Consider the following 144,179-nt stretch of genomic DNA (forward strand, 5'->3'; position numbering starts at 1 on the left):
ATGAAATAAATGAAAATGATCTACACAAAATAAACCTCGGCAGAGTATGTGATGTAGGTATGTATGTGTGTATGTATGTATGTATGTATGTATGTGGTATGTGTGTATGTATGTATGTATGTGTGTGTGTATGGTATGTATGTAAGGGAGAAGAAAAAATCCTCCATATTAGAGAAATAAACTTTGGTAGAGCGAAATAGAAAAGATGAAATAAATCTTGAGAAAGTGAAATGGCCAGCAAAGAGAGAGAGAGAGAGAGAGAGAGAGAGAGAGAGAGAGAGAGAGAGACGAAATAATAAAAAAACAGACATAACGAAGGACATGGAAGAAATTAGACTGTAGTGATCTTCTCTATAACGAAATAGAAGACCTAAATTAACCTCGATAAAATGGATATGGGAGGAGACGAAATAAACCAGGGTTGTGTTATCTGGTGGGCCAATAGTGTGTGTGTGGGGTGCGTGAGATCAACGACCCGGCCTCCACCTTGAGTTTGTTTGGTCGCTGGGGGTAACTTAAGTATTGCGTCCCTGTGTCGTAAATCTCCTGGAGGAGGTATTGGTGATAAGAGCCTCGACATTTTTTTTCCTCTGGTTGCAAGGTCGCGTCCCCCCCTCCCCTCCCTGCCTCTCCCCCTGCCCATCTTCCTGCCTCTCCCACCCCCTGCCTCTCTCCCTCCTGCCTCTCTCCCCCTGCCCCTCTTCCCCCCTGCCCATCCCTCCCTGCCTCTCCCCCCTCTGCCCTGTCCCTCCTGCCTCTCCCCCTGCCTCTCTCCCCCTGCCTCCCCCCCCTGCCTCCCCCCCCCTGCCTCCCCCTGCCTTGCTCAACACCCTCACACAAAAACAGAGACCAGAAAGAAGGAAGGATGGAAGGATAGAAGGATGGAAGGAAGGTTAAGAAAATCATTTTAAGTTGATCAATATCCAGTGTGTTATACAATCCCGTTCACTCCCCGCGCTGATAGTGACGTGGGTAATGATGAGAAATATCCTGCCCACCTCTCGCTCTCACTCACTCACTCACTCACTCTCTCTCATTCTCAAGCCTTCCTCCACCAACAACTCCTAGACCCACGTAAAAGGCAATTCTAAAAATAAACAAAACATTAATTAGAATGAAAAGTAAAGTCAGCAAACTCACGCACCTTAAAATAGCTTCTTTCAGGAGGAGCCATTGTATTCGGATTGAGAAAAAAGTGAAACTCTAGAAACAACTCTGAAAATTGGCAACCTTTCAGATAGGCGCGGAGAGCACGCTAGCCAATCAGTACTGTCCTTACATCCACTGTTGCCATCTAGGGGGCTGGGAGGGAGGAAGGGGGGAACGCCACGGGTGAGGGAGGGGTGAAGGAGGGATGAGGTGGTGGAGAGGAAGAGGGAGGGAGGGAGGGAGGGTGGATCGGGGCCTAAACTCCCCTCTACAATTTCCGTTTTTGGTCCAGTTCTCTTGTTCATTTTGTTTTTAAATCTCTCGGGTAGCGTTAGACGACGTTCCTCGCTTTCTGTGTTACAACATAACAACGCTTCAATTTACTTAACTTGATACTGGTATAAATATTCCCCACCACACAATGTAAAGATTAACAACAGTTATTATTGATAAACATCCTCCACTGGTTGTTGACTTTATAACCAATAGCTGACGAATAACAAGTTGTAGTTATTTGTCGACTTAAATAATCCACAAATGAGGAATAACAACACTTGTAATTACTAAAAAGCTCACTGGTTGTCGAATTAATAACCCACAACTGCTTCAAAGACCCAGCCACCTCACTTTACTGCCGTTAAATCCATTAAAGACAAAGTCATACTCGACAAAAAATCGAGTTGAAGTTAACGAAGAGAAACTGTGGATTGGCTTGTTCATCCCCACAATGAAGAGTCGGAGGGTCGATGCCGCTGAGTAAGCTAACTGCTCTGAGAACCTCTTAGTAGACCTAGGGCGAGCCAGGCCACGCGGAGGGGAGCGTTACTGGAGGGCACCGCGACCTTACTACTGTAGAAGGGGGCACCATGACCTGACTACTGTAGAAGGGGGCACCACGACCTTACTACTGTAGAAGGGGGTACCATGACCTTACTACTGTAGAAGGGGGCACCACGACCTGACTACTGTAGAAGGGGGCACCACGACCTGACTACTGTAGAAGGGGGCACCATGACCCTACTACTGTAGAAGGGGGCACCATGACCTGACTACTGTAGAAGGGGCACCACGACCTGACTACTGTAGAAGGGGGGCACCACGACCTGAAAGAAAGCTACTGTAGAGGGGCACCACGACCTTACTACTGTGAAGGGGCACCATGACCTTACTACTGTAGAGGGCACCACGACCTTACTACAGTAGAGGGGCACCACGACCTGACTACTGTAGAAAGGTCACCACGACCTTACTACTGTGAAGGGCACCTGACCTTACTACTGTAGAAGGGGGCACCACGACCTTACTACTGAAGGGGGCACCATGACCCCTTACTACTGTGAGAAGGGGCACCACGACGACTACTGTAGAAGAAGTACGACCTTACTACTGCAGAAGGGGGCACCGACCTTACTACTGTAGAAGGGCACCACGACCTTACTACTGTAGAAGAGGCACCACGACCTGACTTCTGTAGAAGGGCACCACGACCTTACTCAATGAAGAGGAGTTACTCATGCGGCAAAGAATGAGAGTTACTCAAATTGAAGGAATGGCAGGGAGGGGGTCAGGGCAAGGGAGGGAGTCAGGGCAGGGAGGGGTCAGGGCAGAGAGGTCAGGGGAGAAAGGGTCGGGTCCGGGAGGGAGGGAGTGATGGAAGGGGAGGGTGAAGGGGTGAAGTAGGGAAGGGAGAGAGGGTGAGGGAGGGTGGGTGAGGGAGGTAGAGGGGAAAGGAGATGAGGGAAGGTCAGGGAAGACTAGAATTTACTTAATGGTTGAGGAGATGACGATAACCTGATGGAAGGTGAGGAGAGGAAGACCGAGGAGGAGGAGGAGAAGAGGAAGACCGAGGAGGAGGAGGAGAAGAGGAAGACCGAGGAGGAGGAGAAGAGGAAGACCGAGGAGGAGGAAGAGGGAAGACCGAGGAGGGAGGAGAAGAAGAGGCCGAGGAGGGGAGGAGGAGGAGAGAAAGAGGAAGACCGAGGAGGAGGGAGAAGAGGAAGGCCGAGGAGGGAGGAGGGGGAAGGGAAGGAGAAGAGGAAGACCGAGGAGGAGGAGAAGAGGAAGACCGAGGAGGAGGAGAAGAGGAAGACCGAGGAGAAGAGGAAGAGGAAGACCGAGGAGTTGGAGGAGAGAAAGTGGAAAAAAGAACGAGGAAGAAGATAGAAAGGAGAACAGATAATAACGAGAGAGAAACATAAATAAAGAGAGAATGATGATGGGATACGTACAAGAATAAGACGAAGAGAGAGAGAGAGAGAGAGAGAGAGAGATAAAAGTGTAAATGCGATGAAAATGAGGAGGAAAGAAAACAGGTATGAGGAAGAAGGATAATACACGATAGAAAGGAAGAAGGAATGAAGGAGGAGGAGGTAGAGGGAGAAGGATTGCGTCATTGCTATCGATCATCAGCAAAATCTGGCCAACTCGAAGGGGTGGTTACGTCCATTAGTCGCAGGCTGGAAATAATTGCACCAGGGTTTTGTGAACAAATAGTTTAGTTGCAAAAGCTTCTACCCATTGTTGAAGGAGGCTGATGGTGAGGAGAGAGGAGGTGGGGGGAGGGAGGGTTGGCCAGTGCCGGAAGTGTGTGAAGGAGAGAGAGAGAATATATGGAAGGAGAGGAAGTGGGGAGGAGAAAGAGTGGGTGGTGAAAGGAGACAAGGAGGAGGAGGAGGAGGAGTTAAGAGAATGAGAGAAGGAAGAGAGGGGGTGGAGGGAAGGTGATGAGGGAGTGGTAGGGGAGTGGGGAGTGGGGGGAGGCAGGAAAGGGATGTGTGTGTGGTGATGGGAGGAGGTGGGGGGGCGTGGCGTGGGAGACCCAGAGTAGCGCCAGTGAAGGAAGAGTCACTAGTGGGGCGTGGGTGGCACTACCTTATGGGGGGGGTGGCATTGACTGTGGGGGTGGCATTGACTGTAAGGGTGGCATTGACTGTAAGGGGTGGCATTGACTGTAAGGGGTGGCATTGACTGTAAGGGGTGGCATTGACTGTAGGGGGTGGCATTGACTGTAGAGTGGCATTGACTGTAGAGTGGCATTGACTGGTAGAGGTGGCACTGATCATTACATCTCTGGTCTGTTCTGTGTGTGTGTGTGTGTGTGTGTGTGTGTGTGTGTGTGTGTGTGTGTGTGTGTGTGTGTGTGCCACTATCTATGTCACTGAGAGAACTGAATAACTCGTAGACAGGTTGGCCGACTTTGATGAAACTTGGTATTAAGAGTTGAATGTTTATAGGGGAGAGAAGGTCATACGTAGAGGTCACAGTTCAAGGTCATCAGAGCAAGTCAAGCCAAGGATCTGGTCCCCAGGTAGTCCCTCGTAATGAACGCCACCCCAGCCGCCATGGACACTACTGACGCCGACGCATCACAGAACACTAAAGATATGTCGTCCGTAAATATTGTCTGAGTTAACGAGCCTCTCTCCACCCCCACCACACCCTTGCCTGACCATATCCCTCCACCCCTGCCTGACCATATCCCTCCACCCCTGCCTGACCATATCCCTCCTCCTAGTGACAGTCGCGGCTCTAGACAGTATTAGGGACCTCCCACATTAAGACTGTAGAGGTAATTCTCCCTATAGACTTATTCTTCCTTCACTACAGGTAACTTATTAACACAACTGGTGGCCACTCTTACCCGACCATCATCACAACACAAGCACGAACACCGCTGCTTCCCTGTTGGCCGCTGTAATGGTTCTGTGCTCTGCCTTACACGGGATGCAAAGGAGGAAGCTTTAGGCTTGATGAAATGACTTTGTTGATGTTTTTATGATAATAATAATAATAAATAATAAATATAATAATAATAATAATGTACAGTAGCTAAAACAACTATCTGTGCATACTTTGTGGGAAACAATATGAGACCATGGATGATAAATTTTGGTATATGAAGGCCGTCACTAGTCACACATAAAATTTCGGAGCATATCGACCCCCACACCTGCACAGATAGTTGTTTTAGCTACTGTACACACCTTTCTATTCGTCAAGACCAGACAACTCATGAACGTAAATAACTATAATATTAATACGAGCCACAATGATACTTGCTACTATCATCTTAGGAAGTCGATAAGTCTGGGACAGAGCCCCAAGAAAAAAATAAATAAAAGATAGGGTGGGTGGGACGCCTGGCTCGAGTGTAGTTCAGTTTCTCCCTATTTTTCTGACTTTTCTTCCCGTTAGTTGTGTATTTTAAGCCGATTTTCTTGAAAAACTTTGCCAGGGGGGATACAGCTACTCCAAATACTTTTAGCTCCGTCAGACAGCTCTATGGTTGTCGTTCCTGGCCAGCTCACCCTGCTATTTCGACTCCTCCTCGCTCTTGTCATCCACACACTCGTTCACCTCAATCACTCATTAACACAGCTTCACGCATAGTTTTTTTTATGATTATTTATTATTTAAGATTCTATTAAAATTTTCAATCTTTTGTATTTAAGTTTCTATTCTAGTTTATATCTATAGTTTTTTACAATTTCTTTATTTTTATTCCTATTCCAAGTTTATTCAATTATGATCAGATTCTCGTTTCAATTTTAATCTTTCTTATCTATTATTTTCATTTCCCATTTTTATTTTTATTCTATTTTATATATTATTATTTAGATATTTCTCAAGATTTTTACCTTATATATTATATAAGTAACTGTTTATTTTTTATTTTATTTAATATTAATCTTGTGTTCGTGTGTCAGTCGTGAAGGTCAACAAATCTTCAAATTATTGTTGTTTAGTTTTTCCTTTCACTTCTTTCTGGCGGTGAACAATACACATCTGACTCCCTTATATTAACTTTATCCACAACACACACACACACACACACACACACACACACACACACACACACACTACTACACACACACTACTACACACACACACTACTACTACTACTACTTTGCTGTCACTCGGAATCGAGTATGACGATCATCCAGCTATGATACAATGATATGAGTTATTAAGGATGTCACCTTCATTGGTGAGTTTTGAGGTGACTAAAGAGGCCGATACGGGACCCGCAGCATCGTCCACATTCGTTGCACACGTGGAGGGATACATCTACTGTGGGAGGGGCGGTGGCAGCGTCTTTCCGACGTTGGCGCTTGTCTGCCTCAGTTTGAAGTCGGGCTAACTCGAAAGTATTGACATCTTCTCGTGTGGTGCTTCTCCAAGCGTTACGATGTGGAGTAATTAACTCCCAGGTGAGGGGGTCGATTTGGCATCTTTTCAGGTTTGTCTTAAGACTATCCTTATACCTTTTCAGTTGCCCGCCAGCGTTACGTTTACTATTCGTTAGGTGACTGTAAAATAGCTGCTTTGGCAGTCTACTGTCGTCCATGCAGGTAACATGGCCAGTCCAACGTAGCCTCGATGCTCCTACAGTAGGTGTCAGCAAGAATACTGGCATTTGTTCTCTTGTCTTCCCAGCGAACTCGGAGGATGGAATGTAGACTACGTTGGTGAAAGTTTCCAAGTGCCTTGAGGTGCCTCCTGTATGTGACTCATGTCTCACTGCCATGTAGTAGGGTGGGGAGGACCACTGCTCGATATACGTGCAGCTTTGTGGATAATTTCAGCTCCCTACAGCTGAAGACACGATTTCGGAGTCCGCCCAAAGCTTGAGATGCACATCTGATCCGATGATGAATCTCTTCCTCGATGTCCGCGGTGGTGGACATGTGGGAGCCGAGATACTGAAAGTGGTCAACATTAGAGAGGGTAGTACCGTTAAGCTGGATGGATGGTGGTGTGGCTGAACCAGGGGCAGGTTGAAAGAGAATCTGAGTCTTACGTACATTCACCTCAAGGCCGAAATGTGAATACGCGTCTACATAGGTGTTCAGTATCTCCTGTAGGTCGTGTTCAGTGTGAGCAACAAGGGTGAGGTCGTCTGCATACTGAAGCTCAGTAATGGAAGCTGCTGACACTTTTGTTCTTGCCTGGAGTCGTCTTATATTGAAAAGACCCTTCACCCGGTACTCGATGTTCACCCCATTGGCTAAATTGGCACTGGCACGAGTAAGGAAGGCAGCCAAGGAGATGGAAAATAGAGTTGGTGCCAGTACACACCCTTGTTTAACCCCTGTTTGGATGGGGAAGAACTCTGACTGGGTGCCGTTGTGCAGGACACTGCCGTTCATGGCATCGTGGAGTTGCCTCACAATGGCGATGAATTTTGGTGGGCAGCCAAAACGACTGAGGGTCCACCAGAGGGCTTCTCTGTTGACCGTGTTGAAGGCCTTGGTTAGGTCGATTAAAGCCATGTAAAGGTCACGACGCTGTTCTCTGCACTTTTCCTGTATCTGGCGGGCAGCAAAGATCATGTCAGTGGTGCCATGTGATGGTCTAAAACCACATTGAGATTCTGGAAGGAAGTTTTCCGCCTCGGGAAGAAGTCTGTTTAGGAGGACTCGGGCGATAATCTTGCCTGCTACGGAGAGCAGCAAAATCCCACGGTAGTTGCCACAGTCTGACCGGTCTCCCTTGTTTTTATAAATATTGACTATGGCGGCGTCTTTAAGAGCTTGGGGCATTTCCTCCTTTTTCCATATATTCTCCAGGAGAGAGTGAAGATGGCTGGTAAGCAGAGGTCCCCCTGATTTATACACATTGGCTGGATTCCATCAGGCCCTGAGGCTTTGTTATTTTTCATCTGTTTGATGGCTGTAGCTACCTCATCCAGGGATGGAGGATAGCTGAGGTGGGTCAGTTCTGGATGCTGAGGGACCTGCTGGGTAGTCAGGACATCCACATAGGTGTTTCGGTTGAGCAATGAGTGGTAGTGCTCTTTCCAGCGCTGAAGGAGGCCTTCGTCGTCTTTAATTATGTGGTTACCGTCAGATGAGCGAAGGGGGGCTGCACCACGAGTGACTGGCCCATAAATGTTTTAGTAGAAATGATAAATTCACGCGTCTTGTGCTGATCTGCAAGTTTTTGTGGTTCACATGCTTTCTTTTTAAGCCAGTCGTTCTTTAGATTGCGAAGTTCCCGCTGGGCTGCCTCTTTCTTCTTGCGGAAGGTATCAGCTTTGGTCCGAGACTGAGGGTTGTTCTGCCAGTCAGTAAACGTAGCACGTTTATCATCGATGAGTACTTTGATTGCCGGGTCATTTTCATCAAACCAGTCCTGATGTATTTTTTTGGTCTGGCCGAGGGTCTCTCTGCAGGTCTTTGTCATAACAATATTAAGAGTATCCCATTCGGAACTAGGATTCACGTTGTTTGCTGTTGGGTTGTTTATAAGCCCATGTTCGAGCTGCTCTCTGAAAGCATGTGCTACCGCTGGATCCTCCAGACGTTTAGTATTAAAACCTTTTCTGGAGGCTAGCTGCTTTCGCCATTTTGGGGAAACTTGAAGTGAGAGCTTGGATCTGACAAGTCGATGATCAGTATCACAGTGGTCTACACATACACACAACTTCACTAGTCAGGCAATAGTAATCCACCTGTCTGTATGTCTCTTTATTTTTCTATAGTTTATTTCCCTCTCTCTCATCTACCATCCTAGTGAGCGAGTGCATAAGTGAGTGAGTGAGTGAGTGAATGAACGAGTGGATAAGTGAGGCAGCATCAACTAATGTAACAGCTAAGGTCAACAAGACATGGAGGTAGGGGGGAGAGGTAGAGGATGGGTGAGGGATGGAGGGAAGGAGGGAGGGAGGGAAGGAGAGGTAGAGGGAGGGAGGAAGTGAGAGATAGATGGAGGGAGGGACGGAGGTGGTATGGTACTCTCTCTGGGCGGGCCATTAAGAATTAGCCTGGCTGATGCTGCAATATACCTGAGTAAACAAGATTCTTCGTCAAGCTTCTAGGCTACTAGTGATCCTATTGAAAGTCGCTAGAGCTGCTTAAAGGGGCCTCGTTGGGTCCTGCACCGTGCCGGGAATGGGAATCATTCCGGATTCTTAAGACGGATTGGGGAATGATTCGGTAAGTCTTGTACAGAGAGAAGAGAAAAAACAATTCAGGATTCTCAGTGACTTCTATGTTCGCTTGTTTGTTTTTTAGGATTAATTTGCCTCATTTAAGATAGTATGCCTTCATAACTAAACACTTTACCCTGACTCTATGCGTTGTTTTTATCATATCTTTTGGTCATCAAAGGAAAAAATAATATTATATACAGATCTAGGAAGCTATGGGACTAATATTGTTACTTAGAAATGGCATCGAAATTACTGTACACTAAAGGTTTACTGTAGATGAGTTCTGTTATGTTACGATGTAGAGAGATAAAAATAATAATGTTTTGCGTGTTTATGAGGATCTTGACTCTGAATCCGGTTCCTTTAAGGCTTATACATCAGATATTTAGTTGAGTGTCTAATGGGCCCCCAGTCCTATTAGGTCTCAGTCCAATTGAGCCCTAAGCTTATTCATTAAATTTGTGTTCGTTATGGATTGGGGCCTCTTTTGATTGGGTCCCAGTTTCAATGGTTAAATTAGGGGGGGGGGTGTTGGGGCCTGATAGGGCTGGGGTTGTAGACCAACTAATACACTTTTCACTGGGGATAAGTAAAGGCTTCTAGCTAATGTACAAGTTCTTTGCATTGTCGACGTTGATTCTCACCGACATCTGTTGTGTCTTAACTTGTATGAACGAGTCAGTTTGTTCTCACATCTGCATAAAGGAAAGACTTATCGTTGAAATCGGTGAGGTACTTTGGGTGCCTGAAGTGAACCGCGTCCCTATGAGATAACGCTCCGGGTCATGGGGGGAGGGGGGGTTACTATTTATCAATACCGTACAGTAAGTAAGCTCTCTAATTAACGGAATGATTGATTCAGGGAGTCCCGCTATATGGAGGTTTTCCCGTTAAGTAGAAAGTAAGATTTGCTTATTGGAAAGTACATCTTTCTTCACGATATACCTCTCGCCCCAGGGCAGCCCCAGGGCAGCCCCAGGACAGCCCCAGGACAGCCCCAGGACACCCCGGATGAGGAAGTGAAGGCGGCCGAGTACAGTAGCGGCCAGGGTCTCTCTATGTACTGTATCCACACTGTCCATAACGGTCCGTCAACCCTAAGGGACCCACTTTAAGATTCAGTGAACTGGAAATGGGTTTTAGATGCTTTCCTGACTGACTGACCGACCGACACACACACGAACTGAGGCCGACGCTCCAGGCCCGATCACGCCACGGTCACTGGTCACTACAGCGGTTGCCTTGTGTATTAACAGATCATGATGGGTTAGTGCCAGAGGTTCACGCTGACTGGTGATGTAGTAGACTGTAATGGTGGGAGTGAGAGACGGGGAGAGGTGTTAGTGAGAGACGCGGAGAGATGTTAGTGAGAGACGGGGAGAGGTGTTAGTGAGAGACGGGGGGAGGTGTTAGTGAGAGACGTGGGGAGGTGTTAGTGTGAGACGGGGGAGGTGTTAGTGAGAGACGGTGGGAGGTTAGTGAGAGACGGGGGAGGTGTTAGTGAGAGACGGGGAGGTGTTAGTGAGAGACGGGGGAGGTGTTAGTGAGAGGCGGGGGGGAGGTGTTAGTGAGAGACGGGGAGGTGTTAGTGAGAGGCGGGGGAGGGGTTAGTGAGAGACGGGAGGTGTTAGTGAGAGACGGGGAGGTGTTAGTGAGAGGCGGGGGAGGTGTTAGTGAGAGACGGGGAGAGGTGTTAGTGAGAGACGGGGAGGTGTTAGTGAGAGACGGGGAGGTGTTAGTGAGAGACGGTGGAGGTGTTAGTGAGAGACGGGGAGGTGTTAGTGAGAGGCGGTTTACCTTCTTGTTTACATCTGAGAGTCGTAGAGCTCTAATAATTGTTCTTCACTCTTGTATGTTGTGTCTATAGTGATTTAGTGTGTTATAGTACATGCACTCTCTCGTTCACTCTAAATTCGTTGTTTCTGTCTCACCTAACCCCAAAGTGTTCCACCACGTTCCCCTCTACAACACGACGCTGAGATACCCCTCCAGTACACCCCTCCAGTACACCGCTCCAGTACACCGCTCCAGTACACCCCTCCAGTACACCGCTCCAGTACACCCCTCCAGTACACCCCTCCAGTACACCCCTCCAGTACACCGCTCCAGTACACCCCTCCAGTACACCGCTCCAGTACACCCCTCTGGTAGCTCCGTAAACCAACCAGGTCTCCTACATCAGTTTAACCATCGAATTGTTGGTTAATTTTAATGGCATGGTTGTATATTGTATGTGTGAGAGTTAGTGATTATTTTATTAGAGTTTACATTCCCCTTTATCTAATCTGTTTATTGTCTGGATTTTTTTTTTACGAATTACTCTTATGTTTTTAGTTAATTCCTGTAGAAGACATAGGTAACAGGTTATGTATTTAGGTATGTACAGAAACACAAACTGAGGTGCTCACGTCATCATAGGCGGAGGTGATCTCAGTGCAGGGGAAGACTGAAGGGAGAGAGAGAGAGAGAGAGAGAGAGAGAGAGAGAGAGAGAGAGAGAGAGAGAGAGAGAGAGAGATCATTTCCTCCCCTTCCTCTCCTCCTGGTGAAGGTGACTGGGGGAGGGGATGAAGGCAAAATACGGAGAGATGGGGAGAGAGTCCAGACCCATTACGCCCCTCCTCCTCCTCCTCCGAGTGGGTAGGGTAAGAGGGGAGGAGAGGGGAGGGATATCCATCACTTCCTCACCTTCATCTCTTCAGTTCCAGATTTGCCCCACGCAGGCGCAAGGGGCTAGTTTATTGGGCACCTCCTGACATCCCGGGTAAGGCGAAGTGCCAAAAGCATTACAGCGTCCAATAGGAGAACATACGGAGTTCATGCTTAACTTCCTTCACCCCTTCCTAGTTAAGGTGATTGAAGGAGATAAGAAGCAAAGGGAAGAGGTAGGTGGAGGTGAGACCCAACACCCCTCTCTCCCTTCCCTCCCCGTGGATAAGGTAACTGATGACACTATCTCCGTGGAAGACATCGTAAAAATAATATTCCTTATTCACTGGTGCCATCAATATCTGCTGACGTGAGCAAAAGGTTCGGCGGAGCGCTTAGACCTAGGGTGATCCCTCTCAAGTGCCGGGGACACCACCACCAACCTCCTCCGCCCCCGCTGCATTGATTCTCGCCCGCCGCACATGTACCGCTTGGGGGAGGGAGGGAGGTAAGGGGTGTGTGAGGGAGGGGGTAAGGGTGCAGGAGGGAGGGAGGTAAGGTGTGTGGAGGGAGGGAGGGGAGGTAAGGGGTGTGTGAGGGAGGAGGGAGGTAAGGGGTGTGAGGGAGGGAGGAGGTAAGGGGTGAGGGAGGGTGGGAGGGGTGTGAGGGAGGAGGGAGGTAAGGGGTGGGAGGAGGGTGGGAGGTAAGGGGTGTGTGAGGGGAGGGAGGGAGGTAAGGGGTGTGTGAGGGAGGGAGGGAGGTAAGGGGTGTGTGAGGGAGGGAGAGAGGTAGTATGTATGGGAGGGAAGGAGAGAGAGAGAGAGAGGTGGGATGAAGGAGGCGTGGAGGAGAGTTTGCACTGGTGGGGAGGGGAAGGCGGGGTAGGGGTGGGGGGTGGGGAGGAGGGGAGGGTGGGGTACGGTGGGAGTGGGAGGGGGAGGAGGGTATATATATAGCAGGAGAGGAGAGAAGTGGGAGGTGTGTTCAGAGAGAGGGAGGGGAAGGCGAGGGTAGGGGTGGGGGTGGGGAGGAGGGGTTGTATCATTCATCTGTCATCTGCATTACTAAACTCAATTTAATATGCAGTTTTTATCACATAAAATATATCTAAAGTTAAGGGATTTATATATTTTTCTTCTCGTAAACTTTGGAATCTTAACTAAAGTCGATTAATTCCAATTGGTGTCATTTTTTTTAATGAAGTTCAAACGAAAAAGAATTAATCTAATAATTAAAGTATCAGTTTTTTGTTTAAATATTGGAATAGGTAAACTTCTTCACACAGTGCTCACTACAGCATGAGTCTTCACACTCAGAGAGAAACAATGACCTTAAACCTCATTTGTGTCGCTGGTCTCCTGTGTTGCTGGTCTCCTGTGTTGCTGGTCTCCTGTGTTGCTGGTCTCCTGTGTTGCTGGTCTCCTGTGTTGCTGGTGTCCTGTGTTGCTGGTGTCCTGTGTTGCTGGTCTCCTGTGTTGCTGGTGTCCTGTGTTGCTGGTGTCCTGTACGTCTGTCTTGGCGGTGGTAAATACTCAGTTATCGTGTGTCTAGGTTAATCTACTTCGGGGTATTAGTCGTGAATACCAAGACCCGACGCTGTAACTTTCCAAAAGGTGAGAACGAGAGAGAGAGAGAGAGAGAGAGAGAGAGAGAGAGAGAGAGAGAGAGAGAGAGAGAGAGAGAGAAATTGTCTGTACACTGTATATACAATAATTCATATTCATCGATAAAGTAACCCTTGAATAGATTACAACTTCTGTTTTAATTTTCGCTCCGGTAAAATTGGAAGAATTGTCCCTCAAGCAAGAGGTGGAGAGATTCAAGTACCGCGTCTCACTGCCGCCACCGCCGACGTCACACACATTCATCTAGATCTTCACTATGCTTTTTACAGCTCTCTCTCTCTCTCTCTCTCTCTCTCTCTCCTTTTAAGTCATTTCCCGGGACGTTCATCAGAAACCTTCCTCTCCCCAAGAACTCTTTCAAGACAATTTATCCAGGTATTTTCTCAAGGTATTATTTTGTTGGTTTATGAAGACCCTCAAGTGCTCTAAGACCCTCTTCTGGGAGTTCCTCAAGGAGCCTCCGGGAGTTTTGTTTTTTCTCTTTTTTCAAGACCTTCCAGCTAATCTTTCAACAAGTGTCATAATGCTTTACAAACAGTATTTTTGTGGGTTGATTTATTCTATTAACACCTATCAGATGTTTCTCAATACATCTGTGTCTTTTTGAGGAAGTGATGTGTTTTCTTCCTACACTTCAGGGTCTCTCACGTGGTACATAAGATACTCCCAGAGATTCCTTTTCCTCCAAACTATTTTTATAGCTGTTTTTTGTCCATCTTTAACCAATGCAACATCTTTACCTACACCTACTTCTTCTACCATGTACCAAATTACTTTTTTACGGTTACTGTTGAAGACTGCTGTTGGGGTTTTTGTGAGACTGTCAACCCAAGTCATCCTGGAATCAAACCTTAAACCAACACTCCCGCTCGCTGTTCACCCACTACAGTACGTCGTCTCGCGGAGCTTCCACCTAGGGCGTTTGTTCATTCTCAGGGAAAGTCATTAAGTGTTTTTACAGAGTCGGTCACATTTCTAGTTTCTCCTTACCCGTTCTCTTGTCATTTTCTGGCCCCCTTTTTCCCCCTCATCCACTGTCGGATTGTTACTCTTTTAAGGATAGTTCCTAGTTTTCTCCTCCGTCCAGATGTTTTGTGGTGGATCGAAGCTAAGTATTCCTCACTGGTCTGTGGTTGTATTGAGTCTCACACCACTGTATACTCTTCTCAGTGGTGTGATGACTACACACCTTTACCTGTGTCTTAAGACTGTGTTCAGTGTCATTAGTCAGTTTACTTATTCAGTGTTACAAGTAAGTGATCAACATCTTCCAGGAGACACGAGGCAGTTGACACTCCTGTACGGCTTAAAGTTTTCCATTAAACTTGGTATATTGTTTAGGACCAGGAAACACGTAATTCTGTTCTTGCTGTCTGTCCTATTTATCAGTCACAGTCCAGTATCACTCAGTTGAACTTCGGGGCAAACTGACTCTCATCATATTTCACACATTTATTCTCTGTAGCCTCAAGACAGCGAGCCTTCTTCCACATCAGGATTTTTTTATCCCATGGCCGCATGCCACCGTAACTTAGCTCTCGATGCTGCACATAGGAGGAACGAGAACGACAAGATAAGGGCATACGGGGAGAGAATTCAGAACGTTGATCAAGGCAGCTTCACTCCTCTGGTGTTCACAACCTTTGGTGGGATGGGACCAAGTGCAAGATGCTTCTACACCAGACTCGCGGAGGTGCTATCCGAACAGAAGCAGCAGCCCAGAAGTTATGTTACAGCCTGGATGAGATTTCGACTGCCCTCTCTCCTTAAGTCTGCTTTGCTCTGCCTCAGGAGAACGAGAGCATCGGCCCCAAAGCCGACAACAGTTGCAGATGTTTACTATGAGGCAACAGTCACCGAATGCCGCCTTAGATCTGCGGCTCAACTAACTCAACACCGCTAGGATAGCTACTTATGTATTAGGATATTTAATTTTAATAAAATGGCGGCGAAAGTGTGACTATTTGGGGAGGCTGGAGGCCACGTATAGAAAAAAAAGTAGCAGTAGTAGTAGTAGTAATAATAATAGTAACAATAGTAGAAGTAGTAGTAGTAGTTTAATTATAAGTTACTGTTAATATGTCTTCTTATCATGTTGTCTTTATTCTACCACTGATATTCCCAACACAAGTTACATTAACACAAATCTGTTAGTTTTACCCCATAAGGGTGACGGTGGACAACATACATTCATCATTCTCTCACATTCTCTCACATTCCCTCACATTCTCTCACCATTCTCTCAACATTCTCTCACATTCTCTCACCATTCCCTCACATTCTCTCACCATTCCCTCACATTCTCTCACCATTCCCTCACATTCTCTCATCGCCCTTCACATTCAACCTCTAGTTCATGGTTCAAGATTATATTTTTCATCAACTGAATGTATGTGGTCGTGTATGATAATGTATGATAGTGTATGATAATGTATGATAGTGTATGATAATGTATGATAGTGTATGATAATGTATGATAGTGTATGATAATGTATGATAATGTATGATAATGTATGATAGTGTATGATAATGTATGATAGTGTATGATAATGTATGATAATGTATGATAGTGTATGATAATGTATGATAATGTATGATAATGTATGATAGTGTATGATAATGTATGATTTTGTTTTGGAAGACTGGGTAAATTCCCCGACTTTCCTCTTGCCCTAGGTAAGTGTCGCTCTAGTTGCGTGTGTGTGTGTGTGTGTGTGTGTGTGTGTGTGTGTACATGAATCACAAACAGTATATAAGGAAATGAATAATACAGTAAATAAGTGAATGAGTATGAATGAATAAACACGTGAATGGACCATGAATATATTACTGTAAAAAATTAATAAAACAAAACCAAATGAATAAAGAATAAGTACTCGAATAAACATGAAAATATCAATAATACTAAAACAACAGCTCTCGGTCTCTTCTTGACACCCCCTCCTCCTCTCACCTCCCCACCCTCTCTACCTCCCATCACCATCCTCACCATCCCATCACCATCCTCACCTCCTCACCTCCCTCACCCTCACCCCCCTCACCCTCCCTCACCACATCCCTTACCTCCTCACCCTCCCATCACTATCCTCACCCTCCCATCACCATCCTCACCCTCCCTCACCTCCCCTCATTCTCCCTCACCCTCCCTCACCAACCACATTGTTATTTACTGTTGGTCTACCGCGACTGGTGGTCATTATAAGCTTGCATGTGTAACAATTAGCATCACCAGTCGAGGAATTTCACCAGGATGCAACAATGTGAATAGCCCAGTAGAACCGTGCTGGTGAAGGTGTGCTGGTGGTCTGGTTTATATATTGATGTGTTGTGGTGATCAGCTGATACCTCCTCGATCAGCTGTTATTGTGTAACACCAGTCCTAAGCTTAACCTCCTTTTACCCCCACCTCTCCCCCTTCCCCCTTCCCCCTCCCCCCTTCCCCTCACCCCCCTACCAGCCACGGCAGGACGGGAGACTCAACCGCTGCTGACATGACAGTTTCTTTTGTTTTCAAGAATCGTTTTTGTCCTACACGTCAGATAATGGTACTCAGGAAGGGAACATACGTAACGTGTGTAAGGAGTTACTTGACTCTGCTCTAGAAGTAACACTGCCCCAGAAGAAAGTGACTCTAGTTCATTTCCGTAACATGATTGGTCAGCACTAAATTATTGTCATTTACTTAAGCGGCTTGTGGTTGTTTAGTTTATGGTGAGGACCCGAGGAGGTGGAGCACTGGGGGTCATGGCGGGGTGTACACTTACTGGTGACAATAAGTGTATGAGTCAGTGCTGTAGGGCCCAGGTCACAGGGAGTCCTCATCCTACTAGGCCCGACAACCTAACCTAACCTAACCTAACCAATCTAACCATTAGGATCGGTGCCCATTAGGAGGTGTCTATGGTGGTTGGTGTCTCCTTAGGACCAGAGGTAAGGTTTGGTGCTTTTAGGACTGGGGCCCATTTGACCCCTTGAGCTAAACCTGCTTCGTTCTTTTAATATACTATACTGTTCATGATACTGTTAGCGTCGTCTGTATCTCTCGACGTACAGTATATACAGCAAGTCAAGCAGTGTTCATATCTGACATACATAGTTATCATGGAAACTCTCAGACCTTCTATAGTTTCGGGGCCAAGAAGAGTTCACAGACTCACATTAGACGCAGGTATCGTCCAGCGTGAGTATGATCCTCGGCCGGCCACAGTATAATGAGTACCGCGTGTTAGTGGTACCTACAAAGGCTTTACCATCACCATTGATTATTCACTTTGATAGTGTGTTGAGTTTGGTGGTCAGGTAGTACACGCTTAGCCGCCAGATATTTAGTTTACAAGTTGTATTATCGCTTGTGGCCAGTGAACGAAAGTGCTTTGCTGCCGCGGGTGCCAGAAATACCGACAGGGCGTGTACGTGTCATGATGCCGTACGTAGCCGGATATACCAGCAGCGGGTGTACGTGTCGTGATGCCGTGCGTGGCGTGGAGGGACACGTCAGAGGTGAGCGGCTCATAAACCAGGAGACATATATGGGAAGACAGCCACAAGTGCACCCCGTGTCTCCCGTACCTTACCCCGCCCACCTGACCAACATCACCCACCTAGGCCTCTCACCACTATGTTCCGGGTTCGCTTCTTGATCGGGTCGAAGGTGAGAAGGGTGACATGTAGTCCATCTATCGTGGGTCTTCTTCTGTAGTAGTACTGGACCCTAGTGGTGATGGCCCTAACTGGACCCAAGTGGTGATGGCCCTAACTGGACCCTAGTGGGATGGCCCTCTCTGGACCCGAGTGGGATGGCCCTCTCTGGACCCTAGTGGGATGGCCCTCTCTGGACTCTAGTGGGATGGCCCTCTCTGGACCCTAGTGATATGGCCCTCTCTGGACCGCAAGAAGGACAAAACAGCCATAATTGAGAGATGTTTAATACAAATTCTTCTTATCGCGTTCCTCCTCCTCCTCCTCCTCTTCCTCCTTCTCCTCCTCCTCCTCCTCCTCCTCCTCCTCCTCCTTCTCCTCCTTCTCCTCCTCCTCCCCCTCCTCCTCTTCCTCCTCCTCACCCCTCTTCTCCTCCTCCTCTTTTTTAGTTTGTTATTCCTCTTCCGTAAACCAAAAACCATCAGATGTGTAGAGCGGGAAGGATGGTGCCCGGTACAGGGTCCTCGGCTGACATATGTAAAACAAACAGTAGTCAAATTAATTCATCAGGCGGCCGCGAGTTGATCTACATAACCACAACCAAATGTCAACTGGTATTCATGTTTTTGGTCACTACTGTATTATTGAGGATCACTGCTGTAGTTGATTACTGTACCGTGAATTACAGTTGGTGAAGCGACTCTACCATCACCATCGTTTACATAATTTCTGATTTTTACTATTTTACAGATATTTATGGAATTGACACTCAATCAATAAATATAAAGAGTATTTTTTAACTGTGTGTCTACCCAACAGTAATTGGGAACCTGAATGTTAATCGATTTGCGGGTCGTCTTCCGGGGTAATAGTTAGCCAGTGCAGTTGTCCGGTCTTCTCGGACTATTCCTTGACACTGGATCATGCAGCTCGTTACAAGTTTAATAATCACTGTGTTTATTTGTTGTACTGTTTTGCATCATTAAAATTCGAACGAAAGAAATAAGAGAAAAGTTAAATCTCAGTGAATTATATAAAGGCACAAACATTAATGTCTGACAACGATCATGTCAACAGGTGAAGGGATGACACGCTGTTGTTATTGTTGTTGGCAGGATGGAATGAATGTTGGCAAATCCAATATCTCGCTCAGGGAGGGTGCAGGCAGGAGGAGGAGGAGGAGGAGGAGGGTGAGGGGAACAGGGGGAGGAGGGGAACAGGGGGAAGAGGAGGAGGGGAACAAGGGGAAGAGGTGGGGTAAGGGGATGAAAATAAATACACACACTAGTGATTTATTTCTTGTGGTAAAATAAATGTCTAGACGAAGAAATAAACTTGTGTAAAAGTTTTAAATTATCCCGAATATATTGCTGTAGATGGGACGACTATAATTGTAATCTCTATCGAATACTTAAACTATTACTAGGCTATTAATCAAATATGACGTCTATTACAGATATATATTATTTCAATATTTAAATCGACCATTACTATCACATTATTATCACGTGTTTTGGAGAGGTTATACACTGTTACAGGTGTCACAGTGATTAATTAGAGTAGTGGTCATACCTTGGCTTTCTTGGTGATGTAGTACAGTGACAAGCTGATGTAAGAGTTACTAACAGTCTGTAGTAAATGTATTAGTTTTAACCTGTCTCTTCCCTAAGTCATTATAACTTGTATGTCACCAGTACAGAGAAAGCGGCCTACAGTATATATCAAGCTTAGCTATACAGTCCATCGGGCCAAAACACTATACGGTATGATAAATAATCCATCTTTTTTTTTACGAGATTTGAATTACTTTTAAGATCCGTGAACCAAAGCTCTGCATATCACACAACACTTCCATTTATTCCGTAATAAACTTTAGGTATTAGAAAAAAGGGAATTGTAAACTTACATAGAACTTCTCCTTAAAGACAGTGGACCAAGGTTAACATCCAATACAAACTTGACCACCAAAACACATCACTTGTTAAAAAGGTCACCAGATGACGCTTTAAAAAGTCATGAGAGTTAGAGCGGGTCTGTGACTTTGATCTCCTGCAGTTTAGCCCTTCCTCAATCACTCCCTCCTTCCTTCAATCACTCCCTCAACCCCTCCCCCCCTCCTTCCCTCAACCCCTCCCTCCCTCCTTCCCTTCCTACCTCCCTCCCTCCCTCCGTCAATCCCTCCCTCCCTCCCTCCTCAATCCTCCCCCTCCTTCCCCTCCTCTCCCTCCTCCTTCCCCCCCTCTTCCCTCCCTCCTCCTCAATCCCCCTCCCTCCCTCCTCCCTCCTCCTCCCTCCCTGACCCCGGACATTTTTATTTATACTTGAGAAATATTGTTTTTTTTATGACCTGTAACGTTATCAACAGGATCCTTGTTGTGTTACAGGTCAAATGGGTCACCAGGCATGATGTTTAACCTAACCTGACCTAACCTTGGGGCCCATTAGTATTAGCAATGATTAAGACTGAGCCCCAATTGGTATTTTCTTAGGTTAGTTTAGGGTCTGTTATAACTGGGGCCCCATTTGACCTGTCACAGCACATCACACGAGCACGGGAGTGATGAGAGTAGCTCAACAGATTAATGTATTCCTTTGTCAATTTTAAAACATACCAGAGGACAGCGATCATGTGAAAAGATTCGTAGTGAGAGACGTCCACCTGTGAAGTTTATTCTTTGGAAAGACTTTTATCACTTACGGGCTTAAATGTCCCGACGCATTTTAAACTTGATCAGAGAATATTGGAACAGTAGAGAGACAATCTAAACCTAAATGTAAGGTAGATTTTGTTGGAGTTAAAACCCAAACTTTATAAAATTTCACGTAAAAGAAACATTGAGACTTTCCCCTGTGTGTTAACGACTGTGATGTGTGGACGATGGGCTGACAGGTGATCATATACTAACAAACATTAGCGAGTCCTGTCACATACACTAAACCAGCAACGTCTTAGATTTCATTGGATATCATTCCTTTTGTTTTTTTAATTACAGGTAACGATAGTATAAACTTTGCTATTATTTACCTTTTTAATTATACAAATAATCTTTCCTTATCGTTATTCTCTCCTAAAGATAACTTAATGTTTATTTTTTTATCAGGGGGTCAGTAAACACGTCTTGGTATGTGTCTTCAGGTGACCTCATTAGGTTTTCGCCTGTTTGATAGATTTTGTGTTTTTTCATTATTTTTCTCTTGGTGTTGAAGTTTTGACATTTAGTGGCCAATGGGGAAAGTACTTTGTGTGTGTGTGTGTGTGTGTGTGCGTGTGTGCGTGTGTGTGTGTGTGTGTAAGTAAGTAAAAGACATGTCTAGTATCAGGGGTGGTGTAAATGTCAGGGGAGTATCATTGGGAAGTATTACTGGAGGGGAGGGGGTGGTGTCAGGGGAGATATGTAGAGGGAGAGATATCAGGGGAAATATCTGAGGAGTATTCTTGGAAGCACATGAGAGAGAGAGAGAGAGAGAGAGAGAGAGAGAGTATCCCATTGGAGGAAGGGGAGGGTGGGATGGTGAGGGAATGAGGAGTATTTCTTCCACTAGAGAGGAGGAAGAAGAAGAAGAAGAAGAAGAAGAAGAAGAAGAGTAGTAGGAAGAGGAGGAGGAGGAGGCGGCGAAGTACACAGTATTGAACCGAAGAGGCCCTGACTAACCTAACCTAACCTAACCTAACCTAACCTAACCTACTACATTAATAGCTGAGTAATGGACACATTTTATGCTCTGACAACCTCCGTCCTGGATGACTGCTAATACATAACTCATCACGACCTTACATGCAAATACAACTGATGCAACGCTGACATTCTTCCCTCCTCTACCCTCACCCTCCCTATCCCCCCTCCTCCCCTCCCCCCCGGACCTGAAAAATATAACAGGTTGTTTCAATAATATATGTTGGCCCTTAGATCAAATGAGTCAGATTGATGAGTGTATATATGGTAGGAAATGGAGTTGGTGACGGTGTGTGGTGAGGGCGTTACATTAATGAGGTCGGTGTGTGGTGAGGGCGTTACATTAATGAGGTCTTTCTGGTGTGGTTGGTGATGGGTGGTGGTGTGGTGGTGATGATTGTGGTTAACGACGGTGTTGGTAGTTATGGTAATATTAGTTAGTGAATTGCAGGGTGGTAGTGGTTTCCAATGGTGGTAAGATTGTGATCTCATTTATTCTTATCATTAATTCAGTACCTCGTAAAAACCTTTCGATCAAGTGGCAGCAACGGGGGTGTGATACGTGAGGTAGAAGAGATAGGGGATAGACTCAAAATTACAGCACAAATACTCAAAATTACAGCACAAATACTCAAAATTACAACACAAATACTCAAAATTACAACACAAATACTCAAAATTACAGCACAAATACTCAAAATTACAGCACAAATACTCAAAATTACAGCACAAATACTCAAAATTACAACACAAATACTCAAAATTACAACACAAATACTCAAAATTACAGCACAAATACTCAAAATTACAACACAAATACTCAAAAATACAGCACAATACTTAAAAATACAGCACAATACTCAAAATTATATAAGGTGCTCATAATACCACTACCAAACAACATTTAAACTCAGTAAGACAGTGTTGGGTAGTGACCGCAGCAGGACATAAGAAGAGAGAACTACAGCTTTGTTTTCCCGTCAGGAGGAACAAGTGACATGAGAGGGTGGTAGGGTGAGGGTGTCGTGGTGAGGGTGGTGTGGTGAAGGTGGCAGGGTGAGGGTGGCAGCGTGTTGACATCCACTCCTCCACCATACATAGACACTAGGGGGCTGCCCACACCTTGTCATAGTGGTGAGGGTAAGGTGAATATGGGTTATAGTACACTACCTCTTCTTCACCCGTACAAGGACTTTATGGGGTCAGCTCTCGTGTGTGTGTGTGTGTGTGTGTGTGTGTGTGTGTGTGTGTGTGTGTGTGTGTTGAGACTCTGTATATTATGTCCTGTTACGTTATTTAGCTGATGTTATTTTGATATCGAGCGCACTAGTTTGTCGTTACAGAGGGCCTGGAAACCTGTTGAAGATACTGTAGGCTAGAAAGTTATGATCTATTTGGCAGCCCAGCATGGCCATGTTGATCATCTGAATTCATTGTCGACAACCACTAATGATGCAATGTTTTCTTAATGGTGTCCGGGATGAGTTGGTGTCCGGGATGAGTTGGTGAAAATATTCCATAAAAGTTAAGGGCCAGAAATGTCATCCAATACCAGTTTGTAGTAATGTATCGCAGACACCAGCTCCGCCCACCAAATTATTCTGTGTGCCAGAGATTGGATGCATTGAGAACCAATTTAAAACTGTGAGTGTATATACCAAGGCAGCCGCTACTGACTCACGCTCAGAGACCAGGTTGGTGTTTGACGCTAAAAAATGGCCAAGTGTGCTACTCTAACAGTAATGGTGGAAGTAAATTATTGAAAGGTTTGATTTACTAAGGGAGAGAGAGAGACTGCTACACCTACATACTGTACGTGGTTGGCTGTGCCGCGTTACTCTGCCCTTGAGAATTGGAAGTTAAAATTTTCAACGAAGATTAATTCAATAGTCATCTATGTGTAGACCGAGATGGAGGAACACGGTATACTGCCACCCCTCGACCTTTGTCTTCCTGGGGTGACTCCCTCAGTCATTGGCAGTTGTATATTTCACCACTGAACCTCCACCCATGTCAGGGCGCCTCACTCACCCCTTTGTCTTGAGTATTGTTGAGCTGCACATTGGATTACTGTCTCTGGGAGGACTGGTGACGGACCCCCTAACACCTGGAGGTCATTACCTGGGATGGTATTGGGTAGAATAGCAAATCTTCCTTGAGTTATTTTAAAATGGTTATTAATTATTAAAGTTTTAATTTTCATTTAAAACAACTTAATTTCTTAATAATTTTAGCGAAACTCAAAGACATAAAATTAATGATTCTCGCTCAGCTAATGTATTTACCTATTAAGTTTCAGTAAAGATCAAAAGCATAATTATTTTTAATGAATTAGTATTTGTAAATAAAAAATAAAACTTCTCATAATCATCAGTTTAATATTTGTCAAATAATAATACTAAGCAGGAGTCATTGTTATTATCAAATACTTAGCAAGAACTTCTGTGAGTAATTCTTATTAGTTGTTGTGTATGGACCAACTTGAGTACGTGTTTAAAGACCTTAGTAGTAATTAGTACTCAGGTGGGTTGGTGGGGGAGTGAGATGGTGGTGGGCGAGGTTAGTGGGTGCAGAGGTGGGACACATTACAGGCAAGAGACAGCGCCTGCGTCTTGTAGGGTTCTCACACGGTGCAGCCCTCTGATTGAAGGTACATTTTGTAAAAGATCAAGTCCGAAGGTTTCATATTATCACCGTCGTCCCATTAATTATAAACACCATCGGTTAAATGCAAGGTATCATATATTAGTGTGTGTGTGTGTGTGTGTGTTAAGAGTATAGGTTTTTATGTAAAGGCTTTGGTCGAGTGAATACCTGATCGTGTTATTAACTTGAAGGTGTCTGGTGTATGAAAAGTAATTATTTTGACGTTGCAATGATTTAACCTATTATTATTATTATTATTATTATTATTATTATTATTATTATTATTATTATTATTATTATTATTATCATCGTCATCGTCTGGTATACTGTATGGAAGAAACATCAACACATTTTAATAACGAAGATTCGAGTTGGTAAAGAGGCACTCAAGAGTCGGTATCGAGGTCTTGAGTCAGTCGAGTAGGTCGTGCGGAGATCTTGTTGTTAAAGTCGTCGTTATGGTCATTAGTAAACGACCCTGTGGAGTTGATAATATTAAAAGATGCATTATTGAGTCGTTATCTAATTAAGAAAACGATAAAGATATGTTGATAGACTTCTAAAATTCCTAAAACCAAAATAATATATTGGTGTTTGTACCACTTAGTTACTGTTGAGGTATTTTAATTTTTATTTCAGCTAATTTTCCTCACTGTTTTATACCAGTTGTCCTCAGTTGGCGGCTAGTGATGTACGTACTAACAGAGGAAACACGACGCCCCCCCAAAAAGACCTGGGCTTAACATACGGATGACAAACTCGTATGCGGCACCTGGGATTAGACTTTTTTTCTCTATTTGACGCGGAAATGAAAATGCCGTAGTGAGATTGATCTTTCCCGGCATTGGTAATTAAAGAGAATATGCTGAAGGTTAATCCACTGTTATTCACTGCAGTGTTGAGGTAATCAAGATGAATTGTTCATTTGTTTAATCACGACCTCAAGACGACACAACTTCACCACAACACTTCCTGGTTTCCTCCTCCTGACCCGAGGTGTTCAGGCAGCTCAACTTAATCCCGGTATCAGGAACGGCAACCAAATCCGAAATGGTGTATTAATATTGGAGTGTTTACTTAGATTAATCCTTTGAGTCTTGAAGGGTTAAATAAGCGATCTTAAAGGGTTAAACCAACATCCTCAAAGGGTTGAGGTGGTCTTAATGATAATAGTAATAATAATAATAATAATAATAGTGATGATAATAATAATGATTATCACAACTCAATTGTTTCACTGTAGCGTTATTATTAGATGCCCTGGAAGCTTTAAATATTTATCTGCCTGATCTTCAAAAAAATAATAACAAATTCTCATGAAAAAAGTGACCCTCCTGCCACACATGACATGATGCAGTATGTGTTTGGCGCCATAGTGTAGTACGTGTGTGGCGCCATAGTGTAGTATACGTGTGTGGCGCCATAGTGTAGTACGTGTGTGGCGCCATAGTGTAGTACGTGTGTGGCGCCATAGTGTAGTACGTGTGTGGCGCCATAGTGTAGTACGTGTGTGGCGCCATAGTGTAGTACGTGTGTGGCGCCATAGTGTAGTACGTGTGTGGCGCCATAGTGTAGTACGTGTGTGGCGCCATAGTGTAGTACGTGTGTGACGCCATAGTGTAGTACGTGTGTGGCGCCATAGTGTAGTACGTGTGTGGCGCCATAGTGTAGTACGTGTGTGGCGCCATAGTGTAGTACGTGTGTGGCGCCATAACACTTTACCTGGTATAGAGGTGTACGTCAGGCTGGCCCTCTCATCCACCCTAACTTACCTGAAACAACAGGAAAATAATTATTAGAAAACACTGTATAATTTAGTTAATGGTTTGTATACGTTTATTTTGTCTTCTATTTCACCATCTGAATTGAATTGAAACAGTTTATTTAGCCAGTAAAACCCAGATACAGAGTGGATAATAATAACAATATTAACATGGCTGAGCCAGTGAGAACCTGAGCTCTCTTGTAGGCACCTGATATATACTGTACATATATCTCAAGGAAGTATTATGTAACATTTAGTATCATCTGGAATAGTACAATAGCATGGTGGTAATAAGAACATGTTACCATGGTTACTACTTCAATGTTTATTTATTTTATTTATTTATTATTATTTTGTATAGCTTTTTATTTATATATACATAAACTACAGTGGAATTAAAAAACCTAAGTATAATGGGGGAGCAGTACAACCTGGGTTGTACAGTAATAAGGTTGAACAAGAGGACAGAGCTGTCAGGATTATGTCTAGTTGGCAAATATGTTTATTGCAATGGTAATTTCTTATCTATTTACGTGATAATTTCCGATAAAACGGTTTTGATGGTACAGTAACAGCAGCTGCTGTATATATAGTAGGTGTTGCAAGAAATATTAATACTTAAACAATAGATATTTAAGAGATGATTTAAAGGAAGGGAGCGTAGTCTTTGCTGGGATGGGTGGGGGTAAGTTGTTCCACACCTTCACACCCTGATATTTTATGGAGGTCTGGGACTGAGGGGAGCGCATGGGGGGCGGTCTTAGTAGCTCTGGGTGCCTAAAGTTGTATCTCTGATTATTTCAGAACTGGAAATAATTATTGTCAAGCAAGTGATTGATAGATTTGTAAACAAAGAGGGCACAGCAGTAGGTGTTAATATCTTCGAATTTTATCATTTTCAATATAGCAAATTTTTCGTTTGTGTAATCTGTTTATTTCAAGTAGGTCATTGTCCGTACAACTCTCTTTTGTGCAGTAACCAGAGATAGTGTTTTTGAAGAGCCAGAGGCCCCCCCCCCCCATAGTCTGTGACAGTGTATCAGGTGTTGGTAAACAAGATCATGATAGATTTCTCTCATTGCTGTGAGAGTGAGTGACTGTCGAGTGTGATACATGATACCGCACTGTTTATTGACTTTACTGTGAATGACTTGTATGTGGTTTCTCTAGTTAAGTTTCTCATCAACAATAACTCCGAGGAATTTAGTATTTTGTTCGCGTTTGAGGACTGTATTACCAAGGTACAGGGGGTCCAAGTCTGGGGGTAAGTTTTTCCTTCTGTGAAAGATCGTGTAGTGGGTTTTCTCAAGGTTTAAGGTCAGTTTATTACGTATTACCCAGGTCCTAACTTTAGTCAATTCAGTGTTCATAGTTCTCATCAAGGAATGGAGGTCTGAGTTGCTGGCATAGAGATTACTATCGTCTGCAAATAAGTTGTATTTTATGAGTGTGCTGGCGTGGACTATGTCGCTTATGTACAACAAAAACAGTACTGGACCGAGAATGGAACCTTGGGGGACGTCCATACAAGATTGGCGAGGAGTCAGATTGGTGATTATTATAGCAGACATACTGCATCCTGTTGGACAGATATGAGGTAAACCAATTGTGGGACAGGCCCCTAACGCCGTAATGTTCAAGCTTTGAAAGGAGGATGGTATGGTCGACAGTATCGAAGGCTTTAGAGAGGTCCAAGAATATACCGACTGTGAACTGACTGTCATCAAAGGAATTTAAGATGTCATTAGTAAAGGATAGCAGAGCACTCTCAGTCGACCTTCTAGCTCTAAATCCAAACTGGGAGTCTGTAAAGATGTTATTGGCATTGCAGAAGGAATTTAGTCTATTACATGCTAGCTTTTCCAGTATCTTACTCAAGGCTGGGAGGACTGATATGGAGCGGTAATTCTTGAAGAGACCTTTGTCCCCAGATTTTTTATATGCTGGGTGAACTTTAGCAATTTTCAGTTTATCCGGAAAGACACCACTAGTGAAGGAGGAGTTACAAATGTGGAGGAGAACAGGTAGTAATAAGTGGGCTACTTTCTTAATGATGCTCATTGGTATATTGTCTTCGCCTGCTGCTGCATCTTTGGACATTTTTATGATGGCCAGTAATTCATCTGATGTGACAGGGTATAAGAACAGCTCATTATGCTGTCTGTTTTGCAGGTAGGCTCTAAATTCCTCATGGTGATCAGGGATGCTCTCTGCAAGATTTTGCCAACATTAATAAAATGTTCATTGAAGTGGTCGGCAATGGGGAGGGTTCCTTAACAACTGAATTATTTATCATAAAAGCTGAGTGGGGGGCCGAAGGCTGAGTGTTCCTGTTCTGAATAGAATTTATGACATTCCAGGTTTTCTTATTGTCGCCTGATGCTGACTGGAGCTTATTTGTATAATAGCTACGTCTGGCATTTCTAGTTGCTTGAGTTACTCTATTTCTGATACTTCGGTCAGCATTACCGAAAGTTATGGGTCTTTTTGCAAATTTCCTTTGGAGTTTGTGTTTTGTATTATCATTACCTTAATTTCGCTTGTGATATAGAGTTTGGAAATGGATACAGTTTTCACTGACTTAGTCTTGAGCGGGAAGCATTTATCAAAGCAAGCATTGAAGATGCAAGAGAAGTTGGAGCAGCTCACGTTAGGGTTGTCGGAGGCATAGACAAGATCCCAGTTAGCATTCATTAGGTTGTTTTCAAAAAGGAGCATGTTGTCGGTGCAGTAGTCTCTGTATTGGATTGAGACTCTACTAGACCTTTCAGGTCTTGTGGCTGTTTTATACATGGCAAAAACTGGTAAGTGATCTGAGATTTGTTATAAATAATTCCACTTGCAAGATTGTTAGGAGTGTTGTTAGTCCATATATGATCTATCACAGGTGGTAGTTACTCTAGTGGGTTTGGTTATAGTGTTGAAGAAGAGCTTAGAATGACTGGTAGCAAGAAGGTCTAATACTGAGGTGTCGGTTTCTGATTTTAATTGATCAAGGTTGAAATCTCCTGTAATGTAGCAAAGTTTTCTCTCTCAACTTATGATAGAGATAAGCTCCGAAAATTTATCAAGAAAATTCCTTACACTAGTGTGGGGTCTTCTGTAGATTACTATTAGGATATTTCGTGTGTCGTTACGTAATTCAGTGAAAACACTCTCCATGTACTCCTCCTGAACCTTTAAATCATCTCTTACAGAAGTGTTATACTTGATATCAACATATAGGGCGACACCACCACTGTGTCGTGACGTGTTGACGCAGTGTCTATTATGATTAGGAATGTTATACAAATGGTCAATATCGTTAGTGAGTTTGGTCTCACAGAACCCAAGTACATAAAATTTGTGGGCAATAGAAGATAAACACTGATCTAAAAAGGTGTCTAGATGAAGGGGAATACTGCTGATGTTATGGCTAATCAAGGAGAAGGAATGAGGTAGTAGGAGACTAGAACTAAACTCGGGAGAGTCAGGAAAGTAATAGTTACAGTAAGGTTGGTGTAACCCAGTGAGTTTTGTAGAAAGGCGTCAGGATTGATATGAGGGAGTATTGTCGACACCATGGGTAAAGGGGGTGTAACACATACGATCTAGCACATCTAAGGGAATGACACTAGCATCATCATTCTGGGGACATTGATACTGATTAAGGAACAGTAAAAACTCAGGGTCACTGAGGTGTGAAAAAGGGAGATCTATGAAAATTATAATGTGGGGGGTAACGTACTCACAAGTGTGTATGTAGTATAATTTATGTAGTGTATGTGTGTATGTAGTTTGTGTGTATATAGTTTATGTGTGTATGTTAATGGTCATGGTGGTCCAGTGTTTGATCGAGTAATAATTGTTGATTAGGATGTTAATCAATGTGTGGGTCGTCCTTAGGAGTAATGGTTAGCCAGTGCAGTTGGTGAGTTGTCCGGTCTTCTCGGACTATTCCTTGGTACTGGTTCATACACCGCCTAAACACACACACACAATAAATAGGAATAATTACCTAAAAGAGATAAGTTCTGTGTTTTTAACTTCTGGCTGGCCAGAGACGATCACGTAGTCTTCATAATAACTAAAAATGAACTGTTTTACGGAAAATCTAATCTAACCTAACAGGCAGAGGTAGACAGGTAGAGGTAGACAGGTAGAGGTAGACAGGTAGAGGTAGACAGGTAGAGGTAGACAGGCAGAGGTAGACAGGTAGAGGTAGACAGGTAGAGGCAGACAGGTAGAGGCAGACAGGTAGAGGTAGACAGGTAGAGGCAGACAGGTAGAGGTAGACAGGTAGAGGCAGACAGGTAGAGGTAGACAGGTAGAGGTAGACAGGTAGAGGTAGACAGACAGAGGTAGACAGGCAGAGGTAGACAGGTAGAGGTAGACAGGTAGAGGTAGACAGGTAGAGGTAGACAGGTAGAGGCAGACAGGTAGAGGTAGACAGGTAGAGGTAGAGCAGGTAGAGGTAGACAGGGAGGTAGACAGGCAGAGTAGACAGGTAGAGGCAGACAGGTAGAGGTAGACAGGTAGAGGCAGACAGGTAGAGGTAGACAGGTGAGAGGCAGACAGGTAGAGGTGAGACAGGTAGAGGTAGACAGGTAGAGGTAGACAGACAGAGGTAGACAGTAGAGGTAGACAGGTAGAGGCAGACAGAGGTGGGACAGGTAGAGGTAGACAGGTAGAGAGACAGACAGTGTAGACAGGTAGAGGCAGACAGGTAGAGGCAGGTGCAGGCAGGCAGGTAGAGGTAGACAGGTAGAGGTAGACAGGTAGAGGTAGACAGGTAGAGGTAGACAGGTATAGGGATAAAAACAGAGCTCCCTGTTCACCTGACTTACTTCAACTCATTTTAAAAACAAAACAAGTAATATTTTCTGTCATCAAACTTGGCCATTTCTCCATATTAATCCTTGCTCTTTGGTTATCATTCATAGTTGATCACATCTTTGTATAAGTGAAGCCAAGGACATAAATCATGTAGTATTAAGTTATGAATGTTGTAGTACTGTGTGTGTGTGTGTGTGTGTGGTGTGTGTGTGTGGTGTGTGGTGTGTGTGTGAGGTGCAGGTGGTGTGCGTGTGGATGGTGGAGGTTTTGTGGCCTGTGTCAGATATGGTAGTGGAGGCAATGGGTCTGTGGTGGGGGCAATGGGTCTGTGGTGGGGCAATGGGTCTGTGGTGGGGGCGCTGTGGTTGGGGGCAATGGGTCTGTGGGGGCAATGGGTCTATGGTGGGAGGCAATGGGTCTGTGGTGGGGGCAATGGGTCTGTGGTGGGAGGCAATGGGTCTGTGGTGGGGGCAATGGGTCTGTGGTGGGGGCAATGGGCCTGTGGTGGAAGCCTATAAGTATAATAATCAATAGCATGTAAGTTTGTCTCAGTCCCAAAACCAGACACACGAACTAATTATCTTTTAAAAGTTCCAATATTTATCTTATTATTTCAGTGTATTTGTTTGTGTGAAGATTATTATTGAAGAAACATAATGAGTTACTGGGATTTAGACACACACACGTACGCACACTATCATAAATATCGTAACATTTCTTATTGTCTTTTTAATCACTGGGTCTCTAATACGAAAACTGATGGCAAAACTGTGTAGAGTTAAGGAAAATTAATTGAGAATCCCACTGTGTAACAAAACCGTTTTCTCTGTTTCTACAAAATTTTCTTTGAGGCTACAGCAGAGTTTGGTTTCAGAAAATGAATGTTATTACTGAGAAAACGGTTATAGATTACATTAGGTTTGAGGGAAGACTCAGATAGTTTACTGATGTTCTCGGTAAAATGTGAAAATTTGATGGTAAATTTCCGGCGGTTTACTTAGTTTTGCTGTGAAACGTATATAAACAGTGTGCATGGAAGACTTAGGCAGCTTTCTCGTCTCTTAGGTGAAATATGTAAATTAGTTTGTTAACAGTGAATTCATGATGTGGTTTGTTTGTTCCGTTGCGTTGTGAGCTGTGGATATTACGGTCTGTTTGAAAAGTTAGTGATGTTTGCGCATTCCTGCTGTGAAAGTTACCCACATGATCACTAGTAACAGCACCTGGACGTGTTTATGCTGTTTGTTTTAGGTAGAAAGATTTAATTTAAATTTTTTGTGTACTGGTTTAGACTGTGGTAGGGAGTGGAACAGTGTGTAACAAGAATATTAAGTGTGTTTTATTTGTACCTTAGCTAAACAATTCAATGTTTGTTATAGTTTTTTGCTGGCGTAAACACACACACCCAAAAAAAATCTTCAACATATGACCAAGGGAGACTTTTTTTTTATGGCTAATCGCCCACCCGGGCACAGGTCATCGACCCACAATTTAATATAAAAGAAAAAGGTTATATTAATGTACACCACGAAGATGCCAGAAAACCATCTTTTTTAAGTGAGACAGATTGTATGAGTGTGGATATACAGAGGGCAGAGCATTCCACAGTTTGGCTGTGTGAGGAAAGAAGGATGTACTTTAACGGGTTATTCTAGTGTGACCGACATCCACAGAGAAACGGTGGGCACCGCGGGCAAGACGAGTGTTACGAGCCCACGGCCTTGTCGGCGGTACACAGGATGCCAAATCCACCGAACATTGCCCGTTAAAGTACCTGTAAAAGAGAGAGAGTGAAGCAACATTGCGGCGAAGAGAAAGGGAAGAAAGATTATCAACTAAAGGAGGAGAGTTAATAAGACGAAATGCCTTTGATTCCACCCTATCTAACAGTTGGACAGAAGAAGAGCCACCCCAGATATGAGAGCAGTACTCTAAGTTAGGACGAATGAATCCCTTATATACTTGAAACAACTGCTCAGGAGTGAAGTAGCTATGACATCTGTACAGCATTCCCAGCTATCGGGAGGCAGCTTTAGCAATGTGAGGATGTGTGGCTTCCATGACATATTAGAGGAAATGGTGAGGCCTAGCATATCTGTTTTAGAATTTGGCAGAATGATTGCGTCCTGAAATGTGATTGGTGGGAGATCATCTAATTTGGAAAGTGTAATAATAATAATAATAATAATAATAATAATAATAATAATAATAATAATAATAATAATAATAATAATAATAATAATAAATTATTATTAATGGTTTATTGAAAGAGCATGGCAGCCAGAAGGCTGAAAATATACAGTTACATAATTGGGAAATGGGTCTATTGAGTGACAAATAATATACAAGTAACATACAAATATGGTATATAATAACTAGGTGGGGAGAAGGTCATACTACAGGGCATTTCAACATAGAGACAGTGCAAAAAGGTAAGATTGACTGGGAGTGAATATACTGGTTGATTACGAGTTGTTCATAGTTTTTGCAATGATTGGGACTGGGCTGTTCTTATAGCAATCAGTAGCTGCTCGTTTGGGCTGGATGCGGTTGTGGTGTCGAACAGCAATTTGCGGACGAGGGATCTCGGATGGAAGTAGGAGCCGGTGTAAGGAGGGTGCAGAAGCTTCACACCAAATTTGCAGATGAGGTCGTGGTGATGGTCAGAGAGAGCCGAGAGGGTCAGTGTGTTGATCGCTTCTTGATATGTGGAGTAGGAAGGGGAGAGAGTAATCTTGCATGCCCTCTTTTGCAGTTTTTCTAAGTATTTACGTTGAGTGACTGAAAAGTGGAAACAGCCCCTCGGAAGCGTACGGCTTGGCGTCGGTCACTAAGGAAGGCTGTAAGCCATGGTATAAGACTTCTTCGAAACTCGAGGTCGATAACTTTGTTGATGATTAAATTGTGATCGACTCGGTCAAATGCCTTGGTGAAGTCATTGAAGGCGACAGCCACAGACGTCTTTCGTTTTACCAGATGGCGGTATATGTAGTCGAGAAAGCTGACAAGACAGTGAGTGGTGGAGGAAGCTTTCATACTGCCATATTGCTGAGGATCTATGGCGCCTACAATATCAGCATAAGCCCAGTCAAACACGAAACTTACACAGATTAAGCTGGGTATTGGGGTGATGGCAATGAGTCGTAGCTCCTTTAAGGATTGTGTGTGTGTGTTAGAAGTGACAAGTTTTACCTGGCGTAAACACACACACACACACACACACACACACACACACACACACACACACACACACACACACACACACACACACACACACACACACACACACACACACACACACACAAAACAAAAACAAACATATTACCAAGGGAGACTATGTGTGTGTGTGTCTTAGTAGGAATTAGAAGTGACAGGTCAAATATGTTTGCAACCCTAAACAGGTCGTCCTAATCAAACCTAACCCAACCATATAAGGCTTGGCGTTCAATACTAATGGGCTTCCATCCTAAGGGACCTGAAATGTAATGGTCTCAGATCCGATAAGAGAGAATTTGGTTGTTGGGCCTCACAATGTAATAGTAGATGTGATGAACTTGCAAATTATATATACTCGTTTGGTATAATTGTTCTTTTATTATATATGTTTATTATAGAATACATCATGGTGGAAAATGATCTACGACGTGGGTGATCTAGTAGCTATGTGGGTGACGTAGTAATCTGTATATAACTTAGATTCCTCAGTAAGTTATTATAGAAACATTTAATACATAGATTTATAATAGAGTATTTCAGGGTCAAAAATACCTATTGTATGGATGAGTCATTTTTGGTGTCGTGTTAGTTGAGCATTACAGGGGGTGGATATACGACCACTGTAAGAAAACACAAGCGAGTGGAGTGAGCGTGTTGTGTTCGCCACCCTTTTGTTTACCGGGCAAATATTTTACACGGCAATTTTGTTGGAGATTAATGGATAATGATAGGTAATTGGTTGATGGTGCATAGATGGATATTGAGAAGTAATCTTTGCCTTACCGATAATTGAGCAATTACCAGGGAGGGAAATTGTGTTGTAGTGAAGGTTTTGTTATTCCTGGGAATTGGGGGGCCTGCATGTCTCCCATATAATGTGGGTCTTTTATAATGTTTTTTAACACTCGTGGCGGGATATAAGGTTTCATGAATATTCACATTAAGATGGAGATTACAGCGCGGGAGAGAGAGAGAGAGAGAGATGGTTGCTTATATACTCTAGGTCGCTTGTGGTGGTGGTAAATTGAATGTCCTACCAGTGTTTTTTTTTGTGTTGAAGATGACGCGACGGTTTGGGGACACACACACACACACTCTCTCTCTCTCTCTCTCTCTCTCTCTCTCTCTCTCTCTCTCTCTCTCTCTCTCTCTCTCGCTTTTAATCTGTTTCGTTCTGAGTCGTACACTGGTGGTGGGAAGTGGCCAAGCATAACACAGTAGCCCGGCTGGTGATCATATCCTAGTCACCATCACATGCAAGTTGTACACCAGATCTAGTACCAATTAACGGGTGATACTATGAATGATTTTATTAATATTCATGGGAGGCGAGGGTGAAAAAGTTATCCCATTGGTATCGAAACAATATAATTTTTTTGTCAGATGGAAAGTGAAAAAAAAACAACAAAACTGACTTGACTGATGGAACTCTCACTTAACTCTGGAGGAGCACAGGGTCACATCTTGGCCTCGTGCCCTACTGCATATAAATGATGTTTGATCGCTCTGGATATTGAAGGTGGGAAACGCGGGGGTAATATTACGCTGTCTGCTGCTCTCACGGCCATTGCTTTAATTTCGCGTTAATTTCCACGAGCCTTCACTGAGTGCCATTCCTGGGGGTCTCAATCGTGCTGTCTGTGTGAGATTATCTTAAACCTTACGAGATAATTACACTGTGGCCATCTTAACTATTTTTATTAGTATTAATTTGAATTAAACAAGATATTTAATTAGTTCACTCAATGATTTTGGCTCTATGGCGATTACTGGGCTCTTACGGTCACCCCCCCCCCTCACCCCCTCACCCCCTCTCACCCCCTCGATTTATATATTGGTTCAGCGAAAATCAATTTAAGAAGAAATTATAATAAAAATAAAAGTTTCATTGTTTGTTTGTCTTCACTTTTCCGCGGATGAAATTAAACTTATATTAACGTGTTTTGACAATCAGTGTGTAAATATAATGTCATTTGACTATTTCCTGCCGCTGTGGGAGCCTGAGTGATCACCACAGCTGGGTGTTGGGGTCACCTGTAGCTGCTCACCTGTGTTCAATAGTCGCCACCAACAAGTGACCAGGGTTGTACTGGGTAGCTGCCCCGGTTGGGTTTTTTATATACAAAATCCGTGTTTTTTGGGATATGTTGCCAAATTAGAATACAAATAACCAATTAGAATCATTAAATATGTTCCAATTTTATCTTATTTCCGTTATCTTTCACTTTCCTGTATTTTTGTTTCATCTAACAAACAGAAATATATAAACAACTGTTTTTCTTAAATTCCTCAAAACTTTTCAAAATAAATTAGCCAGTTTATGTATTTTATAAAATTCTTCATTGGAAACAAAACCAATAAATTATATATTTTCTGTAGACAATTGTATTTATGTCCTCAGCATAAATAACTCTACAAGGACACAGTTCCATCAAAAACAATAAGACTCAAAGTAATATTTTTAAAAGTATTATTTTCTTAAGTTGACGAAAAAAAGAGAAGATAATTATTTTAGTCTGTAAAACTTCCTTATGTGCAATATTCATAGGATCTGACTAGTCATATAACACTGTAGTCTCATCCATATATATCAATAGAACCGGTTGTAATTATTTCCCCACATTGTTATGGAAGCCAAGAGACCAATAATAAACTGTTAACTACGGAATTATTTAACTAATTATTAATATATTATTGGGTGTCTTTAAATCGTCTGGCTAGTCTGGCAACGAGACCACGTCCTATTTACGTCTCATGATCATCACCTGTAAATGAAAAGCTTTTTTATTACTTTAGTTTTATTTACTTTGTTGTGACATTATTGATGGTGGAGTAGAGGAAATAGCTAACCAGTACCTCATAACTGAAACATTTTAGTGATAAAAAACATTACAATGGAACCATGTGTGTGTGTGTGTGTGTGTGTGTGTGTGTGTGTGTGTGTGTGTGTGTGTGTGTGTGTGTGTGTGTGTGTGTGTGTGTGTGTATTTTTTATTGTGTGTGTGTGTGTATTTGTGTGTGTGTGTGTGTGTGTGTGTGTGTGTGTGTATTTGTGTGTGTGTGTGTGTGTGTGTGCGTGTGTATCTGTGTGTGTGTGTGTGTTACATTTTAAGATGTTAAGAGACCATGGGACCTAACCTATGGCAGACTTAGTATTACAAGAACAGACCAGAGGGCAGGAATGTTCCAGCTATAATGATTATTCACACTTTGGTCGCCTTTCATACCCCGGAGCCAGGTTGGATTTTACCTTATTTAATCAATAGACAACAGTAAACATTGTCAAAAAGGAATACAACTTCTAGCAACACTCATGGCTATATTAAAACAATGACAAACGTTCAATTAATAAACCCATTTTGTCCTTTAAAACCGGGTGGGTTATTTGAAAAACCCAACCTAACTATTGTATTGGCTATTATTATTGTGTGTATGTGTAACTAAGCCAACTGTATTATTGGCCCATTTATTATTGACAACCCAACCCAACCCAACCCAACCCAACCCAACCCAACCCAACCTTATTCTAAAGGGTTAGGTGTGGGTTTGGTGCGTCAGAAGGGGTTCCTGTGACCTATGACCCACCAACAACGCCGCCTACCTCTCTTAAAAAACATGTTAACTGCTCCACACGCAACGCACCACTAGTACTGCGTGTCTACTGTAAGATAAGTGTTGTTGGGTACACACGATAGTAGAACTTTATGTACTGTGTCTCATGAGTTAGAGCTTCAACCCTACCGTGACAGGTGACGCCCAGGTAACCTCTTAACAATGAAATTAGGTACTAGATCACATGTGTAGAGTATCAGCTGGATGATGGAACGATGGCCGTGTATACTTAAAGATCTTCCCGCCATCGACCACACCTGTATGTTATGTAGTGAAGCTTAGACGGAGGGGAAAGAACGTTGCTAAATTCTGGTCTTTCACTTAACACGGTGTTTGGTTTCATGTATCTGACGGCTCGGGGTAATCTCTCTCTCTCTCTCTCTCGCTCTCTCGCTCTCTCGTTATTTCGGTCGATGCTAACTGGTAACTCGTAAATTGAACGTTCGTGTTGATTCGTACTGTCAACCTGAAGTGTTCGTTGTAAATTCACTATAACTTCGTATTCTTACTCTCAGTTCGTTATCCCCGTTCGTTCAATTAGTGTTAAAACGAAATTATCATCCATATTAACATCATCATCAATACAGTAGGTGTTTGGGTGTATAGGCCCTAACCAGACCATGTTAGGGTAATTGGGGCTCAGCCTTAATTGGCCCCCAATCTTGAGGGCCCCATCTCCTCTAGGGTTAGGTTTAGCCAAGACCATGTAGGGTTCAGGTCCATATGTTCCTCAGGTCGTGTTGTGTGACAGTAAGTAGTTTTGTCAACACTGAGAACCTTCTCTTCTCCCTCTCCTCACTGTTGTTTCCTCCGTGTGGGTGTGTGTAAGGGCGGCACCCTCTACACCACCCTTCTCACTATCACCACAAACACACCTCTCACCTCCTCCTCCTCCTTTATACATTCCCCACTACTCTTGTGACATATCCCACACTCTCTCTCTCTCTCTCTCTCTCTCTCTCTCTCTCTCTCTCTCTCTCTCTCTCTCTCTCTCTCTCTCTCTCTCTCTCTCCGATATCTTAGTGTTATCAATTTTTCTTCATACATATTTATCAACCAATATATATCTGTTTATTTGGACTTTTGGTCTCTTATCTTGAACATGTTTATAATAATTTTCCTTCCTCTTTGGTTTTAACGTTTATAAAAAGTGAAATTGGGTCCCATAGTCATAACTGCCCATTAGAGACAGTGTAGATACAACATACTATGCCTTTGGTACACGAGGAAGCAGCAGCATGGTCGGTACTGCTGCACTCATTCCTCGAAATAGTAAAACTCAGGTACCCATTTACAGCTGGGTAAACTGGGAGTGCCCGGGGATCGAATCATTGACCCACGAACAGGAGGTGAGCGCTGTATCCACTTAACCACTGCAAATATTTAACTTAGATATATTTATATATTTTTTTTTATAACAATTATCATAACACAGGATCAACTACGAGATTATGTTACGACTTATAGAGAATAAAAACATCAGTAGTGACAGATGACTACCCTCGTGTGTACAGTAGTTGGCATAGTTAAGGGTCAAGATCAGTGGTACTTATACTCAGGTCAAGGTCAGTGGTACTTATACTCAGGTCAAGATCAGTGGTACTTATACTCAGGTCAAGGTCAGTGGTACTTATACTCAGGTCAAGGTCATTGGTACTTATACACAGGAAAGTATTTGTCCCTCATACATGAAAGAATTAACAGATGATATAAATATTTTTTTTTTTAGTTTTGTCACATTTTAGGTTTATGCTGGAGGTGTCATGTCTGGCTCTAAGTCACATAAGAATTGACTACGTTATCCTCTTCCCTACTGATCGGTCTGTTAACCTAACCTAACCTAACCTAACTTAACCTAACACTCGGTACCGTCTTAGTGTCAAAAGATTAATATGAGTGAAAAGACATAATATAAATAGCTAGATAATTATTATTTCTGTTTTTGTTGTTACATCATTATCATTACCGGTATTATCATAATCATCATCATCATCACAAGCTTGAGAGATCTAACATTATTCCTGATACTTTATGATGCTCCTTGTATATTCTTTCTCGTCTGTCTGTCTGTCTGTCTGTCTGTCTTGCCTGTCTGTCTGGCTTCTTTCTCGTCTGTCTGTCTGTCTGTCTGTCTGTCTGTAATCACCGCATTTGTCATAATTTTCTTCACTCTCTACAAACTTCTTTATTGGATTTAGATCGGTCATCTTGACAGTATGCTTTTATCATTGTGCTCAGGGGATTATTATCTATAGTACGGGGATAAATTGGCTGTTTATGTCAGGGGTCACTTGTTTATGTGTAGCTAACGGGGTCATATGGGTCAGTTTGGTGTCTGTCTCAATTAGGTGGGGTGGGGTGGGGTGGCGTGGGGAATGTGGTGCAAGGAAATGAGTGGGGGCAGGCAGAGTGTATGAAGATGAAATTAAGTGCGGTGTGGTGGGGTGGGGTGTGGTGGGGTGCGGTGTGAGGTGGGGTGGGGTGCGGTGCGGTGGGGTGGTGCAGTGCAGTGTGGTGGGGTGCAGATTCTGGTGTGGGGTGGGAGTGAGGTGGGGTGGGGTGGGTGTGGTGTGGGGATGCCAGGGGTGGGGTGGGGTGGTGCAGTGTGAGTGGGGTAGGGTGCAGTGTGAGGTGGGGTGGGAGGTGCGGTGCCGGTGTGTGAGGTGGGGGTGGGGTGCAGTGTGAGGTGGGTGCAGTGCAGTGCAGTGTGGGGTGGGGTGGGGTGCAGCGTGAGGCCGGGTGGGGTGCAGTGTCTCTCTCGCCCTATTCCTCCTCTACCTGATTCTATTTCTCATTACATATGTGCTTTACAGGTGTATCATAATGTATACACCTGCGCCAAACCTTTATTTTGATGCACAGTTGCCATCACACCTGTCCGATGACATACATGGCTGCCACTACACATGTGCGTGACACTTGCATCGTCAACACTGGATGACAACAACAGTACGTCACCGATACCTGCAAAATATGTCACAGTCTCGCATAAACGGGATCTAATTCTAATGGAACCAATCTTACAGGGCCCTTAAATAGCACCCAATCAGATCTTAGCCATTAGGATTGGGGGGCTTAAAGATTGGGGCCACAATCCTAAGGGCTAGGTTTGATTACATTAGGCCAGGTCTTAATGGGGAGGATTGGTAGCCCTTTAGAACTGAAGTTAAGTAGGATTGAGAGCCATTGAATTAATCAACTTCTTTCTCAAATAAACAAAGTCAGTCTGGTCGTCTTCTCAAAGTCACGTACTTTAATTTTTGTATAATAATTTACGAACAGGCTCATTTAAGCTCTACACACTTATTGAATCTGAAACCGTAATGGCTCTTATAAATATGTACTAAGATCCGAACGTAAACTTAACTCGACCCGTTCTCTCCCCCGCACAGTGTAGAGAGAAAAATGTAACCCACGAATCTTTGGGAATCCTGAAGTATCGTAGCTAGGCAGGTGTGATGTGCCAGTTGCTGTTGGTGGTATCGTGGTGTTGATTGTGTGATTATTGTTTATCGTGAAGTTGTTCTACGTAGCAGCTAATCCACTACGAGTATTTCATGAGGTTTGTTTTGACCCAGCAGAGCCAAAACAACACAGTATTGAGGCTATTCTCGACTATCACCTTGGTTTAGTTTTTATATACTTAACAAGATTACTAACGCCTATTATAACGGTGTATTTTAATGGTTGTTTCAGTAATAACAACGGCGCCGACTTCTACATAAGATTACGCTTTTTATGCAGTTTCTTATTTTCTTAAACGCTGTTTTCTTTTACCTGTTACAGGTAGACTACGGACTAAAGAACTATCTCTAAAACAACACAGGTCGGGAATCTCAAGTGTGGTCAATATTACAGACTGTATAATGGTTTATAGTTTGCTATATTAAAGAATTTTGAAAATAAACCTGTTGTTGGAACATAAGCGACCTCTATTGGCACCCACGGCGAAGACTCCTGGCTAATGTCTGGAGCCGAGGTGGGTGCGCGCGCGTCAGCTGATCGGCCCCGCCTGCCTATTGATTGCACACTCCAAAATCAATAACTGAGCCCCTGAAGCTAAGGCCCGTGTGTGTTGTGCTGCCAGGGTGTCGAACCGCGAGTGTAGAGTGTCGGCCACGCTATTAAAGTCTAAGTTAGCTTATAGTGTCACCAGAAGGGTTAGATGGCCCAAGAGAAGAAGTGAGCTGTGGTGGTACATGGTGTGGTAGTGGTAGAGAGTTTGTTGTTGTTGTGGTGTGGGTGTGGGTGGTTGAGGGCCCCCCAACGACTCCTGCTGGTGGTGCTGGTCCTCCGGCTGACCTCACTACCTCACACTGCCACCTGTTCACCTCTACCTTCTCCCGGCCCGCCCGCCCAAACACGCCCTACCAACGCCCATAAACAACGCTTGCGCCATTCTATAGGAAATTGCCAAGTTTGGAAAAGAAAGTGGAAGTGTTTTTAAGGAGCGGATGAGGTAGACGTGGTTCCTTGGCACAGTGCCAGCCCGGGCCAGGTGAGGCAGGTGAAGGCCCGCCACCAGGTGATTGGTGACGTCACTCGGGTAGAAGGGTTACGGCAACCAGGGTCAAGGTCAGTCGCCGAGTGACACAACCTCCAGAATTCTCAGGTCTTGAAGGGTCAGATGGAGAGATATGGGACCACAGTGGAGGGATCAATGCAAGGTTTTATGTATCAGTGATAGTGTTTTGTTTTTTGTCATGAAGCCTCCAGCACCTAAAAAGTCTTAGAAAATCTGGTAGAAATAAATTTTGAAGAGGCCAAATACTGAAAATTGGATAATTAAAATATTATTACAAGTTTATATTTGACCATTGGTGCGCCCCCTTCTGACTGGATCTACGTCGATCTTGAAGTGAAAGTACCGTGAAGAACCCCGTGTGTGAGGTGAAGTGAGGTGCCCTAGTCAGCTGTTACCTGCCCAGGTGGAGGCCCACTGACCCTAAAAGTGCCCTCTCTGACCTGAGCCGCGCCAGGAGTCACCACCAATTTTTGCCCCCGCTCACAAGTGGTGTGGCGGAGCTTGGTGACCTGGCGCTGGCTGACGGAGGCGTGGGCGTGGCGTGTGGTAGTGGGCGTGGCGTGAGGCTGCTGTGGGACGGGGCAGGGAGGGGGCGGGGCGGTAACATGGTGGTCTCCGGCGCCTAGGCTAAGATGCCCCGTGGCGCGCTAGAGCCACTTACCATCCACGACCCTTCTACGCCGTACCCCCGCCACCCAGACCTACCCTCTCAGGTAGGTATTACTCACAACTAACCTTACAGGTGCGTGGCTGTGTGGCTCCACACCGCCACCCCGAGCACTCCCTCCACTGGTGTGGCACCAGCCTGGCGCCACCCAGCCCGAGCTCAGTACAGGCTCAACAATATCCACCAAAGACCAACTTATGTGGCCTTTGGTACTACTCGATACTGTACCTGTTGATGTTTACTTGGCGTTCTGAAGTGCCAACAGACTTGGCCCTGAAGGACTCCCAAGTGCCACTATGATGCACAATAGAGTCCCAAGAGCTGTTTCATGTGCATTTAAGACTACCAAAATGCACATGAGATGGATTCGGGAAGTAGGAGGATTTTTCATTTAATGTGAAGAAGTAACTATCACCATAAGTAAGACTTTCGTTTATTACACCACCAGGGTGAGGTGTGAGGCTTCCCTCTGCCTCACAGGTCAAGTAACAATCGTTCACACAGCGAGAACCTCTGCTCGGGGATCATTATTACAACTGACGCCCACCACAATATTTTTATCGGTGATGAAGACAAACACTAAAATAAGAAAGTGGGATACAACGAATATTGCGTTTTTGTTAACTTCCCGGCGATCAGGATTATTAACACCGTGTAATTTGACCTATAAAGACGATGACTCAAAAAAGGACTCCAAGATGTTCATAATTAACACGGGTTTTGGATTACTTTTTTTCACTCGTATTAATAATCACTTAGAGTAGAGCTATACACACATAGATCCTACCTATATTATTACCGTATTAATGATGATCACCTGATACTGTAACACCTGAGCACCATAATGAAATTCAGTTCCGGATTCTCAGAGATTCACACGTTAAATTTCCCACACCAACTGGATATATCTTAACTGGCTAAATTAAACTAAGGTAAAGACTAATTTAAACTGGCTTTAATATAATAAAGTTTCTACTAATTTCTGAATACGGATCGAAGCTGAGTTACAGTTTCACGTACAGGTGTAAATACAGTTAACCTTACAGTAATTTCTATGGAGTGATGACCTACATATGATAGTATTATTAAAAGACGTACAGTAACGTAATTGTGTTTTGGATGATAGCAATTAATAATAATAATAATATAATAATAGTAATTCGAATTTTTAATAGTGCTATGAATAATAATTTTCAAGATGTTATGAATGAGTTCTTTGTGTTTAGTTGTGTTTGGGTCAGACGAACTCCAAAAGGCTGATCCGTGAAGTCAATTCCTTAGGCAACACCTGTACTTATTACAGGTATGGGGTACAGGTATATCTGTCTACAAGGGTTGATCATGACCTACCACTATGACCTTCAATCATGACCTACCATCATGACCTACAATCATGACCTACAATTCTGACCTACCATCATGACCTACCATCATGACCTACCTTCATGACCTACAATCATGACCTACCTTCATGACCTACAATCATGACCTACCATCATGACCTACAATTCTGATCTACCTTCATGACCTACAATCATGACCTACCTTCATGACCTACAATCATGACCTACCATCATGACCTACCATCATGACCTACCTTCATGACCTACAATCATGACCTACCATCATGACCTACAATCACACCTACAATTCTGATCTACCTTTCATGACTCCACCATCATGACCTACAATCATGACCTACACCTGGACTCCCTTTCATGACCAAGCAATCATGACTCCACAATTCTGACCTACCATCATGACTTACCTTTTTATGACCCATAATCATGACTCCACCATCATGACCTTCAACTGCGACCTACACTTGATCTACCTTCATGACCTACAATCATGACCTACCTTCATGACCTACAATCATGACCTACAATTCTGATCTACCATCATGACCTACAATCATGACCTACAATCATGACCTACAATTCTGACCTACCATCATGATCTACAATCATGACCTACCTTCATGACCTACAATCATGACCTACCTTCATGACCTTCAATCACGACCTACCTTCATGACCTACACTCATGACCTACCTTCATGACCTACAATCATGACCTACCATCATGACCTACAATCATGACCTACAATTCTGACCTACCATCATGACCTACCATCATGACCTACCATCATGACCTACAATCATGACCCACAATCATGACCTACAATTCTGACCTACAATTCTGACCTACCATCACCTACCTACCATCATGACCTACCATCACTGACCATCCATCATGACCTACCATCGACCTACCATCATGACCAACCATCATGACCTACCATCACTGACCATCATGACCTACCATCATGACCTACATGACCTACCATCATGACCTACCATCATGACCTACCATCATGACCTACAATTCTGACCTACAATCATGACCTACAATCTGACCTACCATCTGACCTATCATGACCTACAATCATGACCTACAATTTGACCTACAATTCTGACCTACAATCATGACCCACAATCATGACTACAATTCTGACCTACAATCATGACCTACAATTCTGACCTACCATCATGACCTACCATCAGCCAACCATCATGACCTACCATCATGACCTACCATCGCGATGACCAACCATCATGACCTACCATCATGACCTACCATCATGACGACCTACCATCACCAACATCATGACCTACCATCATGACCTACCACATGGTACCATCACCATCATGACCTACAATCATGACCTACCACCTTGTCTACCTTCATGACCTACCATCACTGACCTACCATCATGACCTACCATCCTACCATCATTCATGACTCCCCATCATGACCTACCATCATGACCTACCATTCATGGCCTACCACCATGTCCTACCTTCATGACCTACCATCATGACCTACCATCATGACCTACCATCATGACCTACCATCATGACCTACCTTCATGACCTACCATCATGACCTACCTTCATGACCTACCATGACACCACCATTGTGAAGGCAGTACCGTCTTGGGAGTCTGTTAAGCTTTCATGTGTGTGTCTGTCTGTCTGTCTGTTTTTTATGTGTGTGTGTGTGTGTGTGTGTGTGTGTGTATGTGTGTGTGTGTGTGTGTGTGTGTGTCCCCATAGTCGAAAACTTTACAAACAGTTTCTCTTCTAGGTCAAAGGTCAAAGGTGAAAAAAAAAACTTTTCTGAGTCTAGTTAATCAGTAGACGTATCTTGACTAAACTCACCTTATCTATGACACACACAAAGAACGTAAGCCAAGTTTATGTCAAGGTCAAAGGTCAACTATTGTTTGTTGTGGGAAATTTCTTATATGATTACTTTTTTGTTTTTATTAATTATTTTTTTCTATTTTTTATCAATTGATTTTAATATTCTTGTTTTGTTTCTATATTTATTCTATATTTTTTATTAATTAATTTTATATTTATTTGTAATATATATACAGTTTATAATTTTTTTTTTCAATGTTTTCCTCCCTTAAATATCTTTGTTTTTTTCTGTTTTTCTTCTTTTCTCTTGTTTTCTTTGTTTCTTACTCATGTGTTGTTGTTTTTGTTTGTTTCTTACTTATATCTTGTTGTTTATGTCTTATCGGGTCCCTAGCTAACTTAACTTAACCATTGTAATTGGGGTTGATTAGTAGTATACTCTAATGTTAATAGGTAGGTTAGCATTAAGGTAGGTTAGATTTGGTTAGGTTTAGGTTTAGGTTTAGGTTTAGGTCAGGTCAGGTCAGGTCATCGATTTGCCAAACCCAAATATCTTCCTCTGGGTTGTGATTGGAGCCCTACTAGGATTAGGCTCTAATCATAAGGGCAAGATCAGATTGGTACTGCATAATATAATCATACTTCGGTTTTGCCATTTCGTGTGTGTGTGTGTGTGTGTGTGTGTGTGTGTGTGTGTGTGTGTGTGTGTGTTCAGGGAGGGGGTGGGACAAGGGGTTGAGGACTGCGTTGGATTATACATTCAAGTGTTGATCTGAGTGCTAGTGTTGGTTTGAGTGTGTGACGTGAATGGAAGGTACCGCTTGAGTGGAGAAAAAGGGGCCAGGGGTTGAATCTATATAGAACTCTGACTGACTGACTGACTGGCTTCTCGTTGAATGGAACCTAACCTGACCTAACTTAACCTGACCTAACCTAACCTGACCTAACCTAACCTGACCTACTGTCTCATGGTTATGTGATACAATAGAGACCTTCCTTGTTTGGCTGTGAGGGAGGTAGTACTGTCACCGTGTTTACCTTCTTGAGGTATTGGTGTTAGGGAGAGCTCACACCATCACATCTATGTCACCTGTCACCACCAACACTAATACTATGCCGTCTACCACCATCACCACGGCCTACCACCATCACCACGATCTACCACCAACACTAATACTATGCCGTCTACCACCATCACCACGGCCTACCACCACGGCCTACCACCACCTCTACTACCAACAACAACCATCATTGGCCTTCAGTTTCCAATAAATGCTCAGTACAGTACAGTAAGGTACAGTACAGTACAGTACAGTACAGTACACATAAAACACAAAAATACATAAGCACTCTTATTCATTTTTCATTCTTAATTTAAATTGTCTATTATGTAAGATATTTTTAAAGGTACACAGCATCTTTTATGAAACTGAGTAAGTATGTATGTATGTATGTATGTATGTATGTATGTATGTATGTATGTATGTATGTATGTTACAGTATGTATGTAGGCCACCGCCCCTCCCGCACTAGATGTAGCCCTCCACACGTGCAACATCTGTGAACGACTCTGCGGGTCCCGTATCGGCCTCTTTAGTCACCTCAAAACTCACCAATAAAGGTGACATCCCTAATAACTCATATCATTGTATCATAGCTGGATGATCGTTATACTTGATTCCCAGTGACAGCAAAGTAGTAGTATGTATGTATGTATGTATGTATGTATGTATGTATGTATGTATGTATGTATGTATGTATGTATGTATGTAGAGGTCAAGTTGAACCTGGTTGGGTTAAGTTAGGTTGGGTTGGGTTGGATTAGATTGGGGTGTGCTAGGTTAGATTGGTTTGATTTATGTCAGATTAGATGGAATTGGGTTAGGTTAGGTTAGGACCCATTCCACCTGTAACTGACTCATTGATGGGTAGGGCGAATACGTGTCCTTCACCCGAGTTTCTAATGATTAAAGTCTAGGGTCTGTCAACACCAGGTATAATACTAACCTAACCTGACACCCTAACCTAACCTGACCTGACCGTCTCTCGTCCAGCAGTAGGGAGTTTCACTGGTATCAGGACTGAAGTTTGGTCAAGGTTCGTGTGTTTTGGGGTCACCAGTTGTCACACACACACCATACACACACACACCCAGCACACACACACACACCTTACCCAGCACACACACACACACCTACCCAGCCACACACACACCCAGCACACACACACACACACTCCAGCACACACACACACACTACCCAGCACACACACACACCCAGCACACACACACACACACCCAGCACACACACACACACACCCACCCAGCACACACACACACACCCAGCACACACACACACACACCCAGCACACACACACACACCCACCACACACACACACCCAGCACACACACACACACCCAGCACACACACACACACACACACACCTCACACACACACACACACACCCAGCAGACCACACACACACACACACACACACACACACACTCCAGCACACACACACACACACCCAGCACACACACACACACCCAGCACACACACACACACACACACACACACACACACACACACACACACACAAAGTTGGTCCTGATTGGTCCTACACAACAACTGCTGGACCACTGATAAGAGTTCAAAAGTTTTATGATAACTTGACAGTCAGACACGGGGCGGGTGGGCGGCTGGGTGGGTGGTTGGTGATATTGAGGGTATTGTTGAGTGCATGTTGACACTCAACGAATATTTGGAGTGAGTATTGACACTTATGGTGTATTAATATGCCAACAGACACTCACGGTGCATACTTAGTGAGTTCTCGTGTTCAGGGTGTGTACTTGGTCTACCTTGGCACCCGGAGTGTATGGTGGCACTCTGCAGTAGGTGTATTACGGTGTGTGCTCACTTCTCGGGTGTATAGATGGTATGTGATGACGTTGACGGTGTATGATTTGCGGGTACTACCACTTAGGTTGAATATTTTATGTATGACAACACCTAGTTTATGCTTAGTATGTGCTAGCAGTCTAGATGTATACTTGGTGTATGTTGGCACTCTAGGTGTATGTTGATACTCTAGGTGTATGTTAGTACTCTAGGTGTATGTTAGTACTCTAGGTGTATGTTGACACACTAGGTGTATGTTGGCACTCTAGGTGTATGTTGGCACTCTAGGTGTATGTTGATACTCTAGGTGTATGTTGGCACTCTAGGTGTATGTTGATACTCTAGGTGTATGTTGGCACTCTAGGTGTATGTTGGTACTGTAGGTGTATGTTGACACACTAGGTGTATGTTGGCACTCTAGGTGTATGTTGGCACTCTAGGTGTATGTTGATACTCTAGGTGTATGTTAGTACTCTAGGTGTATGTTGACACACTAGGTGTATGTTGGCACTCTAGGTGTATGTTGGCACTGTAGGTGTATGTTGACACACTAGGTGTATGTTGGCACTCTAGGTGTATGTTGGCACTAGGTGTATGTTGGCACTCTAGTGTATGTTTGGTGTATGTTGACACTCTAGGTGTGTGTTGTTCTAGATGTATGTTGACACTAGGTGTATGTTGGCACTCTAGGTGTAAGGACACTAGGTGTATGTTGGCACTCTAGGGTGTATGTTGACACTAGGGTGTATGTTACACTCTAGGTGTATGTTGACACTAGGTGTATGTTGGCACTCTAGGTGGGCAAGCAACTTAGTGTATGTTGGTACTTCTAGGTGTATGTTGGCACTTAGGTGTATGTTGACACTAGTGTATGTTGGCACTCTAGGTGTATAAGGGACACTCAGGGTGTATGCTGACACTTACCTGTATGCTTGGTGTATGTTGACACTCTAGGTGTATGTTGGCACTCTCTAGGGTGTATGTTGGCACTCTAGGTGTATGTTTGGTGTATGTTGGACACTAGGTATGCTGGCACTCTAGGGGTGTATGCTGGCACTCTAGGTGTATGTTGGCACTCTAGGTGTATGTTAACATCTAGGTGTATGTTGGCACTCTAGGTGTATGTTGACACACTAGGTGTATGCTGGCACTCTAGGTGTATGTTGGCACTCTAGGTGTATGTTGGCAGCACCTAGGTGGTATGTTGACATCTAGTGTGAGTGTTGGCACTCTAGGTGTATGTTGGCACTTCTAGGTGTATGTTGACACTAGGTGTATGCTGGCACTCTAGGTGTATGTTGGCACTCTAGGTGTATGTTGACACTAGGTGTATGTTGGCACTCTAGGTGTATGTTGGCACTCTAGGTGTATGTTTGGTGTATGTTGACACTAGGTGTATGCTGGCACTCTAGGTGTATGTTGGCACTCTAGGTGTATGTTTGGTGTATGTTGGCACTGTAGGTGTATGCTTGGTGTGTGTTGGCACTGTAGGTGTATGCTTGGTGTGTGTTGGCACTGTAGGTGTATGCTTGGTGTGTCGTGGTGTTAAAGGTGTAAGCTATGTCTTATGGGCAGCTCTTTACCTCACTCTCCCTCCTGAAGTAGTCGACGACGAAGACTACTGTTATATAATCTGTTCTGACGCCTCCTTGACCCACCATGACCCAGTTCACACACACACACGCACTCCCACACACGCACACACACGCAGAGACACACACACACACACACACACACACACACCTTAAGCTGGTAGCCCTGGGACGCTCGATACTGAGGAAGGGAAGTGGTGGTAGAGAGAGCGGGAGGTTGGCAGGTAGGAGGAGGTGAGGGGGGATGGGGTAGGGGTAGAGAAGGAGGAGGAGGAGGACTAGGTATGGCTTTGGAGGAAGAGGGTGAAGAAGAGGAAATAGGGAGGAATGTGAAGGTGGAATGGGAGCTATGTTAGAGAGAGAGAGAGAGAGAGAGGTGAGGGAGAGAGGTGAGGAAGGTGTAGTGGCAGTAGAAGAGTTTTGAGAGAGCCAGACCATAGGTGCAAGCGATACACAAACACTGACCTGACCTGAACTGACTCGACTCACGTATGTATGTATGGTTTCTGTTTGTGTGTTTGTTGTGGATATGAATTTATTTATCCATTGGGTCATGTTGTTGAGGGGGAGGGATTCTGTTTATTGTTAATTATTTGTTTATTTATAATTTATGCTTAAATTGACCCGATTTTGTAACGTTATCCTCCAGCCGTACGTTCGAATTACACTATAGGGTATCTGTACGTTATGGCGATACCGAATATCTGATAAATCAAGGACACGTACAAGGCGTTACCATAATACCAGTCAAATCCGTCCTTAGATTTGTTTGTAAATGTCAATGGCGAGTTAAACATTGTTCATAACCTGACCCTTAGACCTCACGTGTTTCTTATTCTAATGATGGCTTTAATTTTTTTTAATAATTACGTTCCACCATTATTATTATCATCATCATCTTCGTTATATAATTATTTCATGCGTTTTATCTTTTTTTTTATTATCATTATTGACCATCATTATCATCACTACCATCACCATCTGTTATCATCATCATCCATCGTTGTGTTATTCTCGCTCGCCGTCAGCCAGTTGGTTCCCTCAAGAAAATCTGATGAACCATTGGAGGCAACTTAAGGTAGACTTTAATTTCTTGATTCTTTCTGTGTGTGTGTGTGTGTGTGTGTGTGTGTGTGTGTGTGTGTGTGTGTGTGTGTTATCCTTCTAGTCACCCGTGTTGTTTCATCACCTTCTTGCTGCTCTTATTTATGGTGTCGTCATCGTCGTCATAACTCTCATCGGCTCCACCGTTGTGATGTATTTATCTTCTTATCATGAGAATAACATCTTGAAGGATAATGTGTGAATGTGTGTTTGTGTATTTGCTTGTGCGTGTGTGTGTGTGCGTGCATGTGTTTGTATATATGCGTATATTTTTTCTAATTGTGTGTGCATGCGTGTGCATGCTTGCACGCGCCTTTCTTTTATGACGTGATATATATTTATATATATAATGGTGCTTACTACTGCCTCATCTTGCACGCATACACTGATGTTGCTTCCCGGTGTGACATAAAGCTTGTGCTCGACACACTTACACCAGCTCAGTGTGTGCCACTGTGCACTACTCCACACCCGCATCAGATCACTGTTTGGTGTGTGTGAGACTCGAGAGCTGATGGTCGTGTGAGTACTGTACCGAGGTGAAGTCTTCTCCGCTGCTGCTGGGAACATGTACTAATTATTTCAAACTCCACAGTGTGTTACACAACTCTCAACACCCGCAGCACAACACTACGTTCATCTCGTGTGTGTGTGTGTGTACGTGTTTCACAGCCGCATGCACGACTGGCCGTTGATAAGGGTGATATGAGTACACATTGTTGAAACTCCCTAAATTTTCGGACCCAGGGCAAGGAGTCTATTCAAAACTAGTAATGACCAACCCCTAACCTGACTCAGCCCTAACCTACCTTAACCTAATCTCCTCGGGTTTAAAGTGTAAAAATTAAGGATTGGCTCCGGGTCCGGGAATTATAGTTTCGCATCAGTTTGTGGTGAAGAGGTGAACGAACACATAAGAGGTGCCTGGGTGGTTCTCCTGACATACAGTGTGTTAAATATCTTCCCTCGCCCCTCCCTCCCTGCCTGGTTGTCTTACAGGTTACATATTTACATGTGTTTTGATATATATTTACTATATATGTGTATGATGAAAGTTGTACATTGCATTGTTTTATTATATTCTGCATACCGCCCACCTCCCTGGTCCACACACAAGAGTGTCAAATGTGTTGTGTGTGTGTAGGCTATATACCTCTATTACTCCACTACAGGTCATGTGTGTGTGTGTAGGGTTGGGAAGAGTACCCCACATTCACCACAGGTCATGTATATGTGTGTGTGTGTGTGTGTGTGTGTGTGTGTGTGTGTGTGTGTGTGTGTGTGTGTGTGTGTGTGTGTGTGTTAAGAGTACCCCCCACCCCATTACCCACCAGGTCGTGTGTGTGTGTGTGTGTAGGTTAAGAGAATTCCCCCACCTCATTACTCCACCACAGGTCGTGTGTGTGTGTGTGTGTGTGTGTGTGTGTGTGTGTGTTTTTCACCAGTCTGTAATTACAACCTATCCTTCTGTTCACATGTACTGTATGTATGTAGTATGTATGTATGTATGTATGTATGTATGTATGTATGTATGTAGTGTTTGTTTGTATGTATGTATGTATGTATGTATGTGTGTATGTAGTGTTTGTTTGTATGCATGTATGTATGTCTCCACCCTTCGTGGTGTACAAGTATGTATATGACCTGTGTGTATGACCGCCCACCCACCCACGCCCGCGGTTCACGAGCTGCATGTTCTCTCCTCCACTGGCTGTTGTGATCTGGCGTGTAACTGTGGTCTCGCCTGCTACAGGTTGGTGGGGGTCGGGTGCGAGGCAAGAAGAAGCACAAGGTTTCCGATGGCAGCTTCTCTGACTCCTCCACTACCACCAGCTTCATAAGACAGGTAAAAATGCTTCCCCTCACGCTTTGTGCACGATACTGCTGCTGTTAGTCCCTCCTCCCTGCTCATCCCCCTACACCAAAACACTCATCTCTCTCTATCTCGTGTTGATGTACGCTTCGTGTTTCTTCGTTGTTACCTAAATCAAGTTTTTTTTTTCTAATGAGTGTTTATTTTAATGTGTACGGTTTATTTTGGTGTTATTTGCCTGTGGTTTTTTTTTATCATTTGTAATTTTGTCATTTAAATGTATTTTATATTTTCTCTGAATGTCCTTTTTAATATGTGTATGTATTTTCTGAATATCTTGTGTATAATGTATGATGTGATTCTGAATATGTTTTACTGTGTATGTGTGTTCCAGTATTTTTTTTTTACCGTTGTGTGTATTTGTATATTCTTGATAAATGTGGAAGTTTTTCTGCATACATCGTCCTGTAATGTGTGTGTGTATGTTTATATATGTGTATTAAATATTGTACTCCGGTTTGTTCGTCTTGATAACATTACTGTACTTTTTTCTCTTGTAAATTGGTTATAATTTCGAGTGTTGTGTGTGTTACCCCCCATCCAGGTCCAGGCACTCTCTCCTCCTCCTCCCTCCTCCTCCCTACCCTCCCTCGGCGTTGTGCCCAATTTACTAAGAGACTATTGCTTATTAAACTTAAATATTCTGTAGTGAAAAAACAGAAATGGGTGATATCGGAACAGACTTAATCTAACCTTAACTAATTTAACGTAAACTAACTAACTTAACCTAACCAACCCAGCTTTGGTTTAGGTTAGATGAGGTTAATTAGGTTAGGTTAAGTTGGGTTAGGTTGTTCAGTCGCTCAAGAAGGGGAGGAGGTCGATGTGTTTCAGAATGAACACTACGACTCCTGTTGTCTCGGCAGGGTTGTCAAAATCCTTCGTCCGTTGTGTCAAATTGTCTCAATAATATTGTCTAAAGATACTTATTGAGCGACTCTCCTGCGATCTTTTCTACTACAGAATTTCTGGTTAAATAAAAACAAGTTTACGGAGGTGAACAGAATGTGAAGGTACAGTGTTTCTCAAATTCTCATGTACCGTGTTTATAATGACTCTCTCTCAAAAAAAAAAAAAAATTATGTATTATTATTTTTTCATAATTGACTAGTTACTAAATTCCACCCACTGTTAGCGTCTTCAGCAACCATCATGACACACATTAGATGACCAGTTGGTAATGCAGAGAGAGAGAGAGAGAGAGAGAGAGAGAGAGAGAGAGAGAGAGAGAGAGAGAGAGAGAGAGAGCCTCACCAGGTAACTGTCATTATCTTTACTGGTTACTAAATGTGAATAACATCGGGTACTAAAGATGGACGGAGTTTAGTTAATAGGTCAATTGTGGTCAAACCTGTTAAGTGTTTTGTGTACTTGGCTGTGCCCTTCTCGTCTCCTGAACTAACTCCCTGCTCGGGTGTTCTGTCTGCATGTCGATCTTGTGCTTATTACAGCCAATATACTGTACTGTAATCTTAAATAAATTGATAATGTGTTTTAGGTTAAGACTACTGTACTGTATATTAATGTTATGTATAGTTCAGGTGTTATTAAAGGTAACGTGTATATATATATATTGTGTTGTATAGGTATAAAAAACAGTAATGCTTGTTACTGTGATATAGCCGTGTATGGTTTAAGCAATGTACCGTATTGTATGTTTTCTGCTGTGGTTTAAATCATCACAAGGCATCAAGTATTCTATTAATGCTCTCCAGACAATTACTAACCAAAATTAAATAACATGTACAACCACTCAAAAAAACTATCTGTACTCGGTGTGATCGATGAATTTCAGAATGAACACTACGGCTCCTGTTGTCTCGGTAGGGTTGTCAAAATCCTTCGTCCGTTGTGTCAAATTTTTTCAACACAATTTTGTAAAGATAGTTTTTGGGGAATGACTTTATTGTGTATTGGTGAGGGTCTTCACTTGTTTCTTATTGGCTACAAGAGTGTGTTCTCTGTCTGGCTGAAACTCTCCTCCAGATGTGACTTGACTCATTAATATTCACCTATTTCATGATGTGTATGTTGACTACTGTGTTAAACCGTATCTAGAGTAGTGTTTTAATTGTGCTTTAGACATTGGGTTTTTATTATATGGCCATGATTACGATAATGTACTTTTCATGTTCGTATGTGGTTTAGTATAATGTGCAGTCATGTTCACTGTGGTAGAGGTGTACACACGAGCTTCATGGTGTGGTAGAGGTGTACACACGAGCTTCATAGTGTGGTAGAGGTGTACACACGAGCTTCATGGTGTGGTAGAGGTGTACACACAAGCTTCATGGTGTGGTAGAGGTGTACACACGAGCTTCATGGTGTGGTAGAGGTGTACACACAAGCTTCATGGTGTGGTAGAGGTGTACACACGAGCTTCATAGTGTGGTAGAGGTGTACACACGAGATTCATAGTGTGGTAGAGGTGTACACACGAGCTTCATAGTGTGGTAGAGGTGTACACACGAGCTTCATAGTGTGGGTAGAGGTGTACACACAAGCTTCATAGTGTGGTAGAGGTGTACACACGAGCTCTCATAGTGTGGTAGAGGTGTACACACGAGCTTCATAGTGTGGTAGAGGTGTACACACGAGCTTCATGGTGTGTTAGAGGTGTACACACAAGCTTCATGGTGTGTTAGAGGTGTACACACGAGCTTCATTGTGTGGTAGAGGTGTACACACGAGCTTCATAGTGTGGTAGAGGTGTACACACGAGCTTCATAGTGTGGTAGAGGTGTACACACGAGCTTCATAGTGTGGTAGAGGTGTACACACGAGATTCATAGTGTGGTAGAGGTGTACACACGAGCTTCATAGTGTGGTAGAGGTGTACACACGAGCTTCATAGTGTGGTAGAGGTGTACACACGAGATTCATAGTGTGGTAGAGGTGTACACACGAGATTCATAGTGTGTTAGAGGTGTACACACGAGATTCATAGTGTGGTAGAGGTGTACACACGAGCTTCATAGTGTGGTAGAGGTGTACACACGAGCTTCATGGTGTGTTAGAGGTGTACACACAAGCTTCATGGTGTGTTAGAGGTGTACACACGAGCTTCATAGTGTGGTAGAGGTGCACACACGAGCTTCATAGTGTGGTAGAGGTGTACACGCGAGCTTCATGCTCGCCTCGCAAGCGAGCGGACCTGGGTTCGATCCCCGGGCAGGGTGAAACTATGGCCAAGTTTCTTTACGCCATTTGCCTCTGTCTACCCAGCAGTAATTGGGATCCTGGATGTTAAAAAATTTGCGGGTCGTCTTCCGGGGTAATAGTTAGCCAGTGCAGCTGTCCGGTCTTCTCGGACTATTCCTTGACACTGGGTCATGCAACTCGTTAACTCAGGGAGTGGTTGTTGTGTTGGCGACAGCTTCTACACTTGAAACAAATTCACGCCTAGGTGGCCCTTGGGCCGACCGTCCTCATTACACGAGGGGCAACCATTATTAGTATTTATACATATACATATTGATATAGATGTACATATTATGTCTACATAACAACCCTCTTAATATCACTCACATTAACTGATTATGTATACCTGTAGATACACGTACATATACACACATGAATTAACAACTTCATACACTCGCCCATCATACAGGATATACAGTATTATACAGTACATGTAATTGCATGTACACATACAAATTAGATTAATAGTCACAGGTGACATACATACGTACACACATACATGGAGGTGATTGCTATAAAGTAAACCCGTGTGAGTGTAAACCAGTCTGCTTGTGGACGTTTTATCGTTCGTGGTTTTGTGTTTCTGTGTTTGTGTCAGAACAGAAGAAGGGGAAGGGAAGGAAGAAAGAAAACACACAGGCAATCGGGTAGTCGGTCAACCAGGAAATACGTTCATGGAGGTAACGACGCAGCTCACAATATATGATGATCGAGGTTAGTTGTTGTCGGCAGTTGATGAGGCCGAAGAACACGTCGGTATGAGAAGCTACGATGCCATTTTCATCTTCCACCGCCCAGTCTTCTTCATACCTCAACCTAAATGGTGGGCAGCGCTGGCAGCAATAACCAGCCGTCGTCTCTGTTGGGGGCTCTTGGGATGGGTTGGGACGGGATGGAATGGGATAGGATAGGATGGGATAATCGCTAATGGCCTATAGGTATTACACAAGTCATAAAGTCCCCCCACCCCCCCTCTCTCCCCCTACCCCTTCCTCCTCCTCACTGCTTGACTTACCCATTCCCTACCCACGGTTCTTACGGAAAGACATTTACTTATTGCTTATAGCCTGAGGTTATCATTTTCCTTGATTTGCTGTGACGTCTCGGCTGGAAGTAGCACGTTAACATTCTCTACGGACCCGCGGCATTGTATATTTCCCGTGGGATGTGCAATTTTGGGGCTTAACAGTACCGTGGGTCTTAGCGAGGGTGGGATGGCGTGGGGTGGGATGGGTTGGGGGTGGGGTAGACGGGGCCTCATTGAACCTTAAACAAAGTACGCACAGACGCTGAATCCTTATGAGGCCAATGAAGTTAACCTTGGACCAGGGAAGGAAGGGGAGGGCAAAAATATTGATTGAAAATGGGTTACAATGAGACCCAAAACCATTTCTTTTTAAAACCAAGAGTAAAAACATATTATGCTTAATATGTCTACTAAGTCTCCTGGAAGGTGGAGGGGTGAGGGGGAGGCAGGGTGGGGAGGGGAGGCTGGTGGGTGGTGAGGGGAGGTTGGTGGGTGGGGAGGGGAGGCAGGGTGGGAGGGAGGCTGGTGGGTGGTGAGGGGGAGGCAGGTGGTGGGAGGGGAGGGCTGGTGGGTAGAGGGGAGCTGGTGGGTAAGGGGGAGCAGGGTGGTGGTGGGAGGTTAGGGTGGGTGAGGGGGAGGTTGGTGGGCAGAGGGGAGGCAGGGGTAGGGAGGGGAGGGCAGGGTGGTGAGGGGAGGTTGGTGGGTGGGGAGGGGGAGGTTGTGGGTGGTAAGGGAGGCAGGGGTGGTGAGGGGGGAGGTTGGTGGGTAGAGGGGAAGGTTGGTGGTGGTGAGGGGAGGCAGGTGGTGGTGGGAGTACAGGTGGTGAGGGGTGTGGAGGTGGGTGTTATCGTCTTCCCTCTACCTGGATAAAACTGATCAACATTATTGCCGACCTAACCTAACCTAACCTAACCAGTTCTCAGGTAACATCTCCCACGGACCAGTTAACACCTGTTGCTCAAAATGGACCTGAGTAGAGAATCGAACTTAGGGGGGGTAGCAGTGTTGAAGGTGGAGTGGGGGTAGCAGTGTTGGAGGGAGGGGGGCACCAGGTGTTGGAGGGTGGTGGGGGGGCAGGTTGAGGGTGGAGTGGGGGGCACCAGTGCTGAGGGTGGTGGGGGTAGCAGTGTTGGAGGGTGGAATGGGCAGTACCAGTGTTGGAGGGTGGTGTGTGGGGTAGCAGTGTTGGAGGGTGGCGCGGCACTAGATATTGTGTGGTGAAGGAGACCAAAATATTCAATCAGCTGGCACCCTCACCACCCTGATAAACTTTGAACTAATACTCAACTTAGAAGCCTTGATATCAATTAATAGCGTCGTTCGTGTTATGTTAAGCGTTATTCTCCCATCGTTTGATCATAAAAAACGAGAAATCTGGTGGGGTTTTGTTTTTAATGTTATAGGTTATTGTGATGGTGGACTCTGTAGGATAGGAAAGTGAGGGAAATAATGAAGATATTGAGAGAGAGAAAGAGAGAGGCGACCATCAACACTACTTATCTGACCCACCGACCACAACACTCCCTCGTGAATGAACGTCTCAAGCTCCTATAGTCACCCCTTACGCCTGCCTCTACTAACCTTCCTGATATTGTGCTTTGAAATTGAGGAATGTTTACTTATATTTTCCTATACAGTTGTTTAACCCTTTGAGTCCTGGGGGTTAAATCGTCGTTCTCAATGGGTTAAATCATCGTCGTCAAAGGGTTAAGTCATCGTCGTCAAGGGGTTAAATCATCGTCATCAAAGGGTTAAATCGTCACTATTCTTGTGTTTATTCGTCTGGCAACACATCACCGCTGCTCACTTGTTTTTTTTTTTTTTAATATTTCCTCAATACGTTTAATAATGGCGTATTATTAGTATTATCATTATTATTTTTTATTTCACACTCGAATACTCAAACATTTCTCTTGTAATGTCGATGTTTACATTAATTGTATTCACAGCTGTTCAGACCTTTACGCTGATTGGCTGTGGGTAATGGTTGGGAAACATAACAGCTTGGCCATTGGTTAGTTGGGTACCTGGGTAATGACGGCTCCTAATTATACATACCAGGTACTTTTTTGGGTTGATTATTAGCGAAAAATATCTACAGGTCTCATAAGTAGATACAGTTAGTCATGTGTTAACGAGGATATTGAAGGAGATTTGGATTCATAGTAATTCAAATATTAAAGATTTAATTGGGAGTTACTGTGTACTTAAGATTGGGCCCCAGACCTAAGTGGCCCCAATCAGTCCCAATTCTAGTGAGGTCCTGATCTATAGGTTGTCCAGATGTGTCCCCAATCTCATCTGAAGGAACCATGAGAACTGGACCTCTGAAGCACCGCTATAGGGAACTCTGAGGCATTGCTATAGGGAGGTTAAAAGACATGGTTATAGGGACCTCTGAGGCATCACTATAGGGAGGTTAAGAGGTTTAATTATAGGAACCTCTGAAGCACCGCTATAGGAACCTCTGAGTCACCGCTATAGGAACCTCTGAGTCACCGCTATAGGGACCTCTGAGTCACCGCTATAGGGACCTCTGAGTCACCGCTATAGGGACCTCTGAGTCACCGCTATAGGGACCTCTGAGTCACTGCTATAGGGACCTTTGAGTCACTGCTAGGACCTCTGAGTCACTGCTATAGGGACCCTCTGAGTCACTGCTATAGGGACCTCTGCCATAGGGACCTCTGAGTCACCGCTATAGGGACCTCTGAGTCACCGCTATAGGGACCTCTGAGTCACCGCTATAGGGACCTCTGAGTCACTGCTATAGGGACCTTTGAGTCACCGCCGTCAATTGATTGAGATGTGGGTTTTGTTACACCTGCTGATAGTATCTTTGTAATAATTCATGTTAAGGGTAAATAATTATAAAAGTTTGAAATTATAGTTGTGTTTGTATATAAATTATTTTCGTTTTAGTTAATGGGTGAATGAGGAGTAGTTTTGAGCGCCTCCTTCACGGGATGGTTCACTAGTGACGACCATAACGAGCGTCGGCTGAATCACCGACTTAGTAACTTTATACAGTGTTTACATGTGCGGGGCTCAACCGGTGGTGTTGTTTGGTAGCGTGTGGTGGTGGTACACGGTGGAAACCTCGCCGGCAGGCTGTGTCGAGCCTCATACACTGGTAAGAGGCGGGGGCGCCAGGTGATAAAATCTGGCACAGCGATTAGTAAACCAACAGCACCAGGTTATAAAATGTGGCCCACCCCGTCCTACCCCCACCATTATCTGCCGTTTGCTCTCTCCCTCCACTCGTATTGTCTGGATAGTTACACTGTGTACATGCTGTCCAAACACCCCTCCATTAGCTGTCACTTATATACCGCCGGTGGCCTGTTAAGTAGCGTAGAAATACTTGTTTTAGTATTTTGCTTTCAAGTTGGCAGCAACAAGAAGACCTTAGAGACGAGCTTTCCCGCTTGATATAACCTGGGCGTCACCTCTCTCCTGTGCCCCCTCTGTCCCGTTCATGTTGTCTGCATATTTAGTAAGGAAATGTGACATAACTAAAAATTGGAAACTATCTTCTTTAGATAATAATTCTGCATGTGCAACATATTATTCGCATTTGGCAATCTGTGTATTGGTATGGGCGGACAGGATTCATCTGCCAATGTACGATAACCTCAGTGACCGGTAGCCAGTCACACTGTCGGCGCGCGGTGGAGTAAATCTCTTGTGATGGTTGCAGTAAAGTGTGTAAAGATCTTTACCCAAACTAAAAGTGAAGATAAGATAAAGAAAGTTCGCAATACGGAGGTAAAGTAACTATCAGGTATTGAAGTAGACGCAGCGTGTGGCAATAGTGAAGGCTGCTAAAGGGTTAGGTGACCGGCTTAGGCCTCAGACTAAGTTGCCAAAAAACTCCAGATTCCTCCCAAGAATTTATCCCCGATTATTATAGTTATCAATTTACACGTCATGTTATATAGTTCACAGTAGATTGACTTACGGAGGAATGTGGGAGAAAGTCTGGCACTATGAAGGACCTGGCAGAGGTTAAAGACGTGAAAACCCGCGGCGGGAGTTGAGACGACCTGACGACTTAGGCCTCGTACAGGGCAGGGCAGGTTTTCCAGTACGTCAGAGAAGCGCCACTCCCGAGGTCCCTTTTGAACCTGGTCACACACACACACACACACAGCGAGCTATTACCAGTTTCTCTCTCACTACATAATTCCTTTAGACAATGTGTGTGTATTCGGTGGTGCGTGCAACTGTCCACCTTGAGGAGAGTAAGGGAGAGAGAGAGTGAGGGAGGGAGAGTGAGGGAGGTGAGGGAGAGTGGAGGAGGTAAAAGAGAGAGAGAGAGAAAGTGAGGGCTTGAGGTGACTGAGGGCTGGAGGTGAGTGAGGTAGGTGAGGGCTAGAGGTGAGTGAGGTAAGTGAGGGCTAGAGGTGAGTGAGGGATAGAGGAGGAGGTGGAGTGGTGGGAGGAGAGTGAGGGATAGGAGGTGAGTGAGGTAAGGAGGCTAGAGGTGACTGAGGGGATGGAGGTGAGTGAGGTGAGTGAGGGATAGAGGTGAGTGAGGGCTAGAGGTGAGTGAGGGCTAGAGGTGAGTGAGGGATAGAGGTGAGTGAGGTAAGTGAGGGATAGAGGTGAGGGTGGGATAGAGGTGAGGGTGGCGTCATGTCTGTGGGAACAACATAGCCGTGTACGTCCTCCTCGCCGCCAGATAACACAACTATTTCGTCTCTATCGGCATTCACGTTTAGGCGTCTGACAGCCACGACAGTTAGGCAGTGACAGCGACAGCCTGGCTTATGGCTCTCTCTCTCTCTCTCTCTCTCTCTCTCTCTCTCTCTCTCTCGACAAACAGTTAATAGACGAACAGTTAATAATCAGTTAATATAGAGAGTAATAATTAACATAGTTGTATATTAACCTGAGCCGTCCTGGGAAGGTGATGAAGACTCACTCACTCAACTCACTCACTCACTCGACTCACTCAACTCACTCACTCACTCGACTCACTCACTCACTCACCTCACTCACTCAACTCACTCACCTCACTCACTCACTCACTCAACTCACTCGGGAAAGGTGTCCACTAGTTGCTGAACGCTGGAGGGAGGGAAAGGAGGAGGAAAGAGGGAGGGAAGGAAGAGGAAAGAGGGAGGGAAGGAGGAGTGTAGGTGGAGGGAAGGAAGAGGAAAGAGGGAGGGAAGGAAGAGGAAAGAGGGAGGGAGAGAGAAGAGGAGGAAAGAGGAAGGGTTGGGGGAGAGGAGGAGGAAAGATGGAGGGAATGAAGGAGGGAGAAAGGAAGGAAATGGGGAATGAAGGAGGAGAGAGGGAACCATAGAGGGCGTGGGAGGTAGGAGGCGGCAAAGGGACGTTGCGGGAGTACCTGCGGTGGCTAGACGGTCAGCTTCCTGCGGCTTCATGTCAAACAGCCGCAGTCTGGGTACTTGGGGGTCTACACGCTGACTGGGCAAGAGAGAGAGAGAGAGAGAGAGAGAGAGAGAGAGAGAGAGTTACTTTTTCTTTTTTATAATGTCATCTGTGCCAATGAAATGAACAGCTGTGTCTAAGTATTGATGACGGGGGATAATTTATTACACCAAAATACATTGTAATAGAAGACATGCAGGTCTCTCTCTCTCTCTCTCTACGGTTATAACAGCAAACTAAACAGACAACAGTATTAATAAAAATAAGTAAGTTACATTTTTCTATACATTCCAAGATTTTTTTGTGTTTGTGTGTGACGCTCTGAAGTATCTGAACAACATGTGTAGGCACTTAGTGGGATAACTGTTCCATCATCAATCATACGCCGCCACGAAGCCTCCCCTACCCCCCACGCCACTCTCTCCCTCCTTATATTGCCCAGCTACTGCCCTTTACCCCTTTACTACACAACCATACCACTATCTCTGCCCCCCCTGTCTCTCATTATTGCCTTCTCTCCCTTACCCCTTTTCACACAACCATACCACTATCTCTTGCCCCCCCCCTGTCTCTCATTATTGCCCAGCTTCTGCCCTTTACCCTTTACTACACAACCATACCACTATCTCTTGCCCCCTGTCTCTCTCATTATTGCCCAGCTACTGCCTTTACCCCTTTACTACACAACCATACCACTATCTCTTGCCCCCCCTGTCTCTCATTATTGCCCGGCTACTGCCCCTTTACTATCAACCATACCATACCACTACCTCTTGCCCCTCTCCCTCCCCTCCTTATTGCCCAAATTCTACTGCCCTTACCACTACATAACTCCATCTCTTGCCCTCATTATTGTCTACCTACTACCGCCTCTACCACACATTCTTCTTCTTGCCCAGCTACTACCCCCAACCACAATTATTTCCTTCCTCACTGTTCCTACCACACAGCACCTCCCTTACTGCCCCCCAACCACACAATACCCTTGCCCCTTATTGCCCAGCTGCTTTCTCAACCACACAACACCAACCATACACCTTGCCTCTAATTACCCAACTACTACACAAACCACACCACATACACTTCAAAACATCCCACTTCAATACAACCTGGATCACACAGTTTCAATATCTGCCTAAAGACTAATGCTTCAGTCTACAATACGGTCATCCTCAACACCTACGGCTCCTACAGTATCTCACCTTTCCCTACGCCAGGTAATGAAGAACCTCACTATTAATTAAGTAATGATAGTCGATAGTGTGTAGATAGCAGATAGTTCATTCAGGCGTAATAGTACAGTTTCAGAATCAATTTACGAGGGGTTAGGTTATGTTAAAGGTAGGTCTTGTATAGGTTAAGTTAGGGTTAGGTTAGATTAGGTTAAGTTAGGGTAGGTTAGATTAAGCTAAGTTAGAAGTAGGTTAGATTAAGTTAAGGTTAGGTTAGGTTTTTGGTTTGGTTAGGGATAGTGTAGGTTAGGACTGGTTAAGGTTAGGTTAGATTACTAGCTACAGGGAGAGTTAGTTTAGGTTAGGTTAGATAAGGTTAGGTTAGGTTAGGTTAGGTTAGGTTAAGTGTAACAGCTATAGAGAGGGTGAGGTTAGGTTAGGTTAGGGTGGGAGGGATCCGAGACACCTACCAAGGGTCGCCTCACCCAGCCTACACCTTCTGCCCAGCCCACTTTTTTTGCTGTTCATTAGAGACCGGTACACACACCTCCCTCACTCCCTCCCTCCCTCTAAACCCTTGCCTCGCACACCTACACATACCCCTTTGCACACACACACACACACACTCTCACACCTGTTCACACACACACACATATATACCTGTTCTACCACACACACACACACACACACACACACACACACACACACACACACACTGTTGCCCTTGTCTCCAATAAACTCAAGAATAAATTCGGTGTGTGGGTACATGGGCTCCAGTCCTCGTAGATCCCAACCTTAACCTACCCTAACAGTTGTGATTGGGCTCTAGTCCCCTTGAGGCCCAGTCTTAATGGGCCCTGTGATTATAAGTGGAGCCGCGGTGTCACTCGGAGGACGGACGTACGTGTGTGTGTGTGTGTGTGTGTGTGTGTGTGCGTGCAAGGATACCCAGCTAATGTTAAGCAGCAAAAGGAGAATAATTCCAACGATTGTCTTGTCCAGCAGAGAGGGTTCATAGGGACCGTGACGAGAGATAAGTGTGATAGTCAGGGGAGTCATCACTAGAAGCATACTAGCCATAGGGTACAGTCACCTTCACTTGTGCGTTTACAGGTGGGCTCATTATATAAACATTCCACAAATCATTACATTGAGATATTTATTTTAATATTGTTTTACTTTCATTCTACAATGTTTACTATTGCTAGTTTCCTTCTGTCGAATGTAAATAAACACAGGGTTGCCGGCACACTGTACAAAACCTGACGATTCCCTGTAAACGCACTAGTAGGCTCTCCGCACCTCCACACAACACCTCACTCTAATGGAACAAACACTCCATAAAGAGATAAGATACACGTGTTGGTCTGTGTTAGGTAGAGGCTCCAGTTATGGTGCTACGTATTGTCGTTTCAAGTGTCCCTCTGATGCTGTTTGTATATGAGTATTGAGAGATTTATGGGTTATATCAGAGGTTGCAAGTGTGTGTGTGTGTGTGTGTGTGTGTGTGTGTGTGTGCGCGAGATGGATTAGGCCTAAAAATCAATGCTATACCAATTTTGAACTCCTGAACCTAAACAAAAAAATAAGTGTTTTGAGGAGGTAAATATAAAACTAAATATCCGAGTACGTCCCTTATAACCTGTTGACTGTTTGTACATGGTTAGGTATAGGAGTCCAAGGGATGATAGGGTTGTGTCGTCTCCAACAACCGCTCTCCCACATCGAAGATCAGGTCATGGACGTAGAAAAGTCTCTTAGTATTCATGTATAGAAGAAAGTTGATGGTCGGTGAAGATAGTGTAATATCATTGATTTCCCCGCCATGGTATTGTAACGGGTATGTGTTGTGGTGTTGAGTTGTGTTGCTGGACTGTTCTGGTTCTTGAGGTAAATTTGGGTGAAAAGTAGATACGAGTTAAGTGGGGTTTTGAGTCAACTTATAGATCATTGTTTTGTTAGTGTTATTCAATCTTGTTTTCAAACGTAAACAGTGTAGTGTGTGTGTGTGTGTGTGTGTGTGTGTGTGTGTGTTTGTGTGTGTGTGTGTGTGAGTGTGTGTGTGTGTGTGTGTGTGTGTGTGTGTGTGTTTGTGTGTGTGTGTGTTGAGTGGGCTGGTTCGACCGAGGAATATTTGCCTAACTTTAGTGCTTCATAATACACAGTGGCGATAGTTTACTAAGTACAAAAGTTTGAGGCAGACATGGCCTCAGGTAATCACAAGATGGCTGAGGAAGCGAGGAGCAGGTGTCCTGTTAAGTTCGCGACGCCCACTCGGATCAATATTGACACTTGGGCAACACACACCGCGAAAAATACACTGAAAACACTACCATGGTTAATGAGCTCACTCCTATGCAGTGGTTGTGTGTCGATAACCATCTCCAGTGCTGGTGTATGGTCGCGCTGGAGCCAAAAATGAAACGGAATACCTGGTGTTACCCAGACCCTCGTAAAAAATCCGTCATGTACCTTATATGTCGGGCGTGATCTGAAGGCCAGAGACCGTCGGCCGTCCTGACTTTTTGTCCAACCCTTTCTCAGTCGGGCAAGACACTTGGTATTGCCACTCACTCGGCCGCGGCTCTTTTATTTTACACGGGGTTGTTGTATCCGTGGAGGGCTACACTCAAGGCCGGGGTAACACCTGTCATGGCTTCTCTCTATTGTTCTGTAAGGATGTGTGTTTTGTTGTTAGGTAAAGGAGATAAATGATGGATGAGTGAAAACGATAAATGCTAATAGGTAGAAAACGGGCCCCGGGAGCCACACTGACAGTGATGATATCGGCGAGTATTTCTACGCCTACCACCACCCCATCCCTCTGCTGGAGGCTGTCATCTGTCTCTGTATACTGGAGGCCACGCTGTCCTGCTTCTACCTCTTCTGAAGTCCACTCCCTTACTGTACATTATTTTGATCATCTTATTTTAACATGGAGTTATTTTTATCTAGTCTTTAAGTTTATAATAACAAAGTGTCCGTCACGCTCCCACCTTCTGATATATCATATTATTATATTTGTTTCTTGTCGTAAGCTTCGTGTAGTGATGTACTGAGACCACAAGCCACTAATGTGTGCCTTCTGATAACGTTCGTGTTTTTTTTTTATCATAGTTTAATAATATTTGGGATTTAAATCGAACTCAATCTGTTGTATTATGAAAAACTTTATTTCTTAAGACCAAATGGTAATTATTGTCCCTTAAACCACCAGTAACGACACGTTTGAAGGTAAAGAAAATAAAATATATTCACCGCAGTCAGTTATTCAATGTATATGAAAAAAAAAACACTTCTCTTCATGGTTTATTTTAATAAGAATAAATATTTTAGCTGGTGATTTATTTTTTTCCCAAGAATATTAAAGAAGCTCAGATTACTTTACCAATATTATGATAAAAGGAGTAAATACAACTACTGTCTTGTGTTCATATGATCAACAGTTCACGAGTTATGGCTCACTGTTCAACTAATATTTATGTACCGGAGTTATACATAGTGTTTTAGCCCCACACCTGTTAATTATAAGACTCACACCTGTTAATTATAAGACTCACACCTGTTAATTATAAGACTCACACCTGTTAATTATAAGACACACCTGTTTATTATAAGACTCACACCTGTTAATTATAAGACTCACACCTGTTTATTATAAGACTCACACCTGATACTAACTGGAAGAAATATTATCTTGTACTCAGTAGACAAATTACCTTGTACTCAGAGGACATGAATTATCTTAGTACTCAGAGGACATGAATTATCTTAGTACTCAGAGGACACAACGAGAGATGATGTAGCTAGATGAGTCTTTAGGTAATCTTCATTATTATAGTGTACAGGTCGTCACAGTAAGACCATTTTGCTTGATATACTTTTAAAAGTATTTGGATATTTTGTGAAATATCCGCCCCCAAAAACGTGATTTTTTTTTATGAGACAAGACACCAACACACACATTGAAGCTGAGGTAAAAACAACAACTTGTAGATGTTTATTTTGGTTGTGTTAATAGCGATCAGGTCTCCGTTTTGACTTAGAGAGATTACTGGATATGTGGCCGATGAATATGGCTATAGGTAGAAGCCCGCTAGAGATGGGGACGCCGTTAATCCACCATATATAGTTTTTATTATTGTCGTTATGTATATGGAGATGGTGAGCCCTAAGAAATGCTGATATTGACGAGAATTAACACAGGTATTGATAGTAATATGTGGTGGTGGTGGTGATGTGTGAGGGTGTGGGTTAGTGTGTGGGGGTATGGGTCAGTGTGTGGTGGCGGTGTGTGGGGGTATGGGTCAGTGTGTGGTGGTGGTGTGTGGTGGTATGGGTCAGTGTGTGGTGTGGGTCAGTGTGTCTGTCTCCCGGTATAGGCATAATGATGAGGGAGTGATTGCTGCCATATGTCAGTATTGGTGCTCTACCCCCTTCCCTCCCTTCCTCTCTCCTTCCCTCCCCCCATCAGTACGCTCTGCTGATGGTTACTATGGTAATATTATATCTCATACATATATACATAAACACAAGAATTATTCATCTACAGGTGACAAAGCCTCGGCCTTAACAGACACACCCCGCTCGGCTCAGAACACCGTGACACCAAGTAACATGCTCACTGGCGACACGACCACAAGTAGCTCCGTGTCGTCAATGCTCAATATTAATTTTGTGATGTGTGGGTGAGGGAGCAGCGTGGTAGAGGAGCCCCACCTGAATACAAAGCAAATATTTGACTTTATGAGTAGGCCATAATATTTAAGGAGTGGGCTTTGCGCCTGTCCCGGCTCCTTCTCGGTATGTGGAGGTCGCCGCCGCCCTCCGGTCCTTATCCCTGGCTGTGTACAAAGTGGAAGACGTGTCGGCGCGGGGGACACATTTGTAACGTTCTTAAGCTTAAAGTTTAATAACTTCCTTAATTAAATGTAGCACTGTACTGTACCGGCCTAGAGTGTAATAAGACCTTGCCGGATATAATAACGTGGACCTTAACTGAAACTAAATGGTCAGCCGTGAATGATTTAAGTTAGATCGTATTTACAGTTGACTGATTTACTACTTATAAGTTAACTTGTCATTATACTTAACATCATTATTCAATATACAGTGATGTCATATGTCACTGTTGTCATTACCTTTAAGAGGTGCTGTAGCCTTATCTATTTATACAGGAGGGAATCAGATGCACTATCGGGTTTATTGAGTTAATAACTAACATTGCCACATACCTCACGTACAGCTGCTTAGTAATGCGTCTTTATTGAGTAATGAATAAACATGTGCAGAGAAGTCTTCTGGGTACAGCTTACAGTACAGACACTAATGGTGTTTCTTCTGGAGGCGAGAAGCGTGTCACCCTCCTCCCCTCAGTACTCAAAGGCGGCTCATCCAATTCTCAATGACGTGTAATTAGAACCATTTGCAGTATATGTGACTGAAGAATCTGTTTACTTCAGACTTCTCAAGCCAGTCCAAACTTTTAGGTGTAACATAGATGGTCTCTGAAATACACTGATAACTCTGGGCAAGAAACCACATGGCGGATCTTAGACACATTGAAAATCTGTTTTCGAATCAGTGGACGACGGACACGGTTATGATGTGATATACCTCGACTTTAGCAAAGCCTTCGACAGAGTCCCCCCACGAAAGACAAATGCGTAAAGTGGAGGCTCATGGCATTGGAGGTGATGTTCAAAACTGGATTAGGGCGTGGTTACAGGACAGGAAGCAGAGTCAGCATTAATGACACTAAATCTGAATGGGGTAAAATCACTAGTGGAGTACCCCAAGGCTCAGTACTTGGACCATTACTATTTATTATATACATAAACGACAGAGATATCGGCCGGGACAGCAGCAGAAGTTAACGTTGGTTTGGGAATAGAGTAGTGGACGAGTGGAACAAGTTACCGAACTTCATCTTTAACTTGAACACGCTATATACAAGTAGTTTCAAACATAGGTTGGGTGGATATATGAGCGATATGGGTTGGGTGTAAACGGGGCTGCTTAGTATGGGCCAATATGCCCGCTGCAGTTTCCTCCATTGTTATGTTTTTGTGTTCTTGCGTAAACCGGGACCTATTTTTCATGTCACGCGCCACCAACACGAGACGACACAACTTAAAGTTCATCAAGGTGTTATACAGAGGATGGTAGACCATAGAACTATCAGCTGAAGCTGTTGAAGCGAGAGCAGTACTGGCCTTCAAAATAGCTCTGGACAAGATTGGCCACTGGCCTTCTTCCCTCGGCATGGCCACCTCTAGGTGGGGTGGCCATTAGGCAAATTTTAACTGGATATAAATAAACTAAAATACCCTACAGGAAATTTATTTTACCAACGTGACAGCTAAATTGTGTATTGTTCCGCGTACTTACTCCCGATGGGGCGGTGCGGGTAAATGATTCTGTGATATTAGTACACCGGCTGTGTGTGTGAGCAGAGCAGGAAGAGCTCAGTGTTCATACTTGATGTATAATTACATCATGGCAACTCATTAAGCTTCGATGTCATGGGGGTGAAGTAGTCAAGGTCACAACCTTAAAGAAAGGTTCCAGCTGGTGTAAATTAGCAGCTCGCACGAGTGTCAAGTAGTTATGGTGAGGCTACATGTTGGCCCCAGGGAGGCGGTGGACCCTCGGCCGCCAGCTGGAGTGTAGTGAAGTGATGTGGTGGAGGAGCTGAGTCATGAAGCTGTGTACAGTGGTTGACTCCTGCACAGGACGTGGCCGCCACAGTCACAACTCTTGTGTACGGCAGCAACTGTGTCACATATATTATGGTGGATCCTGTCTCGTTAATCGTTTATTGAGAAAAAAGTATTTTATGAGGATTTTTTATTTATTTGAGTGTTTTTGCCATTTTTTAAAGTCTGATGTGAGTATTTTGTACGTGTGAGTATTTTCTTTGTCACCTTTAACTGTCAGCAATAATATGAAAAAGAAAAGACTCTGTCACAGCAGTCGACCAAGTGCTGAAAAATGTCACTGGATATCTGTGAACAATGACGCTGCTCATTCAAGAGTTTTGTGAAATTTTTTATGATGGAATTTTTATCTTGTCTTTATAAACATGCGACAAAAATCACAACAATACAGGTGTTGAATGTTTCGCCGCCACAACACTCGCGTGTTTCCTGTGTGTACAACTAACTGGGTCCTGCAGGCGTAAGAGTTCACACCTCGAGTACAGTCAGCGGCCATATTGTTTGTTATAATACTAATTAACCGTTTTTTAGTTAGTTTATCATTATGGGTTGTGGCTGGTCTAGTAAACGTCTCCGAAATATAGCTGAACACCGCGTTAGAGTCAGTCTCCCTTTGGCTGTTGTGTTCTCTCCTTGATTGTGAAGTGTGTCAGTAGTAATGGCCTCTTAGTTCCTGGGAGGGAAGAGTCTCGGTGCTTCAGGCCTGTGTGTGTGTGTGATGGAATGGGTGTTGACTTTATCCCAAGAGTTGGAGGCAACAATTTATGTCATGTGACGTCGTACTCTGTAAAATGTGTGGTGTCTGGCAAGGTCTAAACATTATTCTTTAGATCTTGGTGTCGGGCAGCTGAGGACAGACCTGGTTGCGTAGAGCACTAAAAGAAAATGAATACAGAAGAGGCAGCAAATGAACATTTGGCGCCTGGTGGTGTGCGGGCGTCGGCTGCTGACTCACCGATTAAGGCATCTCCCGTACATCACCGAGGTGTGAAGGGCTGTAGCCACACTGAGGCCTGACCTGTGGGCTAATACTGGGCAGTAATATATGTGACTAGAGTGAGGACGTGGTTGTCTCAGCCTAGAGGAAGGAAGGAACCGCGGGACTATAACTACACTCCTTCAGTAAGTTGTCAACTCACACCAGGTGCTGCCGTTTTCAAGAGGTATGACCTTCGCCCTTCATCTTCAGACTCTAAAACAGCACCTTGAGGGATTATCCTGGTGACATACGTGCTACATATGAGTACTGTGGCTCTTAGGTGTTGTCCAGTTATGTTGCGGATCACTTGAGTTAATTAGTTGATGCAGATGGCAGTGACCGCCCGCCTCACACGACCCTGCCAACGTTAGTAATAATGATCAGCTCATCACGCAGCTCAGCCTACTCGACAAAACTTGTTGTTCCTTTGTTGGTGTCACGAGTTAGTTCAGTACTGTATACTTTTAACACAGTGTACAGGAAGATGATAGTTAGTTGGACCCTTTAGTTCGCCATCCAACCACCGTAAGACACAATGACCCTGAGGAGTTGTATGTTGTGAGGCACTCGAGCCCTAGACAGTCTCACGCCCACCCTAGACAGTCTCACGCCCACCCTAGACAGTGTCACACCCACCCTAGACAGTGTCACGCCCACCCTAGACAGTGTCACACCCACCCTAGACAGTGTCACACCCACCCTAGACAGTGTCACACCCACCCTAGACAGTGTCACACCCACCCTAGACAGTCTCACGCCCACCCTAGACAGTGTCACACCCACCCTAGACAGTGTCACACCCACCGAAGAACCGTAGACAGTATTTCACCTTAATTATCAGCTCTGAAACTATCAATGTACAGTCCCCTTCACTAGTACGTTTACAGGGCTCATCATGTAAACATTCCACAAATCATTACAATGAGATAATTGTTTTAATATTGTTTTAATTTGACTCCATGTTATGTTTACTATTGCGAGTTTCCTTCTGTCGAATGTAAACAAACACAGGGCTACCACACTGCTCAAAACCTGACGACCCCCTGTAAACGCACTAGTGAAGGAGACTGTGCCACTACTCAAAGAAATTATCTGTGTACTACTGCTCATAAAAGACAGTACTACTTCCTAGTTACCCTGTGCTTGTGTCGAGATGGTTCAGGGCAACGAGGGTTAAACAGTATGGTTGAATTTTGCCATTTAAGGTCCGCCCTGAGGTGAGTCAACCTCTTGATCAGGCACACGACGTGATGACTCATTTAGCCGGGGTATTTGACTCTGTCGGCATTTGAACGGCTTTAAGGTGTTCGTGATCGTATGCGCCGTGTGTTACCTTAAGACAGTGAGGCTTGGCGCAGTAGATATGTAATACGTTTGTTATTGTACAGTTTGGTGGTGCGTGTAGCTGGGAGGGGCAACATGATCCCCACTACATGTTCGGTGACAGTGTTGAGTGATGGTACCTGCCTCACTGACCTTACATAATGCTCGCCTACCTACCTGGGGATAGGTCCGTGTTGTATGTGTGGTCGCTTGTGTATGTGAAGGTAATGCCAGGTATGTCCCTTGTATGGTAATCTCGTGTGAGATGTTATGCAGGGTAGCTATTAATGTTGTCTTCGTCCGGGTTCCTGGAGGATGTACAGTATGTGGCAGAGGCAGCAGCAGTCAGGCAGTCTCTGGTTACTGGAACGTGTGACTGCCTCACTTCTTGCACCGTCCTGGTAACTAGCAGCCTTGGGTATAGTTCAGGCAAGGTTATTTATGGGTATATTACCGTGTGTGTGAAAAGGTGTCGAGACAAGTAATGGTGGACTGTGATTTAACTATTAAAGATGTTATTACCAGAGTGAAGGTGGTTGTAAGAGTAGGCGCCAGGGTCGTGCGTGTCGCCTGGCTGTTCAGGACGGCCGCCTGCTGTAGCGGGTTATCGCCTGGTACTTAAACAATGATGACGCCTTGATAATTAGTTTTCATGGCGCCTCGTTAAGACTAAGCTGATTGTAAAAGAAGATCACAAAAATCAAAAGTGCTGAAAAAAAGCAACGTTGGAGAAGCTTATCATCTGACCAAACACGAGGAGACCTGAAGCTGGGTGTATAATTTTGGGTATGGAACACTTCCTTGTATATTAGGCTATTGACCTCTTAATGTGCAGGTAAAGGTAGCATCTTGATTGTGTATATTTGATCCCAATAATTATAAACCTCCCGGAAACAACATCAACCAGCTGGGGGGAGAAAGTGGCAGATGATGGTGTAATATTCACCTATACAGCCACCGCCGCTACACACCTGCATGGTAACCCAGACCTGGAATCCCACTCTTAATTAAAATCTTATTGAATTATCACCGTCTACTGTGAGCAGGTTTGTTTTTATAGTCAATCCGGGGTCAAGAGCCAGGCTGGTGGAGGCCTACCCGCGGCCCTCGCTCCCCGGCACACACCCGCCTCCTTCTCCACCTCCTTCACCATTTTCCACCTTTATTACTTCTGTGGAATTTTATCACGAGGTTTATTGGGTAGGTGAAGCTTGGCTCAGTACACAGTGTTGCTTCCTAACGTGGTGTACGACAGGTGGGTGGGTGGGTGTTGTGTGAGTCTAGGTGGGTGTTGGATGAGGCCTGGTGGGTGTTAGGTTAGGTTAGGTGATGTTGTGACAGGTGCAGTAGCATTACCTTACCTTTCTCACCAACACCCACTACCACAACTACCACAACATCTACCACAACTGCCAGAACTTTCTCTTGCACTATAATATGTTTGTATACACTCATACACTATACAGTATTCATAGTGTATTGTCAGCTGAGTTATAAAGCGTATTAACGAAGATAAATGTTTACTATTTTATACACCACCCACAGTTGAACAATGGGCTTCCACCCTCACCTTACGCTCTTCCCCTTCCCTGTTCCTGCCTCTTCCCCCACACACCCATCCCCCACGCACCACCCCCACACCACCTGTTCCCTGTCTCTTTCCCCACACACCCATCCCCACGCACCACCCCACCCTCTTCCCTGTTCCTGTCTCTTCCTCCACACACCCACACCACCCCTTCCTTCACCACCATCTACCCTTTAGTTCCCTGAGGGCGGTGGGTGGGTGGGTGGGTGGGTGGTGTATACGTGTGGACGGACAGTAGTGAGGTAATGTCCGTCATGACTCGCCTTATACAGGGAGTCTGCCGTAATGATGCTTGTTTTTGTGTTGCTTTGTCCCGTCTCTCACTGCCGATAAACACCTGATACCAAGTTGGTTTTTTTTTTTGCCCTGTTGGATTGTTAATGTATTTTCTTAGTTACTTAATGAGGCCTTGGTGATTAATTACTTCGGGCTAACTTCGGAAATACCAGGTAACAAAAGTTGTCTTTTTGTCATACCTATATTTTTTTCTCTCTCTCTCTATGACCACGATTAGAGAAATTTAAATTGTGTTCAGTAAATCGTCGTTTTTATTTATTTGTTTGTTTGTTTTTTTAGTTATCGTCTTCGTCAGGTCACAACAACGAGCAACAAACATTGGTACACCAGGAACAACAGGTAATCCTAGCGTACCCACCTGTAACAAGTGCCCAATCTAGGCTAGGGGAAGTGAGATGAGTCAGCAGAGAATTACCAGTCATTACATTTGACTCAAACTGTGTAATGTAATAGTCACTGTGTCAGGGCGTTAGAAGGGCGAGTGTGAACGTAAGAATGAGCACTGAGTGTACGCCAGGGCCCTACTGAGCTAGCATAAACAGATTATCTCTTCATTAACATACGGTGGTTGACCATGAAAACAGGTAAAAAATATCCAAGTATGCCGGGCAAAAAAAACGTTAGGTCTGCCGTGGCCACAGGCAAAAACTCGTCTCTCTCAGCATGGTTGGGTTTTTGTGAGGCACCTGTGCTCTTACCACGGTGTACTGGTGCCCCCTGAGTACACCCCACCACCACCCACTATCATCCTTCACTTGCTTTCTCAGATGGATGGTCAGCGTGCAAGGTTTTTGTCGTCAGTAGGTTACATCCCTCATTGGACCCCCCTCCCCTCTCCTTCAGGTACCCGGGGGAGGGCACACCTGGCTACTGGCTCCTTAATACCCAGTGACTAATCGAAGAGCGTATATACATGATTTATATGTGATACTTGATGATGAGTATAGTTTGAAGGATTACTCTTGAGGTGTGTTCCCTGTGACGCCACATGAGTCGACCAGGTGAAGTTAATTATAAAGGTGTTGCCCGCCCTCCACCGAGACCCTCCTCTCTGTACACCTGTATAACCTTCCCAGACTCCCCCTTCCACCCAGACCTTTCTTCCGATGATGCCCCCATTTAGGCCTCAACAAAACTCAACCTGCCCTTCTCCACCGCCTAGCCATACCCCTTACCTCAAATCCCACCAATCCGAGTGCTCCTCCACCCGTGACGTCACACACTAGCCCCGCCCCCTTTTAGATGCCTGTCATGAATATTAATATAATTAAATTACAATACATTGATCGATGATATGAGGACATATGGTCGTGGCAGGATGAGCTCAAGTGACACCGTGTCGTCCGTGTCGTAAATAGTTTGATTATAGCCACGTGTCCAGGTAGGTGGTTGTGTGTACTTGTGCTGGGTATTACGGGAGGTTTTTTTTTCCCACTGAGATTATGTTGATAGCCGACCACGCCAAGTTGTAGATACACGTTTTTGTCACGCTAAGGTGCCTCCAGCCTCCCACCGCCTCCATAGTAACCAAACCAACGTCAGATTTGTATCGTGTATCCAGAGACAACATTACAGGTATTATATTAACTTTAATGACCATACAGTGATACCTTAGTCTAGTTATGAACACAGGTAGGTCTAATAAGCACTCTGAACCTAACCTAACTTAACCTATACCTAACCTAACCTAACCTAACCTAACCTAACCTAACCTAACCTATACCTAACCTAACCTATACCTAACCTAACCTATACCTAACCTAACCTATACCTAATCTAACCTAACCTAATCATTGTCTTGTTAGGTGGATATTGATCGTTTATATTAAAGTATTTGTGGGTTAATAATGATGTTATATAAAATTATGTATCCCGTTTGAGTTGAGTTCATTCCTATTTCAAATCTACCTTTATGATACCGTCACCACCTGTAGATATACCTGTAGGCTTACCTGTAATTAAACATACTTGTATTTGTGATCTAAAACTGTACAGGTGTTGACATTTTTACCAGTGGATGAACTAGTGTTTATGTCACCCATTAAGTGGTTATATCTAAACTACTGTTACCTTAATTACTACCAATATACCTTAATTACTACACCTACAGTTTAATCACTACAAATGTACCTTAATTACAAACCTGTACCTTAATTACTACACCTGTACCTCAATTACTACACCTGTACCTCAATTACTACACCTGTACCTTAATTACTACACCTGTACCTCAATTACTACACCTGTACCTTAATTACTACACCTGTACCTAATGTTTAAATCTGTACCTGTGATATATTAGAATCTTAGAGTGTAACTGATGGCATTATAGTGTGTATCTAAATCAAGTATTAGAAGGCTTCAAAATCATTTCAAAATCATATGTAGATAGATGCACCACAGCCTATAAGATACAGCCCCGCTACTTACAGGTGTACTGTACCTGTATTTGTCCGTAGACTGATATTATACAGTGTTTCTGAACGTACACATAGACTGTTACTGTATACATGAGTGTTTCTGAACGTACACATAGACTGTTTCTGTATCCATGAGTGTTTCTGAACGTACACATAGACTGTTACTGTATATATGAATGTTTCTGAACGTACACATAGACTGTTACTGTATCCATGAGTGTTTCTGAACGTACACATAGACTGTTACTGTATACATGAATGTTTCTGAACGTACACATAGACTGTTACTGTATCCATGAATGTTTCTGAACGTACACAGAGACTGTTACTGTATTTCTGAACGTACACATAGACTGTTATGACTGTTACTGTATCCATGAATGTTCCCGAACGTTGAATGAGGACCCTGGTTGATATTTCTGAATCGACTGTGTGAGTGAGTGGGAGGTGCCGGCCTGGCCACGCGGTGCTCGAGTGAATAAGTAAACATTCCTTCATGCCGGGTTTTCCAATGTGGGAGTGACAAGCTGATTTGGTCCCCACACCTGCTCTGATGATTTGTGTGTGGGTGTTTGTGTGGGGGTGTTTGTGTGTGGGTGTTTGTGTGTGTGGGTGTTTGTGTGTGGGTGGTGTTTAGTGCGTGTTTATGAATGTGTGTGGGGGGGGGGGTGTAATGGTCAGCATGCTCGCCTCGCAAGCTATCCATGGACAGGGTGAAACTATGGGCAAGTTTCTTTACGCCATTTGCCTCTGTCTACCCAGCAGTAATTGGGAACCTGGATGTTAATCGATTTGCGGATCGTGTTCCGGGGTAATGGTTTGCCAGTGCAGTTGGCGAGTTGTCCGGTCTTCTCGTACTATTCCTTGACACTGGGTCATGAAGCTCGTCAACTTAGGGTGTGGTTTTTGTGTTGGCGACAGTTTCTACACCTGAAACAAATTCACGCTTAGGTGGTCCTTGGGCCGGCCATCCTCGTACACGAGGGGCAACCATTACTGTGTGTTATAAACATATATCTCTCTTATTAGAAATTTCTTTCACCTTGAGCTATAATGGTAAGGACCTGTTACCCTTTTTTGTACACTTTATTTCCCAAGAACGCCAGTACTGACAGAAGGCGAGCGAACGTTCGTCTGGTGTAGCTTTCAAAAGTGTTTATAGAGAGATGGGGAGAAATGTTAGGCGCTGGCGGTGTGGTGACGGGTCAGATGGGCCCTAGTCCTAACCTAACCTTACTTAACCTAACCTAACCTAACCTAACCTTACCTTACCTTACCTAACCTAATCTAACCAACAGAAGAACATAAGAATGGAGGAAACTGCAGCGGGCCTATTGGCCCATACTGGGCAGTCCCGTTTACACCCAACCCCTATTGCTCATATAAGCATCCAACTTATGTTTGAAGCTATTCAGCGTATTCGAGTTAATGATGATATTTGGTAACTTGTTCCATTCATCCACTACTCTGTTTCCAAACCAGTGTTTACCTAATGTCACCTTTGTTTAACCCTGACTTCCATTTATACACCTCTATCATGTTGCCCCTCACTCTACGTCTCTCGAGGGAGTGCAAATTAAGATGCTTTAACCTGTCTCTGTACTCAAGGTTCCTAATGCCTGGGATTAGTCTTGTCATTCTCCTCTGAATTCTTTCCAAGGATTCTATATCCATTCTGTAATACGGTGACCAGAACTGAACTGCGTAATCCAGGTGAGGTCTCACAAGAGCAAGATACAGTTTTAGGATGACCTCGCTAGTCTTGTAACTAACACTCCTTTGTATGAACCCAAGTACTTTATTAGCCTTGTTACGAGCAAAAACACATTGTTTACTTGGCTTAAGATTCCTACTTCTCTTTACTCCTAAATCTCTCTCGCAGTCGGATTCCACAATGGCATCGTTGTTCATCTGGTAACTGGTTTCCCTGTTTACATCTCCTTACCTAACCTAACCTTACCTAACCTTACCTAACCTTACCTAACCTTACCTAACCCAACCTAACCCAGCCACTAGTAACAAAGCCCAGTGTTCACGGGTCTCATGGCTAGTAAGGCTAATTCTAGTGGGCATGAGTCTTGATAATTATGTTAGGTTAGGTCAGGTCAGGTCAGGTCATGGCAGAACTAAAGCCCATGTGACGTGCAGCAGGTGGTGGGTGTAGCGGACGTGTTATATCTTATGTGGGTGACGTGTCGTGGCGGTACTGAGGGGCCCGGATGTAGACACTACAGGGTGGTGAGGTGAGAAATGTGCCCTAGGTGTCGTGCTGGGTAATGACCGTGACTGACTGGCTCTCGGCTCCTATTCTCAAAGGTTCCTACCCTGAAATTTTTTTGTCCCCACCTCAAGTAATGACGTGAGAACACATTTGACGTATTCACTTAACCTACTACACATAAATGATTTCACAAAAGGTTCCTGCAACGATGAACTTTTTCCTTCAGCTGATGATGTGGAAGGTCACTTGATTTAAATCTTGTTAATTGTTTAGTCATAGAGAAATATCAAAAACCTTCCCAAGCTGTTTATATTGTCTTGTCTTCAGGTAAATATGGCGGCTTTCCTTGATTAGTTGGTACTTACCTTTATATAGTGTTGGGTTATTAAGGTATACTAACTACTACTCACCCTCTCCCTCTTCATCCCTTCCCACAAGTTTTTCCCAAGATGACTTTTCCCGAAGACGACTACACTACAGTATTAGACCAGAGGAAGATGATGGTTACCTAGAGGCTCAAACGTAATCATCTCGCTGTGTCTGTTACTGTGTGGCTGTGTTGCTGTGTGGTTGTGTTTACTGTATGGCTGTGTGGTTGTGTTGCTGTGTTGCTGTGTTACTGTGTGGCTGTGTTGCTGTGTGATTGTGTTTACTGTATGGCTGTGTTGCTGTGTCATGTTACTGAGGGTGTGTTTGACCTTCATCCATGTACCACGGCAACAAGACGGCTGCTGTGCTAACTTGGTTCACTGTGACTTAATTTAGCGTAGCGTAACTTGACCGATCTAACCTAACCTAACCTAACCTAACCTATCCTAACGTGTCCAAATTTGATCTAATCTAACCAAGTTTAGTTAGACCGAACCAAATTAATCCTAACACTCCTTGATTGTCTAACCCAACCAAGCCTTAGCCTAACCTAACCTAACCTAACCCAACCAAGCCTTAGCTTAACCTAACCTAACCTAACCTAACCCAACCAAGCCTTAGCCTAACCTAACCTAACCTAACCTAACCCAACCAAGCCTTAGCTTAACCTAACCTAACCTAACCTAACCTAACCAAGCCTTAGCCTAAATTAACCTAACCTAATCTGACTCGATCTATCTCAGTCTATAAACCTAACCTAACTAAATAAACCTAACCTAACCAAACCTAACCTAACCATCCCATAGCCATAGATAGGTTTTACATAGGTGAGGTTTGGCCAATTGTTATCGTTTGAAAAATAAATGATTTTGAGGGTCCAGCTTGCAATCATTAGTAGCTCCTTGCAACACTAGTAGCTCCTTGCAACACTAGTAGCCCCTTGCAACACTAGTAGCCCCTTGCAACACTAGTAGCCCCTGCAACACTAGTAGCTCCTTGCAACACTAGTAGCTCCTTGCAACACTAGTAGCCCCTTGCAACACTAGTAGCCCCTTGCAACACTAGTAGCCCCTGCAACACTAGAGTGCTACTTGACGAGGGAACTGGATTGCTAAGAGGTATCAAAATTATGGCGAGACTTAACCAGTTTACGGTGATAGGGCAATAAGGGTAGGGGAGGTGGTGGGTCAGGGAGGAGGGTAGTGGGTCAGGGAGGTAGTGGGTCAGGAGGGTAATGGGTCAGGAGGAGGTAGTGGGTCAGGGAGGAGGTAGTGGGTCAGGGAGGGAGGTAGTGGGTCATGGAGGGAGGTAGTGGGTCAGGGAGGGGAGGTAGTGGGTCAGAGATGAGGAGGTGGGTCAGGGAGGGGGTCAGGGTGCTCCCATCGTGTCCACACCAGGAAACACCCATATATGGGACAGGGTAGGATGTCTAGTGCCTGTACCGACGGACAATAACTAACCCATGACACAACCCTAACACTATTAGCTTAGCTAGGAGGTCAGCCCGCCCTCTCTTACCTCCTCCTAATTTTCTTCAATTTCCGAACTATAACTTCCTTCTCCAACCTATAATCTTCTTTCACTTTCCTTTCTCTACAAATAAGAAAATAAAAACGAAGAAATTGGTGGGTCAGGGGGGGAGGTAGTGGGTCAGGGAGGGGAAGTCAGGGGGGGTCAGGGTATTACGTAACGTCCTCCGGAAATCTGGGCAAATACCTGCACATTCTCTTACCTGGAGATTTACCACACACACACACACACACACTTTTCTACACCCATGTTATACACTTTCACACCCTCCTTAACTAGTTAACACACTATGCAGTTTTTGGCATCAGTAATTATCGCATCTACACCCACTACTCTTGTATCCTCTGCCACTACACCCAGTACGACTACACCCAGTACCACTACACCCAGTACCACTACACCCAGTACCACTACACCCAGTACCACTACACCTACAGCCACTACACCCAGTACCACTACACCCTTCAGTTAATTAATACGTGGTTTGTGAATTACTGCTCTTGGCTTTACGGTCACCTTAATAATATTAGTAGTGACGCCATAAGCTTTCACCCGTCGTTCTTCAGCTTGAGTCATGAGAGCTTTGACCTACCCTAACCTAACCTAACCTAACCTACGTGTAGTGTGTGCAATGTCTCTTTACCTACATAACAGTACATGTCGCCACGTACAATAACAGACACAAAACTCATTTGGGCTATAAAATCGTCTCCCCATCCTCACCCCCTCCCCCATCCCTCCCCTCCCCATCCTCACCCCCTCCCCCCATCCTCCTCCATCCCCCCCCTCATCCTCACCTCTCCTCAGTGATCACAGTAAAAGCGACTCTAACTGACCTGTGTGTTTCATGTTTTCTCTGGGACGAGGTCAAGTTTCTTCTGTTGCCGGTCAAAGGTCAAGGACTGCCTCGTGTGGTTATTATTATTATTATTATTATTATTATTATTATTATTATTATTATTGTTGTTGTTGTTGTTGTTGTTGTTGTTTCAAAATTGGGTATGTTTACAAGGTATGTGTGGGTGTGGGTACTGTTGAACTACAGGTGTGGGTACTGTTGAGCTACAGGTGTGGGTACTGTTGAGCTACAGGTGTGGGTACTGTTGAGCTACAGGTGTGGGTACTGTTGAGCTACAGGTGTGGGTACTGTTGAGCTACAGGTGTGGGTACTGTTGAACTACAGGTGTGGGCTGTTGAACTACAGGTGTGGGTATGTTGAGCTACAGGTGTGGCTGTGACTACAGGTGTTGTTGAACTACAGGTGTGGGTACTAACTACAGGTGTGGCTACTGTTGAACTACAGGTGTGGGTACTGTTGAACTACAGGTGTGGGTACTGTTGAGCTACAGGTGTGGCTACTGTTGAACTACAGGTGTGGGTACTGTTGAACTACAGGTGTGGGTACTGTTGAACTACAGGTGTGGCTACTGTTGAACTACAGGTGTGGGTACTGTTGAACTACAGGTACTGTTGAACTACAGGTGTGGGTACCTGTTTACAGGTCTACCAGGTCACTACCCAGAAATGGTAGAATACCGCCCCTTCCTCCTATGTGCCTTCTCTTCCTCCCTCCATCTCACCCCTCCATCCATCTCACCCCTCCCTCCATCTCACCCTCTCTCCCATCCATCTCACCTCCCTCCTCCATCTCACCTCCCCTCACCCTCCCTCCATCTCACCCCTCCTCCCATCTCACCCCTCCCTTCCTCCATCTCACCCTCCCTCCCTCCATCTCACCCTCCTCCATCTCACCCTCCTCCATCTCCCTCCCTCCCTCCCTCCCTCCCTCTGTCCCTCATCCTCTACCCCTCATTATGACGTGGTCAGCTCGCCACTTTTGAAGGTTCCTTATGGTGGATTTGAAAGCTGATACGTTCATACCCACCAGTGTATTGTGTGTGTGTGTGTGTGTGTGTGTGTGTGTGTGTGTGTGTGTGTGTGTGTGTGTGTGTGTGTGTGTGTGTGTGTGTGTGTGTGTGTGTGTGTATGATAGGTGGATGTATACGTAGTAAATACGTCGGTGTATTTTTGTTTGTATATATTAATATATGTGTGTCTCGTGGGTGTGTGTGTGTGTGTGTGTGTGTGTGTGTGTGTGTGTGTGTGTGTGTGTGTGTGTGTGTGTATGTGTGTATGTGTGGGTGTGTGTATGTGTGTGTGTACGCGTGATGAGTGTTGGCTGAAAGGATCACTTCACTCTACCACTTAATTAATGGCTCCCACCTGAGAGGTATATCCTGGATAACAACATAACCTAAAGCTATATGTCCTAAAATGGTCGCCTGCCTCCATACATTGCTTCGTATATTTTTAAGTACCCAAAAAGTGTTACTCAACTCTATTGGCTCTACAAGCTTGGCACTGTATAAAGCAAGGGGGGTGTATACAGTGGACGCTACATAAACTCACTGCTTGGTAAATGTTGAAAGTCTACAGAGTTGGTTAATGTAGTTGGTGTTATCAGGAGGAAGTGTGTCTGGGGAGGAAGGAAGATTACTTGATATGCAGGTGGGGGGGGAGGGATAGAGGGTAGGGGGGTACAGTAGACGCCTTAAACCCCTGTACTGCACCTTAAACATGACAAGTGTACAATGTTTGAGTGGGTTGGGGGGGGTGGGTGTAGGTCATGGACAGGGTACTTTACCTACTGACAGGGGTGTTTGTTCTGGGCTCTGGGATGACTTGGGCCTTTGTCACTTAGTTAAGTCCGCAAGAGTCATTATTTGGATGAAGCTGTATAGGATGGTGGTGTGGTGGTGTGGTGGGTAGTGGAGGGTGGTGGTGGACATGAGGGTGTTGTAGATGGTGGAAGCGAGTAGTGGAGGCATCACCAGTGTAATACCTCCACACGTACTACCTGCCATTGTTTACAAGTGAGTCACGACGTTCCTCCTCCTCCTCCTCGTTTCAGCCTCCCTCAGTAACACGTCTTATGAACACCTGAGATATTCACCTTTCAACACTTACCACCGCAGGGTAATTAAGGGGGAGAACTCTAATGTATTCACTATAAGTTTGGTTATAGTTATCGTCTGTAATGTTATGGTAATGAATCTATAGCGTAATAGACGGGTGACATAGGAACATAAGGCATTTTGCTGGTAACATTGGGAGGATGGTTGAATTTGCTGCTGCTGCCGTATAATGTGTGTGTGAGATGAAGGTCACCGCCTGGGTAATACCTCATGATTCAGCCACTTCCTCTACATCCATTTTCTGCATTGCATGGTAAGTGAAGGTATTTCCTTGGTGGTCATGCTGGCTGGTGGCCGCTCCTCACTCGTGGTCACCCGCCGCAGGTGTCAACACGGGGTAGTGAAGAAGGCTTGATGGTACACACTTGAACCACCAGAGGAAATAACGACCTGGATAAAATACTCATCGGGTTGCTGTAAGACTCTGTATAACGGGTCATGCCCTAATCTAACCCATCCTAACCTAACCAGACATTTGTTCCTGTAATATAATCGTCTTATCTTCAGTTTTCAATGATAATAATATGAACACCACGTTGTCTGTCTGTAGCTCCTCGTGAACGCTTCCTAATCTACACCTGAGAAAACCTGGACATGATATAGTAAATAGTTACGTCAGTGTGGGGAAATAAACATCAGAGTAATACCTTTCGTTCCTTCCAGGTCTGTGTTCTAACGACTCAGGATAACTCGAAGATGACGACGATACAAACTTTTCAAATTATAGTATATTAATTTCTTTAGAGTCTGGGGTAGAGGAGCCAGGTACTGTGTAATGGAGAAAAGGTGTAGTGAAGATTATGAATGTCGGTGGTGTGGAGGATAGAGGAAGAAAAAAAAAAAATAACGTTGATACAAGTTATGGGTACGAGAGAGAGCTGTGTGTTGATGAGAGGAAGTGCAGATCTAATAACTGTGGAGCGAGAAGACCCCGAGTGGCCAATCAGACGATAAACTTGGGAATAATAAGACTGTTGATGAAAGATGTTGGGAATTTTAGATCATAACTTCAATGGGTTCCCTTCCTGATGTTCCTGTACTCTTGGCTGTATAGTTTTAACCCTCAACATGTACTCTGGTCATACACAGTAATCAGTATAAGTGAGTCAGTCATCGTGTAACACTTAACCTGCCGAGGGAGTGAGTACTAAGAGACGGGAGTGAGGGAATGATGCACTGAGGTGGAGCTGGTATTTCCGTGCTGCTCTGGTGGGTTGGTTAACTCAGCAGCGTAGTCTAGCAATGCGGAAAGGGGCATGACGACGGGAGGCACTGGTCAGATGTGGGTAAATAACATGGTCTCTTGCCTCCTCCTCCCTCCCCATATGTCTGGTTGTCTAATACGGGGTTGCTGTTGTTAAGTCTCTGTGCACTGGTGATATAAGAGGGTAAGATAACGTGATGTGTTTGGCCTGGGTGAATATAAAGGTAGGTGTGGATAATGCTGTATGTTGATACAGGTGTGTTATATGATACCTGTAATTGGTATAAATGCGTGTGTTGAGGACATACACTGGTGTTTGTGAAGAGATATGCAGGTGTGTGTATGTTTATTGAAAGAGTATGGCAGCCAAAATGCTGAAAATATACAGTTACATAGGAATGGGTCACTTGATTGACAACTAATATACAAGTAACATAAGTAATATAAATATGATATATAATAACTAGGTGGGGAGAAGGTCATACTACAGGGCATTTCAACATAGTGACAGTACAAAGAGGTAAGATTGACCGAGAGTGAATACACTGGTTGATTACGAGTTATTGATAATTTTTACAATAATTGGGACTGGGCTGTTCTTATAGCGATCAGTACGTGGTCGTATGGGCTGGATGTGGTTGTGGTGTCGAAGAGCAATTCATATAGAAGGAATCTCGTGTGTGTGTGTGTGTGTGTGTGTGTGTGTGTGTGTGTGTGTGTGTGTGCGCGCGCATTAATACCTGTAAATCATATAATTACAGACCTGTGTGGAACGATTTGTGGATGTTTATCGAGTTCTGGGTCTTGTGTTCCCTTCACCTCCGCCCTCACCCAGGCTGTGTTCATTAACCCTTGATCACCTTGTTACGAGTATTTCCCGTGTACATGCCGGCAGAACCACGACGGCGTCTCTCAGGTAACCTTTGATAATTACCATATGCTTACTAAGTGGTCTTGGTTACATGTGCTGGCGGCAAAAAACTCAACATTGGGGAACACAAAGAATTATACTGTTGACTGTCCTTAATGACTGTTTCTCTTTGTTTGGTGTGTGGTGGGGTGCGTGTTGTGGTGGAGTGCGTGTTGTGGTGGAGTGCGTGTTGTGGTGGGGTGCGTGTTGTGGTGGGGTGCGTGTTGTGGTGGGGTGCGTGTTGTGGTGGGGTACGTGTTGTGGGTGAAGTGCGTGTTGTGGTGGAGTGTATATTGTGGTGGAGTGCGTGTTGTGGTGGGGTGCGTGTTGTGGTGGAGTGCGTGTTGTGGTAGAGTGCGTGTACTATACTGTGGATCGCATATTCATTGGTAGAGTATGGTGACTGTTGAGTGCGTGTCCTGAAGGTAAGAGTGTGTGCACTTATACAGTGTTGTGCAGGAGGTGTACACGGTGGATGCCGTGTATTCTCGGATCTTAACGAATTTACAATCAGGTTCCTGGGCGAAATCTATATGTAAATCTAGTCAAGTCCGTATTTGGATTATTGTCGTGTTGCTCCTTGGTATTCAACTTTTGCCTGCCGCCGCTGCTCCTATGTACTGTATTTATTAAAGACGAGACTTACGGAGTAGACATTTGTGGAACACTTCTCGTAACAACATCCACATAATGTAGCTTATAATCCACATAATGTAGTTTATAATCCACATGGCTGTTTGTATTTCCACTGTGGTTGTGAGTTGTGGTGTGTGAATCCCTGGGAGGGGGGTGGATAGGAGGAGGGGGGTGGATAGTTGTGAATGTTTCAGATATTTAGAATGTCAGTCTCTTGTGAACCATTACCCCGAACCTCGTCATTCCCTGAGGTATGTCGCCGCGTCGTGTCCCCGCTGTGGCCGTCCGTATGGGAGCGTTAAAGCCTCGAGAGAGCTAAGAAATTCCCCTTATATTCAGCTGCCTTCCAGTATATAAACATTTATGAATCACTTGAAGATTAGGTACCCTCAACTTATTTTACTTGATTAAACACCCTAATGCTTACTAAGGGGGATAGGTTTGATTAGGGTAAGGGTAGGGTAGGGTAGGATAGGGTACTAGGGTAGAGTAGTTTAGATATCAGGTGAAATCTGCAAAGGTAACTAATCTTCAGGTGACCCCAATTACTCCAGGTGTGTCTCTTGTTATATATGACTTTTAACATTAAACTAATTTATATCCGAGAATTAGATCCATATATAATTTGGTCCTTAGATAATACCAAAAATAATCGAATAATCTCAATAATTATACCAGCTTGGGTATTCCTCTCTGGTCAGGTGTTTGTGTCTCGCAGGTGTTACTGGGTTAAGTCAGTGTGTCATTCCTCACTCTCACGGCAGTATACTGTAGGTGATTCATTACTCGGCTGTACACACATATCACTATATATATGTCATTAGAGAGAAAGGTTAATGTTAGTGTGAAAACAACTACGATATCTATACAGTTATTAACATTAACTACGGCTTAGGTTGATGTTTATTAACGTATAGATGTACTGTACAGGATGTTGCTAACTATTTCATGGTATACCGGGAATATGAGGTTAAACTACGGTCTCATCTGTGTTCAGTAACTTGGGTGTGGTGGTGTGAGGTGGGTGGGTGTAGTAAGTGGTGGGTGTAGGGTGTGGTGGGTGTAGGGTGTGGTGGGTGTAGGGTGTAGTATGTGTTTTTTTTATTTGCCGCGGACAACAGCTAGTTTATTGTGCACCCCATACTCATCTTGTGAGAGTTAGCGGAAAAAGGATTACAGAGTAGAGGCTACAAAGGGTGTTTATAGGACCTCAGTGGTCATGATATTATGGCATTGAATGACACAGAGTATTTTCAATATATTGTTTAAGTCGGTACATAGAATTTTGATTAGGTACTAGATGCCTAAGTGTGGATACAGCCTTAGTATATCAGCTTCTTGGCAGCAGAGATAAAGTGCTATGCCGTTACATACACATTGTGCTTGGATGTATATCTATAAGGTTCTATTTTTTCCATAGTATAAGAGGTAGTGTCGGAGTGTGTGGCCATCTGTCTGGCCACACACTTTACATTTAGTTTTGTTCTCATCTACCTGATGGACATACTGCCACAGGTGCTTATATCCTGACTTTACGCTATTGGCTACAACATTTTGTCATCTAGTGATCTTGTTACTTGCACCATATTCGTTTTTACTAGCTGCATCTCATCATGTTGTGGTGGGTGTAGTATTTGGTGGGTGTAGGGTGTGGTGTGTGTAGGGTGTGGTGGGTGTAGGGTGTGGTGGGTGTAGGGTGTGGTGGGTGTAGGGTGTGGTGGGTGTGTGTGTAGTGGGTGTGGGTGTAGGTGGGTGTAGGGTGTGAGTGTAGTGGGTGTAGTGTGGTGTGTGGTGGGTGTAGGTGTGTGGGTGTGTGGTGGGTGTAGGTGGTGTGTGTAGTGTGTGTGGTGGGTGTGTGTGTGTGTGGGTGTAGTGTGTGTGGTGGGTAGGGGTGGGTGTGTGTGTGTGTGTGGGTGTAGGTGGTGGTATGGTGGGTGTAGTGGGTGTGGTGGGTGTAGTGGGTGTAGGGTGTGGTGGGTGTAGGATAAGATGGATGTAGTAAGTGGTGGGTGTAGTGGTTGAAGAGTGAAATGGGTGTGAGGTGGGTGTAGGGTGTGGTGGGTGTAGTAGTGGGTGTAGGGTGTTGCTGGTGTGAGGGGGAGCAGCGCCTCACTGTCAGGGTATTAGCCGTATGTAAACAGTCCTGTCGTTGTGTATTTAGAAACAGCCAGTTACCGCGGAGGGATTTTTCCTCAAGTGGTGTTGATAGTTGACCATCTAACTATCACTCTGACGTCACTGTTTCATGGTAAATATTCCACTTCCAGGTTCACATTAACGACTGTTGGATCACCTGAAGCATCTCCACGTAGCTTGTTTCGCCAATAGGTTAACTACCCTAACCTAACCTAACCCCAAACGCTAACCTAACCCAACCCAACCCCAACGCTAACCTAACCTAACCTCATCCCCTGTATAGTGTAAAGGTGGTTAATATTCAGGTGATGATCATTACTATCATCGCCATCGTCACCTTCACATAACAACACTGGGTCAACATTATCTCAAAACATCATATACAATGGAATGGCTCTTTGAAGAATAATGTATAGTGTGTATAGTGTGTATAGTGTATGGTGTGTAGTGTTCATTACTTAGTGGAAAGTACTGTGGTTAGATTAGGTTAGGTTGAAGTAGTTTGGTTAGTAATGATGTCTTTCATTTATAGTTTTGTTTTAGGATTATGAACGTGGCCCGTCCCTGTGTGAGACCAGTTTGGATGTAAGAAACACACACACACACACACACACACAACACACTACGCACACACACAACACACTACGCACACACACACAACACACTACGCACACACACACACACACACACACACGTCAATCATCAAGAAAAATAAAATATTTAACAAGAGAGTCTCACGGTTTTGAAATACGTGTAGAGTGGAGTGAGTGATGATGGCAATGGTGGACAAACTAAAGAGATATTTATCAGGGAGGTACAGTTCAGGACGAGAGATATAGAGGTCGTGAAGGAAGAGGTTGTTGGTCCCTTTACAAAGGTTACCGCGGGTAGACCCCAGAGTACCAATTGGTATTGACATAGAGCATAAAAATAGGGACCGGGTAATTCAGTTGGCAATCGCCCTTCATTGAGTGGTATTCAGAGCACAATAAAAAGAAATAAAAATACCTGTGTAATTCAGGCCGCAAAAGGGGCGTGGTATTGGCTGCTTTTGAAATCACATGGGCAGTGTATACCTTAACCTCGCTAGTAGGAAGACACGTCCCAACTAGCCACTTCATCCCTCGTGTCTAGTGATAATTTTGGTTTATTCTTTAATTAACAACTTTGATAAATCTATGGAATGTATGTAATTATAATTTGTACTCTTAAATAATTGGGTGACTGATGTTGGTACGGAAGCTGTTTGGTTTGTGTTTATGTACCACAAAGAGAACCAATTGTAAAGAGCGAGTCATACGAGGGCGGCTTTTGATTGGTCAAGAGTTCATTGAGATCCAACCCTTTGGTATGTGAAGATGCCTCTACATCCAGGTCCTTCAAGAGGGTTTTTTTTTTTTCATCTTATAGTATTTCTCAAGTTTCTTTCTCGATTTGTTTCTTTTTTCGTGTAGTATTCTTTCAAGGAGGATCTCTCGAGTGGCTTCCTGTGATGGTGGTCCTTGAGTTGCTTGTAAGAACATCCTCAAGCGAAGTATTTGATTTTTTTTTCTTCCACACCATTAAACGCTGAGCTCTGAGATACCTGCTTAAGAACTGTTCAAGACGCAACGTAAAACTTGTAAACCTTTTATATACAAATGTAAACTTTTTCTTAATACTTAAAACTATTAATTTTAAAACGAGAATAACTTGTGTTTTTTTTTTACAATTATAATTTTTAGCTTACAATTAGTTTTAATAATGTGATTTTCTTCAGTTAATTGTTTTTTTACCTTTATTGGTGTAAGTTACCTGAGTCTCCTTGTTAATTAATGTAAACAGGATATGTAGACAGGATACATATAGAACCGGGGGAGGGATACATACCTGTACAGCCCTCAAAGACAGGTGTGAGAGTTAAGGACGAAGGTAGAGAGTGGATACAGCAGGTAGTGGTAATTGGTCGTTATTGCGATGTGGGTGTGTCGCATAATGTTAGTGGCGGCAGCAGCAGCGTTTATGGCAGTGCGGAAGAATGCTGCAAATGCTGTAAAGTAGACCGGCAACTTCTCTTTGTCTTCATTTGTCGGCTGTTAATTGTAATATATAACAGCATTAATTACAAGGGTTGGGGAGGGGGGGGGGCGCTCATTAGGCCAGCGCGTCAGTCGTTTGCTATAGGACGGTGATTGGTGGGGAGGTCATAACGGGGTATGTTGTTGTTGCTGTACCTCTCTGTACTTGCCACTTGGGTATTTCCACTACATAGGGAACTGTAGTGTAATACCTGCTGTTTTGTTTATAGTCTTCTGGTGCAACACTGTCAGACTAACTCCCGATAAATAGTTTATTATTTAAGTGGGGGTTTTTTAACGCTTGTATTAATTTTAAAATTGTGAAGAAATGTACATATCTAGTGCATAATATACTCAGTTATTCATTAATGGTAATATTCCGCTGCCATGCCAAGTACCTAAAAAGATCTTGCCGTCATTATACGTCCGCCAGTCATGTTTTATTCATATTGGTGGCAGCAAACTTCTCCATCTTCTTCTGTCCTGAGCGAAACATTATGGGAATCGTTCACTCACTCACTCCCGCGCACACGCTCTCTCTTGTCTGTCTGTCTCTCCACGTACCCCTCGCCCTCGCTCGCTGCCTGATGACACGGCTGAATCAATGTGGAATCGATCAGTAGCGAGAGAACTGGTATGTCATATGTGGGCCTTTGTTGATTGTTGACCCGCCTATTGCCGGATTTGAAGGAAGATATTCAAAACAGTCCTCCTTACTGCGTGGTTTATAGATTGTGCTGTGTTTTATTGGCAACGTTTTCTTGAGGGTTTATGCTAGTTAGGGGCAATGCCGTGTTAATGAGAGGGTAGGTGCGGGTGTGTGAGGGAGTGTTTTTGTGTGAGGGGAGGTGGTCTTGTGTGTGAAGGGGTGTGTGTGTGTGTGTGTGAGGGAGTGTTTTGGGGTGAGGGAGTGTTTGTGTCAGGGTTCTTTGTGTGTGTGGGGGGGAATGTTTCGTTGAGTATGTGCGTGTGAGGAGGTGTTTCATGTGTATGAGGGAGGGTGTTTCTCGCGCGCGCGCGTGTGTGTGTGTATGTGTGTGTGTGTGTGTGTTTTGGCGTTGTGTGTGTGTGTGTGTGTGTGTGTTGGCGTTGTGTGTGTGTGTGCGTGTTGGCGATTGATCAATGATTCCCAGCATGGCTTCACAAGCGGACGTTCATGTCTAACTAATCTATTAACATTCTTTTCATCAGTTTTCGAATCGGTGGACGAGGGGCACAATTATGATGTGGTATATCTCGACTTTAGCAAAGCCTTCGACAGAGTCCCCCACGAAAGACTAATTAGAAAGGTAGCTCATGGCATCAAACGTAACATCCTTAAATGGATTAGGGCGTGGTTACAGGACAGGAAACAGCGAGTGAGCATTAACGGCTTTAAGTCCCATTGGAGCAACGTCACAAGTGGAGTTCCCCAAGGCACAGTACTTGGACCATTATTATTTATTATATACATAAACGACATAGATATCGGCATAGACAGCAACATAAGTAAATTTGCTGATGACACTAAAATAGGACGTGTTATTAAATCTGACGAGGACTCAGCAAAACTACAGGAAGATCTAAACCAATTTTTCGAATGGTCTGAAAAATGGCAGATGGAATTCAACGTGGACAAATGTAAAGTACTCAGTATAGGAGATGTAAACAGGGAAACCAGTTACCAGATGAACAACGATGCCATAGAGAAATCCGACTGCGAGAGAGATTTAGGAGTAATGATAAGTAGGAACCTTAAGCCAAGTAAACAATGTGTTTGCTCGTAACAAGGCTAATAAAGTACTTGGGTTCTTACAAAGGAGTGTTAGTTACAAGACTAGCGAGGTCATCCTAAAACTGTATCTTGCTCTTGTGAGACCACACCTGGATTACGCAGTTCAGTTCTGGTCACCGTATTACAGAATGGATATAGAATCATTGGAAAGAATTCAGAGGAGAATAACAAGACTAATCCTGGGCATTAGGAACCTTGAGTATAGAGACAGGTTAAAGCATCTTAATTTGCACTCCCTCGAGAGACGTAGAGTGAGGGGCGACATGATAGAGGTGTATAAGTGGAAGTCAGGGCTAAACAAAGGGGACATTACAAAGGTACTCAAACTATCCAACCAGGAGCGAACTCGTAACAATGGTTTTAAATTAGACAAATTTAGATTTAGACGTGAAATAGGTAAACACTGGTTTGGAAACAGAGTAGTGGATGAATGGAACAAGTTACCAAATATCATCATTAACTCGAATACGCTGAATAGCTTCAAACATAGGTTGGATGCTTATATGAGCAATAGGGTTGGGTGTAAACGGGACTGCCCAGTATGCCAATAGGCCCACTGCAGTTTCCTCCATTCTTATGTTCTTATGTTCTTGTGTGTGTGTGTGTGTGTGTGTGTGTGTGTGTGTGTGTGTGTGTTGGCGTTGTGTGTGTGTGTGTGTGTGTGTGTGTTGGCGTTGTGTGTGTGTGTGTACCGAAGGATGCATTCAACCCTACCATATCACTCCCATGGTTCTCGACCTGTTTGACATAACTGTGTTTCACCCCACGGAACACACACACACACACACACACACACACACACAATTATATAATCCGTCGGGGAAGTACAACCATACATGATAATAACTATAACTCACACGTCACTCTAACTTATAAATCTTTGACTCGGAAGAAAATAACTCAAACGTAAATCACCGTAACTCTCAATAAAACACTATAACACTTTAACTCACCAGTAGACCCCACGGCCACAAGACAGGAGCGCTAAACGTAACAACAGGAGGCAGAGTAAATCATGAGGTGGGGCGGCAGGTGTAGTGGAGGTTTAATGAGTGTCAGGCAGGTAAGGTCCGGCGGTATCACGTGAGAGCAGGACCCCTCAACCACCACCCCTGCCCAGACACTACTACTGGTGTTCCCTACCTGGTGTTGATCTACCTGGGGTCCCCTACCTGGTGTTGATCTACCTGGTGTTCCCTACCTGGTGTTGATCTACCTGGGGTTCCCTACCTGGTGTTGATCTACCTGGGGTCCCCTACCTGGTGTTGATCTACCTGGGGTCCCCTACCTGGTGTTGATCTACCTGGGGTCCCCTACCTGGTGTTGATCTACCTGGGGTTCCCTACCTGGTGTTGATCTACCTGGTATTCCCTACCTGGTGTTGATCTACCTGGTGTTCCCTACCTGGTGTTGATCTACCTGGTGTTCCCTACCTGGTGTTGATCTACCTGGTGTTCCCTACCTGGTGTTGATGTACCTGGGGTTCCCTACCTGGTGTTGATCTACCTGGGGTCTCTACCTGGTGCTGATCACCTGGTGTTCCCTACCTGGTGTTGATGTACCTGGGGTCCTACCTGGTGTTGATGCACCTGGGGGTTCCCCACTTGGTGCTGATCTACCTGGGGTTCCCTACCTGTGCTGATCTGACTGGTGTTGATCTACCTGGGGTCCCTACCTGGTGTTGATGTACCTGGGTTCCCTACCTGGTGTTGATGTACCCAGTCCCCTACTTGCGTTGATCTACCTGGGGTTCTCTACCTGGTGTTGATCTTACCTGGTGTTGGATTCTACCTGGGGTCCCTCTACCTGGTGCTGATGTACCTGGGGTTCCCCACCTGGTGTTGATCTACCTGGGGTCCCCTACATGGTGTTGATCACTGGGGTTCCCTACCTGTGTTGATCTACCTGGGGTTCCCTACCTGGTGTTGATGTACTCCAGGGTTCCCTACCTGGTGTACCAAATTCCCTACCTGGTGTTGATCTACCTGGGGTTCCCTACCTGGTGTTGATCTACCTGGGGTCCCCTACCTGGTGTTGATCTACCTGGGGTTCCCTACCTGGTGTTGATCTACCTGGAGTTCCCTACCTGGTGTTGATCTACCTGGGGTCCCCTACCTGGTGTTGATCTACCTGGAGTTCCCTACCTGGTGTTGATCTACCTGGGGTTCCCTACCTGGTGTTGATCTACCTGCTGTCGAATTTTGTAGAGGGCGAAAACAAAACTCCCGACCTTAACTGCTCTGCCCTATCCTATCCAAACCTAAACTTCGATTCATTTACTAATTAAATACTCCTGTTTATGTATACGTGACTTTATTTACCACGTATTAGTTAAACCTTTTTACTATGTTACTTCACTTTGTTTTTCCTATCAGCTGTGTGTTCGGTCATTGCTTATTTAATATTGATTATTTGTTTACATGTTGTGTCCCCACGTTCTTGATTATTATTGTTTATTTGTTTACATTTTCTGCCCCACATTCTTGATTATTATTGTTTTCACTTTGTTTATCTTTACCATCACTGTCATGTTGCCGATCACTGCTTCACTGTTAATATCGGACTATCACTTATATTATCTTATCCTGCCATGTGTTACGATAGTGTATAGTGAAATCTCCATATAGCGGATTTTCTCTCCATATAACGGATTTTCTCTCCATATAGCGGATTTTTCTCTCCATATAACGGACTTTTCTCTCCATATAGCGGACTTTTCTCTCCAAATAACGGACTTTTTTCTCCATATAGTCCTTAAATAGAGGTTTTACTGTATTAATGACCTTGTTACGCGTTTAAAGTAGATAGTGCTTAGTACTGCTACCACCACACTCGCCTACCACAACCACCACTATTACCACAACCTGTGTTACTGCTACCACCACACTCACCTACCACAACCACCACTACTACCACAACCTGTGTTACTGCTACCACCACACTCGCCTACCACAACCACCACACAGTACCCTACCACCACCACCACCACACTACCCCACCCCACCATCACCTCACAGTAATTCTACCACCACCACAACAGCACCCCAACCACCACCACCACAGCACCCCACCACCACCCCAACCACAGGGACCCCACCACCACCACACCACAGCAATCCCCAACCACCACCACAGCAACCCCAACCACCACCACCTCACCACAGCAACCCCACCACCACCCCACCACAGCACCCCACCACCACCACCACCACAGTACCCCACCACCACCACAGCACCCCACCACCATCACCACAGTAACCCCAACCCCACCACAGCACCCTACCACCACCACCGCCACCACCACCATACAGTACCACCACCACCACCACAGTATTCAATTAACACCACCACCACCAGTACCCCACCACCACCACAGTACCCCACCACCACCACCCCTCACCTGGGAATACACACCAACACTCCATCACCAGTTACTTGGGGGGACCATTTATGTTCGTGATATAGATGGGTTTAATGGTCTCACGTGGTAGTCCATCAATAGCGGAGTTTCGAGCCTCGCCAACACCGCTCCTCTGACCTTCGTTCCTTGGCACATATCAACCATACAAGAAATGACTCTTTATTACACAGTGATTTCCATTGTGTATTTTCTCATGACAGTTTAATCTGAAATAGAAGTTAATATTTTTTCGTGTTTTATTTACTTAGTGTGGAAGGAGGGAGAGGTTTAGATTCATCGATAATAAAAGACATGGACGATACATTTGGGAATCTCTGGTCCTATAGTGACACAGGCTCCAGTGTGTGTGTGTGTGTGTGTGTGTGTGTGTGTGTGTGTGTGTGTGTGTGTGTGTGTGTGTGTGTGTGTGTTTCTCAAGTTGTAAATAACGAACACCCAACTCAACATGGTGGATCGTAAATCGTCCAGAAAAAAAAGAAGAAGCACAGGTAAATTGAATCTTAACAAGGTAATATCCTACTGTTGCTCCGCCTACCTGTGTGTGTTACTGTGTGTTGAACATGATGAACGGGGCCGACCACAGCTTTCCACCTCTCAATAATTCTTCACCTATGTTACTCACTATGCCACTAGGCCTGGGGTATATATTTGTATACTGTCTTCTGGGTAATATATCTGAGCATATCAGTTTGTACCGTGCAGTGAAGATGGTTATATCAGCACTACACGTAAACTATTTTTTCAGGATAAATCTATACCTTTGGTCATATCACCATCGACCTCCTCTCCCCGCCCCGAGTAGCCCAGCTGCAGTGTGTGTCCGCCCGTGTTTACGCCCTCCAACATACCACGTCCAGGATATACTGTTTTTGTTTTTATTTAATAGCCATCGTCAGTCATACCAACACTGAGGCACACTGCAGTAAGATACAGGTGCTAGTGAGACGTGCCCTTGGCGTTAACAAGATCTCTATTACAGTCTTGGTTTACAGCTGATACAGTATTCATCTGGGAACTACACTAACCTGAACTTGATGTCAGGTTTTAAAATAAATGGTTGGTGTATTAACTGTGTCATCAACTGCTTCCCAGAATGAGTTTACCTGTGCACTGTGATGTATACATGATGATGTTTGCTTAGTGTGTAAGAAAGAAAACTCGATGAAATCTTCCCTATAAGGTGAAGAAAGTTTCCAGGGATGTACTGTGGCTAGTTGAATGGGTTCCTTACACTCTTATTCCACACCATCCTCTCTCCCATCCTCCTCCACATCCTTTCCTCCTTCACATCCTCTCCCCTCCTCATCCACCCCATCCTCTCCTCATCCACATATGCCAACTAGACATCATACTGACAGCTTTGTCCTCTTGTTCCACCTTAATACAGCCCATGTTGTACTGCTTCCCTCCCTTATCATATTTATGTATATCAACTCTACTGTAAAGTATTTATATACTTATTATATAAATGTAAAAAAAATAAATAAAATATATAAATATTGAAGTGATAACCGTGGAAACATTATGAGATGTACTATTCCAGATGATACTAAATGTTACATAATACTTCCTTGAGATAAATGTACAGTATATATCAGGTGCCTACAAGAGAGCTCTGGTTCTCACTGGCTCTGTTAATAATAAAAAAAAATTCGACTCTGTATCGATGTTCTTCTGGCTAAATTAACTGTTTCAGTAGCAATATCTAGACCACCCTCCTTACCCCCTCTTCCTTCCCCCTCCTCCTTACCTCCTCTTCTTCCTCCCCCCCTCCTCTTCCTCTTCCTCCTCCCCCCTCCTCCCCTCTTCCTACGTCCCCTCCTCCTCCTCAAGTATTTCCCACAGGTCAGCCTAACAAATGCAACTTTACCGAAAAAAAATAAGAGGTTTCTAATTTTGCGTTAACGAACACTTGGGTTGGGTTTCTATGGTGTGACCGCAAGTGGTGGCGGCGGGGTGGACACTGCTCTCTCTCTCTCTCTCTCTCTCTCTCTCTCTCTTTACGTTTGCATGTGTAAATATTAATCTTGCCCATGCACACACACACACACGCATATGCACGCACACTCACAAACGCACATTACCTCCACCAACCCGACCTTACTCATACCACAAGTGACCAATCCGTCTGGTCTACTATCCACACCTAACAGACCTCATATCTATCTCACATCCACACAAGCTTGTCACCAGTGCCTGGCCCACCTCCCAGGATAGTCCACCGGCAACATGATCTGTTCTCTCGAAAGTATTTGTTACTGCACAGTGGGGAGCCGGGAGGGGACACTCACACGGTCACTCACTCACCCACCAACTCACCCACCCACTCACCCACCCACCCACCCACCCACTCCACCCCTGTTGTTTTAATTCAGTTTTTCGTAATAATTAAAGAATATTCGTTATTTACATTTTTAATCAATTATCATAATGACTCTTGTATGATAGATTCCTTTATTCTATAGTGAATTTATCCCGGTTAGGTGAGGTTAGGCCAGGTTAAGTTAGGTGAGGTTAGGCCAGGTTAAGTTAGGTGAGGTTAGGTTAGGTTAGGGTGTAAGTTAAATATAGCAGGAGGAATACACAGGTTGATCAGGTTAACACTAGGGGGCAGTCATACATCTTCTGGAGGTGTTTGTTTATAAGGCCACAGCTGTTGACCGATGATGATGTACTGTACTCTCTCTCTCTCTCTCTCTCTCTCTCTCTCTCTCTCTCTCTCTCTCTCTCTCCACCGTGTATGTGTCTGTCTGTCTCTCCCTTCTGATGGCAGGTCTTTACAATCATCTTTAATTAGCTTCCAGTCTTCAGTTATTTAACACTATAATATCCTTCATATAAACATCGAAATATACTGTACGGTTAATGTCTTTTATGTTAGGTTGGTTGGGGGGTAGGTTAGGTTAGGTTTGGTTGGGTTAGGGGTAGGTTAGGTTAGGTTTGGTTGGGTTGGGTTGGGTTTGGTAATGAACAGCTGGCCGTGTGAGAGCAAGGCATGACATAACTATTGTAGCTTTACATCCTGCGACAGATGATTCCCCAGGGGCCATGCGGATGAGAAATAGATTTGCATAGGTGTGTGTGTGTGTGTGTGTGTGTGTGTGTGTGTGGAGAGACTGTTCGGGTTTCAGGAGAATAGATATCTCTTTTTTTGCCAATTTCGAGAGACTGTTGACCATGATCGCCCGTCGTTGTGTTTTGATCCATAAATTTTTCACATTATCGTTTCTCGAGAATTAGATCCTCACATATACCCAAAGTCTCTGGAAATCCTGGATGTTTTGCGATGTTTTCCGATATGTTTCCGATCCATAAACTCCCAACACCCTTCCCGATCACCACTTCCTCCCGATCACCGCCCGTCCCGATCACCACCCGTCCCGATCACCGCCCGTCCCGATCACCGCCCGTCGCCAATGGAAAATCTATTACGTGTTCTGACTCACTCTCACACTCCCCCCTGACCATCGTTTGTATATATACGGCACAGAGTCCAAGATGGCTGATAGTAGTTACCCCAAAGCCGGAAAGGTTGGTGTGGGTTTAGCATGGGTGAGGGTGTGGGTGGAGGAGGGGTGAGGGTTTGGGTGGAACATGGGTGAGGGTGTGGGTGGGGTAAAATTCGTAATATAACATAGGTGAATTTTTAGATAAATTATTTACTTGTACTCATCCATCTGTTACTGGGGATCCATTATTGTTATTATATTAGTCAAGGAAAATGTAAAGTAATATCTGGCTCTATTAAATTTATCCAAACAAAAGACGTGATATGAAGTTATATAGCTAACATTATCTCTTAGATGTAGCGGTATATTCTGGTGTCCAATCAAAATCTGTCTTTCAAAAAATTCTTTGGTTTTTTCACCTGATTGGGTAGTTAACGGGCTATCTTCATGACCTTAGTATTGGCATTTGGTCACCCTTGAGGAATAACGATGGGTGACGAATTGAGAACTAATTGTCGCTTAGTAGGCACTGTAACCAGACAGGTACTCCGCAGGTCACCTTTCAAATTCCCCTCACAATGATTTGGCTATCGGCCAGAAAGGGTGCGTGGGCGTCCACATACAGTAAAGGGGTGTGAGGTGGGGTGAGTCAGGTTTGTGGGGATGTGGGTGGAATAAGGTTCGTCTTCTTTCTTCTTCTTCTTCTTCTTCTTCTTCTTCTTCTTCTTCTTCTTCTTAACAAGTCACCGGACCATGTGACTCAACCGACACCTATCTTCTTCCTCCTCCTCTTCTTCTCCTCCTCTTCTTCCTCCTCCACCTCTTCTTCCTCCTCCACCTCTTCTTCCTCCTCCTCTTCTTCCTCCTCCTCTTCTTTCTCCTCCTCCTCTTCCTTCCTCCTCCTCCTCTTCTTCTCCTCCTCCTCTTCTTTCCTCCTCCTCTTCCTCTCCTCCTCCTCCTCCTCCTCTCCTCCCTCCTCCTCCTCCTCCTCCTCCTCCTCCTCCTCCTCCTCTTCCTTCATTTTTACATCATCCCAAAAAATAATTTACACGAATATAAATAAAAAATTAAATTATTATTATTATTATTATTATTATTATTATTATTATTATTATTATTATTATTATTATTATAGTACAAGGTTATTATAATTGTTTAATATTATAGGTTGCTTTAGCTGTTGTTAAATGGTAATATTGGTAATATTCTTAAACATGGTGTGGGAAAAATAGTGTTTTTTTCTTCTTTGTTTGTTGTTTAATGAGTGTTTTTGTTCGGTCTTCTCCTGTTTGGTGTTTTGGAGTAATTGAAGGTGTTGAATGATGGCGGTTAATTAGGGTAATGAGGTGGTGTTGTCTCGCCCTTCCGACACTCTCCCTCGTTAATCATGGCCACCTCTCTCCCTCTCCTCCCTCCCTCCTCCTCTCACTCTCCACTCTCCCACCCTCACCTGCTCCCTCCCTCACACTGCTGCCCACCCCTCACCTCCTCCCACCCTCCTGCTCCCCACCCTCCCTCCTGACCCACCCTCACACTCCTGACCCACCCTCCTGCTGACCCCACCCTCCACACTCTGCCCACCCTCTTCCTGCCACCCTCACACTCCTGACCCACCCTCACACTGCTGACCCACCCTCACACTCCTGACCCCACCTCACACTGCTGACCCCCCCTCACACTCCTGACCCACCTCACACTTGACCCACCTCACACTCTGACCCCTCCACTGACCCACCCTCACACACCTGACCCACCTCACACTCCTGACCCACCCTCACACTCCTGACCCACCCTCACGCAACGGGTACCACCAGGGATATAATACGTGTGTGTGTGTGGAATCAGTACTCACCAACCATCATCGTCACCTCCATCGCCTCGTACCTAAAATACAAAACATAACTAAACATAAATGATTATAATATGGAAGTATATATAACATTATTATTATTATTATTATTGTTATTGTTATTTTATTATTATTATTATTATTATTATTATTATTATTATTATTATTATTATTATTATTATTTAGTTATTTTTTGGGGATCATCAACCTGGGACTTGGTCACATATGGCAGCAGGGTCTACCTTACACAACACATTATGCTATATCTTCCTAGGCAGTAGTACCTCCTGTTTGGTAGCTGCCTACTACCTACTACCGTAGAGGCGCTATTTTTTCATTCATTATAAACATTATCTATCTGTAAACATTTATCTATCCATTGTAAACATCATCTATCCATTGTAAACATTTATCTCATCCTGTAAACATTTATAAGTCGTAGTAAGTGTGGACGCTTTGTATACTGTAGAGTTTTATGTAGAATCAAAAAAAAGGCGAGTTGACGGTGTGTAAACAAAGGCGAGTTGACGTGTAAACAAAGGCGAGTTGACGGTGTGTAAACAAAGGCGAGTTGACGGTTGTAAACAAGGCGAGTTGACGGTGTGTAAACAAGGCGAGTTGACGGTGTGTAAACAAAGGCGAGTTGACGGTGTGTAAAGCGAGTTGACGGTGTAACAAAGGCGAGTTGACGGTGTGTAAACAAAGGCGAGTTGGGTTGTAAACAAAGGCGAGTTGACGGTGTAAACAAGGCGAGTTGACGGTAAAACAAAGGCGAGTTGACGGTGTGTAAACAAAGGCGAGTTGACGGTGTGTAAACAAAGGCGAGTTGACGGTGTGTAAACAAAGGCGAGTTGACGGTGTAAACAAAGGCGAGTTGACGGTGTGTAAACAAAGGGGAGTTGACGGTGTAAACAAAGGCGAGTTGACGGTGTGTAAACAAATGGGAGTTGTCAAAATAATTCTCTCTCCCTCTCTCTCTGTCTCTCTTTCTTATCAAAATCCTTTCCCTCTCATACGCTTTTTCTTCCCCTCTTTCGTAGATTAGTTTAGGTAGATAGATAGGGAGATTAGTTTAGGTAGATAGATAGGTAGATTTTTAGTAGATAGATAAGTTAGGTAGATTAGTTTAGGTAGATAGATAAGTTAGGTAGATTAGTTTAGATAAGTTAACTAAGGCTCGTTTAGTTGGTTTGTTTTGTATCTACACAATTAACAGGTGTTTCAATGAAGCTTATATGTTAAGTTTCATTTAAGTTATTAAGTTTTAGTTAATATTTAATTTAATACAGAATAACAGTCATAATAGGTGTGTGTGTGTGTGTGTGTGTGTGTGTGTGTGTGAGGGAGACAGACAGTCAGACAGACAGAGGAGGAACATTAAGCACCAGGAAAATGTAAATTATCTTTACACACTAGACACAAGGCAACATAAAACGGGGCGGTGTAGTGGTGGTGGAAGGGGGCGGGGGAGACGACCGCACAGGCCTATAGGAACAACCTCAGGCCTCCAGCACCACAACCTCAGGCTGGCCCTTAACCCCTTCTCACACACACACACACACCCGACGCTTACAAAATAATTAGGCTCAGTAAAAAGAGTAAAAAGTAAAAAAAATACAGGAGAAGAGGAGAAGGCGCTGGTTAGGTTCCCTTGAGTGAGTGGACACATACGGAAAAAAAAATTCTTTCCTACCATCACACCATTGACCCTTACCCTGGGCTGTATATAAGAAAAAATAGGAAGAAAAATACACACATGCTAGCTACCATTATTATTCTCTCTCTCTCTCTCTCACATGCATTCAGATATAGTAAAGGAATGGCGGACGTAATGAAGGTGGGGAAGGAAGGAGAAGGAAGGGAAGGAAGGTGAGAGAGGGAGTAAGAGAGGGAGAGACAAGAGGTAAGTTTTATCGAGAGTATAGGCCTAGTGAGGGTGATAGTGTGTGTGTGTAGGTAACGAGTGTGTGGCAAAAGGGCAGTTAGGTTAGGTTGAATTGAATTGAAACAGTTTATTTAGCAAGAAAACACAGGTTAGGTTAGGTTAGGTTACAGCATGTAGGCCTTCTTCCTCCCTAGAACCATTTACCACCACCACCACCACTACTACCACTTTGCATTGTCACTACCACCAACTACCATCACAGGGAGGCATTACCACCACTCCCACCACCTACCACCAACCACCATTACCACCACCACCTACCACCACCACCTACCACCACCACCACCACCCACCACCACCACCCCACCAACCACACTTAACATCCAATCATTCTCTAATAACCTCAAACACAACACAACTACCATCAATTACCACATCAATAAAAACTAACATATTAAAATCGAATACGAAAACCACAATTAACATTCCATTTACTCTGTTATTCCAGGTATCAATGTAATGTCAGGTTAATTACTCTCTTAATTAGTCTCCCAGGTGTGTTGAAGTGAGTTTTCTTCTTCCATTACCTGTTGTAAATACGTCGTCATTCACCCCCATCAGGAGGACTTGGAAAAACCCTGAATAAATTATATGCTTCACTTGTCTTCAATAACATAGTGAACCATGTGGTAGGTGGGTGAGATGGTGTCAAGAGGAGGCAATGCTCAGTATCTATCTATCTATGTGTGTGTGTGTGAGAGAGAGAGAGATTCAATAGATTCTAAGTTACTTGTGTAAATAAAGTGAGAAGATAATGACTGGGAGAAAGACACTTGAGAGAGGGAATTCGAGTAACTGGCTGACTGGCCTGTGTAAGTGTGGTGGGGTGAAGAAGGAGGAAGACGTGGGAAGCTACCGAGGGAAAAATCTTGGTAGATCTACACGTTCAGGGCCTAAACCTCAAGATGCTAATAAAGCTAAGAAACAAGGCTCGTCTCACGCACTAGCATTTTTTTCACAATGGGCCAGAAATCGCGTAAGTCTAGGTTTACACTCCATGTTTGACTTTTACTGCTGGGGTCTGAGTGATTGGTCGAGTTGTTAGCTACCACAAGACATTCACCTCCACACCGTTTTACGCGTTTAAACTCTGTCTTAGTTAACCTTTATCATTTATTAACGGTGTGGTGATGATGTTTTTGTGTAAGAGGAGGAGGAATAAGATAGTGGTGATTGTTAAGGTGGGAATAACGAGTCATACGAGGTGGGGGGTGGCTACGCGGGCGAGGTTACGATCTGAGGTTCGCGTTTCAGACCAAATTATTATTGTGATGGGACCTCCACTCTCCACCACCGAGTAGGCCTATGGACACTCACGCTCGCCTGCAATTTTCAAATAATGTCCTCTTGTATAACCAGGAGATGCGGGTTATATTTATGTATTCCAGCTGACAACCTTGTTAACAAATTGTGTTGCCTCCGTGTTTCCTAACCTAACCTAACTTAACCTAGGCCTAAAATATATATATAAAGATTATGAGAAAAATACAAATTATATACACATCTACTATACTCATTCCCTAAGAAAAATATATCGGATATAATTAGAATGGGAGAGAAATATTATAATTTAACAAAACCTGAAGTGTGATGAAGATACGAGACTTAGCTGGGTATTATAGTACAAGTTTCCAGGAATCATTATCCTCGACTGAGTGAGGTGAGTAGAGGAGGCAGACAGCGTGTATCAGGTAGACAGCCTCTATAATTACAGGTGTGAGGTGGATGGTTGTCGGGGCAGGAAACATTGACTCTCTTTATCACGGCACACAGGCGGTCCACCTCCCTCCCTTTCCTTCTGCTGACACTTGTTAACAGTATTGGCCTTAATTACACCACCACCACACGTCTGAGTCTCACAGCTTCCTCCGTTAACCCTTTTTGTTTCTACACTATAACCGTTGATAAGTTACCGTTGTGTGTATTCTGTTTATTGTGACCTACAGTTAATGAATTACCGTAAGGACATTGGGGTATGGAATCGCTCTCTTAACTCTCGACCCAAATCCATAAAATTTCCTAGGTTAAATATCTTCCTTAACTGGAGACATAATTTAACCAACATAAGATACGAGACAGAGAAACGAAAATGGCATCCAAAATTACGCAGAGACTTGACCTTAAGTACTAGAGGTCTCACACACACTCAGTTATAAACATCAAATTTTTAACCATAAGATTTTTTTTTTCAGGCGACATATCTGGTAGTGACTTATTTATTTGACACAACTAGCAGTCTCCTCCTCCCTCACCACCTCCCTCACCCTCCCTCACCATCTCCCTCACCCTCCCTCACCATCTCCCTCCCTTTATTTACATTATCGTTCATTCTCTCTCATTTCTTCCTTTTTACTCTTATTTACTTTTTCCCGCGCAACATCCTCCTCCGTCTTCCTCTTCCTCTCGTCTTCCTCTTCCTCCCATCCTCCTCCCTCTCCTTTCTCCTCTCCTCCTCTTCCTCCCTCTCTTCTTGCTCCCCCTCCTCTACAACCTTCCACCTCACCTGTCTGCCCCCACTTCCGTGTTCTCTCCCGGTATCATTCTGCATTTAACCGTGTCATCCCATATCCTCCTCCTTTCCCTCTCACCCTCTCCCCACCCTCCCTCTCACCTCACCTCCACCGCCCTCCTGTGTTCAAGTTCTCATGAGATTCTGGAGGAATTTCTCCCGCCAACTGAGGACCCTAAACACGAGGCCAACTGCCGGAGGTGAAAAAAATGGAAACAAAGATGAGGCGATATTGTAAAGAGAGAAGAGAGAGAGAGAGAGAGAGAGAGAGAGAGAGAGAGAGAGAGAGAGAGCCCAGCCTCGTCTTACAGTATCCCCCACCTCCCTCCCTCCCTACCCCTTACCCTGGATCTCTCCTCTACTTTCCCACTCTCCTTTTTTTTCCTCCTCTGCTTCCAATTTACTCCTCCCACTGTGAGTTCCCACCTTCCTCCCCCTCCCTCTTCCCTCCTCCTCCCTCCCTTCCTCCTTTCATCCACTCATATAATTTGACTCCACCTCCTCCTCCTCCTCCTCCTCCTCCTCCTCCTCCTCCTCCTCCTCCTCCTCCTTTCCCCCTCCTCCAACATGTTCATTTCCTAATTAAGTTGTTTCTTCTTCCTCCTCTCCTCCTCCTCTCTCCCTCCCTCTTCCATTAAATCTTCGTTATTCTCATTCGTCTAACTTTCTCCTTTTACATCGCGTCATCTAACCTAACCCTAAACCTTATTTATTGTTTGTCAGTGTCTTAGGTTAGTTCCAGGTTGTAATGTCCTTTGGCTGTGTGTGTGTGTGTGTGTGTGTGTGTGTGTGTGTGTGTGTGTGTGTGTGTGTGTGTGTGTGTGTGTGTTTTTTTCCATGTTCATATGTCCGTGTAAAAACATGATCCTTATGTGCGTGTGTACGTATTTTATGTATGTGTACGTATGTATGCTTGTGTACGTAAATGTGTGTACGTATAAGTAAGTTTATGTGTCCTCTGTTTTTGTCGTTGAATTTTAGAAGGGTCCACCACTGTGTGTGTGTGTGTGTACGTACTATGTATGTATGTATGTATGTATGCATGTATGTATGTATGTATGCATGTATATGTATGTATATGTATGTATGTATGTATGTATGACAGAGACACACTAAGCTCTGTTATAAGTGTCGTGTCACCGCTCTGCAAAACACACACACACACACACACACACACACACACACACACACACACACACACACACACACACCAAATCAATTTGTGTTTACTGGAAGATTGAGGAATATTTTATCACATATTTCTTATATTTCTCTCCATACCCTACCCACCCCCTCCCATACCCCACCCACCCCCTCCCATACCCCACCCACCCCCTCCCATACCCTACCCACCCCCTCCTACCTACCCACCCCCTCCCATACCCCACCCACCCTCCCATACCCCACCCACCCTCCCATACCCTACCCACCCTCCCATACCCCACCACCCATGCCCCCCACCCACCTCCTCTCCCATACCCTCCCGCAGCGGCCCTTCCATCCACAATTTGCCTCACAAGGTGCACTGTGCGGCTCACAGGGCACTCAGTGGTGAAGGAAGATAAGACCCTATGAGTAATATATAGCTCGAGACGGCCCCAGTACAGGCCTCTCTCTCTCGTTCTCTTGTTAGTTGCTGTCATCGTCTTTTTCTTCTTTCCTCTTCATTCTTTTCTGTTTGTTCATCTTTCTTGTTGTTGTTGCTTTTTTGTTCTCCTATCATCATTTTGTTCTTGTTCTTCATTTTCTTCTTCGTTTTCGCTCCGTCTGGTTTCTTTTCAGTCATTATTAGTCTTATTATGTCTGTGTAGTCTTAGGTTAGGTTAGGTCAGGTCAGGTTAGGTTAGGTCAGGTCAGGTCAGGTCAGGTTAGGTTAGGTTAGGTCAGGTCAGGTTAGGTTAGGTCAGGTCAGGTCAGGTTAGGTTAGGTTAGGTTAGGTTAGGTTAGGTCGGTCAGGTCAGGTTAGGTTAGGTTAGGTTAAGTATGAGTTATGGCATTTCTTCGGTAATTTTTTGAAGACTTTTATACTCTCTGTAATAACCACTTGAGTACGATGATTTAAACCCCTGAGTACAAGTTCATAGTACTCTTAGGGGTATTGGTCGACGTACTCAAGGGGTTCAAACATCATACTGAAGGAATTGAATCGTGTTGCTGAAGGGGTTAAGTCATCGTACTCAAGGATTAAGTCATTGTATTAAGGGGTTTAACATCGTACTCAAGGTAAGTCATCGTACTCACTAGATTAATAAACTGTACTTAGTGGGCTGACATCGTACTCAGTGGGTTTAAAAACTGTACTTAGTGAGTTGACATCGTAATCAAGGTGTTAAGACATCGTACTCAATAGCTTAAGTGGACCAAAAGTGAAAAATTCAGAAATAGGGAACATAATATTTTCCAAACTATGTCTACCTATTTTACTGTCACTGTTGGCTTGAGAAAATACAATTATTTCACTATTTGTCCATTGTCGACTATTTCCATAACTTGTACACTGTGTAATTACTGTATATAATTAGTATCCTATTTAATTATCGTGTATTTAGCTATTATTTTGCCTTACGTCTAAAGGGATTTTGTGTTTTTTGTAGTTATTAATGAATATTAGCCATGGAGTAGATGTGTAGGGTGTGCACGATGAACTAGCCAGTCATAAGTAAAACGTTTTAGAATTGACATGGTGGACTTTCTTCCTTTCTTTTTCCTCTCTTCTCCTCCTCCTCCTTTCCTCTTCCTTTTTTTTCCTTCTCCTCCTCCTCTCCACCTCCAAGTTTAAGTCAATTTTCCTCTTGTAGAAATGACGTAGTGAATTCTTAAACACCGAAGCACCCATCTTGAGTCCTCACCTTCTTGTGTGTGTGTGTGTGTGTGTGTGTGTGTGTGTGTGTGTGTGTGTGTGTGAAGGCCTTGGTCATGGCATCCCTTACTCTTGTGTGTGTAACGGGTTGTGATGTTCGGTTAGGTTAGATCTGGTGGGATGTCCTTATGGTTGTGCCCTGATGATTGGCCCTGGTGCCTTGTACACCATGAGTGAGGGCCACCACGCTTACAGAGAGGGAGCATCATCTTGACCTTCCCTGATGCGTCCTCTCTCTCTCTCCTCTCCTAAACCTTAAACAAATTCACGCCTCGATTGAGAGTTGTTGATGGGAAATTCAATATAGTTTCTACAGTGAGAAATATTATATAATGGTAGATAAGTATATATAGAAAATCATAGTATAAAACAGGTTTAGGGTTGGTCTAGGATTTAGTGAATGTATTCGTTTAAAATACTAATAGGTAGTTATGTTAATTGACCTTGACATTTGTGCCACTCATTACAGCTTTGTGTTCATTCTAAGTGTTTATCCTCCAGCCTGTGAGTGGGTCAGTAGGTCAACATGACCTCACTGCAAGAATGTCCAGCTAACATACCTGTACAGACCGTGTGTGTGTGTGTGTGTGTGTGTGTGTGTGTGTGTGTGTGTGTGTGTGTGTGTGTGTGTGTGTACATACATGTGTTTAATGTACTGAACTAAAACATTTAAGTTAAAAGTTGTCTCACATTAAGTAACACACCGGCTGCAGACCGAGGCTAGGAGGGAGTCAGGGTGCAGACCAAGGGATAGGATCGAACCTGACTGTGTGGCTGGAGCAAGACACTAGCCAGGGGTGTCGAGCCAGTCTATAGGCCAGGTCTAGAAGGTAACTAGGGGCTAGACGGGAGGGCGGGTCGGGGCGGGCGGAGGAGGGTAGTCGAGTCATAAAACGTGGGCACTTGACTGGGTCTTGCCTCACCCCGGGCACTGGCTGACGGCCCGGGAAAGGGTTAATTCTCATCCACATTATGGGCAAGCAGGTTTATGACACTAATAAAACCTGGAGACCTGCCACCCGTATTGGATCCACACCATTCCTAATTTAATGTCGGGGGAAGGGTTAGGAGGAACCAGAGGGAGGGAGCGAAGGGAAGGGAGGGAGTGAGGGAAGGGAGGGAAGGGAGGGAGAGAAGTGAGGGAAAGGACGGAGGGAGGGAGGGAACATATTTAGGGTAGTGGACGCGAGGAAGGGAAAGGTCATACTGAGAGCTGAAGGTATGAGGAATGGGGAGAAGACACGGGTGGTGGTATGTGGTAGGAAAGGGTCGTGTGGAGGGCAGTAGGAAAGAGGGAGGGAGGGAGCGTGTGGAGGGCCGTGGAGGAGGGAAAATGTATACCTTGTGAGGAGGAGAAACAGAGAGAGAGAGAGAGAGAGAGAGAGAGAGAGAGAGAGAGAGGATGAGGTAGGGAAGAGTGCTAACGGGGTATGAGGCAGATTAGGAGACAGTAGTAAAGAAGGAGGAGAAGCAGGTGAGGAAGAAGGGAAAGAGGGCGCTAAAAGGACTCATATGACAGCTTGTGACACATATGGGACACACACACACACACACTAAAACTGATGACGTGATAAAGGTAGAATGATAAGAGGTTAAAATGTAAAGGCATAAAAAATAAAAAATAATAATAAAACTAAAACAATAATACAACAAAATACAAAATACAAAAAAATGAAAAATCGAAAAATATAATAAAAAATACTGAAAAAATATATATATAATTTAAAGTACCCCAAAAAATACCACCGAGCAGAATGTGATTTTATAAGACTACAATAATGTATAATTTTTCTCTATATTACACGAATTATATATCCAACACCTATGATGAATGAGTAGTATAATCTGGTTGGTATTGTGAGTAAGAAGGAGGTTTATATTTCCTAGAGTATGTTTTGGAAAGTATATGCGTCATATTATGAGTAGAAAGGTACAATATGCGTCATATTATGAGTAGAAATGTATAATATGCGTCAGATTATGAGTAGAAAGGGGTTGTAGGTGTAGTAGTAGACAGGTGAGGGGTGTAGGTGTACAGTGGGGGACAGGTGTACAGTGGGGGACAGGTGTGCATGGTGTACAGAACAGTAACAATGCCCAGTACACAAGTCTTCAATTGTGCCCACGTTGAAAGCAATGGGCTCCTCTCATTGGTCAGTATCCCGCTTCGTCACCCTGCACCTTCATTGGGTGATGGTATGAGTACGTCATTCATTTTACGTGCGAACATTAGTACTCGGCCTTTGGCGTCAATATATGCTCTGTGCTTGTTGGGTCTCAGCCTATGACGTCATTTGCCAGGTCGGTTTAAGTGACGCTGCATCATCTGAAGAGTCTTGCTGTTCCTTGCCGCAAGTTTTGTCGTATAAAAAAACTTGACCCTGTCATGCCCGGGCGGCGTGCGCGGCGTTTTTATGTGCGGTTACCTTAGGCGCAGTCTTGGCGCTTTTCATCCATTATCACCTGGGTGGAAGATGAGGACTGGCGGCGGGTGAGCGAACCAGAGTATGGGTGAACGTTGAGCACCGCCGACAGGACTGAGTGGCGTCCTAATTCTGTATTCTGGCTGCAATATAGGAGCGTCGGCCCTCCACCCGACGCAGGACATAGGGCCCTGCAAGGCCTAATGACCAGCCAGGCCTCCCGCACCGCCCCTAGCCTCCTCCTCCAACTCGACGTTCCTCATGCACTCCCTGTAGCCTCCTCCTCCAACTCGACGTTCCTCATGCACTCCCTGCCACAACCTCTCTCAGAAATTCGTCTCGTCGACTCGGCTTACAAAGGCATATACAGCGGAGTCGTAGCAGCAGTAATAGTCCTAAATGGACGAGGCCCCAACAATAGGCCTGCGAGACGCCACAAAGGAACGATGTATTGTGGCCTCGTACTAAACATTTTAACACACAGTCTATGCCTATCGCTCCGTCGGTTGCAAGTTACCAGTTAGTTGCACAAATTAATTCGTATTACCGGCCTCCGCACTGTCCACCACCAGACCTTGATGAGGGTAAAGGAGTGTAAGTGAGAACCGGAATAAAGATCAATAATTGTTGCCACTTGTGCCAGGAGGACAAAACGGTCGTCGTTCTAACTGGCCCTCACCCCCGCGGCAGCACGTTTATGCCCACATTCATTCTCCGTGCCCAACCCAGCAAGAGACACGACGAAATTCGTACATTACGATGCGGCAGCTTTAGGGTAAAATTCCTATTTTCGCAAACCCGAGTAGGCTTCGTGACCCTCCCCAGCGGACCAGACCACAAGAATTCGCACAAGTCTCCACCGAGGAGGCAGATACGGCCCACTCAACTAACAAGCTTCCCTACGACCTTGAGTGTTCAGTACAACGTTTGGTCAGATTTATCTACAATACCTATATATTTTTTCTTAAATATTTAAAAAAAAAACACGAGATGATAATATAAACGAATGAAGTAGAAAAAAAATAATGTATAAGGATCGACGCCGTAGCCCGGGACTCTGTAGGATCTGATCCCTTAGCCAATTTAATCCTCGTATTCCGAAACTCTTTTTTACTTCCTTTTTAAGACTCAGAATGACGCGTAGAGTTATAGTGATTTATGGTGATTAGGTAGAGGCGTGTAGAGAGTATTAGAAAGTTCACTCGTTAAACAAAAAATAGTACATAATATAATAAATAATAATAAACACTTCTAAAATCTTTCATATTCCTTAACGCTTTATGGTTCATTTAATCAACAAATATTATATAATTTGTTTTATTTAATATTATCATTAAATATTTGTTATTTGTTATAATTAAAGTAGATTAAAGAGTTTATCCTAACATCTACACCACGTAAATATAACTTAGTATATAGTATGTGGGTGGGGTGTGGGGGGTGGGGGTGTGTGGGGGATGAGGGGTGTTTTAGCCGTTTTCTGTTGTTTTCTCTATTTATTTTGTACAACTCTCCTCCTTCTGTGCCTCATAATTCACCCCACCCGGAAATGGAAGCAGAATAAAGAATAATGTAAGAATAGAGTTAATACCTGAACAACACCGCCAGGAACTATGAGGATCTGTAATGTACCACAGAGGACTCCAGGCACTCTGGTGGCACCTTCAGGCACTTTGGGGTGGGGGACTCCTTCAGCGACCTAAAGACCTCCTCCGGGTCTTTAAGGTCACCACCAGAAGCCCCTGAAGGAACAACTAGAGCTATAGGATACCCTTCAGGATTTCATAGGATTCCCAATTACCATAAAATAGTCCAGGTCGTCTCCATCTCTCAAGGAACCCCCCACCTACCTGCCCCTGCCCTGCCCTCTAACTCCACCTGCCCCCTAACCTATCCTAACCTTAACCTCCCCTTCGAGCGCACTTCAGGTTAGGGGGCGCTGTGTAATCAAAGGCGACAACTGATTGGGTGGGTGAGGCGGGTGGGTGGGTGGGAGGTGGGTGGGTGGGTAGGTGGGTGGGTGAGTATGACTGTTAAGGGTTGTTGAGTGTGCGGGTGGCTGTATAACACGTACGAGCACCGGTAATATGACCCCACGTACTACTGTTACATGCGGGCAACCCCCAAACCCCTGCATTAGTATACTCAAGTGTACGGCATCTCCCTTGTTGGTCCTGTTGTTGTTGTTGTTGTTGTTGTTATTGCTGGTGTTGTTGTTGTTGTTGTTGTTTTTCGTTGTTGTTGTTGTTGTTTTCGTTGTTGTTGTTGTTGTTGTTGTTCTCGGTATTCTAAGACGTATATCTATTATTCAAAAGATGCTGAACAAAATACCTGGGACTTGTATTGTAAAAAAAAAAACTCGTCAGTGAGGGCAATTAACAGCGCCTGGCGTTTTCGACGCGACAATGGTACGGTTTTAGAGATTCAGGGGGAAGAACGTTTATCCATATGCTCATAGTGGCGTTAATCTGGCTGTACTAGACATTAACTTTGGCAGTATTGAAGGATTATATACTTAAGGTGGAGAGGAAGTTATGAAGTGGGAATCATTGTGTGTGGGAAAGATGATGAATTGATATTTATAGGGTAAAAAGGTTATGCCCCACAAGAGGTGTTATGGCGCGGTAGTGGTGGTGGTAGTGGTTGTGGGGGTGGTAGTGGGGATGGTGGTGGTGGTGGTGGTGGTAGTGATTGTGGGGTAGAGTGGTGTGGGGTGGTGGTGGTGGTGGTGGTTGTGGGGGTGAGGGGATGGTAGTAGTGGTGGTTGTGGGGTGGTGGTGGTAGTGATTGTGGGTGGTGGTAGTGATTGTGGGGGTGGGGGTGGTAGTGGTTGTGGGGTGGTAGTGGGGATGGTGATAGTGGTTGTGGTAGTAATGGCGGGGATGGTGATGGTGGTGGTAGTGATGGTGAAGGTACTGATGATGGTAGTGGTTGTGGTGATAGTGATGGAGGTGGTATGGTGGTGGTAGTGATGGTGAAGGTACTGATGATGGTAGTGGTTGTGGTGATAGTGATGGTGGTGATAGTGATGATGATGTGGTGATAGTGATGATGGTGGTGATGGAGGTGATAGTGATGATGGTGGTGATGGTGGTGATATAAAGCCTCTGCGTTGGGTCTCTCTTGGTGGGTCACACAGCAAATATGGGACTAAGTTACCTGACGTTAAGCATTCTAACTTTCCTGACTATTATCAATTCCCCATTTCCTTTCATACTTCTTCCTCTTCCTTCCTATCACTTTTCCTCCTCTTCTCCCTCCCTTCCTCTCCTCCCCTTCCCCTCTTCTCCCTCCCTCTTCTTCCCCTCTTCTCCCTCCTCCCTCCCTCCTCCCCCTTCTCCCCTTCCTCCCCCTTCTCCCTCCCTCCTCCCTTCTCCCTCCCTCCTCCTCCTCTTCTTCCCCCTCTCCTCCTCTTCTCCCTCCCTCCTCTCCTCCCTTCTTCCCCCTCTTCTCCCTCCCCCTTCTTCCTCTCTCTCCCCCCCCTTCCCCTCTTCTCCCCTCTCCCCTTCTCCTCCTCTCCTCCCCCTCCCCTCCTCCCCCCTCCCTCCCTCCCTCCCCCCTTCTTCTCCCCTCTTCTCCTCCCTCCTCCCCCTCTTCTCCCCTCCCTCCCTCCCCTTCTTTCCTCTGTTATTTCAAACCACTATAGTTTTATTTAGGTAGAAATTCCTTCATAACAGATTAATTATTATGAACATATAATTTATATTGTATGTGAGGACAATGTGATGTTTATATAGCGAATGTTATTTGTATTATTATAAACATTATAGGGAATATGATGTTATGTGATATGTGATGTTATGTGATATGATGTTATGTGATATGTGATGTTATGTGATATGTGATGTTATGTGTATGTTTAGCTAATGTTATTTGTCTTTATTTTCCAGGTATGTTGGAGGAATGTTGCATGTGAATCAGGTGGTCTCAGGTAGGTGAATGTTTATCTCTCTGGAGAAGTGAGAGAAGGGTGGGGGGGTGGAGGCGATGGAGGAAAGTGTGAGGGAGATTATGAGGGGACATTTAAGGAGGAAAGGTGTGAGGGAGATTATGAGGGGAAATATTAGGAGGAAAGGTGTGAGGGAGATTATGAGGGGACATTTAAGGAGGAAAGAGGTGAGGGAGATTATGAGGGGAATATAAGGAGGAAAGGTGTGAGGGAGACACAAGGGAAGGAGGGAGACAGGGAGTGCAAATGGTAAGGAGAAAAATTTTGCTGGGATACACGGGTTAGAGTGGCGTGGAGAGGTAGGCCTAGTGGGGGCTTGGGGGTAAGGGGTAAGTCTTGTGGGTGTGGGGGAGGCCTAGTAGGGGTGTGGGGATGGGGGCAGCAGCAGGAGTACCGGAAACATCTCCCGGGTGATGACAGTTGTAGCCACCCCGCTGCTCTGGGAGGCCGCCCACGTCCACCCCCTCCACCGACTCTCCCACGCCCACCCTAACACAAGTCTCCCACGTCCTTTCTGCATATTAGGGGGAGGAGGGGCGTAGACAGAGGAGGAGTCAGGCCTTTGAGTTGGAGTGTTGCAGGAGGTGATGGTGTGTGTGTGTGTGTGTGTGTGTGTGTGTGTGTGTGTGTGTGTGTGTGTGTGTGTGTGTATTTTAACTTTAATTTTTTTTTCTTCACGATACCTTCTTGAAGTCTGTTAACTGAGTAAGGTCTTCTGTATATTCGCTTCTGTTACTTGGGTATCTTATTCTCTCTACTGTTCAATATTTCTGTACACACGTTTTTCCAGACACAAAAATATATCCTGACAAAACTATTTATTTATTTATTTATTTATTTATTTTATCATTTCACTAATTATAAGCTGTTCGGGCTGTTGGTCTCTCCCGTGTTAGTACAGGGGAGGAAACCGGTGTCCGGGAAACCTATGAAGTTTAGTAAAGTTACACTGGTGGGAGAGACGAACGTTACCACTGTACCACCAGCATCCTCATCTTCCTTCAGTCAAGATCTCAAACGTTCGTAAATTGAGATAAAAATCCTCCTCGTAAAGAACGTGTCTAAATCGGTCACCTTAGCTAAAGCACAAAAAGTAACTCTTAATGCCATAAAATTACTCTAATACACTTATGGTAGCTGGATACGTTCATTAGCGACCGGTTGGTTGGATAAGTTAAAGTTAGGCTAGGTTTAGGTAATAAAATGAGCGTAAAGAATCCCGCGAATCACAGTGGCGCGTGAAACTCTTGGTGCTGACGTGCACTCACCCGTCCCCAACCCTAACACTACTATAGGTGAACAGCCAACACCCCGACTCCTGCCACCACCACCACTCAAACATTTACGCACAATCCAGTGGCCGCCGTCATCCTAGTATCGGAATCTCCCGCTGACCTTCTTGTGTCTAAAATAGACTACCTGCAGCTGTCTAGATGAAAACTGTCGACGCGATATTGTGGTGGCTTGGTAAACTCCTGGGTCTCCTGTTCTAATAAGCCTCAAGCCTGATCTGGGTTTGAGCTTTGGGTTGTGGATGCGTGTGTCTTTGTCTAAATAGCCCACCAGATCTAATGGTTAGGTTAGGTTGAGGCCCATGACTACTAGATACCATTTGATTTCGTAACCTTGTGGACATTCCCTAGTCACTCCTTACCTGTTCCTATACCCACGTACACCTGTGTCTTGTAATTATCCTCATCTGTTCCATCCTGACCTCACACTTCTGTTCCATCCTGACCTCACCTATGCATACATCTCTTTCATCACTTAATAAAGTCTTTAAAGCCGTGTGTAGCCTCGTTCATCCAAGACTGGAAGACCTCATACGTGTCACCAGTGCCGAAGTCAACCAGCCTTCAATCCTTAAAGGAGCTACGACCCATTGCCATCACCCCAATACCCAGCTTAATCTGTGAAAGTTTCGTGTTTGACTGGGCTTATGCTGATATTGCAGACGCCGTAGATCCTCAGCAATTTGGTAATATGAAACCTCCTCCACCACTCACTCAGCTTTCTCGACTACATGTACCGCCATCTGGAAACACGGAAAACGTCTGTGGCTGTCGCCTTCATTGACTTCACCAAGGCATTTGACCGAGTCGACCACAATTTAATCATCAACAAAGCTATCGACCTCGGGTTTCGAAGACGTCTTATACCGCTTACAGACTCCTTAGTGACCGACGCCAAGTCGTACGCTTCCAAGGGGCTGTCTCACTTTTCAGTCATTCACTTGTGGCGTCCCCTACACAAGATGGGACCGCTCTACTTCCTTATGCTTATCAATGATGCCCTAAGAGAAACCTCTGCTCGCTGGAAATATGTCGACGATTCCACCATTGGGATCAGTGTCAACAACTCGCTCCCGACAATACCGCCCTCCGGGATTTATTGAGCAGTCTCCAAAATTGGGCCACCAACCACGTCACCATCAACCATACTAAGACCATGGTTATTGGTTGCACATCAACCTCTCCTCCGACCTTGTTCCATCTCCTCCATTACTTTGGGCCCCAACACACTCCAGGTTGTAGACTCCACTAAGCTCCTCGGCATCACTATAGATAACAAACTGAATTGGAAACCACAAGTCAGTGAAGTTGTCAAATCCTTCAGTTTAAGTCTCCACCTCCTCCGTCGACTAAGTCCCCGGAGTTCCTGCACCCGAGCTCCTCAGTGTTTACTCAACATTCATGCGTCTCAAGCTCACCTATGCCTCCCTGCCTGGTCTTCTCCCAAAATGCCACACAACGTAAACACCTAGAAAAACTGCAAAAGAGGGCATGCAAGATTATTCTCCCTTCCTACTCCACATATCAAAGCGCTCAACACACTGACCCTTCCGGTTTTCGACCATCATCACGACCTCATCTGCAAATTTGTGAGAAGATTCTGCACCATCCTCGACACCGCCCTACTACCACCCGAGATCCATCGTCCGCGAATTGTTGGTTTGACACCACAACCACATCCAGCCCATACGAGCACGTACTGATCGCTATAGAAAAGCCCAGTCCCAACCATTGTAAAAATTATCAACAACTTGTCATCAACCAGTGTAATCACTCCTAGTCAATCTTACTTTTCTGCACTGTGACTATGTTGAAATGCCCTGTAGTATGACCTTCTCCCCACCTAGTTATTATATATCATATTTGTATCACTTATGTTACTTGTATATTATTTGTAAATCAAGAGACCCATTCCCCAATTATGTAACTGTATATTTTCAGCATTCCGGCTGCCATGCTCTTTTAATAAACCGTTAATTATTATCATTATCACACACACACCCAAAAAAAAGTATATTTATGGAGAGGTTCCATGAACACTACGACTCCTGTTGTCTCGGTAGGGTTGTCAAAATCTCTCGTCCTTTGTGTCATATTATCTCACACACAGTCGTCTAAAGATACTGCCATACATGGACACCACACACATCCATAATTAGGTAGGTGGGTACAGACAAGCACCTGACCGTACCTACTCGCGTGACACCGTCCACCTGAGCATGAGTTTAGCACCTGGAGACCGTGTTAACGCTGCCTCATTCCACCGTACTACCTCCCTCACCTGACAGTCTGGTGTACTGTCAGTCTTTTTTCACCACAGACTGTTGACATAATGTATAACAGGAACAGTTATTGGTTTAAGACTGTGAAGGAAGATAGCATGAAGGAGGTACTGAAGGAATGTAGTTATTGTAAGCTGAGGAACAAGGAAGGTGGTGGTGGTGGTGGTGGTGATGGTAGATGGTGGTGATGGTAGATGGTGGTGATGGTAGATGGTGGTGATAGTAGAAGGTGGTGATGGTAGGTGGTGGTGATGGTAGATGGTGGTGATGGTAGATGGTGTTGATGGTAGGTGGTGGTGATGGTAGGTGGTGGTGATGGTAGATGGTGGTGATGGTAGGTGGTGGTGATGGTAGATGGTAGGTGGTGGTAGGTGGTGGTGATGGTAGATGGTGGTGATGGTGGTGGTGGTGATGTAGATGGTAGGTGGTGGTAGGTGGTGGTGATGGTAGTAGATGGTGGTGATGGTAGGTGGTGGTGATGGTAGATGGTGGTGATGAGGGTGGTGGTGATGGTAGATGGTAATGGTGGGTGGTGTGATGGTAGATGGTGGTGATGGTAGATGGTGTTGATGGCAGGTGGTGGTGATGGTTGATGGTGGTGATGGTAGATGGTAGATGGTGGTGATGTAGATGGTGGTGATGGTAGGTGGTGTTGATGGTAGGTGGTGGTGATGGTAGGTGGTGGTGATGGTAGATGGTGGTGATGGTAGATGGTGGTAATGGTAGATGGTGTTGATGGTAGATGGTGGTGATGGTAGTGACAGTGAACCAAGTCGGTACACGGTTACCATATGCCGCCATAGCTTCCTGTGGGCAGCGCCTACACCTCTATAACTCGGCTAGGATCAACCCAGCCCACCCCGCCCCCTCCTGCCCCAACCACCCCGCCCTGCCTGCCCACCCCCGCCCACCCCCACCTGTAGCCGACCAGTAATGTGGATGTCCTCAGTAATCAGCTCATTGCATTTCTCATCGATTTTGTTGTCTACATTTATATATATTGACAATCTTTTATTACAAAATGTGTTTATTTAAGTTAACAAATCATAGGTTAACCTCTGATGTTTTGTGTATGTGTGACAGGTGAACATTAACGGGACGCGGTAAAACTTGTTGGTGAGTCAAACCACAGCCAAGTTATCCCGGTGTATGAACGACACTAAAGATCTTGACCAAGTGATGTAACATATTGTCTCGGCGTCAACCATGGCCACCCAGAAAATATGTTAACTTAACTACCACTAATATCAGCCTTCTTCAGGGGTGACCATTACGGTAGTTGAGGCATTTAGTCGTCTCGCTTCGTTGTAACTGAGTGGTGGTGGTGGGAGGGCTGCCACTCACACCCGCGACGAAGACAACAGGGTGGCCACACAGTCTTTGTTGTTGGGCTTCCAGAGAACATTATTATATAGTATTTAGTATTTTCAGTTTCGTTAATTCTGAAAATTGACTCTTGGTGAGCAGTGTGTTACCGTCTGATTTTGTTGGTGTATTTAATTCTTCCTTCTGTTATTTTTCTTTTATATGACAGAGTAGTATGGCAGGTGTACGCTTGTCGGCCAAGTTGTGTTTTGTGTAATTCTAATCCTCTCAAGGTTAACGCACCATCGTTATATCACTACCTGGGAGTCTTACACCTGTGTTATATATCCAAACATGTACTTATGGACCAAGACCCGATGTGACAACAGACTTAACTCTCCCCCTTTACACCATGACATATATAATCGGTTGGTAAAATTGGGTCCAAGTTTCCATGATCCTTACCGTAACCTGAGACTCTGGATCACCCTTGTGTACCACGACCTGCTGTGTGAAGTGATCCAGAGGTGGGACGCACAGGTCAGTAGTGAGTTGTGGTGCTAATTGAAACACAGGAAATGTACGAGTATAAATGGAAGCAAATTCTAGTTATAAAAGAAGTTTATTTAACCATTCTGTGTTAATAATGACCATCAAGATTTTTTCTTCTATTGTGTACACGGACTAGTTGTTAAAGATGAATCAGTGACGTCACATATGAGCCCGTGTAGTACTCCGCTTCAACACCATAATAATAATAGGTCAGGTTTAAAAGTAATAATGATAATATAGGATCAAGTTATGTAATCCTCCTCTTGTCACTCAATAGGTGTTTCAGGGCGACTCCCTCAAGACCGTCGTGGGCCTACTGCCCTTTGTGTAGGTTTTATTTTTTTTACTCCGGCCGTGAGCCATTCTCCATCTCTCAGTGAGGGGAGTGACGGTCATCTGGGCCCTGTACACAGGCAGCCACTACCTGCCTCCCTGGGAAATACACCTGTAACCCTGTTCTTAAACATTGCTACCTCTTTTTTTATGTCTGTGACCCGGAACGAGAGGATCCACAGAGCGACGTTAACACCGTCTTGTACTATGATGCGAAAATTTTCAGCTAGATTTATGGTCTTTGTCAGTGGGAGGGTGTCTGCCTATCGCGAGTTAGGGCAAAGAAAATATAACTCGAATGATTGAGAATCCAGAGGGAGGGTTAGTGACTGTGAAGGTTTTTAATAATAAGAACAGTGATAACATTAAAGCCTTTGTTGACATCCGCTGAGTTGTATGTGACGAGCACTGACAGAATTACATGAATGAATCCATGAACGTTTATTTTTTCCCATGATTTCCTAATACATAAATTCACCTTCATTTTCCTCTCACATTCAGTTTTTCCCTTTTGTTCCCCTCCTCCTCCCACCCTCCTGTATTTTAGACAGGGGGGCGGGGGCAGCAGTGGCCATCGTCTAACACTTACATCCTGGCCAATGTTCCCCTGCCTCTGCCCCTCACAGCCAGGACGTGATCCATCTCTAAAGCCTCCCCAGACGCTACTGTAAACCCTACCTGCTTGTACCTGTGTGATGGTGATCCTTGTTAGTCCCATCACCAGGTGTTGGAGGAGCACCACACAGGAGCTAATACTTTACAGTTACCTCGACTATATATAAACGGAGGCTCATAAGTGTCAGCTCCGGAAAGACGCTGTCGCCGCCCCTCTCACACTCGGTGTACACGTGCAACATCTGTGGACGACTCTGCCGGTCCTGTATCGGCCTCTCGAGTCACCTCAGAGCTCACCAACGAAGGTCACATCACTATTAACACTTATCATTAGCTGGATGATCGTCTTACTCGATTCAGTGTGTGTGTGTGTGTGTGTGTGTGTGTGTGTGTGTGTGTGTGTGTGTGTGTGTGTGTGTGTGTGTGTGTGTGTGTGTGTGTGTGTGTGTGTGTGTGTGTGTGTGTGTGTGTGTGTGTCATCTGTTGTTATCTCCCCAGGTGTTGTGTGTGATGACCCACTCCACACGTCACTCATCACCTAAAAGGTATCTGGGTCATCATCACCTCCCCCCGGCACACTACCTCCTGCTGCTGTCTGTGAACTTCCTGACGGTGTTTACTTTTGGACAACTGTGGTGAATCTATGTTGATCAGATCTTCATTTCTCGGCTCTTCGTCCTGCTCTCATTATGGTCTTCTTATATTATTGTTTATCGTTTTTTCTTTCTTCACATCCGTTCTATATTTTATGATATTTCGTTTTTTGTGTTTATTTGTCTTTCTCTATTTCTTATTTTATGGTTTATATTAGACAGTTTTATGCATTGTTTCTCTTTTAATGTTTATTGTATGACACGTGTTGCAAGTGTTATGTGTCTCTGGTGGTGTGTAGTCAGGTGTGTGTGTGTGTGTGTGTGTGTGTGTGTGTGTGTGTGTGTGTATGACTGTGTGTGTGTGTGTGTGTGTGTGTGTGTGTGTGTGTGTGTGTGTGTGTGTGTGTGTGGGAAGGGATAACTTGCCTGCTTGTATGTTGTCATATCTCCACCTCTCATCCTCCTCACCCCTTTCCTCCTCCTTCGCAGTCCTTCTCTCACCCTCCCCCCTCCACCCCTCTCCCCCCTCACCCCTCTCACCCCCCCACCCCTCTCACCATGGGGGGTGGGTGAGATGAGAGTAGCAGGGACAAAAACTACCTCCCCCACCTGTTTAGTGTTTACATGGCGGTGGGGGTGAAGGCTGGTAGCGGCCCAAGACCCTAGGGTGTGTAGGCCTATAACCCGCCCACTCCCTCCCCTCTCCCAACCTTCTATTCCCCTCTCCCTCTCCCCCTCCCCTCCCCCTTGTTTCTTCAACCCGTCTCTGCCTCAGCTCTCAGCCCCGTGTGGTCGCTAGGGAGAGAGTTTTTTTTTTGGCCTAGCACAAGAAGAGATTAGGGTTGTATTCATGTGACGTGCAATTTACCTGTGGCTGATGGTGATTGTTGGCGAATTATTGGCGGTCACCACCCTGGGTTCACCTTACTCTGCCCTCCCTTCCTCCCTCATCTCCCTGGACCCATAACCTCCCTTCTTCTTCTTTCACTCTTTCTTCCTTTCTTTAGCTCACAACCTCTTCTCCTTTGGCCCACAGTATTTCTTCCTTCATACCCTCCCTTCTTAGGTCCACACCCTCCCTTCCTTCCTTATTAGAGCCACACCCTTCACCAACACCACATCCCTCCTCCCCACCCAAAAAAGCTCACCGGCCGCCATGCTTTCCTCTCATTCACACACACTGCTGGTTCCTTAGTGCCCCCCTCCCCCCCACACACACCCTCCTTTTTGGTGCGTCCTTCACCCCGTTCTTCCATCTCCCTCATGGTCGTCCCTTTTCTGATTTATAGACCCTTTTTTTTTACCAATCCTTCACTCCCTCGTCTCCCATTATGTCCACACACTACCAGAGCAGATCCTGAACTGCTCGCTTTCCAGTGTTTTCCTCACCTTTCTGGTCCCCTTGGTTCTGTACCCTTATTATCGATATACTTAATATATAATTGAAATACTTCTTTACCTACATTACTACAGAAAATAATTTATTAACATGTATTGTTATTTTAACCGTGATAAAAATAGTTGTATCGTGGTGTGGGTTTGTCGTCTGGATTTTTTTTTTAAGTAATAAATTCATTACGTAGAGCGAGGCAGGTAAGTATCGTTCCTCCCCTGATCCAAGAGTAAACATGGAGAGTGTTCACTTGGAGGTTATTATCGTATACTGTGGCCGCTGCAGTCCGGGTGTAACTACATATTTCTAGAAGAAGATTTTATGTGAAGTATTACCATAAAAGGTGTTTTGTTTCGTAGGCTGAGTGCTTGGTAACACTGAGGCGTGTAGATCAACAAACAGAGACTGACTGCTAAACAAGACACGTTGCCATGTCCTTGAGATGTGCCACGTCGGAAGGTTTCTGGTAAGGTCCTGATTGTTGAATATCATTAAAATGACCTTCGTACCGTCACTACGATACACTCAATACTGTACCATCATCAGGTATGTGAGGGTACAGGGTTAATGGTGTGAGCTGTTACATACTGTACTCGGGTATTCTATGTTTTATGTGAAAATCGATTAGAAGACCAACAAATATTGTAATATTATTTGAGTGAACTAAACTAAAATAATAGCGAAACGTTCTCATCCATCTGCCATTGATACATTACTCTTTTTTTTTAAGAACATAAGAAAATAAGGAGTCTGCAATAGGCCGGTTGGCCTGTGCATGGCAGCTCCTGTCGAGAGTTACTGCCACTCTCTATCATCCATGAATCTATCTAGCCTCCTTTTGAAACTTTCCAGAGTTCCCGCACTTACTACAAAGTTGCTAAGCTTGTTTCACTCGTCCACCACCCTATTTGTGAACCAGTTTCTTCCTATCTCCCTCCTAAACCTAAACATCAACGAATCCGTTGCTCCGAGTCCTATCCTGCTCGGATATTATAGAACTTATCCTATGTCCCCTTTATTGATTCCTTTCACCCTTAAATACTTCTATCATATCTCCCCGCACTCTTCAAATGTTTTCTAGGAATGCAAGTTAAGTTTCTTTAGCAAATCCTGATATGGAAAGGTTTCTGAGTCAGAATCATTTTCGTCATTCTTCGCTGCACCGACTCTACAGTAGTGAATTGATATCCATTCTATAATAAGGGCACCAGAACTGAACCGCATAATCGAGGTGCGGCCTGACTAGCGCAAGATATAGTTGCAATAAGACCTCTGCACTCTTATTACTTACACTTCTAGATATAAAACCAATACTCTGTTTGCCTTATTTCGAACATTAACGCACTGTTTTCTAGGCCGTAGGTCCGGGCTTACAAGTACCCCTAGGTCTCTTTCACAAATCGACTTCTCTAGGTTGATGTTGTTAAGGCTGTATACATTGACAGTATTTGTTCTTCCAATATTAAGTACCCGCTGCACTTGCTGGTGTTGAATTTCATTGCCATTTTCAGACCACCCCTGCAGTTTATTTAGATCCTCCTGTAAATAAATTTGCATCCTGCCCTAAATTAATCTGCTGCGCCCTATTTTGGTGTCATCCGCAAACTTTGCTTATGTCACTGCTGATCCCAGTATCTAGATCGTTTATGTAGATTACAGACAAGAGTGGGCCTAATTACTGACCCTGGGGAACCCCACTGTTACACATTTCCCCACTCAGATTTAACACCATCTACATGACCCTCTGCTGTGATTTTATCAATTAAAACTTTCCCTCGATGCCATAGACCTTAACTTTTCTCAAGCCTCTGATGCGGTACTCTGTCAAATGCTTTGCTAAAGTCTAAGTAAATAACATCGTAATTTTCGTCATTATCTACTACCTCGAAGAATTTCCTAAAAAACGTCAGCAGATTTGTTAGACAAGATTTTCCCTTTGTAAACCCATATATGACACATCGCCATATGTTAGAAGGGAGAAGTTTCATGTTTCTGACCTTTTCTAATATTTTGAGGTTGATATATGGTACAAATTACAACCAAACTAAGTTGATAGTTTGGCACCAGTGAGAAAGTAACATGAAGTCTGTTTATGTCGTTTTTGAACCCTGTAGCCCAATCAACCAGGAATTCGGTAAATATGGTTCAGATTTATACAAAACACTGATATATGCAGAAGTCTGTCTATGTTTGATATAGTAATTTTCTTTAATTGATTGCCGATTTTTTATTTGTTTTTAATATTGAAAGTTCATTCAGTGAAAGTTATTACTTGGTTGGTTAAATTTGAGCTGAAGAGACTGATGTTTGCCTATCTCAGCAGACGAGAAGGGCTAAGCTTTAGTACACAACTGTTTACCGTTTAAAAATGTTTACACTCACAACACAAACAACTATACGATAGCAACATGTATCTGAGAGAACAAACGATACTAAATTATGAATGCATTTTAAATATATATATATGACTGTTCGTTATAAACATCAATACTTAACACAGCACAAGTCTTCCACCCCTTTAGAATATTTTTTAATTCTCGTATAATATTGGTGTATAGTATAGTTCAATAAATCCTAAGAAGCTGTCCAGTTGTCTAGTTACTGTAGGTCAGTCAGTATCATCACGTAACCGTAAATTACAGTTAATACGTTAAGTTAATACGGGAGAACCAGTTTCTTCAACGTAATGTAATGCAAACTGGTTCGTCAGCCTGATGGACGCTCACTAACATGGCAAGAGTCAGTGATGAAGGCTAATGATCCTGTATTGGTAACTACATAACGACGACGTGGAATATATACACGACACTGCCGGGTTCCTTCTCGTGGATTCAGGAAGTTACCACATAATTTAATCAACTGTTAACATCCACAACATGAGAAAGAATATTTCAATTTTTTCTTTCCTTTCTTTATTTTTCATTCACACACAACAGGACAAAAGTTTGGTGTTATGGACGTGGTGAGAATTTTGGATTAGTTTTTAAACATAATTAAAAAAAAAATCCATCTATACTTAAAATAATTGTTAGTTTTTGAACATTTAACATTTTATTATATAAATTTTGTTTGAGTTAATGTTAAATATAAAAGAATTTTAATGAATCTTGAGCTTTTGTTAACAAGATGGTGAAATGGCGAGGTGTAGCCAGGGAGCTGTACTGTATGTAACTCAATGATACACACACACACACACACACACACACACACACACACACACACACACACACACTAATCGTCTTTATTAAACCTTAAATCGTAGCTGACGTTTTCGACAAATAGGATTAATTTTTTTGAAAGGCTGTAACCTGATAGAATGTGGTTCATATATGGTAATTTATTCCCTCTCTTAAGGCGTCACTTACTGTAATAAACCACATTATGACTAAATTAGGTTAGGTTAGGTTAGGTTAAGTTAAGGTACTGTTGTAGTGTAGGGATGGTATATTTTTTTAGATTATTCTGTAGTTTTTTGTTGCTTTTCATAGTAGTTTCTTAAGGTTTAATATAAATAATGACTATATGATAGCGATGTTATGTTTTTCTTATAAAGATAATATTGATAATTATAATAACTACTGCGGTAATAATTGTCATAATAATAATGATGCTATAGTGATAATAATGATAAGAATGATGATTAAAATACAAGTAAAACAAATATTGATATAAAGGTGGTAATGATAATAATAATAATAATAATAATAATAATAATAATAATAATAATAATAATAATACCTGGTAAAAATAATAATAATAGTCTAATAATAATAATCTGCTACTACTACTACTACTACTACTACTTTTTTTTTTTTTAGTGGCCTCCAGCCTCCCCCAATAGCCACACCTTCGCCGCCATTTATTTACCTTAATATTAAATATCCTAATACATAATAAGCTATCCCATCCGTGCTAAATTAGTTGAGCCGCAGATCTATGCGGCATTCAGTGACTGCAGCCTCATAGTCAATATCTGCAGCAGTTGTCGGAGTAGGGGCAGAAGCTCTCGTTCCCCTGAGGCAGAGCAAAGCCGACCGAAGGAGAGAGAAGGACAGTCGACATCTCATCCAGGCTGTAACATAACTTCTGGGCTGCTGCTTCCGTTCGGAGATCAACTCCGCGAGTCTGGCGTAGAAACATCTTGCACTTGGGCCCATCCCACCAGAGGTTAGCGAACACTAGGAGTGAAGCTGCCTTGATCAACGTTTTGAATTCTCTCCCCATATGCCCTTCTCTTGTCGTTCTCGTTCCTCTATGTGCAGCATCGAGCCTTCAGGTTACGACAAGTGGCCATGGGATCAAAATCCTGATGTCGAAGAAAGCTCGTATCCCCGCCAGAATCCTCGAGCACTGACGTCCACACGGGCTTCGTTAGATGTGTTTGAAGTCCTGTGTTGGAAGATCTCACCATCCAGTGGAAGGAGGGTCGGTTCTACCATGACATCCCGGCAGATTTCCTTCAACATATTTGCTGTGAAGTCCCTTACCTCGTCATGCCTCATGCATATGAAGCCCCCCTTCTTGCAGACCATGGCGTGATCGCCGTCATAGGAAGAGCCACACACGCATTGGGAGGGCAAACCATCTACTGGCCAACCTTACCTTAGAGCAATGGCATCTGTAAATTCTTGTTTGTTAAGGCTGAAACCATTTGCCCTTATCGGTAACTACTACTACTACTACTACTACTACTACTACTACTACTACTACTGACACAGGCCAGGGGGTCGACACACACTGCTTGAACCCAGAGAGGAAACAGTCGATCCGCAAAACAAGATAGCCGTCACTACACCCTCAAAACTGGGGCCACTTTTCCCCATAACGAACTTCTACGTTACGGTTTAATTTACAGGTCTATTATTAACGTTATTAATTTATAGTTTAAAGAGACATATTGTTTAATTTATTCTTTGGTTTTGTGTATTGATTTAAAACTTAATTTATAGATGTGTATAATTTAACTCAAGAGATTTATTTCAATTTATATATTTATTATTTATTTTTATCAGAATTGGAGTATTTTTTAGTGTATATATATATAAACATTCGATATAGGCCCCGTATACCTCCCATAGGCCTACATGATATAAAATTCTTCATTAGTTTTGTGAGTTGAATTTTTTTTTAATTTAGTTCAGACTCGTTAAAATAATTAGATATATTTAACATTATTAAATCTAACTAATGAACAGTTTACCGGAGTTATTTAATGCTTGGATGAGGTGGATGAGGTGGATGTGGAGGACGAGGTGGATGAGGTGGATGAGGTGGATGTGGAGGACGAGGTGGATGAGGTGGATGTGGAGGATGAGGTGGATGAGGTGGATGTGGAGGACGAGGTGGATGAGGTGGATGTGGAGGACGAGGTGGATGAGGTGGATCCTAATTAGACACTAGAGGAGCGAGTTGGTGGCTTTATTTAATAATAATGATGTTGATATATGAGACTCTGGTAATAAGTCACTTGAAGATATAAAGAAAATACCGTTTTGGTAATATTTACGACACATGAATTTACTGAAAAGAAACAAAATCTTTGAAGAAGTTCCAACGTTTTCCCGCAACGAGTTAAAAATAATTGAATAATATTGTAGAGTATTGTGTCATCTTGTTAAAATGACTATATAATATTTTACACAGCACACGAGCATATTGCATCATGAACTACTGTAATTACTCGTCTACAACACCGGCCTTTAAAGACCGTGGTTGTTGATGACCAGTATTGGGAAAAAATCGTAACATTGCATCGTAATTTAATGTAAGTTCGGTTACTACGTTGTATAATTTTTTTTTCACAGCGACTCCTGGTTAAGAGAAAAAAAAGCTGTTTGGTTCCGCGTGTAAAACAGAGACAGGACGACTCATTGGTAGTGAGTGGTGGTGGTACACAACAGTGCATAAGCTTTTTCCTGCTGTCAGCGACCATATCCCAACTGTATACGCCAGGAGCAAGGCAAAAAACTCTATTGACTTTGGTGTTTTCACTCGTTAATACTTAAGAATAATAGTTCCCCACAATGATTTTCGTTTGGTTTTGGCAACTTTTCTAGTAAACGGTGCTTAATATAGCCCTGGCAGATGAAACAAACAACAACAACGAATTATACACACAACAAATTCTATTATTAATCTCAAATAGAACAAATTAAAAATTACTCATATGGTGTAATGGTAATTATCTGAAGTACAAGCGTGTCTCTTTAGTCTCAACACATAGCGAGTGACTTGGTAGTGCTCACGGCAGCAAATACAAGTTGACCTCGCTGTACAAACCTCGTATTTGGTCATGTAAACACTCCGTAGGTGAGTCTAAATATTAAAATTGTAAGGACCAGTGTTCCTAAATGTTGACTATTATGCCGGAAGAGAAGTTTTCTTAAGTAAACTAAACCGAAGATCATTATTAGAATTTAATTTTTACACTGTACTTCGTTCAGTGTTCATGCTCGGTACATACCATACCTTCGCTCTTAGCTTACGATGACACGTTTGGAGTAAGTTTACTTCCCTTCACCTCAAGCTAAAGTGTGTGTGTGTGTGTGTGTGTGTGTGTGTGTGTGTGTGTGTGTGTGTGTGTGTGTGTGTGTGTTTACGTACTTAGACATTCAACCAGGCTGCTTTCTTATGCACAATATACATATGTAGACGTACACATACCGGTGTAGAAAGTATATATAAATGCACACATACACATGATTATATTTCCCTTATAAAAATGTATGTATTAAAATCCACAGGTGCTGAAGTGGCAGTAATGTACACAATATAACGTGAACACAGTGTTATAGTGAGGGTAACTGTTAGTAGTACAGTTTATTATTATTATTATTATTATTAGTAGTAGTAGTAGTAGTAGTAGGGGGGCTTCATATGCATGAGGCATGACGAGGTAAGGGACCTCACAGCAAATATGTTGAAGGAAATCTGCCGGGATGTCATGGTAGAACCGACCCTCCTTCCATTGGACGGTGAGATCTTCCAACACAGGACTTCAAGCCACGCTCTAACAGAAGCCCGGCGCGGACGTCGGTGCTCGAGGATTCTGGACGCGGGGACAGCGAGCTCTTCGACATCAGGATTTTGATCCGCCGCATCTCTGCATGCTTTAATGTCGATGCTGCACACGGAGAACAAGAACGACAGATAAGGGCATATGGGGAATTCAAAAGCGTTGATCAAGGCAGCTTCACTCCTCTAGTGTTCACAACCTCTGGTGGGATGGGACCAAGTGCAAGATGTTTCTACGCCAGACTCGCGGAGGTGATCTCCGAACAGAAGCAGCAACCCAGAAGTTACGTTGCAACCTGGATGAGATGGTGACTGCTTTCTCTCCTTCAGTCAGCTTTAGCTCCTGCCTCCCAGGGAACAGGCTTCTGCCCATTCCAAACAACTGCTGCAGATATTGACTATGAGGCTACAGTCACTGAATGCCGCATAGATCTGCGGCTCAACTAATTTAACACAGATAGGATAGCTTCTTATGTATTAGGATATTTAATATTAAGTTAATTAAATGGTGGCGAAGGTGTGGCTATTGGGGGAGGCTGGAGGCCATTAAAAAAAAAAGTAGTAGTAGTAGTAGTAAAGTAATAGAAGTAGTTTTAATAGACCATCTGCCCAAACTAGCTATTTTATTACTTTTATTTCATTGTCAACATCTTCATTGTCGTTTGTTTCTATATAATGTCATTCAGTGTTTTGGGGTGTGGGGGTAAATTATCACATACTCTGACTCACACTTTTGTACAATGAATGAAAGGGTAAAGACACCTAAAAGAAAGAAGAAAATGATAAAATATGAGACGAGAATGGTAGAAAATAGCTAAGACAATCAGTAGCAACCCTCGCCGATACAATATGAACAACAAAAATACAGTACTGATATGACTGAGCCTTTCAACTGTATTTTAAAAGTACTGTACCTGATAAGTATTGTATATTTATCATTAACTTTAGAATATCATCATAATTACAACATATTACGTGGCGTCAATGAGGGATGGAGGGTAAAGGCGGTCACCATATTGTTGTACAGTATAGAGTCACGGGCGGGCGGGGTCTTGGTTGAGTCCTCTGTGACCATGCTCTCCACTCATGCACTTGATGACCCCTCCACCACCCTGCTCCCCCTCTCCCTCTACCCCCTCCTCATCTACCACTCTCTCTCTACCTCCCCTGCCCCACCTCTGCCCCCACGCCCTCTCCTCCACACACACACACACAACATTACTGTGTAGATGTGAAACTCAAACACCATACTTGGCCATACTGTTTACCGATACAAAATAAACAATTCTAACAGCATCAACACGACTAACACAGCCATAAGACGCAGCAGTTCGTGGAAAACCCAACCTGACGAACTATTAAATACATTAGTTTTAAATTACAATAATAAAAAAGGAATCATATAGTGAGTTGTATATATTTTAGTTATAGGGGATTATATCAAGTGAGTTAAATGTTCTATAGTTAATGGAGGTAAAGGTTTATGAGTCAGTGTGAAGAGTTAATGACTTTATTTTCTTGAACTGGATGAGAGTTAAGGTGTGTAATAATAATTAGTAATAATTAATGGTTTATTGAAAAAGTTCTGCAGCCCGAATGCTGAAAATATACATTGGACATAAATGACTTATTACATACATTGGTGGTTTAACAAAAGCCTTCATTAGAGAAAGGTAAAGGAACATACAGTGAACATACAGATTAATGTTTACAATGGAGGTCACGTAGATCATGTGAGCTGAGGTGTTGAACAGCAGACACGTAGTGTAGTAACTCCCTCACAGATGGTGTTAGGAGGGACCTGATGTGGTGTAGTAATTCCCTCACAGATGGTGGTATGAGGGGCCTGATGTGGTGTAGTAACTCCCTGTGTGTGTGTTCATCCATCTGTTTGAACCCTGTCTCCTCACTGTCTGCTACTGTACCTTGATTCATCCCACTCACGGGTGAGGAAGGAGTGAGAGGGAGAGAGAGGTAGATGCTTTGAGAGGGAGAGGGGAAAAAGATACTTTATGATAGAAAGATAAAGATAATATATAGATACTTTTTGAGAGAGACATAAAGATAGTTTGAGAGAGAAATATAGATAGATTTATGAGAGGAATAGAGTATAGAAATGATAGTTGAGAAAGGAATAAAGGTAATAAATAGATACTTTATGAAAGAAGTAAATATATTAGATACTTATAAGAGAGAAATATAGTATTATAGATACATTATAAGGTAAGGAAGTCAATTGTTGTCACACCCACACACCTTTGACACTGTTCAAGGTGTTGTCAGGTAACACAGTAATCACCGCGTCTGTACACACACACACAACATACCTGCCACACTACTCTTTAATAGATTATTTCGCTAATTTATTCTTTTTGTGTGTGTTTTTTAAGACAAATATATTATCACATTGTAGGATTGTTGGTTAGATTGATTTTTTGTTGTTGTTGTGGGTCCCAGGTTCCCTCCTTGGTAGGTATCATGGCCGCTGAATTACACTCCTCTACCTGTTGATATTGTGATTTATGTTCGCGTGGTCAGTAGTGAAGCTGTTTACTGTGTGTTAGGTCGACTTTTGTTGCTTTAGATGGTTTGGTTACTTCCTAAGTTGCCTCAATATTTTTGGTATTTGACTATTTTCTAAAGCAATTGCTTATTCGTTTTATTAAGTAATTGTATATGTTGAATTGAAATGTGTAGGAGCATCCTGTTACGCGGGTTGTGTGTGAGTGTTGAGGCAGGGCATAATTACCGGGGTGCCCAGACTGGCCAGCAACACGCGCCTCCCTCCCTCTCATCCTACGCGATTATATTTTTTTTTTACTCCCGCCACTTGCTGGGAGCCACCATTACCAGCACTTGCCACACACAAGGTAATCTACCCAACCAGCCTCTACTACCGCTATTACCCGGTCATCTTCATCCAGCGCTGTAATTGTGATGTTAAGAGCGAGATTTATGAAGTGTGAGTAATTACGCCTAACTGAATAATGACTAGCATAAATATTCACGGGATAAACGGCCATAGATTTATGTTCACGAGGTAATGGTTCACCTTCGGAGGCCAGCAGTGAGGTATTCGTACTCTTCATTGTCTTTAGTGGATTTAAAAATGATAAGTTTGAATGTTTTTTTTTTTACTTCATATAACAGGTGAAGAATAACATCACGTATGTGTTTATTTTTGCCAGAGGAAACAGCACAGTGGCTCCTCTTGCCGCAGACATCAACACGAATAAAATGTGAAATGCTTCAAAATCTGAAATCCCTAATTTTTGGCGAAAAAAGAGGGGAAGACTTACCTTTTATTTGTTAAGACAAACGTGTTGCCGTGGCTGTTGGTAGCACCGGTGTGAGTTATGGGCCGTCATGCGGGGTAAATAACGAGAATAAAACACAAAAAATTAGGTGTGTGTGGGAGGGCAAGCTAGGCACCGTGGCTGACTGTTCCCGTCGTTGCCTGGGCCAAGACGCTTGGGCCTACGGGATTCAACACTTCCTGCGCGCGTGATGGTCGAGACCTCTTGAAAATCCCATACACATGTTTGTTTTGTATTTTTTCTGTAATGGAGTCTCGTCTAGCACACTTCACACTCGGTATAACGTCCAGTACACCCCGTCCGCTACACCTTCCAATCACGAGCATAAATAATAAGGCGATATCCACGTGCTATCCAGAGCGTGGAGGAGGGGGGGGGGGCCAGAACGCATGCGCCACCTCTAGCCCTCTCCGTGCGGCTGCTGGACGGGGACTAGTGTAACTTCCCTATAGGGACCTCCTCGCCGCTCACTCACTCGTCTAGTACCGTCATCAGCGCCTACCCACTGACGCCCGCCTCCCCATGCCCAGGCTGCCTGTCTACCACGCCTCCTAACCCTATCCTAACCTCGCGGCCCTACCTTCTTGGGCCTCTTGTCCTGCTGGGGTTGTGTGAGGACGCCTTCATACCTGACGGCTGATTGATTCATGATTCATTAGTGTGTTTTACGTAATTGCCAATTACATGTAAACCACATCTTCCTTGAAAGACTATTAACTCTTGGTATATAAATATATTTCTATAATGTGTGTGTGTGTGTGTGTGTGTGTGTGTGTGTGTGTGTGTGTGGTTATCAGGAAAGTGTTGTACAGTATTTTAATTAACTTCTAATTTCATTATTCTTTTGTAATTGAAGTCGTTGTGTTGCTGTAATATTTAATATGTTAATATAATAATTTGTGTCAATAGTCCTTTAACTGAATGATACACTAGTGTATGTTGAGAGCACTACTCATGATCCCCACTGGACTAAGGTGAGGTTGGCAGGTAAAGATCAAGGTCAAGGGATCATGATGTGCAATACCCCTTGTGTCCAGTGTATGTCCTGAGCTAAAAGACGGACCTGTGTTGTGGGTATGGAACAACATGTGACGCATTTACCACACAAGAAAAGTTGATAATGTTTAAGCTTCTCATACATTTGTTATGACTCTGTTAGTGTGTTAACCTGTGTGTTAATGAGTAGTGTTAACCTGTGTGTTAATGAGTAGTGTTAACCTGTGTGTTAATGAGTAGTGTTAACCTGTGTGTTAATGAGTAGTGTTAACCTGTGTGTTAATGAGTAGTGTTAACCTGTGTGTTAATGAGTAGTGTTAACCTGTGTGTTAATCAGGTAATAATATTAATTAGCGGTTTATTGAAAGAGCATGACAGCCAGAAGACTGAAAATATACAGTTACATAATTGAGGAATGGGTCACTTGATTGACAAATAATATACAAGTAACATATGTGATACAAATATGATATATACAGTAATAACTAGGTGGGGAGAAGGTCAAACTACAGGGCATTTCAACACTGGTTGATTACAAAGTGTTGATAATTTTTACAATGGTTGGGACTGGGCTGTTCTTCTAGCAATCAGTACATGCTCGTATGGGCTGGATGCCGTTGTCGTGTCGAACAGCAATTCGCGGACGAGGGATCTCGGGTGGAAGTAGGAGCCGGTGTCGATGATGGTGCAGAAGCTTCTCCCCAAATTTGCAGATGAGGTCGTAGTGATGGTCAGAGAGAGCCGAGAGGGTCAGTGTGTTGAGCGCTTCTTGATATGTGGAGTAGGAAGGGGAGAGAATAATCTTTCATGCCCTTTTCTGCACTCTTACTAGGTGCAGTGATATTTAGGGAGGAAGACCAGGCAGGGGGAAGCATAGGTGAGCTTGGGAAGTATGAATATTGGTTGAGTAAACACTGAGGAGCTCGGGCGCAGGAACTCCGGGAGACTTGAGGTGACGGAAGAGGTGGAGGTGTTAACCAATGTGTTAATCAGGTAGTGTTAGTGTGTTAATCAGTGGTGTTAATTAATGTGTTAATCAGATAGTATTTGTGAGTGTTAATCTGTAGTGTTAATGTGTTAATATAACGTATAACTGGTACTCTGGTCTTTATCTATACTTAACGTCATCTCCTCAGTGTGATATGCCACAGTTAAAGCTTTACCTCTACATACATACATTCATACATACACACATACATACATACATACATACATACATACATACTTAGAGTAATCTAGGCAGCACATCAATGTTCCTTAGACCCTCTCCTCCTCACCACTTGTCGGACCTGTTAGTAAATATTCATCTCAACCAGAATATTTACCTTAGTGTTTTTCAGACGTGTTCTTACTGTGTGTGTGGGGGGGGGGGGGGGCTTCAGGGTGTTGGTGCAGTGTGGGTTGTGGAGGTTGTTACAAGTATAGTGTTAATTATTATGCAGATTCTTCTTTTTCTTCCTTCTTCATCTTCTTCTTCTTCCTCTCCCTCTTCCTCAGCCTCATTTCCTGGAAGTTCTCACAAGCACCACAGGATCAGTAATAACCCTTAACGAGCAATTCTTTAGATGTTTCTCTATCCTTTATTACCGCAACGACGTTCATGACCTCCCCCTCCTCTTCCCCCGTCTCTCACGTAAACCAGACTTAGGGCTTTACTTTAACCTCTGTGTAGTGTCCATAAAGAAAGTTTTTTTTGTGTGGGTAAACGTGTTACTTAGAGCCATGTCTTATAAGTATTGCCTCAAAGGGTAACATAAGAGTTTACTGCTCATTAGTTCCTCTCCACAGCCGTCCAAGACAAAAGAGACCTCCAATCACTCAAACACTGGTGGATTACAACTCATCTTCGATATACTTGTTCCTGCCCCTCATAACCGACTCACCATTTTCTGTGGGCATCTCCATTTTCAGCAAGGAGCGTCCCTCGTGGCCCGCCCCAGCCATATCTTCCCGTAATCAACCCCAAATACGTCTTTCTTACCCCGCCCACACCGACTCTACCTTGTCAGTTACCCGCTTTCTGGTTATGCAAAAACGCGCCGCCACCACCGTCCCGAGGCGCCCTCTGGTCCTTACTGTTGTGTGCTGAGGTCACACCACTGGTCCTTACTGTTGTCTGCTGAGGTCACACCACTGGTCCTTACTGTTGTGTGCTGAGGTCACACCACTGGTCCTTACTGCTGTGTGCTGAGGTCACACCACCCTGGCATTATTAGTTCTTCTCACGGTCGAGGTCGTTTGAGGAGGACAGTCCGTGTACGTCAGTCGCCGAGAACAGAGTTGTCTCTAGTGTTAATGTTAGACCTGAGTCTCCACCTTGTTGACCTCTGATTTACTTTTTTCAGATTTGCACCGCGAGGGAGCTAGTTTATTGGGCACCCCTTTGCATCCTGTGCAAGGCGAAGCGCAAAAGCGTTTACAGCGTCCAACAGGAAAGCATGGGAGTTCCTGCTTGCCTTCGTGACTCATGCATTTTAGTCGTAGGTGCCTGAAGGTTCATGGGTTTTATCGGCAAGTTACATATAGTGACAGGATGAGTGTGGGGCAGAATTCCCGATACAATACATCTGTTTATGGCGAGGCGTGACAAGTCCCTAATGAGTCAAGTGCCAGGTCTGTCTGGAGGAGGAGGAAGGATATTTGGTCAGGAGGCTGGGGTGTTGGTGACGGCTGGGGACTGTGGTGTGGCAGGATAAGCACGGTGGGGTGGGGGTGGAGGGAGACACGTAGGCTGTATTGATAAAGCTGTTAGTTACGTGAATTATCACCTCACTCGAGTACAGTTTACTTTAAGATTTTGTTATTGTTTTTTTAAGATATTTAGTATCTAGTGGTGATTAACTACTCAAGCTTATTTCACCTCAAGAAAAAAATCCTTAACCTAACCTAACCTAACCTACAGCTGGACGTGGAAGATTAATAGTTTTTGCTGACTAGAAAGTAGTTATTTTAAGACAGTGTATGTGTTATAGTGTTGAGGCAGTACACACACACACACACACAGAGCTACCAAACAGGGAGGTACTACCGCCTGGTAAGATATTGGAAGCATAATGTGTTGTCTAATGGTAGACCCTGCTGCCATATGGCATCACGAAAATTGTGACCAAGTCCCAGGTTACAGATCTGACTTTCTGCCTCATTTACACACAATTGCAGGGTCTCAATTGTATCTCTCACTTGGACAACACAACATACATATATTGTTTCTCAATCTTGATCTTTTCATTTTTGCCTTTTTTATGGTTCTTTATCATTATTATTGTTTTTATTATTTTGTATTATAAATTTTATTTACTGTGAATTATTATTATTTTATTTTTAATTTTGTATTTGTTATTATAAATTTTATTTAATATGAATTATTATTATTATTATTACATTTTCGCCCCCCAGGCCCTGATGTGGGTCAGTGACCTGTGCCCGGGTGGGCTAATCCCCTTAAAAAAAAACCCTTACCTTGGCTGCATTATTTACATATTATTAAAGTTGTATGTCTCCAAATGTTGAGATAATCCTGTATGGTATCTGACGCGGTGCAAGTTATTCTTATAAATATGTATCTGACGTGTTGAAGACGTACGTATGTTAACTAAGACGAGATGTTATCCTTTATGTTGCAAGAACTCGGCACAGGAGGGGTAGTGTTGGCTGGTGGGCGGATGGAGGTGTGGATGTTGTTGGTAACTATAATGTCTTTCAGAATTATTTTTAACAATTAATTATATTTGGTTGATTTTAATTAATGAAATGCTAGTATAATGCTTTCCTGAATTAACTTAAGTCACGATTTAATGTAATTAAGAAAACTTGCCTTGGTGGGATAGTCTTGATAAAATATGATCAAAGAAGCGTTTCTCTGTTGTTATTAACGTGGTTGTGTGTGATCTAGGAGTTACTGAGACTCACATGATAAGAGTTTTGTGAACATTCGGTAAATAACTGGATCTTTAGTTCACTCACTTGAAAATATACCGATGGATTAAGACTAAACTCGGTATATAAATGTTTCTTCGTCTCTCTCTCAAACGACTTCGAAAATGGGACGAATCTGAACGTGTGTGTGTGTGTGTGCGTTCATAATACACCTTTCATTTTACACTATACTGTGACTGCAGGATGGAGAAGAGCTTCCTTACAATCAGTGCGACTATGTATGTGTGTATAGTGGTATCATACACCCATCAACACCTAATACACCATACACACCTTCCTAATACACCATACACACCTTCCTAATACACCATACACATATTTCCTAATACACCATACACACCTTGGCAACTGTGTAATAGTATAGAAAGATCTAAACAAATTTTTCGAATGGTCCGAAAAATGGCAGATGAAATTCAATGTGGACAAATGTAAAGTACTCAGTATAGGAGATGTAAACAGGGAAACTAAATATCAGATGAACAACGATGTTATAGAGAAATCCGACTGCGAGAAAGATTTAAGAGTAATGATAAGTTGGAATCTTAAGCCAAGTAAACAATGTGTATTTGCTCGAAACAAGGCTAATAAAGTACTTGGGTTTACACAAAGGAGTGTTAGTTACAAGACTAGCGAGGTCATCCTAAAACTATATCTTGCGCTTGTGAGACCTCACTTGGATTACGCAGTTCAGTTCTGGTCACCGTATTACAGAATGGATATAGAATCCCTAGAAAGAATTCAGAGGAGAATGATAAGACTAATCCCGGGCATTAGGAACCTTGAGTACAGAGACAGGTTAAAGCATCTTAATTTGCACTCCCTCGAGAGACGTAGAGTGAGGGGCGATATGATAGAGGTGTATAAATGGAAGTCAGGGCTAAACAAAGGGGACATTACAAAGGTACTCAAACTATCCAACCAGGAGCGAACTCGTAACAATGGTTTTAAATTAGACAAATTTCGATTTAGGCGCGAGATAGGTAAACACTGGTTTGGAAATAGAGTAGTGGACGAGTGGAACAAGTTACCAAACATCATCATTAACTCAAATACGCTGGATAGCTTCAAACATAGGTTGGATGGATATATGAGCAATAGGGGTTGGGTGTAAATGGGACTGACCAGTATGGGCCAATAGACCCGCTGCAGTTTCCTCCATTCTTATGTGTAGGCCTTGAATACCACACACCTAGACTAGAGTAATCACTACACCTAAAGGAAAACAAACTACACCTTGTACCATAATGAGTATTGACAGGTGTGTTATCCAGGTACATCTTTCAGCATTATACTGAACCTGCAGGTAACACATCGAGCAGGAAGGCGAGGTGTGTTGTGCTGGAGAGGCAGGTGGTCGAGCATCAGCAGACAAACATCAACAGTGTCTGCTGATCATCACACCTGGACCATTATCTTAGGCACTCAACACACATACACACACTCAGAGCATCAACGCACTCAACACACACTTGGAAAATCAACGCACTCAACACACACACTCGGAACATCAACGCATTCAGCACACACACACACACTCGGAAAATCAACGCATTCAACACACACACACACACACACACACACACACACACACACACACACACACACACACACACACACACACACACACACACACACACACACACACATAAACTCCAGTTTAACACAACCAAATAAGCACACACGATTGGTCGATAAACTAATTTATATATATTCCCCGTATTTCGTTTGTTTATGTAGAGAGAGAGAGAGAGAGAGAGAGAGAGAGAGAGAGAGAGAGAGAGAGAGAGAGGCCACCATATAATATACCCCGTTTCATACATTATAGGAGATAATAAACGTTTAAGTAAGTTATAGATAATATTTGTTTGACTTAATTATAGACAATGGGCAATAATCCACTAATTATATGTGATGTTAGATGTTTTACTAAATTTAATATAGATGTTACGAAATTATATATCATATTTGTTTTACATATTATATTTTTTAAGCTCTGTAATTTATTATATATATAGTAAGAAAAACATATTTAAAGGGGTATTAATTATCCTTATGACAGGTATAAGGGTTAGGTGGTGAGGGTTATACCTGAGGTGTAATGAGGCGGCAGGTAGGTCTGGCAGCAGGTGTAATGGGAGAGTTTCGTGGGTGTAATGACCGCATGAGTGTATGTGTAAATAACAAGAAAGTAAGATAATGACGGAGAGAGATGAGTGAGATAAAATCTAACCTAACCTAACCTAATTCCCCCAGGTATTTAAGGGTAGTTACTCATGAGGTAAAATTAGCCGGGGGTTAAAACTTCTGGTGATTAATAAACAAAGTACAGAAGTGTGTGTGTGTGTGTGTGTGTGTGTGTGTGTGTGTGTGTGTGTGTGTGTGTGTGTAATAATAATAATAATAATAATAAACGGTTTATTAATAGAGTTGCAGCCGGTGGCTGAAAATATACAGACTTACATTTGATTTAAACATAATGATATAATATGCATTGAATACATTTACAGGGCTGTACAGTACATAAATCAGGAGTTGTTTTATTATTTTGACAATAGATGGGATGGTGCTGTTCTTATATCTATCGGTGCGGGCTCTTATGGGCTGAATTTTGTTGTAGTGGCGGACTGCGCGAGTTGGGTGGGGGGCTGCAGGAGGTGGCGATGACGAGGGTGGTGCAGTAGTCCACGGCCAAACCTTTCCAGTGCTTGGTGGTGGAGGTCACTGAGGGATGGCATTTCCAGGGTGGAGAGAGCGTTGGTGTAGCCGGAGTATTCTGCGCCGAGCATGATTCTGCAGGCCCTTTTCTGTTCCTTCTCTAGCTGACGTTGTTGGGTGTGTGTGTGTGTGTGTGTGTGTGTGTGTGTGTGTGTGTGTGTTTGTGTTTCAGGGGGTGGTGGCCGCTACTCAGTACTGTGGTGTTGCAATGCCATGAGTAGTGAAACGGTGAGGTAACTACCCGGTCAAGTGCAGTGATTACAGTGAACCTGGTGTGTCTCCGCCCCACCCTACCCACACCCCACCCCGCCCACACCCCACCCACACCCCACCCACAACCCACAGCATTATTTCCTCCTCGGTTGAAAGTTTTATGGAAGTATGTGTCCACTGCTTCTGTTGGTCTTTGTGCGTGGTGGTGAATGGGGCAGGTCTGGTGTTGTGTTGGTGAGGCCCCGGAATCACCTTACACTGTTCATTAAGGAAGATGCCACAACACCTAATCGACTATCACGTTAAATAAACCATTCAGGGCGCCATTGTAATGATTGGTCTCTCGGATTGTTCATTGATATTAATATTGAAACAGTTAATTTAGCCAGAATAGTACAGATACAGAGTGGACGATAAAAACAATATTGCCATGGGTGAGCGAAGTCTCCTAGTGGCACCTGATATATAGGGTGTTCCAGTAAAATGGCCCAACCTCACTCCCTCCCTTCCTCCAACTCACAGTGTCTGAGGGAGCAGGCAGGGAGGGAAGCAGAGAGGAGGCAGGGAGAGAGGGAGGCAGGGAGGAGGGAGGGAGGGAAGCAGAGAGGAGGGAGGGAAGCGGGGAGGAGGCAGGGAGGGAAGCAGAGAGGAGGCAGGGAGGAAGCAGAGAGAGGAGGCAGGGAGGGAAGCAGAGGGAGGCATGGAGGAAGCAGAGAGGAGGCAGGAGGGAAGCAGAGGAGGCAGGGAGGGAGGGAAGCAGAGAGGAGGCAGGGAGGAGGCAGGGAGAGAGGGAGGCAGGGAGGGAGGCAGGGAGGGAAGGAGGGAGGCAGGCAAGGAAATTTTTCTGGGACATCCTATGTACTGTACATTTATCTCAAGGAATTATTATATACTATTCTTGCTGTACATAAATGATATCGTCCACTCCAGCACACTAGTAGAATACAACTTCTTTGCAGATGATAGTAATCCCTGCTAGTCACTCAGATCTCCATTCCTTGATGAGAACTATGAACATGAATTGACTTAAATCAAGACCTGGGTAATATGTAATAAACTGATCGTAAACCTCGAAAAACTCACCACATAATCTCTTGCAGAAGGAAAAACTTACCTTCACATCTGGACCCCCTGTACCTTGGTAATACAGTCCTCAAACGCTAACAAAATACTAAATTCCTTGTGGTTGTTGTCGATAATAAACTAAACTGGAGAAACCACATAAAAGCCATTCACAGTAAAATCAATAAACAGTGCGGTATCATGTAGCACACTCCTCAGCACTTGATACACTGTCACACATTATGGGAGGACTCCAGCACCATTAAAACACAATCCCCGAGTACTGCACAGAAGAGAGTTGTGCGGACAATGACCAGCTTGAAAAAAGAAAACAGATTACACTAACGAACAAATTGCTCTAGTTTTTTATAAATCTGTTAATGTCTTGATTGAGAATAATTATTTCCACTTCCGTAATAACCAGAGATACAAGTTAATATAAGGGAGTGTAGGCGTTGCTGGGATGGATGGGGGGGCGGGCAAGTTGGTCAATACCTTCACATTCTGATATTTTATGGAGGAGAGCTTGGGGGAGTGGGTGTGGGTGTCTTAACTTGTACCTCTGGTTATTCTGGAACTGGAAATAATTATTCCCAATCAAGTGATTAATTAATTTATAAACAAATA

This window comes from Homarus americanus, unplaced genomic scaffold (genome assembly GCF_018991925.1).
Source record: "Homarus americanus isolate GMGI-L3 unplaced genomic scaffold, GMGI_Hamer_2.0 scaffold34921, whole genome shotgun sequence".
Classification (NCBI taxonomy): Eukaryota; Metazoa; Arthropoda; class Malacostraca; order Decapoda; family Nephropidae; genus Homarus; species Homarus americanus.